The 144179-nt window shown below is 42.5% G+C and overlaps 1 long non-coding RNA gene across 1 annotated transcript; it reads left to right on the top strand.

Moving 5' to 3' along the window:
- Nucleotides 1-49134: 49134 nt before the first annotated feature.
- On the top strand, nt 49135-98694 carry LOC140905040 (uncharacterized). The gene is made up of 3 exons (XR_012156720.1): nt 49135-49199; nt 66468-66665; nt 98109-98694. It is a non-coding gene; the product is annotated as an uncharacterized LOC140905040 (long non-coding RNA).
- The last annotated feature ends 45485 nt before the right edge of the window (nt 98695-144179 follow it).

Below are 144179 nucleotides of genomic sequence, written 5' to 3'. Positions count from 1 at the left end.
CTGGACTCTCTCCAATTTATCCACATCCTTCTTGAAGTGTGGGGCCCAAAACTGGACACAGTACTCCAGATGAGGCCTCACCAATGTCGAATAGAGGGGAACGATCACATCCCTCGATCTGCTCGCTATGCCCCTACTTATACATCCCAAAATGCCATTGGCCTTCTTGGCAACAAGGGCACACTGCTGACTCATATCCAGCTTCTCGTCCACTGTCACCCCTAGGTCCTTTTCCGCAGAACTGCTGCCTAGCCATTCGGTCCCTAGTCTGTAGCTGTGCATTGGGTTCTTCCGTCCTAAGTGCAGGACCCTGCACTTATCCTTATTGAACCTCATCAGATTTCTTTTGGCCCAATCCTCCAATTTGTCTAGGTCTTTCTGTATCCTATCCCTGCCCTCCAGCGTATCTACCACTCCTCCCAGTTTAGTATCATCCGCAAATTTGCTGAGAGTGCAATCCACACCATCCTCCAGATCATTTATGAAGATATTGAACAAAACCGGCCCCAGGACCGACCCTTGGGGTACTCCACTTGATACCGGCTGCCAACTAGATATGGAGCCATTGATCACTACCCGTTGAGCCCGACAATCTAGCCAGCTTTCTACCCACCTTATAGTGCATTCATCCAGCCCATACTTCCTTAACTTGCTGACAAGAATACTGTGGGAGACTGTGTCAAAAGCTTTGCTAAAGTCAAGAAACAATACATCCACTGCTTTCCCTTCATCCACAGAACCAGTAATCTCATCATAAAAGGCGATTAGATTAGTCAGGCATGACCTTCCCTTGGTGAATCCATGCTGACTGTTCCTGATCACTTTCCTCTCATGCAAGTGCTTCAGGATTGATTCTTTGAGGACCTGCTCCATGCACCAGTCCACACAAGAGATCCACTTCCTGGACACTACTATGCTAATAAGCGATGGTCAAATAAACACCACCCTATACTGGAAACCTAATGACTGCTATACTTACCTACATGCCTCCAGCTTTCATCCAGACCACACCACATGACCCGTTGTCTGCAGCCAAGCTCTACGATACAACCGCATTTGCTCCAACGCCTCAAACAGAGACAAACACTTACAAGATCTCTATCAAGCATTCTTACAACTACAGTACCCACCCGCTGAAGTGAAGAAACAGATTGACAGAGCCAGAAGAGTACTCAGAGGCTACCTACTACAGGACAGGCCCAACAAAGAAAATAACAGAATGCCACTAGCCATCACCTTCAGCCCCCAACTAAAACCTCACTATTCTGAAGGACAACCCATCACTCTCTCAGATCTTGGGAGTCAGGCCAGTCCTTGCTTACAGACAGCCCCCCAACCTGAAGCAAATACTCACCAGCAACCACACACCACACAACAGAACCACTAACCCAGGAACTATCCTTTCAACAAAGCCTATTGCCAGCTGTGCCCACATATCTATTCAGGGGACACCATCATAGGGCCTAATCACATCAGCCACATTATCAGAGGCTCATTCACCTGCACATCTACCAATGTGATATAGGCCATCATGTGCCAGCAATGCCCCTCTGCCACGTACATTGGTCAAACTGGACAGTCTCTACATAAAAGAATAAATGGACACAAATCAGATGTCAAGAATTATAACATTCAAAAACCAGTCGGAGAACACTTCAATCTCTTTGGTCACTTGATTACAGACCTAAAAGTGGCAATTCTTCAACAGAAAAACTTCAAAAACAGACTCCAACAAGAGACTGCTGAATTGGAATTAATTTGCAAACTGATACAATTAACTTAGGTTTGAATAAAGACTGGGAGTGGATGGGTCATTACACAAAGTAAAACTATTCCGTCCTCCTCCCCTACTGTTCCTCACACATTCTTGTCAACTGCTGGAAATGCCCCACCCTGATCATCACTACAAAAAGTCCCCCCCCTCAGCTCTCCTGCTGGTAATAGCTCACCTTAGGTGATCACTCTAGTTACAGTGTGTATGGTAACACCCATTGTTTCATGTTCTCTGTGTATATAAATCTCCCCAGTGTATTTTCCACTGCATGCATCCAATGAAGTGAGCTGTAGCTCACAAAAGCTTATGGTCAAATAAATTTGTTAGTCTCTAAGGTGCCACAAGTTCTCCTTTTCTTTTTGCGGACACAGACTGCTACTCTGAAATCTGAGTTGACAGTGCACAACTTTCCTAATGCATCATCAGACAATCAGCTATGCCACCGTGGGGACATTTTTTAAAGTGGTGCTTTGACACACTAGAGTATATTTTCAAACCAATACATCAAATGTATGGGTGTGTGTTTAGTTATTTCTGAAGTGGACTGGACTCGATCCTGCAAGGTGCTGAGCATCCTGGCCCCAATCCAGCAAAACACTTGCATATGTGCTTAACTTTAGGCACATGGGCTGTTCCACAGAAATCATGTGTTTAAAGATAAGCACATGCTTAAGCGTTTTGCTGGATTGAGGCTAGAGTGCTCTGTAGGCAACACTTGAAGGACTGAGTCCCCGGTGCACACATCTTTCATATCACTATTTTAACTTATCCCAGTGTGCCAAATTCAGTAGTTGGAGTAGAAAGATACACCCCTTGTGACACAGATGCTCCTGCTCATACACAATATTTTTACCATTTAAAAAACATCCCTAAAAAAAGTAAATTATACCCTGGCAGAGATGACATTTTTCAGGATTGGCTGTGCTGAAAATGGACTTTGTTGCTTGCAATTGTAGAATCATTGATTATCTTTTCTGCTAGGCAGTGACTGCTCTATTTCCTGTGCAGAAAGCCTCTCTGAGATGGCAGTGTGTGAAGCGGAGAAATGATGACAGGTTTCATCATTGCAGCAGTTGGACACTGCAGAAGCTGACCAATTTAAAAAAGTCAATGTTCTTACGATACTGTTCAGTGGCTTGAACCAGGGTCAGGCCCCCCTGTGCTAGATGCTGTACAGACATGGTCCCTGCCTCAAAGAGCTAATAACCTAAAAGCCTGAGCCAGCATCCACAGAAATCACTGGGAAGCCACCCATGAAACTATGCCGATACACCAGCTGAAAATCTGGATATTGATTTAATGGAAGTTTGCTTGAGTAGAGATTGTAGAGCCAGGCTTTTTACTAGGGGTTCCCAGATACTACTGACAAGGTTTCTTCCCTCATCTTCCCACCCACTATCCTGGGGGCTTGGGGAGAGAAAAAACTAGCTTCTACTTCCAGGTTTGTTGTCCAGTTCAGATCTCTCTGACGTTGGCAGACCAGGTGCCAGCTCATGCTAAGGCCCCTAAAACGCTGACAAAAATGCATAGCTGGAAACCAGTCTGGCTTACCTGTGTGTTCGAGTTATGTGAACATGTTTAAAGTTTATGAAATGCTTGTAGGATGCTGCATGTATTAACCCTACTTATAATGTCTGCATCCTATGTTATCAGGTAATATTTAAATGTTTGCTCTGTAACTATAAATGTTTTCCAAGACTGTAAATTCCCCACAGCCCAGGGAGAAGCATTACCAAGTGTGAAATGCTAGCTTACCGCAAGAGGTGTTATTTTCAACAAAAGAAGGTCTACAGACATCAGTCAAGCCACTGAACAAAAGACTGTTGATTGTTTCCCCTCACACACCATGGCCCATCACAGCTTGAATGCTGGGGAAAGGGAATAAAAACCTGTTAAAAGAAATTGGAATCTTCATGCTGTCTGGACTCTAAGGGGCAGACTCCCAAATATAAGCCAGAGATCCCCAAGCTACTTGACTTGGGTTAGCCCTAGAGGACAAAAAAGTTTAATCATCACAGAAGCTTCTATGATACTTAAGCTTGTACCTCATTTGTGTGTCTGTTTACCTGATTTAATATTATAAATAACTCATTTCTTTTCTGAGTTAATAAATCTTCAGTCAGTTACAGCACTGTCTACAAGTGCTGTCTTTGTGGATTGGAGAACTGACCTGGAGTAAGTGACTCGTTCTTTGGGACTGGCAGTAATCTGAATACTGATGTGATTTGTGGTGTAAGCAGCCATCTATCACACAGTCCAGCTTGCCAGGGTGGCAAGACAGTCTGGAACACGCAAAGAGACCGTCTGACTCCCTGGTAAGACTTATGAGTTAGGAATTCACACGTTACTGGGTTGGTGAAATCTAATTATAGACCATAGAGACCTCAAACTGGTTGTGTCTTGCTTCTTGTCTGGCCTGAGGTTGGCATTTAGGGTCATGAACCACTCCAGACAATCTCGATTATAACTAAACAGCTGCATACACACAGAGTGAGCAAACATTTCTTTACAATTCTGACATATTAAAGCTGAATATTTTCCAATACTACTGACTTCGTTTATTAATGCTATGTAGTTTTAATTGGATTTGAAACTGAAGTCAACTGATGAAGCAGATTCCCACTGTGTATAATCTTAAACTCTGAAAGATTTACTAAGATCTCATATCCCCAGATCTAACATGACTAGTATAGTTATAGTTTCTTCTAAGGATTACAGCTGGAAGATTAGATTTAGTTTAAGAGAACCATTACCTCACAACTGCATTAGGGAAAAGAATCATAAGTGTTGAACTCAATTTGGACATTGCTCAAAGCAGCATCTAAAGCAGTGGTAGTAGCCTATAGAATCTGATTGTGTTGGGCATATTTCCTTAATGCGGCAGCAGCAAATTGCTAATACAAGCTTGACAATATGATTTTTTTAAAATGTTGAACGGTAGTTAACGAACACAGGGCATACTCTCTACCTTGACGGGTGTGACACCAACATCTTTCAATGATACAACGGCAAGTGGGAGGAGTTTGTCAGTTGTCAAAAGACAGCTCTTCCCATGAAAGATACTGAGATCTTCACTAGTTTTAGTTTTGGCACTAAGACAGGAGGATCTGCTGCTGAGCAAGACTCCTTGACATATGTGCCGCACACAAAGCCGCTACAGGAAGCTGAAAACTGGAACCAATGTGTATAGCCAAATGGTCAAAAGTAGTATCCACAATTCTAATGTGAGTGGGCTCCACTGGCAAAACATCACCTGTGTCTTTCTTTGCTTGCTACCATGAACTGAAAGCTTTTTTCTTTCTTTTTTTTAAAAAAACAACACCTTGGGACAGATCCTCTGGTGAAAAAATGATGTAGTGGAGCTTCCTACTAATTTACACCAGCTGAGGATCCAGCCCTTTGTTTGAAATGGTTAATAATCAGAATAAAGGTCTGCTGGGAGATCATTCTAATTGATTGGTGTTGGCAGCAGCATGTAATTCATGTGATTACATTTTCTTATTTTCTTTCCCAACCCACTTTCCCCCCATAGCCTGTAGCTATTTGTAAACAAGTGATGTCTTGGTTTGTGATTTATGGCCAAGATGTGCTCAGTGCAGGACTGATGGTGGGAAAGACAAAGATGACTGTATGCCAACCTTGCACTTCCCCAATCCCCAGAGCTGGTTTGGCTCCTGACATGAGTTAGATGAGTCCTGAGGCTACTCTAACTTCTGTCAGCTGTTAATCTTTCCCTATGGACAGTTATACCAACCACTGCCCCAGTTGTGACTCAGCCTCTGGCCAACCTACAGCTGGGGGGACTGCAAGGGTGGGTGGTGAAGTTCTGGCTCCATTCCCCTGAAGATTCCCACATGCTAGCCACTTTCTGCCAGTGCAAACAGACCAGAACGGGGTGCCCGATGTGTTTATTTCAACTTTCTTGTTAAAGGTCATCCATAGTTAGGAAAAAAAGCATTCAAATTGGGAAACTGATTTTGGTTCTGTTAAAAATCCAGTATGGGCCAGATCCTGATTCCAATGGAGTTACTTTTGCACCTGCTCAGCACATCAGAATCAAGGCCTTGATTTATCATCTGTTTCAGATGGTGTACCCAGTGGACCCCTCTGCAGAACAGATAAACCAGTTGCTCAGCTGAGCTCCACAGCCTTTTGCTGCTTGCATGGTGTAGCCAGGAGTACGTATTTCCTGCTTATTTGAACACATTATTAGTACACATCCTGTATTGAGCGCTATTCTCTCTAGACAGTGGTAACATTTTTCTCTCTCAATTTCTTCCCTTCTTTGTTATTAGTTTGTGTGTTCAGATATATATTGATTAAGCAGTTACAAAAGGATTTTCCAGTCTCTCAGAAAGCTCCCAGTGATCCAGTTTGTCAGATTGTTCAGTTATGGCTCCTTAAAGGATCGTGAATGTTTTAGTGATTTGTGACTCAGTCTCTCTTTTAAAGTGAGTCAGGCAGCTGAAATTGATCACCAGATTATCTGAAATATAAACATGAGAAGAATATACTGTATTCTTCTGATGCTTTCAAAAGACCTTTCTAGGTTCAGAGTTAGGTCAGAATTTTGTCCAGATCACTACTTCTAAGATAAGCAAGGATACTGGCCAAGGTAAAATTTGGCCCTACAGCTGAGCTGAGGAGTTCATTAAGCAATGAAACAAGAATAATGTAATAATTTATCAAATTGTCAGACATTAGTGCTCCAGCAGGCCAGGGAAGGGTTCCACAGAGCCCTGGAAAGCAACAACTTGCACCCCCAGATAGCAGATACACTGTGCTGTGATTGATAGTGCTAGCCAACTGGGGGATGGAGGCGTCTCCCAGCTGGTAGACCATACACCTTTAGGCTTACTACATGGGTTGACATGGGACTGAGTTTCTAATCCCAGGAGCTTCTTCAACGCTAAATTGCACTTCTTGTTTAAACAAGTCCTAGCTAAGGGCCTGCAATTGGCTCTCTTCAAACATTCACATGAACTATATATCTCACTCAAGTGATTATTTGCCCAGAGTACACAAAAAGGGTGTAAACATGGCTGAATCAAAATGTTCAGCATTTGTGTGTTTGCTCAAGAATCCTTTACTGTTTACACAGTTCTACAGAGGAATAAGGTCTAGTGGATAGGGTGCTGGACTGGGAGTTAGGAGCACTGGGTTCAGTTCCTGGTTCTGTCACGGACATGTTGTGTAACTTTGGGCAGGCCACTTCTCCTCTCCTTCCACCTTCTGTCTTGTCTATTTAGGTTGTAAGCAATTCTGGGACAGGGACAGTCTTTTCCTGAGTGTCTATACAATGTCTGGCACAATGGGGTGCAGATCTTGGCTGGGGCCTCTAGATCAGAGGTTTTCAAACTTCATTGCATCGTGACCCCCTTCCAACACCACAAATTACCACATGACCCCAGGAGGAGGGAAATGAAGCCTAAGCTTTCCTGAGCCCCACTGCCCCAGGTGGGAGTGCTAAAGCAGAGGCCCCACTGCCATAGGTGTATGGGGCCAAAGCCCTATGGCTTCAGCCCCAGGCAGCAGGCCTGTAACCTGAGCCCCGCTGCCCAGGGCTGAAGCCCTCGGGCTTTGGCCTGGACAGTGGGGTTCAGGCTTCAGCCTCAGGCCCCAGCAAATCTAAGCCAGCCTTGGCAACCCTATTAAAATGGGGTCCCAACCCATTTTGGAGTCCCAACCCATAGTTTGAGAACTGCTAGCACTTTAGGTGCTAGTGTAATACAAATAATAAGGAGCCTTGCCCAAGATATTTATGCTAGGGGTGTGGAGAAAGGGATAAATATTATAGAAGAGGAACTGTAAGGATTTAGCTGCAGCCTGGATGTCAAATGTGACACCAGAATTGTTTGGGAGAGTGGCAAGATGATGGAATTACCCAAAGTGATAGAGAAATGCAGAACACTTAATTATACCAGAAACGTAAACCTGTGATACAGCGTATTGTAAGGCTAAAAAAAGAAAAGCCAATATTCTAACCTTGCTATCACAAACCAGCCCTCACACTTGGAGCTCTTAGCATCTTTGTGAGTGTGGAAAGGGTTGTGTTTAAAAAAGGCACAGCCTCTTCTTGTTAAATTTGCAGTGACGCCAACATAAATCATTCATAAACAAGGAGGTATTTTTCATGTGAGTTTTTTTTTTTTTGAACACCCAGAGGGTAAAGGATTAAAAATGGAAAACTTTCTATCTCCACAGGGCTCTTTTGGTGAACTGCAAACTGGATGTGATTGGATTTAAACTGGTTCCAGGTTATGGCCCTTTGAAATAAAGCCAGTTTAGCAGCTGAGCCTGTCTTACCGGGGCAAGAGAATAAATCAAGAGTTATCTCTGAGTCCTTTTGGCTCAGTATTGGTACTTGTGGCGAACTTAACTGAGTTAACGTTCCTATTCTAGTTTTTATAATTTATCCTCTTCAGTGTACTGTAATGTCTTTTCTAAACAGAATGTCCTGCAGAGACCTAATGCGTTCAATTCAAACATGACATGAAAATCTATTGCATTCAAAAAAGTAGACATGGATGCACTATTAATCCTTGAACATCTGAAATACAAGATTTGTCACCACATTATTAATTATGGATCCTTATATTTAGGTAGCCTAACACTTTTTAGCATACAGGAGTTTTGCAACCTTTCTCGGAAAAGTTCTCCCACCTCCATTGTTTCCAGCAATATTTGGCAGGGAGAACGCCCACAGAAATGGTTTTTTTCTTTGTTGCATGAAATTCAGTTCAGGTTTACTGGAGATATAAAACTTTAAAGCTACTATTTTTCTGGTCTCACTTGTACTCCTCACATTTTCTTTGCCAGAATGAACTGGACACTAGATCAGGTTGCAAATTCTGCCACCTTACAAGTATGAATTATGATGATGCAGTCTTTAATTACATGATCAGAGATTGTTTTTCCCCACAAGATCTCTGCCTCCTTCCAATGTACAGGATAGATACACAAGACCACCAAATTAAAGCTGCACAGGAAACCGTAAGTCTGGCGTGTCCTAACTTTTGAGTTCTTGACTTTGCAACATTAGTGTTCTTGGAAAGCAAGGTTTCTGCACGTAATTTAATATTTATATTGAAGCAGTCCACAGACGGGCCAAATTAGAACAAATTAGGACTCTAGACATGTTATGATATGTGTACACCACAGCTATTCCTCTGTGGCCTGTCCCACCAGCCATAAGTGATCTAGCCGGGGCCCTTCCCTCCAGCAGTGGCAAGAGGCTTGCCTCCCCCAGAAAGGCAAGGGTGGCAGCAGCTCTGCCCCCTAGCCACCCCATTACTCACCCCCGCTGCTGACAGGTGTCTGCTTGAATGGGTGGGCTGGGCCCACTGCAATCTTTTCTTTCTACTGCCTACAGAATCCTCTCTTGGGGTGGTGTTGGCAGGGCCCCACAAAGGAGTATGTGTCTTTGCAGTTAATAACCCTTGAGATGAACAGGGCAGCTCCCTCTCTTAGAGCTATTATTCCAGGCTGCCTGCAGACTCAGGTACTCATGATAATGGTTACATGGAGGTCTCCTTTTCAAGCTCTTCTTCACCATTTGGGCTAGAAATGTACTTTATTTTGAATATGAAAGATGAGTTTCTGAAGTAATGATACATCTTCAGAAGCTAGGCCCTTGACACAGGCCTATCTATGCCTTAATCCAGCCTTCACAAGATAACAAGGCCATGATCCCCATTAGGGTATTTAGTAGGTGCAAATCCATATAAGGACCATCTCTCCCCTGGAGGAGTTTACAGTCAGGTACTCCTCATTAGCTACCCCATTTTAGCTTGCAGAGCTCTCTAGTGCTGGTGCAATGAGGTGGAATACTGTTATTAAGTATTTTACTTACATCCTTTGGATAAGATTATATCTGTGATGAGATTGCTCATTTAACATGAGCCACACTCATTTCTTAGCCAGTCCTCACAATGTGCCTAGTTCTTTACTGCAAAGATAGAAGAGCCTATATGAGTTTGGGGTGGCAGATAGCCATATTCATTCCAAAGTCACAATTCCTCCACTGTGCCCTTCTTGGAGGGAATTAATTCAATGCAGCCCTGAAAAGGGTACAGCTTACTTTCCCCACAGTGGCCATCCAGCTCCTCCAAGGCTCTGCCCACTCCCCATAGCTCTCTACCCATCCACTTTCTTGTAGCAGGAGTGGCAGTCAAGAGCTGTGGAAAGGGGTGGGTGAGGGAAGCACTTATGACCACTGTAGCCATAAGGATGGAATGGAGATCTGTGCTTCTCCCTGTTCACCCAGGTTAGAGCTAACAATAATCTAGCTTTTAGAGCTCTCCTTGCAGAGCTGGAATAGAACATTTACTTTAAAAATGTAAGTTAGCTGAACAGAGTCACCAAACAAAGAAAGGGCCAGATTCCAATCTTTCGAAAACCCATGCACATCTGGAATTGCTTTCTCCTGACTACAGGGGAGTTACTTTAGCTTTACACCAGCACAACTAAAATCAGGCTTAGGTGCAAACTGGGGAGTTGCCTTTTTTTACTCAGGTCTAGTTCAAGTGTGTATATATAAACACTAGCAGGTAGGAATAAATGTCTGAGCTTTATATGGCTGAGTGGGGACATTCCAGACATTCTTGTAGATGCTGGTGCAGTAGATTCAGCCCTTCAAGAATTAAGAACAATGCTGCAGACAGCCTTTGACTAGTGCTCTCAGAAGGAGAGATTCCTATCATTTTATCAGCTGCAGCATACGACTACAGAACTGACTACTTGCTGGTAGTATAGTTTCCATAGCTGTGACACAGAAATGAATGGCAGATAATCTACTAGAGTACAGACAGTCAGACATCTTGCTGGCAACTCAGAATACATGGAGGATAAACTCTTCTCTCAGTTACATAGCCATAAGCCCAGAAAAATTTCCTTAACCTCAATGGAATTTCTCTGGATTTACACCAGAAAAGAATTTGGCCTACTGTGTTTTGCTATATCATTGAATGACCATCTTAACCTGTTGGAAAGCTAATGATGGAAAATGTGCCATATATATGTATATATATATAGCAGCTGTGTAAATATATATAAAAAAATCTGTAAGCAAACATGCGAGCACTTCAACAAGTTCTCTGGATTCCACCTAGCTTTACTTTTATTTTCCACACACCCATAAAATTTTATAGCATTGGAAGAGTAGAAGGTCTCCAGAAAGCTATTTTTGACAAATCTGTTCACAAAAATCAAGATGAACAGTATCCCCTTGACTGAGTGCATGTTACAGGATGTGCTGAATATGAAACATTTTGTAATCTGTACTTGGTGCTTGCACTGTTGGTGCCAAATTGTTGCTGACTGTGAAATTCAAGAGTCATTCTGAAAAAGAACTTGGGACAGAAATGCCAGAGGGGAGAAAATATGCTCACTAACACAGTGGTAAATCAAGGAACATGCCAATGAAGGCAATAGAGTTACACTAGTGTCAAACTGGTGTGGGAAGAGAATCAGGCCTCAGGAGAGTGCTTGCTTTCTCTCTTGGGACTCAGTTGTGACTTGAACATCATGCCTGCACAAAGGACGAATGCTGAGTAAGAACATGAATGGCCTAGCTTGTATGTGGTAAATAGGTGCTGTATGCCTGCTTATCCTTCCTCCAGACCAGGTCAATGAGGAGTGGCTGGGGAGGAGCAGTGAATAGGCTTTATCTCCATCCCCCAAGACATGAGCAAGAGCACCTGAACTTGCGCTGTAGTTATCATTTGTTGAGTTTATAGGTCAGTGGCAAGTTATTATCCACCTGGATCAAGGGGGGAGCCAGGAAGATGTTTCTCAGGCCCAATACCTCCTGTGGCAATGCTGCATGTACACCACCCTTGCTCAGGGCTGTGCCTAAAAGTCAATCTACCTTTCAGTTTTTATGAGTGGTGTTTAGTCAGCAAAGTAGCCCTTGACTTACAATCCAATCAACTGATAACTTCTCTGTCCACCTATTTCAAGGGGGAAACAAGGGTAGGGGCAGGGTTTGACATGTCTGATATTTTAAGAGCTAATTGGTTACATCTGTACAGCTGAGGAGTGGTGTTTTTGCCAAAGCTATTGAGGCCTATTTACAGCATTCAGTCAGAAAACAAACTTGTTAAAAATAAGGTATTCTCAGTGACAAAGAAAGTATTGGATGTGTGCAAAATGAAAGCATTAAACAATGAATGCGTTTCCTGAGGATCTGAGCCCTAGAAAAAGCCAGACAAAATATTTTTAGTGGCATTCCAGCACTCTGTGTTGGAGAGCCATTTATAAGAGCTCATTATGAGTTATTCCCCTCTGCTACAGGGAGTACCAAAAATAAATAACCCTCAGAAAAAGAAAGAGAAACAGATGCTGGATACAGCAGCTTGAAGTGGTTCCATCATATACATGGTTTACAGTTTGGTTCAATGGCTTTCAGCCCCCCTGCCCATTATACAAATTGTTTCAGCACCCCTGTAAAGAAATATCTACCCATGAGAAAGACTCATGGTACCTGGCTTTATTTGACAAGGATCATGTATGCAAAGACTCCAGGCAAATTTCTCTTCTTTAATCCATCATGTGGATGAAGAGAAGAATTTTGCTTTAATGTAATGTCTCCAAATCCTCAAATCCCTCCCCTCCTTAAGAGTGTTATACATCAACCGTTCTTCCCTCCAGTAGCATGAAACTACTGTAGGGAACAGAGGATAGTAAACAGAAGGTCTGAACCCATATTATTTAATTTCCTTATTTCCCCCTACAGGGCAATTGCTCTGAACCTTATTAGAGCACATACAGCATATATTTCAACAATGAGCTACTGCGTTGGGCAACAAAATGAGCTTTTTAAATGTCTCATTCCACTGAAATCCTAGCTGTAAATTTCTAGAGCCCTGCTTAGCCACTTGCCAAACTGTAAAGGCTATATCATGGTGGCCACAACCAGAGCGTGTGTGTGCGGGGGGGGGGGGGGGGGGGATGTGTAGCATCTGAGCCAAAGTGGCTAAAATGCCCTCAGAAAGGCCGGGGGAGTGTGCTCAGATGCAGCACTTCCTAGACTTTTGAAGAGGTACAGCAGGCACCTTCTGTAATACTGGCCAGAAGTTAGGCATGAACTGCCCAACCTGGCCACTAATAGTTGAAGCAGGAGTCAGGCCCAGTGGGTACAGCAGGAATTAGTAATCAGGAATCAGAGTCCAGAGTTGGAGCCAGAGGCCAAGTGCCAGACATGAAGTCAGAAGTAAGGAAATGGAGCAGAGGGTCAGGACCAGGTTACCTGGCATAAGGGAAGGCAGGGGCCAAGGCAGGAGTATGCCTGGGAACAAGCAGATACAGAAGCTACCACAGCTGTGGGCAAATAGTTTGCAAAGCTACTGAACTGCTGGTGCTGGGCTTAAGATCCTGTCTTCTGATTCTTCCAGCCAATCAGGTGGTGTAGCCTGTCAGACAGCCTATTACAGATCAGCTGTGCTCGTTAAGTTGCCCAGAGATTGGCTCTGCTGCAGGCCCCGATTTCGGACACCAGTCACTGTTTCTTGCAGTGAATGCTGCCTTTGCTCAATGTGGCCGTCTTCTTTGCAGGAGCATTACACCTTCTCCTCTTCATAATACCCCTTTCCTGGCATATGGTGGTTATAATTTGGCTCTAAACATAGTCTATACAGGGTACGTCATGCCACTGTCTAACAGCCTCCAAAGCAGAAATTAAAGATAGAGAAGACCTCTTGGATCAACTTGTTTATCCCCTGGATTATAGAGCAATGCTATCTACAGTGCATTAAGTGCTTTGTCTAGTCTAATGGCAGATATTGTAGCTATTTAAATAGGACTACCCAGTATTCTCCGGTTCTCCTGGAGATGTGTTTTGCAGGCAACTGTTCATTGAAACCTTGATCCTGTTCACATTAAAGAAATTATGTAAAAATCTCCCATTGACTTCAGTGGGACCTGGATCTTGCTCTAAGTTTGTAAAAATGAGCAATGGCCATAATTCTAAGAAGTATATGCTCCAGTGAAAAAAAGTTACATATCGGGGCCAAATTCTTCTCATTTATGCCAGTGGAACCCCATTCTAGCTGAGGGAAAAAAAAAAAAAAGAGGTAGGCCTTAGTTCTTTAAGGCAGAAAGTGGGAATAGCTGTCATGCCTATAGGTGATGACAAGTTTGTTGTCATCCTCCCATGTTGCCCTGGCACTGTAAATGTTTGTACAGGAAGCATAGCTGTTGCCTTGACCCAGGAATTGTTATGGGATTGTTCCAGCGACTTTAAAAATTTAATCCTAAATGACTTAGTTCCTCATGGAAATTTCTGAATCATTTTCTCATTCAGAAGCTGACCTTAGCAGATCCATAACTCGCTACAAGCAGGTATATTTGATAAGGGAAAATATGGAACCCTTAGAGTAAACATATTATATTTTAACACTAAGACATTGATGTTAATTGCAGTATATTTTACGTTGGATATCAGAGGCTAAATTCTACTGAGTTACACAAGTGTAAATCCAGAGTAGCTCCATTGGGCCAGATTCACCCCTGCTAGCATAGGGTGTGATCCAATTCCCATTGGAAACAAAAACAAACCCCACCTCAAACAGGAGTCTTTGCATTGACTTTAATAGGAGTTTAATAGGATTGGTCCCACAGAGGAGTATAAATGAGGGTAATAGATTAGCAACAAGACGATGCATTTACATAGGGTAGCTATGTGTGTAACTAGATAGCACAAGAGAAGATGGTTATAAAAATATTAAATGTGAAGTTTGGTAAAAACTAAGAGTATCCTCAAACACCTGGAACATGCTCAGGGGGGGGGGTAAACAATACTTATTTTGTGGGTTTTTGGGATGGAAAACTATCCGTATTAAAATGGAGAGCATAGTAATAGAATTCTATAGGGAATTATTCAGACACAAACAACAGGCAGCTCAGTCCTGCACATCTCATTCGTTCCTTACTCAGGCATATCTCCCACTGGAGGCAACAAGTCGCATGCCTAGGAAAGGAGTGAGTACTGGAGCATTGGACTGGGCTCAGAGCACCAGCTCTTCAAAGCAGAATGCACAATCAATAGTCCTATCCCCATAGGCACCATCACCTTCTCTTGTGTATTGCATTACACTTATTACAAAGTGCTAAGGTACTTTTTGGAAATATAGGCATGATGGCTCTCATGTCCCACACAAACAGGCAATTATATTCAAACTCTCTATATTTTCATTCAGATAACAGCCATAATATAGCCCTATACTTATTAAACATAACATTGACAATATTGGGATGAAAGGAGCTATTTTGGGACCTGATCACTTTTCCCACAGCTATCACTGTGACCATTGAAATGCCAGCTGTTCATTGTGCTTAACTTTAAGCACATGAGTAGTCCCAATAAAGCCCTCAGGAGTGCTCACATGCTTACAGCGGAGTACATACTCAAGTGTTTCCGTGATAGGGGCCCAAATGTCTAACCATCGTCACTGGAAATTTGCCACACCCTTCACACCATTATCACAATCCCTGGAGCATCCAGTCTAATCAGCTTGTAGAATAATTAGATCCACAACATACCTGTTTTCCAAACAATGAATATACTAGATATGAAGGAGTGGGCTCCAGTCACCACTGTGGTACCTGCTTGTGGTGCATCTGGTGATTAGCTCATCACTGATTTGATACTTCTTCTGGAAGTTTCTCAGCCCCTTGTCCCAGACTCATACTGAGGCCTTTTCTCATGCTAACAAGCTGCAGTATTTCCTCTTCATAGCTTTACCCCTTGGCCAGGTCACTACAGGTTGCCTCCTTTCAGGGTACTTTCTAAAAGGTTTCTAAACAAAACCACCTTAGGCAGTCTTCAAAGTCCACTGCCCTGTTTGTGCCGCTCGCTCAGGGGCTGGCAAAGGAACTCAGGACTGCCCTGTACATTGGGTTCCAGCCTAGGGATCTTACAATTAGCTGCTAAGTTCCATATGGTTTCACCCTTGCTATTATGTTTCCTAGGCTTCTTACTACTCCTGTCTCTCAACCCTGGGAGTGACTGCTAATCCCTTCTCTACCATGCTGTGTTGTACTCTGCTCCCTGGCTTTATATATGCCCTTTCCTGCCCAGCTGGGCTTCATGTTCAGTTAGGACTGTACAGCCAGCCTGCACCTCACTCAGGTGCAGCCCATCCTGTCCAGTGACCCCTTCTGATCCATTTTAACCCCTTTAGGGATAGTGTTCGGGAGAACACCCTGTCACACTAAAAAAAGTAATATATTTTCACCACGAAAAAACCCATTAAGCGTTATACTATGTCCTCAGCCACATTAATCTGTCTCTATAAAAACGTTGTTACATCTAATAACTGAAGTTCAATCTATGGTACTATTTATAGTCTAAAAACTGTCAGTATCTTCCCTCAGGATTAAAAGTCTGAAACAGCTGTTAATGGAATAAAATCTAATAGAAAGAATCAGAGAAGCTTCTATTAAATTTGACTCCATGGAACAGGTGTTTTAGCTTATTTCACTCCATGGAAGGTTGTAATATGATCCGAAGTGAGTTTTTTTTTGGTAGTTGTCTGGTTTTCCCAATAAATGTTAATTTGACTTTGTGCTGTACTGTGCTGTCATTTGTATAAATTATCTTCAGATTGCATAGCTTTAAAACATGCCATTGCTCTTTATCTGACTCTGAGCTTGGCCTTTTCAAAGCACAATACCATGTTGATTTCAGGTGGAGGAGGAGGAGGAGATATTTCATTCTTCCTCCTTGAAACATACCAGGACAAATTTTATGCTGCTTTATTCCCTGTGTTAATCCGGTTAAAGATAATGGGACTATATGGGATGCAACACACCACAAAATTTGACCTATAATTGTAGATAGCTTGAGGCAATTAAAATCTCAAGGGAAAGTCCAAGAAAATATCGTTTGCTTGTAATAGTTAATGCAGACAAGCTAAATAGCTTTTCATTTAAAGCATTTATCTGTTAATCCTACATAAAAAGTTATAAAAAGCAACAGAAATAATGACTCTTTTCTCCTTTTTACTTTGTTTGAGTCCACAGTTTTGCACAAGTCTATAAACTAGATTCAGGGTCCCTTATGATTCTGGGTGATTGAATTAAGATGGCAATTTGTGTGAAGGCCAGTTTAATAGAGTTTGCATTTCCCCTGGATCTTAGTGTGACCATTAAATGTTGGGAAAAATTATTCAGGAATATTTCCACAAATTCTGAATCATTTTTCAATCAATCTATGTTTACACCCCTTTTGTTTGCTTTTCTCTGGAGACTAAAGTTTTGTTTGCATGAATGACTGGGAATGGTTAGTCTTCATGCAATTACCCATATTCACATACAGTTTTACCCTGCAGGTGGCAAATATGGATATGTACTATCCAAGGCAAATATGGGCATTTGTAATTCACCATTGGCCCCAAAAGTTCTTGCCCTTGTTTATAAAGTTACATCCATCCAATCAGGCAGCAGAAACAATACCATAGTATTTAGGTAACCAATGACACACTAAGAATAATGAATACTTAAAGACTTCATTGAATAATTAATGAAAAACCTGTAGCCTGAAACATGTGCACACGAGACATTTGTTGAACCATTGCGAATTACGCTTAAAACAATCAAGGAACAACTAGACTTTGAAGTTAAGAAATTCTGGGTCTGGATGGTTTTTGTTTGGTGCTTCTCTGTAACCTATGTGTACAGGTCATTTTGTAGTGAGAGGAGGGTAGGATCTAAAAATGCAATCCATTTGTGGTTCTTCTGGGAATCACAATACGGTGCTTGTCTCAGTACTGAAATATTTTTCTAGGAATTGCCACTATTTGCAGTTGAAGGAATTTATGAGAATATCATCAAAAACATGGTGGGGGGGCCACTGATACACAAAAGAAGTCACCACTGTCAAAACACCTGTCCTATGCTACCCAGGGTTTTTTAAATCCACATTTTCCTGAACATTTCTGGACCATCTCTAGTTAGAGGCACTCACATCTATTTATTGATTGACATTCATATTTATAAAACATGTGCCCATCGTCCAAGAATCTGGATGATTTACATCCACAAAAAGCAGGATAAATAATTCAGAGCATATTATTCACAATTGGCAGTGAAGAGACAATCTCCAAACTAATTACTACCCCTGGGCACAAAAACCCTCCTGTAGGCACCATGCCTAACAAATTTCCCAATCAATCCTTTAAGACAAGAGACACTTCCCTTTTCCATCCAAAAATCTGCTCAGGAAAAGGCCTAAGTAAACAGACAAACTTTGCACTGTGCTCTGAAGATCAACAGTGCTTGGCAGTCCAAGAAGAGGAATGACCTCTAGAGCCAAGAACCCTCCATGGAAAATATTGCTTTTTCAGCATCTGAAACCTGGATTAATAACAGAAGTGCCTTAAGTGAACTCAGTGGCTGGGTGGGTACCCACAGCAAGAGAGCTTTGTAGATTACAAAAGCTCCTTCAATATTATTTTTCCACAAACATAACTTTATATTGCACTTTCCTCCAAAACACACTGGGAACTAAGAGTAAAATGTCCAGGATGTTCATTTATGACGCAATAAAAGTAAATTAGTCATGGAACCATATGCGAAAGTAAAGCCAATCCAGATTTGTTTATCTGAACACTTTACAACCTGGAAAATAAAAGAATGATTTGGAAAAAAATTTATATCTAGGCAATAAATCCTTTAAATATTCATTTATGCTATGTGTCACTTAACAAGACATTTGAAAGTTTTTTGGAATATAGTAAACTTGGTGCACTCATTGACATACACAATAAGTAGAGAGTATGAATGAACCCTGCAGAGTTCACTTCATGTAGGTTGAATGAACCTGACCTTGCAGAGTCAACTCACAGGAGCTGGCACTGGGCAAATTCCTGCAGGTTTGCCTCGAGGTTTGCATTTCCCAGTTGTTGGGGTTCCCTAGCTTATACTCCAAGTCTTACTGGTCACTACTGTCCCAGCAGCTGCTGCGCTCATTGACGGCAGTAGGAGGGGGAGCTTTTCCTTTTATAAGGGGTGCAGTCATACCCAATGTGTTCTCATTTTCCCCCAAGAGCATTATTGGTTGCAGGATCAGTGGCATTATTTGATGGGAGATGGGTTAAGTTGCAGTATCAGCTAGGGGACGGGTGGGTTCAAGCCACAGGTCTTCCCCCAAAACACTTAAGGACAGGTTAGAGGAGATCCGTGGCAGGGAGAATGGTGGGGCCACTAGGGGAAGTGGGGACAGCACTATGGAGGTTAGGGAGAAGAAGAAGGCAGACTGGGTAGCTGTCTAAGTCTGAGAACAATCATGGAACATTTACATAATGAAGCTGTAGGCACAGCTCTACTTCTAAGCCACAAGGGACCCTTTAAATTTTACCTGCTTTACAGCTCATTTGATGAAATCTCCAGAACACTTGTTTTCTAATACAGCATGTAGGTGCCCACGAAACAGCTAAACATGAAGAAACCCTGAAAAAGTGATTTTCACCCCAAACATTAACTGCTCACTGCTAAGTTAAGGGCAAATTCTGACCTTCACCTTCACAGGTGTGTATGATCAAAAGTCAGCAACACTGGTGCAGTTCTATGGTGCAGGATGTGGGGAACCTGCTGAGGGAGATCTGCATTGAGATCCAGCTCTCCTCACTGTGTAGCCCTGACCCCCTCTGATAGGCCTGGACTTATAAAGCAATTGACTCCAAAGGTACTATTCAAGTGTTTAAAGCTAGCCATGTGCAGAACTAAATTGCTGAACCAGGGTCATAGCTTACAAATGGCAGAAGTGATTTCTCTGAGGAATGGTTAAGTAAGTTCAGAGCCCCACTGAAATCACACACAGTAGAGTTCTGACACAAAATAACCTCAGCAACTGGGAAAGAACACCATATATTTTATGTTCACATAGCTGGAAACAATGGATACTATCAGATAACTTTTGTTAGCTCTACCACATTATTTCCTGATTACAATGCAAATAAAGAATATTACCACAGATTTGTTTTGTTTTGCAGCCAAGTTATCATTCCCAGACAAATGGCCTATATAGACATTCTAAGACCCATAACCTTGTGGTGTGAATAGGACTGCTTTCTTCCCCCCACTTTATACCAAGGGTTTAGCTACTAGATGTGGCAAAATGCTCATACCATGTCCAGTGTGACAGCAGAGTCTGTCATCTGCTGAATTACTATTTGTGATGCCTGTAAATCCTGCAGGAGGAAGGTGTAGATAAGAAGAGAGAGAATCTCTGAAGATCCTCCTGCAGAATTCTTCCCTGCTTGTTCCAGTGTATTACCTCCTATGGAACAGGCCACAGATCCAGCACACCCCAAACCCAGAAGATCCCGATGGATCCAAGGTGTTTAGCAAAAACTGTCATTCCTCCATGTAGAGACTGTGACCCTGGCAGCCCTCCATCCCCCTTCACTTATTTTCCAGTGGAGCCAAGCTTCTACGGACAACCTCTGGCTCAAGCAGCCCTAGGGGCCCTTCTTAAAGGAGAATCCCCACCATGAAGATAGCTCTGCAGAAATGTTAAGACAGTCTTGGACCCTAGGCTGATAAATTCAATAGGGCTGAAGAAGGGATGATGTGCACCTCAATGACCCCTAGCCCATTACATGCAGGGACACTTGCACCTGGCCCCCAATCTGCACATTCCGTGTTATATCCCTTTACATGGATCTAGTCAGGCACATACAGCCTTGGTAGAGCTCTGCCTATTTGGACACTAACCAGGCCCTGGTTGAGTTTGGCCCTGAAACTAGTGCCAGCTCCTTCAGTCTCCCCAGTAGCTTAAGCACTCCATTTCCCACAACTCCAACCGTACTGGCCTTCTGGGTTTACCTCCTCAGGGGCATGTGATAGTGAAGAAAACAGGAACAAAGACAGACTTTTGCTTAGGATTCAAACACATTTACTCATTACTTAGACAGCATGAGAAATACAAGGATCCAGACCAAGTAAAAAACACATCTATATGAATTTTCCTGCCTCAGTTTCCACACCACTCTGGAGAGTTCTTTGACCTTAGTGCAGAGTCACCTAGGGAGTCCATGGTCCTCACCCATGCACAGGGCTTCTTCTCTGAACCATGGAGTCTCACTCTGACTTCTACCGTCAATGTCCTTCTGCTGTCTTGCCCCAAGCTTCCTCTGCTTCTAGTCTCTTCTCCAAATGACTTGCTAGAGACCTTCTCTTTTAAACCCTCCCATTCCCTGTATCAGGTGACCCTGTGTTCAGCCTCACCAGATGAGCTGATGCAGAGTTATCAGCCCACCTGGGCAGCCTAGTCTCGGGACAGTAGCCAACTCTTTATCTACAGGTGTTTCTATTTGAATAGAAGACCATGAAGGTTTTATAACCCTTTATTGTCAGCCCTGTGCCACCATCTCTTGGAATTTTGGTCCAACATGGAGATAAAAGGAGAACAGAGAAGGAAACCAAACCCCACATTCAAAATAGTTTTCAGTCTGACACAGATACCTGCAGAGTCCATAATCTTAAACAGAATTCATAAACTGTACGTAGATTTCCCAAATCATCACAAATCCAGACTCTGCAGGTTGCCATCTGAGAGGTCTGGATGAAAGGTGGTGTTGCTTTCATGGAGATGTCCTTCTCCTTTTGGCAGGACATGGTTATTCCCACACAAACAGATTCCCTGATTCATTAGATCTTGGGGGTGCAATCTGGCCCTCAGTTCAGACCCTCAATAGGACCTCCATCTCTTTAAATTGTAGCATAAATGTAGATGATTTGCTGAGTCTGGAAACTTCTAAAATAATGATCCAGAGGTTTACTATGTTACAAATAGCTGCTGCATATAAGGTGACCAATAGACAAATCACTCATATGCCTATAGAAAAGGAGTACTTGTGGCACCTTAGAGACTAACCAATTTATTTAAGCATAAGCTTTCGTGAGCTACAGCTCACTTCATAAACACCATGCACTGTCCTTTCACTTGTGGCTTAGCAAGATGTTACACATCTGCTGTAAGGTTCTGTGATCATCAATGGGAAGCTGAGGGATCTCAGCACCTTACAGAATCAAGCCTTCTGCATTTTTAGCATCTCATGGGCATTGCTTCGCTCTTTATGGTGTGGCTTGCAAACCTCTACCAATAAAAATAGATATGTATTCTTCATCAGTACTCTGGGACAAATTCAACCCTGATGTAAGTGTGCATAACTCTACTGATGTCAGGGAATGCAATCCCCATCTAAAACTGTGAAAAACATCTCAGCTATTTTCTTTAATATCAGACCCACTGCCTTCCAACAACGTATTAGGAGCAAAGCTGTGTAAATGAAAAGCTTAGCCTAGATCAGTGTGTCTCAAACTTTTTTACTGGTGACCCCTTTCACATAGCAAGCCTGTGAGTACGACCCTCCTAATAAATTAAACACACTTTTTTATATATTTAACACCATTATAAATGCTGGAGGCAAGCGCGGTTTGGGCTGGAGGTTGACAGCTTGCAACCCCCCATGTAATAACCTTGCGACACCCTGAGGGGTCCTGACCCTCAGTTTGAGAACCCCTGGCCTAGATGTTATCAAAAGTTCACTAAGGTTCATGAAACTTTGGTCCTGAATTTATGATGTTATTTTGAAAACCATGGAAATCTTATCATTTCTATAGGTTTTGACCTAAAAACAGGCTTCAGCCGAGTTTTGCATGAGCTTTGGGGTTCATTCATTCATCTGAACCCATATGAATAGACACTGAATTGAAACCACCAAATACTGCTTGAATAAGCAGGGTAAATCTTACTCTCATTGAAGCTGAACTCAATGGAAGCAGATCAGGCTGCAATTTATTCACTTATGAGTCTACAAAGATTTATAACTGGAGGGATTAAAGTAACTTTGTGGCTAAGTATATGGGCTTGATTCTCAGTTACTGAACACTCAAAATTCCAATTGAAATTATGGGCTCTGTGCTTGCTCAACATTGCTGGGAGTGGGGAGGGGTATATGCAGTGCATATGGAAAATAAAAGAACAAACTGCATTTGAAGAATGCAGCTCATCAAGTACAAAAAACAACCACAACCATGCAAATATCTTCTGTTGGTTCTGATTTTAGCGAGTTGTTTGCTAAGATCAGATAAAATGCAGAACTTTTACACAGAGTCTCTCTCCCATCCCAGACTTTATTCTGATGGATCCATCCATGTCACCTTGATTGATTAGTCCATCAGCCCTCACGGAGAGAGTGCCAATCACAACACGTCATTCTTCTTGTTCTAGACATTCGTTCAGCCACCCACTGGCCAGGCTTTCAGTGGCACCGGACACTCAACCAGCATCGTGCACCACAGCTCAGAACCCCTGAACTCAAGCGATCCACCAGCCTCAGCCTCCCAAGTAGCTGAGATTACAGGCACGCACTACCACGCCCAGTTCCATCCATGTACATCAGTGGAATATCTCATCCAATAAAGAAGGAGTGGATGTAGTAATTTAGTTCTTACCGCAGGATTTCTTTAATCAGATTCCCTGCTATTGGAAATGGAGTCCAATATTAACTCTCATGAGCCAGTGGAGTGATAAATATTACAAAAAAGCTTTATGGTTGTCGGCCCAAATCCCTGATGACTTCTTTGTCAGTGAGGAGTGTGGTTCAAAGCTTGTAAACAACCTACATATTTGTAAGATTAGGTAACAAGTTAGAAGAAAAACAGCTCATGAATATTTTATACCCTCTCGCATCATATGTCTGCAGGGTTTTTTTTTGTTCCATTGTAGATTAGTGATATACTGTAGTTACAGAGCCAGATGGAACATCGCAAATACATACGCACAAATGCATATATTGTTACAAACCAATGCTGTGCAAGCCAGAATACTGTTGTAAGTGAAAGCAACTGATCCGATATATCATACAGATGACTTAAAATGTGTCTGCTTCTGTATTATGTAAAGTGGAGTGTCGGGACAAAGACTAAGCGACTGTTCAGTTTTCTGGCATAAACACCTGCTAAGGATTACTCTTCCTGCTCCAGCCCTTTGGCATCAGGATGTATATCTCATATGAGAGGTGTTTTTGTGTGTTGCAGGGTGAAAACTATTTTAGTTTGCCTTTCTGCATTGTAGCAGACAAAGCTGCATTTGAAACTTCCAGTAGACTTCCAGAGCATGATGATTCTATTTCAATAAAGACATGCTGTGTGTTTTGTCGTGTTCAGAAACAAGTGCAAACTTAAGAGAAGCCCTTAGAACAAACAAAAGTTGCCAGTTGAAGCTCTCCACATTTTCAGTGGTTACCATTGTAAAGTCAGCACTAGTTACTACACAGTATCCTCTGGACTAATGCAGTATTTCCCTATCTGCAGAATGGAAAATAACTGCAGTATCTCCGATACCACAGAGTATACTGTACTGTGTAAAATGCATCTGCACTGTTGGTAAAATGTGAATTGTTTCAATGGTGACAACTGTATGTAATTTATTGTCAGTCTTCTCCTGTTGTATATTATATCCGTCTGTAGCAGCAGTTGGCCATTTACTTCCATTCACCACTATGGGCACAGAGAAATAATCAAGGTACAACCTTAGGGATGTGGGCCTATTTCCACTTGGACTGCTATAAGAGTTTATATAAAGTGGAGAATTGTCAAGGCTGAATCCCCACTCTGGCACTTCGAGTACAGAAGGTGGGGGAGCCGCAAGGATTTTAAAAATTAATACTTGCCACTTCAGGCTTTTATTAAGCACACAAGATTACAGCTTTTCTCTGACCTTGGTTTGGTAAACAGTGCCAGCACCCAAATGAAAAAAAAAACCCTTGGACCCAGGAAGGAGTACTTGGGAATTCCTCCTTGTGGGGTACCCTCAAGCCCTTTCACCCCCACTTTGGGGAAGAGCTGAGAAAAAAGCAAAGGAAATTAGCTGTTGTCACCACTTAACCAAACAGCATAGGCACAAACCTCTTAGGACACAACAATCCAAATCTTGTTCTTAAAAAAAGTAAATTTTATTAAAAACAAAAAGAAAGAAAATACATCCGGAACTTAGGCTTTTGCTAGATTTTAAAAGAGCAATTCCAAAAATTAAGCACCCAAAATAGCTTTCTTGGGGGTTCAGCTTAAAGGTTACAGGTGCCCACTTTTTTTTCTTTACCTGGGGGACTTTTTAACCCTTTACAGGTAAAGCAAGCAGAGAACACTACCCAGAGGGATTTTTTAGCTAACTGGCTGGCTGGATATCCATAAAAGGGAGCTTCATTTATCACAGGAATATATCTATTTTTTTAGTTCAACGTGACTCGTGAATTTAAATAAAAATAACCTCTAGCAATATTTAGGAGTCAACAGCAAAGAGGAGTTTTTTCATTGGTATTTTCATAGGGATTATTATTATTATTCAGGATTGGTATTACCATAGTGTCTAGAAGCCCTACTCATGGACTAGGACCCCATTGTGCTAGGTGCTGTACAAATACACAGCAAAAGATGGTCTTTCCTCCAAAGAGCTTACAAATGAAGTATAAGATGAGAGACAACAGAGAAATACAGACAGACAGGGGATACAAGTAAACAATGGGACAACACTGGTCAGCATGAGAGGCAACGGTCTTAGCACACCAGCACATAATAGTTATGAAGTTTTTTGTGGACATCATGGCAAAGGAGAGTTTTAAGGGCTGTTTTGAAGGAAGATCATACATTAGAATTGTGGATGTTTACAGGGAGCTGCTCGCAAACGGGGCATGGGGAGGGAGGGGTGTGGCATGGGAGAAAGTACAAAGGTGCTTGTTTGAAAGTTTAACAAGCAAACAATGGAGGCTGGCATCATGGTCTGATCAGAGGCAGGAGTCAATCTCCAGCTACTGAATGAGAGATACCAGGTAGGATGGGGACAGTGAAGTGAAAGAGAAGCCATGCAGCTTATGTTTGATGTGATAGACAAAGAGTATCAATAGAGGGATGAAAAGAGGGCGTTGGGGGTGGGAGGGGAAACCCTGTCAAAAGCTAGGGAAATGATCTTTGCAGCAGCATTCTGTATGGATATGAGCATGGCAGGATTACCGTTGTCAAGGCCAGAGAGAAGGATGTTGCAGTATCTGAGATACAAGATGATGAGAGCATGGAGAAGAGAGAGTTTTAGATGTATGGATGGATAGGAAAAGCCACCTCTTAAAGATGTCATGTAGAAAGAATCAGCAAGATTTTGACATAAGCCTGGTTTGTGATATGAAAAAAGGGGTAAAAATTTCAGTGTCATTTTCAAAAGTAACTAGGGCACTTGGAAGCCTAAGTCTTATTAAAAGTCAATTGGATTTAGGCTCCTGAGTGCTTAAAGTTGAAATTGGAACTTAGGTTCCTATATAAATTACATGCTTTTGAAATGTTTTGCCCTGTGCTCTGTTTGTGGAAAGGGCAGATTTTCACAAAGTCAGCTGAAGACTTTAAATACAGATCCCATTGCATCCTTTATGCTGTTAAGATACTGCACACACTCACACAAAAAGTCAAGGAAATGTTCATAATACATCTCAGAGAACTGAAAACTTTAGGGAGGAAGGAAGCCTATGTCTCCCCTACAGGCTGTGTCTTTGTGATTTACTGCAGAGGCTCAAAATACATTAAAATGATTCCTTTATTGTCTTCTACTTTGTGTGTCAAAGTTCCACAATCTGTCCCATTTCTCCAGTTGAAGTTCCGAAAACTTCCACTACCTTTCCACTTTCATCTGTGCATGAAGCCTTCAGTACTTAGGAAACTCCAACTAGTATGGAACACGGCAGTGCATCTTCCCAGCAACACAGGCTACTGCAAACATATCAAGCCTGTTCTCTGCTCTCTATACAGGCTTCCTGTTGAATACTGAATTAAGTGCAAAGTCTTGGTCCTTTCTCAAATTGCTCCATGGCAGGGGGCCCAGGACACCTGAAAAATGGACTACAGCTCCAGGATGAAAACCATGGTCAAAAACTTCAATCCTCTGGCACAGTGGAACTCTCTACTTTAAGGGTGAAGCTAGTCTGTGGGGGAGACAGAACTTTCTCAGAGACTGGTGGAAGACTGTGGAATTAACTTCCCCAGGAACTAAGAACCTTCACCACCATTTTCTGCTCCTAGTACAAAAAGGCGCATTTCTTTGGCCTTGCCTTCTGCAACATAAACATCCACAGCTATATTTAAAAAAACCCAACCCTACCAAAACAAGACTTAACTGTACACTCTTATTCCCCAAGGGACAGGATGAGAGAAGAAACAACACATGATAGATGTTTAATCACATAGCTTAATTCATGACTGGAAGGCGCTCAGATACTTTGGTGATCAGCATGGTATAAGAACATAGATAGAATAGAATACAAAACAAAACACACATCATAGTTTGTCGTTAAGTAAATCCTTTTCTCCAGGCCTGGCCATTTATGTTTTGGTTTCATTTTAGCTGTGATATTATCCACATCATTGTCCCCACTGGTCCTCATCTCCTACTTCTCTAGCATGTTACATGAGGTAAGTAGTATATGTTTGCATTTGCTTTTGGAGCACATGTCACTGTTGACAAGTAGGGGCATTACATAGGCCTCTGTTTTTGGAGAATGGCCATGTGAGATGTTGACATAGCAGACTTCATTCTCCACGGCCTTACACATTGTGTGCTCGTTTATACCTGTGTTAAGTGGATGTAACATGCTACCATTCTGAGTAGGTGGCATTTTACATCCCCTTTGTACCCCTTTTTACATTTTAACAAGTGTAAATGGGTGTACAGTGTGCAAGGCAGTGGTGAATCAGTGCTGCTCACTGTTTGTGTATGATCCAGAATCTAGGTATATGCTCATTCATATTAGGTCTCCCGATTTGCTTTCTCCTGATTTGGACTACCTGACAGACTTTAAACAGCAGCTCCGATACCCTACCACTGAGCCATGCCTATTAAGGATGATAACGTTGCTTCTACAACGAGTATCTCCATTTATTGGTGAACGGAACATATTTTTCTTCATCCTACCATAAAGGGAGACTGCTGGGAGGCCTAAAATTAGACCCATCAGCTGTGTTTTTTGTTTGCGAATGTGGAAGTGCTTGTCACACAATCCCTCCGTTCTGCCTGTCTGCTCAGTTCTCATAAGCAGGCAGGTACTGAACTACATAGCATAAGAATCGTGCTCTCAGAGTGCTCCAGAAAGAAACATTCTTGAATATTTCAATACCTTGCCTGCTCATGAGAGCACAGTCGACAGGCAGTGTGGCAGGATGGTGTGACCTGCATACAGGCACCCAGAGACATTGTTGGAGACCCCAGGGCATGGCCACTAGTTAAGTTGAGGGGATGGAAGGCCATAAGGGTAGAGAACAACTAACCCCTGCTGTTGTTCGCCACTGGCACTGGGTGCCAGCAACCACATGAACCAATTTAGTGCTCTTGGTTTGTTGTTGCAGAGTCACCAGCAGCAAGGCTGGTTTTAACAGTGCTGCTCTTTGTCACTCAAGGATCTTGATAGCTTTTTCAGGCTCTTTACAATTGATAAAAACAGCCTTTACAAAAGCACTCAAGGTTAACTTTGGGGCCTGATAAATCTTAATAATGTCACTTAATTTAAACTTGAATGAACAGTTTCTTCCAAATATCCATAATTACGAAAGACACTCCAGACTTACATTTATTTGGTAACTGGGTTCTCCAAGCTCATATGATAGAGATCACAACCGCAGTTCACAATGCAGTGTGGATTTTAACAGTGGTGCTTCTTTTCATACCCTTGTCATGATTTAAATAAACTGCAAAAGATTCTACAAAACCAAATCTAACAAGGCACTCATCTTATTATAGTTTTAGTGCAACATTTTAAGGAAAGTGTAACTTAGCCTTTTGCCAAACTGCTTCACAGAGGTGCCTCTTGCTAATAAAGCCACCAATCGTAAATACATTCATGTTTTCCCTCCCTCCATTTTGTAACTATGTCGGAAGGCATGGATTGACTATGATTCAGAGCCACCAAAATGTTGCCCTCTCCCGAAGTTTAGGTCCCCAGACACAGACACTTCCATCCATCTGCAGTCCCTGGTTTGTCCATCTAGTGTCATAGACCATGACTCTCATGGAGTCTGGGAACTTTTTGATTTCACACCAGCACTGCTCTTGCTGCTCTGTGAACAGTGGGGCCCATGGTTCATGTTCCCTTAGGCAATCTGGTAATATGTTAAAGATAATTCTTATCAAACAGCACTCAGAACCCAACTGAGTTATTCACACACGCACATGAGCACTGCCCAACAGCCATGGCCTCACCCACCCAAGTGCCCCTCTGCCGCCTGCTCTTGAATTACTAACAAATCACGTGATTGCCTCTCCTGCTATGCTCCTGTAGGAGGCACCTCTTTAGTCCTCCCCCATCAAGCAGGTGTTTGACACAGGAAGTTATGAACCTCTCGTTCCTCCATCCTCTGTTGTCTGGAGCATGTCAAAATTTGATCTGATACAAACGATCAGAGAGCACGCTTCTCCTCCTCCCATATTCTTCAGAGTAGTTTTATCTTTTAGCAGCAGTGATCAGTTGTGAGGTGCAATACCTGCTGGGGTTTTTTCCTGCACTGCTCTGTAACCCACTCCCAGATTCTGCCTCTTTGAGGTGGGCTCTTCTGAATGCTGGGCACAGATCCTAAATATCCAAGGATCCATATATAGGAAGAATACTTAAATGGGGGAGGAGGCTAGTCTTACAGTCTTCTGCAGCTTTTTTCCATTTTTATATATCTTAAAATACAGATTTCATGCCACCCACTAAAAGAATAGGCTGCAAAAACACTTATCCTTCTTTCAAAAGAGCATGTGAAATGCAAACATTTTCTTTAAACCACTGGTGACACACTAAAACAAACAAAATCTCTTGAGTGCCTGCTAAGTTATGATGTCCAGTAGAACCAGCCTCCAACAGGCCAGAGGGAAATGACATTTAGTTACAGTGAAAAAGTTTATATGAGCTTGGCCTCTGAGAATGAGGAAGACAGCAACATTCTGAAAGTGAGACTGTTTCCATGGGAAACAACACTACTAAAAAGGGGAACCAGAAGAGAGAGCTTTCAAGCTTTGTGTCCTCAGCTGTGGGCAGGGGAAATACGTTCTTCTGAACACGGAGTGCTTGTGAGAACTAATGGCCCTAGAGAATCAGTAAGAAGAGCTACAACATTAATTCAGTCTTAGCCAATGAAAAGCAAACTTGACATATACCAACCCATCAGGGTCAGGAAAGTGAATTAAAATAGGTTCACCCAGACAAGATGTTTGCCTGATCACATTTCTTGATATTTGTCTTATGAAAGTCTGGGCAAATAAGATTCAAATGGTAAAAGGGTAGATGAGAAAAAATTTGTCTGAATACAGCACCTTATATGTATTTGTTTTGTGATTATATTCTGATTTGCAAGGTCAGAGATTGTACTTCATGGCACGTTGCTTATTGATCATAAAATTGTTACGTTTGTTCACTCTGTAATGTGAGTGTATATGCCAGGTACTTGAGAAGTAGTTAAACAAAATTAATATCTGCTCCTGTTACCTTTCAATAAACAAAACACTCTGGAATACATCCTGCTTTTTTCTGTGCTGTGGAGAAGATTGTACACATCCACAAAGCTAAGTATAAGCAGCTCAGTATACAGTTTGAGAAGCCAGCTGGAATTTCTATGTAGCGCACAAATGTTCACTAGAAAATGTTAACATGATGGGACATTCACCACAGCCAGATGTGATATACTTTAAATTTTCTGGAAGAAGTAGGAGTCTAGCCTCCAAATTAGTGTGCTCCTTTATTGCCTTGAGTAATAAACACAAGCCACCCCCATGAGTAATAGGCAACTGGCACCTGCTGAAAGCCACATCAAAGAGCACACATAGTGCATTGAGCTGCCCTGCACTTGAAAGATTCCTTGTGAAATGCACATGGACATATTGGCAAATGTCTCTGTTCCCCCTTGCTGCAAGACTGTACAGAAGATAGGCAGGATTTCGCCTTGTATAGATATTAAATTGCATTAAAGAAAATACTCAGAAAATGACAGGTTTCAGAGTAGCAGCCGTGTTAGTCTGTATCCGCAAAAAGAACAGGAGTATTTGTGGCACCTTAGAGACTAACACATTTGTTAGAGCACAAGCTTTCGTGAGCTACAGCTCACTTCATCGGATGCATAAAATGGAACATATAGTAAAATATATATATATATATATATATATATATATATATATATATATATATATATATATATATATATATATATACAGATAAGTTGGAAGTTACCATACAAACTGTAAGAGGCTAATTAGTTAAGATGAGCTATTATCAGCAGGAAAAAAAACTTTTGTAGTGATAATCAAGATGGCCCATTTAGACAGTTGACAAGAAGGTGTGAGGATACTTAAGGAAATAGATTCAATATGTATAATGACCCAGCCACTCCCAGTCTCTATTCAAACCCAAGTTAACGGTAGCTAGTTTGCATATTAATTCGAGCTCAGCAGTTCTCGTTGGAGTCTGTTTCTGAAGCTTTTCTGTTGCAAAATTGCCACCCTTAAATCTTTTACTGAGTGGCCAGAGAGGTTGAAGAGTTCTCCTACCGGTTTTTGAATGTTATGATTCCTGATATCAGATTTGTGTCCATTTATTCTTTTGCATAGAGACTGTCCGGTTTGGCCAATGTACATGGCAGAGGAGCATTGCTGGCACATGATGGCATATATCACATTGGTAGATGTGCAGGTGAACGAGTCCCTGATGGAGTGGCTAATGGGATTAGGTCCTATGATGGTGTCACTTGAATAAATATGTGGACAGAGTTGGCATCGGGCTTTGTTGCAAGGATAGTTCCTGGGTTAGTGTTTTTGTTGTGTGGTGTGTGGTTGCTGGTGAGTATTTGCTTCAGGTTGGGGGGCTGTCTGTAAGCGAGGACTGGTCTGTCTCCCAAGATCTGTGAGAGTGAGGGATAATTTTTCAGGATAGGTTGTAAATCTTTGATGATGCGCTGGAGAGGTTTTAGTTGGGGGCTGAAGGTGATGGCTATTGGCGTTCTGTTATTTTCTTTGTTGGGTCTGTCCTGTAATAGGTGACTTCTGGGTACTCTTCTGGCTCTGTCAATCTGTTTCTTCACTTCAGCAGGTGGGTACTGTAGTTGTAAGAATGCTTGATAGAGATCTTGTAGGTGTTTGTCTCTGTCTGAGGGATTGGAGCAAATGCGGTTGTATCCTAGAGCTTGGCTGTAGACAATGGATTGTGTGGTTTGTCCTGGATGGAAGCTGAAAGAATGTAGGAAGTATAGTGGTCAGTAGGTTTCTAATATAGGGTGGTGTTTATGTGACCATTGCTTATTAGCACAGTAGTGTCCAGGAAATGGACCGCTTGTGTGGATTGGTCTAGGCTGAGGTTGATGGTAGGATGGAAATTGCTCTAATAAATTTGTTAGTCTCTAAGGTGCCACAAGTACTCCTACTCAGAAAATGCTGAATCATTCCCCACGCTCAAGCATAATTTTCTAAAAGCACTCCACAAAAAGCTGTAAAGCCTTAGAAGAACTGGCACTGTGTTTCTGCACTCTAAAAGCATTCTAAACCATGAGCATAATTTTAAAACAACTGATAAACACCTCCTTTATAGGGGATGCTGTGGAGAATCAACAAAGACAGAGTGAAGGGGCAGCATGTCTACAGCTCTGAAGATCTCTCTCCAAAGATCTGTTAAAAAGCTACAGCTGTCATAGGGACAAAAGAAAATGGAAGAAATTAAAGAAAGTTGAGACGTAGGTCTTTTCAGCACTGGACAGCACAGTGACTGATTAAAGTCCTTTCATTAAACTAAAACTGTCGGGGCCTTAATGCAGCATTATTTTTCTTAAAACAGAACCTTTCTTACAGTAGCATGAGAATAGTCTATAATAACGTCCTTGTATTTCCAGTTATCCACCCTTTGGTAACACCATCAAGCAAAGCAGCACACAAGAATGGCCTCATCTTCATCATGAGACAGTCACAGTGTGTGCCACAAATGCAATGAGTTTGTAACCAGGTGGTCATTGTGTGTCGTATCTCCTGACATGGGTCCCCAGTTTGGTCACTGGTGTTGGCAAGATTGTGGCTGTCACAAATGTAGTCCTGCTCCATTTTTCATAAAAGACCACTTTTGTGAAGCAGCTGATTATTGTCAGGCTCTTGAGTCGTTTCTCAGGAAAGGTTCCATTCTAGAAGAACTAACTAAAGAGAATCAGTGAATCTTATGGTAACAATAACGATGTTCACTTCAGCAGTGTCATTAGAGACAAAATCAGGCCTGGCATAAGCAGGTGCAGCTCCCATTGACTGCACTGGGAATTGCACTCTCTTTCAGAGGGCTGAAATGATCCAAAGATTAAGGAGAAAATAAGTGTGAGGGCTGCCATCTTGGCTGGCACCAGAGGACCCCCAGAGTTGAAATCATGAGTCTCTACAGCTTGAGCTAAGGAGACAGACTCTGTAGCTGGGGTTGTAGTAGGGTCACTTCGTCTGTGGATGGGCCTCAGGGGGAGGGGGGATGTCACATAAAACACACTCACCAGTGGGTTATATGAGATTTTAAGAAAGGTGGCTATAAGTGTTGAAGATGGAAGAAGGGAGTACAGAATAAAGGCCCAGCATAATCTTATGCAAAGAGTACTACTAGCCACTGAGAAAGAAATTCAGGTACCCTTCTGATTAGGTGGAAATAAACCATTTGTATATTTGAATGCCACTCGCACCAAAGCCTACAGCACAAGGACTATGACATTGAGGTAAGATGATGATAGTGGAAGCAACAGCCTGTATCTGCTACCTGAGCAATCCACTCTTATGGAAAGCCTCTATTGCACCCTGGCATCATTTCAGATGACACTATGTTGTTCTTAGCCAGATCATCTTTTCCATTTGCCTGGGGAGGGAAACATATGCCTCACATTGAAGTGAAAGCTGGCTTTGTTATAGTGGCACCTAGGTGCTAACATGCTATCTTCGATGAAAGAGGACTCCCTGTTAAGCACATTAAATTATCAAAGGAATGTACGTTCTGTACATTTGTAGATTCCCCATTCAAAGACCCAGTGTCCTTCCACAGGGTGAAGCCAGCCTAGAGTTCTATAAGCAAACATTCACATGTAAGGTCACTGGTTGCACATCAAGAGTGATCGGAGAAAGACAACCCCCTGCGCTGGCATCACAACTCAGGTGGAGGTGAGCACAAAAATAGAAGACTGAATTTGAGAGTGAGCAAGCACTAATAGTTAGCTGGGAAGCTGAAGCTTGATGTTCACCCCCATGATATTACCTTAAAATGTTTGTAAAAACACCAGCGGATGGAGGATGCTTCTGCTGGGCCACTGACAAAAAAATGTAGTTCAGGTTTCTGGGTTGTCACCTTATCCCAGTCTCTGGGAGGCACCTCTGTGTATTAATGGAGAGTCTTAAGAAGCTGCAGTGTGTGACTAGCTTCTCTTTGTCAAGACCCCTGAAAGGGATGGGTAAGGACAAGGAGAGGGATGAAGTCACTCCTGGTACCCCTTGTGGGAAAAGGTTTCCCAAATGGGAGTCACAGTGAGACGTTACTGATGGAGAATTCGGGCAGAGAAGCTGCACAGTGCCTGCACCAGCATGCGAGGTCTCTCTTAATCCTGACCTGACTGCTGACACTGCCATGCCATGACACAATCCCGTTGGGCTGTAGGCACTCCACCAACCAGTAGAAGGAGCATGACCCTACGTCACATGGGCCATGGGTTTTGATTGGGTAATTTATACATGTGGCACCTGTGAAACATTGTCCAACTCTCATCTCCATTGTCATTAGTGAATGATATCGCTCTGCAATCTTGATTAAATTCAAATGCTAAATAAGAGCTAGACTGAGCCTTTGTTCAAAGAACAAAGTCCCTCCTCTGTTTCCGCTGTGCCCCGGAAGGTGGGGAGGGCAGTACTTTACTACAGCATGTTAGTGGGTGTAGTGTACTCCTCCCTCATGCTGGTTTACCTCTGCTGGCAGGCATGTAGTGGGTGAAGCCAAGGCTCTGGCCCTATCCCATCACTCTCTGCCTAGCTGCTCAGGGGTGGGAAGAATATGGGGTATGCAGCATCTGCTCTCCCATTCATATCTGGACTCAAAGTCCAAGAAGCCCAAAAGTGGACATACAGGCTGCATGGAGAAGGTTACTCCTCTACATAGCCAGGTTAGAGCTGGTCATAATCTGGCCTAAAAGAGCACTTTATACTTTAACAAATAGAGAGTGTTAATATGTGTGGCTGGGATTTTCAAAAGAGCTTAAGGGAGTTAAGCACCCAACTCCTATAGAGTGTGAATGGAAGTTGGGTACTTAAGTCCCTAAGTATCCTCTGAAAATCTCAGCCTACTTGGTTAACCCTAGCAAAATTACAACCCATTTATCTGACATTTAGCCCACGTCTACACTACCACTTATGTCAACAAAATTTACGTTGCTTGGGGGTGTGAATATTCCACCCCCTTGACCTACATAAATTATGCCGGCATAAGCGCTAGTGTTCATTGCACTGTTGGCAGGAGAATTTCTCCTGCCAACATAGCTACCACTGCTTGTTGGGGGTGGATTAATTATGTCGACAGGAGAGCTCTCTCCCATGTACACGAGAGATCTTTCAGCAGTACAGCAACATCGGTACAGTTATATGAGCATTGTGAGAACTAAATTCCTTATGTCTTTCCTTCAAATGCAGGTCTCTCAAAATGGTGGCAATCCTTTTAATTTTCTTTGCGGAACCACTTCAGCACTTTCAGGCCTCTCTTACATAGTTGTTGAATTCATTAATGTTTTGATTGTTTAAAGAGTTTGAAAAGGTAACGACGGTCTTTAATCCAGACCTTATTCAAATTCAACAGCAAGAACAAAGAAGCTGGAGTGTGTGGCACAGAATTAACTTCATTGTGTGGCTCTGGTGAGATCATCAAACAGGAGAGTGACCCCTTCAGTGAAGTGACATCCTTGCATCTCATTGCAGTCTATCCATTACACTCCGTGGGACAAATCCTGCAGTCCTTACTCAGAACAAAACTCCCATTAAACGCACCAAGAGTGAGTTCTGAGCCCAACTACAGAATTTGACGCTGTTTTCCCCTTCCACTGCTGCTCCCATTGGTCTGCCTTAGTGACACTACTCGATGAAAGGCATTAGCACTGAGTCTGAGAAAGTGAAGGTGATGATACCCCCCCCCCCATCACCATCTCTCCACTCTGCTGTTGGTGCAATGGGATACCTTCATGCTTTGCCTTTACCTCTTCCTTTTAAAAGGATGGGAATGGGGGGAGAGGGAAGTTTTCTTGCCAGCAATATTGTACATTTTCTCCCTACCGTTGGATAATATCATCCCTTCTTAACAATGCTCCCTTTGTCATTTCTCATGAGATGGCATTTGCCCCCACCTAAGGTGACACTTACAGCCGGTTCCTCTCTGGTCTCTCCCATTCCTGCCTCAAAAAGTTTGCGCAGCAGAATAGCTTACTTTAACCTCTGACTGGACCCCCCTACTGCTGTGACAGAGCTGAGCAATCTTTGTTGATGTTGAAATGTCAGAAGCAGCACCCAGCAGAGCATGATTTGCCCCTCCCCTCCAAACTGATGACCAGGAAAAAATTGCCTGACATTGTGCAAATCTTTCCATACATATCTACTTCCCCCCTTCTTTCACCTGGTGCTGTAATGCTGCTTTGTCAGCATCTTGGCGCTCCCTGGCCTTGCCAGTCTCCTCCTGCCTTATCTGATCAATCCAGTCAGAGTTAAAACATTTCTTTTCTACTGGGGATCAGATTTCAGCTCAAAATGACACTTTGTGTGTATGGGGGAAAAGCACAAACCTGGCTCGCTCTGGGAGCTGTCATTGTTTCTCCAGTCAGAGCCAGAAGTGCCAACAAACACAGGGCAGGTGGCCCTTCTGCTTTCTAGCTCACTGTGAGCTAAATGTTAGTGTGCTGATAAACGGCTTTTTGCTTGTAGATGAGCAGCTTATGATAAGGGAAGCGATTCAATGTGCCCAAACATCCTACTACCAAGAGCACACAATGTGTGAATTAAGTGCCTTGCCCTGGATGGAGAGAGTTAAGTTGTCTTTTAAAAAAAATAGGAGGGGAGCATGTTGCAATTCATGACATATAAGATAATGTAACTGCTACTCATTCTTTGGCCTGTCAGCATTAGGGCAGAGGCTATCTTCCACTCTATTACATTATTTTATAAGTCACTTTTATCTGCTTAAAAATACCCATTAAGAATGAGCTGCAAGAGAATGATTTTTTGGATAGATGAGGGTCAAAACGAATACACTATGAAATATGACCTTTCAAAAAGGGGATTACCTATAAATAGCTATGGCTATCCCTCACAGCATTCTGGCGTATGCCTGCCAATAGTCTGAAGAGGAGAAACTCTCTGTCAGTTCTTTCAGCATGATTTCAGAATGGCACCTGCCACTCATTGGCCATGAATAGCAGAAAAGAATTTGCAAGGGATCAAGCAAAAAGCTTTTGCAGATGGCTCTGTATCAATTTCCCCCTTGGCATAAAAAGTAGCACAGAGCTTCCTCCTCTCTCTCCAGTGAACAATGGCATATAGAGAACTAGCAAGGAATATTAAGTTTTCATATCTGAAATCTGTCACTTTGGGAGCTCATTTATTTAAAAAATTAATCAGAGCAATTTTTAAAATTTGCCAAGCACTGTCAGCAGAGTTAGTTCAAATCCCAGATGGTTTGATAACAGGCTGCTGTTCTCAATTGCTATTTTGACTTATGCTCCGTGCCATGGATTTATCAAATCCTTTATTCTGAGTCAAGAAGAATTGCTAATCCTGGTCATTTACTGCCATTAATGTGAAAGAGGTGAGTGAACCAGGGGGGTAACAGATAAGGTCTGTTTTCTTTGCCATGCATTTTCTTTGCCTACCTTATCCTGAGAGATTACCACAAAATATAACTGGAATTTATAGTCTAGTGCGCATAAGAACATAAATTCCCAGGTCAAATTGAAACAAATACATAAACTTTTTAATGTAAGTGAGTGTTATGAACAACCTATGTATTATATGTTTTTTAATATAATTCAAAATATACACAAGGGAGGTGATTTTCAAATATGTCTCATCTGCAAACATAAGTCATCATCAGCCACTTTGTAGAAGGCAAAGCTGTTACACGTCTCAGACTCTGTGAGGCTTGGGGCCCTCTGTGTATTTAGAATAATACTTCTGTAGTGACAATAGTACTTAAAAACAAAGAGGTTTGATCAATTTTGCTTCTATGAACTTAAATACACATTTATTATTACAGTAGTTCTCAGATGCCTGAACCAAGATTGGGGTTCACTGTGCAAGGTGCTGTACGTATACAAAAGAAACAGTCTCTGCCACAAGGAGCTTACTATCTAAATAGACAAGAAATATTATCACATTTATTTCATAGATGGCAACTTCCTTGGGTCACATGCACAGTTTGTGAGGGCAGCCAGCCACTGAACTGAGATCTCCCCAGTGCCTTAACTGCAGACCATCCTTCCTCTTAATTCACCTGATACCCTCAGAGGTGTATAAAGTTGACAACTGATTACTAGATTTTTCTAAAAGTGAAGTACCCCTTAAAAAACTCATCAAGAGCACCTTTCATTGTATACTAACCCCGCTGTCCCTGTTTTCATATTTACAGCTGATTTCTGACAAATGTACGAAACAAATCTAAATTCCTGTTAACCCAGGAAGCATTTGCTACTAAACAGATCTTTGGAGAAGATGCTATGTTCTGTTTTGCAGATGTTGCTTTAATGCATAGTTGACAGTTGTCTCTCTGCTTTAATATCATGATTGGAACCTGTTCACTTTGGAAATTTACAGCTGCTGTTGGTTTAACAGTAGTGCTTCATTCAAGCCTTTCTGCAGTTCAGAATTACTCCTTGAGTTTACTGCTGTGAGTATTACTTTTTGTTAATAAAAGTCCCGAAGATGAAATAATGAAGCAGCCATTACAACAGAACTGATCACCAATTCATCAGCTAATTAATTTACTCTCATGAAAATCTCATCAATGGAGACATGCAATAGGTTTATACCTGATTATTTATTTATTAGTAACATAATAGCATCTAGGAACCCCAATAATGGACCAGGACCCCATTGTGCAAGGCATTTACAAACAAAACAAAAACTCAGTCCCTACCCCAAGCTAGCACATGGGAAGGGACAATAGAAAATGTCAACAGATTATAATTTACAATGTAGGTCCTCTGATTTTCTTTTCCTTAAGAGTACTGGATGCAGTTCTAACCTCGAGTTGTTTTGTCATTCTGCACTAACTGCCAGGTTATTTTGTAAATGTGATTTCTAAAATGGATCTTGCTTCCCTGTAGAAGTGCTTCTGGATTACAGCTTGATATTTGTATGTGTCAATACAGTGGTGGTGGTGTCTGGGCAGCGAGGATTATGTTAAAGCTTTCAGGACCCTCCAAGCAGTGCTACAGTAGCTAAGGGATTTTCATGGGCACAGAGGCACTAAGTAACCCCTCTAATCTCTTTCTCACTGGCTTACAACCTCTGAAGAAGCTTAATAATTAAAGAGGAATACAGTCAAAGTGTTTTTAAGGACATATGCAGCAGCTTATTTTAGTCATTTCCTCACAGAAAATGCACTGAAGGATTCTCAAGTAGAAAAATGGAGTATGACTTCTCCCTTCCCTCCACCCTGGCGAAAGGATGATGTTTATTTCTTAATTAAAAAAATTAAAAGCTTATCAGATAAAGTACCGGTGGCTATTTCCTGTCTGGTAGGAACCTGATTAGCCAAAACTTGCAAACCTCCCTTTCTAATGAACTATAGTGTGTTGCTTTGATCTATTGACTCCCTGTGTATTGACTATTCCCAATTCACCTCTGTGAAGAAGGGCCAGACAAGGCCACTGTAGTTCATAAATTCCACTTACACTCTCTTCTGCACAGCTGTGAATTTCATCTTATCTCAAAATATTTGGTGTCGCCCCAGTGGTTCAGATAATGGGCATGCTACTGAATATGCATGTATACACAACTGCATGTGCTGTCTATGCATATGCAATGTGCCTGAAGGAATGTTATTTCCATGCTGAGAATTTTCAGTTTCAGAGTGAAGCCATTTTGGAATAATCTGTCCCTGGAAGGGGAAAAGAGTGGCGGTAAATGTTCACCATGAGGAATTGTTTTAAAATCTTGAATAACTCAAACATTATGAAATGATTTTCCTTGAGTCTTCCAAAAAGTTTACCTTCCAGCCAAGATGAAGCACAGAACACTTCAGCAACCATGAAGGATTTTTCAGACTCTTAAGAGCAAATGAGAACAGGGGTTTTGAACTATAGTTGTTTTGCAACTTTACCCAGAAGATGTGTTAGCAAATTACCAGTGTATTCACTTTGTATTCGCTTCTGGATCATTGGCAGATAAGGTGTTATATTGCATTCGTACTATGAAACCTAAAAGTGGCCCAGGTTTCACATGATTGGTTTGATCAAGCTGGGAGTAGGTGGATCTGAGAAAGGGAATTTAACTTTTAATTTATATATGATAAAATTCACCCTTTCCCAACTGCCACCTCCTGCTTTCCTGATTAAAAAAAACCTAAGTGAGACCCAGACCACTTTCTGCTTGGGAACAAATACTTCAGTTAAGATTGCAAAACCATTTTGAGTTAGAAGCTTCTGTTTATATTCACTCCAGGCAGTTTGTTGTTTGTCCTTGAGATGAGATGTTGCAAACTGAGATCCTGTCTGCCGTGCCGGGATATTAAAGATTCCATGGCACTTTTTGCAAAAGTAAAGATTTGTGCCCAGCATTCTAGACCTACATTTCCCTTCCTATTACCCCAACCTGTTGTTCAGTAGGCTGACTCTCCATCTAGCTGCCATTTTCCCACCAAAGAGGTGGCTGCATGATTCCCGCCTTTCCTATGTATAGGTTCTCTGTGATTGAAGTGCAGGATGATTGGGCATGTGAAATCCATGCTAACCCAGGGCCAAGACACTGGGTTTGAGTAGCAGCTACAATGCTTTCATGGGGTTTTCAGATTGCTGGATTGGATCTGTATAAACTTGGATCCCTTGGTACCTCCCCTGCCCTTGCCCATCTGCAAGCCATTCTAATTGCACTCCTCTGCACTGGTCTACGCAGGGCCAGTATGGAGACCCAACGTATGGCATGCTGGGAATGTGGTGGTAACGTACCTTCTGTGGTGACTTCTGACTTATCCCCCAAACTGGGCTTTTAAACATAGATAGGAATTTTGCTGGCTTTCTGCACCAGGAGTGCATTTCACTGGTGGGTTGTAAAGTGTTCTGGGGTCCTTTGGAATGAACAGCTGTATATAAATGTACGATATTAATGATTATTATTAATTTCATTATGTATTCCAGAGATATTTTACCAGAAATGGCAGGACAGTATCCTGCAAACTCTGGGCCTGATTTATCCACACTTACTCACATTGAAAAATATCTTCTCACACAACTAGTCCATTGGTTTTGGTGATGTTACATGTGATTCACTGTGAACAAACGTGGCCTTCTGCGTTTATAACTAGAATGGTCAGTTTAAAGAGAAGTCCTGGGTTTGCTCCTTAGGTGGAGTTAATTCCTGGGGTTGGCTGTGAACAAGTCCTCATGTCCCCGGGCACTGCCAGGAAATGATACTTCCCAAGCAGAAGAGACATAAAAGATCAGGAAAGTGACTAATAACATGAAAATCATAATTGTTGTTGACAAGCACTAGTTAGACTATTGCTGACTACAGCATGAGTAACAAAACAAACTGCTTAACACAATGGCTGCAGGATCTTGTTTCTCACACAGGTGACTGAGGCTTGACTAAAACTGGTCTTTAATCAGAAGAGCGCAAAAATGGGAAAGTGATTTTTAGAAAACAGTAATTAAATGGTTTCAGAGTAGCAGCTGTGTTAGTCAAGGTTCCTTCCCCACTCTGAACTCTAGGGTACAGATGTGGGGACCTGCATGAAAACCCCCCTAAGCTTATTTTTACCAGCTTAGGTTAAAACTTCCCCAAGGTACAAACTATTTTACCTTTTGCCCTTGGACTTTATTGCTGCCACCACCAAGCGTCTAACAAATATATAACAGGAAAAGAGCTCGCTTGGAAACGTCTTTCCCCCAAAATCCTCCCAAACCCTACACCCCTTTCCTGGGGAAGGCTTGATAAAAATCCTCACCAATTAAATGCCACATTCAGCCTTCATATAAAAATGGGTTTAAACCCAGAAATAAACAATGAGCCTGATTCATCTCTGGAGTAAACCTAGTGAACCCAGTGGACTTACCCAGGTCAACTTTGATCCAATGAGTGAATGAAAAGGAATCGCTCTTCAGAAATAATTATCTGATAATCTTTTGCTGGTGGTATAAATGCAAAAAAAAAACCCCAAACAAACCAACCCCTCATACGTTTGAAGGGTGAGGACGAGATAGAGGTTTCATTTCCTGGAAAGATGAGTATGAGCATTTTCAGCAGAAGCTCTCTTGTTGATGACAAGTTCTCATATTCAAAACAAAACAAAACAAAACCCACAATCAATAAATGCATCCATTTCCGTGGTGCCTATCTGCCTCAACATTCCAAGGGCCTCACAGAATAAAAAGAAAACCACCACATTAAAATCTTGATGGATTGATGTTAGTAGGAAAGGGAATGCATATTTAATATGGCACCTAGATGCTTTTCATGTATCATCAGATCTCTCAAGCTAAGCAGCGTTACGGTGGGGCTGTCCTTGGATGCAAGCATTCCAAGGAATGAACACTTAGCTGCTATAGGAAATAGTAGCTGATGTATTGGTGGTTCTCTTCCCCAGCAAGCCCCTGGCACTGGGGCCAGATTGTGGCATAGATCTAACCCCTGCCCCACATTATGTACATTGTGGAGGCGGACCACTCTAACATGCCTCTGGAGTCCCAGTTCCTACCTGAGCATCTCATGTCACAAGAGGAGCATACATACTGCACAACGTTTTGAGATGGTGCAGCAGATACCACTCTTAGGCCTCACCAGTTCCATGGGTCAGTGTGGGGGCTGAGAGACATAACTCCCTTCTCTGTGCCAACTTTGGATTGGATTGTGCTCCAGGGGGAGCTAGGAGTTGTCAGTCCTTGTGTTCCCTGGGTGCAGAGAGGTTGTTGCCAGTGCACAGGAAGAACAGAAGGAGGTGGGGGGGAAGGATCCTTGTGCTCCAGTTCTCCCCTTACAAAACCATGCATCAATCAGGAACAAAGTTGTCCATGGTATTAGGGGACAATGAGGTGTCTTTTAGATGGGGTATATAAAACCATGGTTTTGACTACTATGGTCATTAAGATCTCAATTTTCAGCCTGGCCAGGCCTGGCCTCCATTTGTGGGACTGCAAAATCTAATTAAAACTGATATGCACAAATGTATGTCTGGGCATTGCAGGGGTGAACTGCAAACAGCTGCTAAACATTCAAACACTTGACACACTCCTCAAAGAGTCACTTGTATATGCACAACTGTTAGCCTTTGAACTGTCAAATTCATTGGCCCCATTGGTGTTAGACTACATCAAGAGCACACACAAGTGTTAATATATCTGTTTGCACATGCAGGTTTGCATATGCACAATTTTGCCCATGAACAAATGGAGGCAGAGGACTGAAAATCTGGCCCTTAGTATTTAATTATAGCTACATGAGGGAACTAAGTTTATAAATGTTTTTGATTAGTGACCCATTGCCCTTTGTACACTTTTTATTTGCTTAGTAGCCAGTTCTTCAGCAGCTCACATACCTTATACTGTATGTGAGTAATAAAATTAGCTTATCTTCTCCAATAAAAGCAATTTCATATGTTTGCCCTTTGAAATTGCACGTCAATGGAAACAGAAGTTTTTCCACTATATAATCATACATTTTTATGCATTTACAATCCAATTAACAACTTAATAGAAAACTACTTTGAAACAATGGTAAACATTACATTGAACTTCATTTATGGGTGTCTGGAGTAAGATAAAAATGTTATGGATCATCTTTTTATCTTAACAGTGGCCTCTGCATTTTCATCATGAATTTGTGTATTTTCTCTAACTTGGTCAGGCAGTTAGCTTCCACGTTGTAAGGAAAATAAATGATCATTTTTAGCAATGACAAAAAAAAATCACTCCAGACTTTAATATGTTAAAAGAAGGACAAGCCTTTCACAACTTATCCAACTATTGACATAAATATAACAAGAAACAATTATTTATAGTCCATTTAAATTCCAGGCAAAGCACACTTGCAAAGCATTAATAGTTGTGTACTTTAAGACAGGATGATTCTTTCATCATTAATGTACTCAGTGTTCTGGCACATCAGTATAACCACAAGTCTCTGAGGATCATTATGACATACTCTGTTATCAAAAAGTTTCCTAAGATGTATTAAATGATAAAGTCTGTTGGAAAGAACTTTAGAAAGATAGTGCAAATTGTTCCTGTTAGGCCCTCATTAGCATATTGCTAATTTACCATTTATAGACTAAACTTAGGTTTGATTCCATTTACACCTGTTTGTTGATTTGTAAGATATTCATAGAAGGCAACAGAATTTCTTTTCATAGAAGTGCTTTAAACTAGTATTAAAAACCTAAAATGAAATAAAAAAACCTGGAGCGTAGTTTTAAAGACTGGCAAACTTTATATCTACATCTTTTATCATGATATGCAGAGGGAGCTGAGTCAAATCCACAGAAGGAAGTGAAAGTGCACTTATTTTTAAGGAGGAATCTTTCCTGTTGAAGCGGTTCTACTTTGTATAAATAATTAAACATGCATTGGAGCAGAGGGAACTAGAGCTTGGGTCTCCCTCCTGCCCAGGTGAGTGCTCTAACCATTAGGATACAGAGTCATTCTCACCCAGGCTGTGGCCCAGTGACTAAATTGGGGCCCTGGGTTCCTCGTAGTGGCAAGGTACCTAAAAGTCAGGTGCTGCCACGCTTAGCATCACAATGCCTAAGTCCCTTTGTGGGGCTAGCTCCAAATCCATAGGCTGAGGATCCCCTCCTACCTATGGACCGGAAGGGGAAGATTGGGCCAGTGGAAGATCCAACACCACGGTATAGGCTGGCTCTCTGGATCTTGGTGAAGCATTGCACACTGATCTGTAATCTCCATAAACTGAAGAAGGCTATATTTAAACACCCATGGTGTGCATTTTGGCCACTGCAGTTCCAGATCTGAAAAGTTTGTGAATTCAGATGGATTCTCTCACAACCGTGGGTTTAGCAGGCCAATGCTCAAACCACTGAGCTATCCCCTCCCCTCTCTGCTACATGACACATTATTTGGGATAGTTTTAAAACACGCATCTGTTTTATTCCTATTAATAATAAAAACAGCTGTCTTCTGAAGGGTCTGCATTCACTATTAGTAAGGTATACAGCTGTGAAGTCTGGATGATATCATAAAAACTGAACAGCCGAGATATGGCATTGTTGGAATGTAAGCCACTTTATAAGGTGGAAAGCTGTTTACCATGTACACATCAGAAGTAAAAAAATGCTGTTTTTGCTGCTTTTCAAAGCAGGAGTACTAGTAGGTCTTCATCATGGACCCATTGAGATTCAAATGATTCTTGGTGGCTGAAATATCCAGTTCAGCAAATGGATATTTCAAATGTAAATATTTATATCGATGGGGGGGGGCTCTTTGTTGGTCTTTTATTTTGACATTTTCAAATCTCTCAGCTTTACTTTTGTTATGAAGACGGTACATTTGCTGAGGATAAGAACAAAGGTCAGTGGCTAGTTATGCAGACGTGGTTTCATCATAGGAAAATACTAGTTCTCCTAACCTACAAAGCTTTAAATTCACATGCTTCTCTGTCATAACCTACACACTGGCTGAAATACTGTTTCTCCTTTGCTTCTTATGAGGAAATGTAAAACTGAAGAAGAAATTTGATTCCTGAGTGAGCAAATTAATGGTTCATCAGCAAGAAATGTTAAGTGCATTTCGCTTTCATTTAAAGAACATCTCTCAGTTGCTATTAACCAAGTACTACTTGCTACAAAACCAACTATCCTCTTAAATTTAGTAGATACTGTAATTGTTCCTTTGTTTAAGGGAGTGCTCAGTGTTTGGGCTCTATTTGAGTTTGGAGGGAAGATTTGTAACTGAAACTTTTGTTCATCCCCAGTAATTTTCAGCATGTTTAAAAATCAGTTTCCCCTTCATTGTCATCTCATTGTCAGCCTCTTAGAAAGTTGAAATAGAAATGGCATGTTTTTTATTGTAGGATTGCTGGACCACTGATATGTAATTATGTGAAGTAGAATACAGGTTCTTTCCTTTGAAGAAAATGGTCATGTGAAGAATTAGATGGAGTTTGCTAAACAAGAAGCAGGAATAAATAAGATACAGGGCATAAGATTTTGGGCTTCCCCGCCTTGATAGTATGGGTCAAATTGTGATGATATTATCCTAATTTAAGTGTCTGTGCCTTTAACGTTACTGGTTCTTGGTCCTCACTTTGTATGACAGATGGATTGAGGTGTTAGCATTCACATCTAGAGCCATTCACTGACACTCTCACTTTATCATTCATTAGCATGATATAGCATGATTCATTAGCATGATCAGCTCATTTTGAATTCTTGGTCCCAAATAGTGGTCATGTATTTCATTTCCAGTTACTCTTTGGAGATGTTCACTCATCACTGTGTCAAATTTTCCCAGCAATTGTACAAGGCCCAAAAAATTGCCATTTTGGTCTGGAATAATTTCTCAATGCTTCCTTTAAAAGCAAGATTGTTTGTTGATAGATATTCAACAATAGATAATAGATGTTCAAGAACACAACACCAATGCTGCTTCTCTGACTTCAGCAATCTTTGATTCTGGGCATCAAGAGTTGTCTGATTTTTTAACCTTACACTCAGCTCACACCGTTTATGCATACTTTCAATGTGATGTGCCTTTTCATGTTGCAGTAATATGTGACTAAGATTTTTCCAATCATTAATACCCATGGTTGCTATCTTAAAATTGCAACTATTGAAAATCTTGCATGGGAAACAAAATACAACATCCTTGCATTTAGAGTACACAAGCCACTGTCTGTTGACAATTTCACCATTAGAAAGTCTTTGGTAGTAATTGTTTTCTGTGAATTTCCTACCTCTAATGTCTTTAGGATATTCAAGACCTCTTATTCTCCCAGGGCCTTTCTCAAATATAATGGCATGGAATTCATTGTTTAAAAATTGCGGCCATGTGCCAATGTCATCTATATCCCATGCTAGTACAGTTTCAACTGTTGTAATTTCTTGTTTTGTGTCTGCATCTGTTTCAAATGGTTGTTCTCTGTGTTGTTGCATTTCTTGAGCTTCGTCTGCATAAATATTTTCTGCTGCAGTTACTTGATGCTCTTGATCAACTTTGTTGTTTTCATGATGTACAAACTTAAGTATAGAACCCTTCTGTGCTTGTACAGCTAATCCTATTTCATCTTTCCATTTTCTTTTTTGTGACCCGGAAAGTTGTTTTTGATATGACATAACTTATAAGGGTGTTTTTTTAAAGAAATAACTGTTTAAATGATCAGATTATCAGAAATATTATTTAAAATAACTAATATAGGAAAGTCATGAGTCTGTGACCTTGAGCTAGTGTGAAGACACCTCACAAGGTGATCCACCCTGACTGACAAACAGGAGAGCTGGAAACCCATGTCATTTTTACAAAGTCACTTTTTAGTTTTAAATGTATAGTAGGCATCAGTCTTAATGTTAGTTACAACTCTCTATCAACCTTATACTGTAAATAGATCAATGGCATTATCCAGTTTAATAAGCTGGGTTTCCAAACAGTGGCAAAATATAACCCTAGTTTTATTCCTAGGTAAAGCACAAAGTGACCAAAATGAAGTCAGCACAGAATCATCTCCTCTTGATTAAGGCAGCACAGAAGTGTTACAGGAGTCCTATTGTGCCTTATTTTTGTTTGGAAAGATGTTAGCAAATAGCAGCACATTTTGGGCACGGCCGGAAATACATGATAAATCACTGCCTCTAAAGTTCCATCAACAACTGACATGTTCACAGTTTGAGCATGATCTGCTGCACAGATTCTTCACAAGGAAGCGTCCCTGGCCTTTTTAACTCATATTAACCATGTATCTACTTTATGAAAGTTGGACAAAACATTGTGAAAACATAAGACATTGGCTGCCCAACCTCTGGGCTGGCAAAAGCTATACTGACTCACTGGGAAAAAAAGCAAGAGAATCTTAATACAACATATGGTCACTCAAAACACTAGTAAGGAGATAAGCATATTACAGTTGTTGGAGGGCTCTATTTAGCAGTAACAGGGCTATAGGAAAGCCAGTCAGCATTTTTTGTTTCTCTGATGAAAACTGGCCCACTCCCTGCCCCAAACCAAACTTGTCACAAATAATTGTCAACAACTTAATTTTCTGTTTTCGGCTAAGATATTGATTTTTTTTAAAAAAAATATTGAAACTGGATTCAGGATTGTTAGCAAACATTTTTGGCAAACAAAGCTGTTAAATGACAATCTAAATGGCAACACAGTACTGCTTTCATGCTTGGCTCACTCACACCCCAGCCTGCTGGTCCAACAGCTGCAGTAGAGGAGGAGATAGGTGGAAAACTGCAGGACCCCAAAATCCACCTCTTGGGGGGCAGAGTAGCAACAGCAGCAGCAAACCCTCAGGTCCGATCACACGCCAATGGGCACCACCGCCAGCCCAATGGACCATGGTGAAGTTAGCACAGCATCTGATCTCAGGGACGGGGCACCCATGGAGCCACAGCAGCTTATCCTGCCCTGCGCAGCTCCCCCCCGGATAAGATGGATCACTGCCAGCCCAGGGGAGAGACGCGCTCCCCAGCTAGGGTGACCAGATGTCCTGATTTTATAGGGCCAGTCCTGATATTTGGGGCTTTGTCTTATATAGTCACCAATAACCCCCCACCGAGGGTGACCAGACAGCAAGTGTGAAAAACCAGGACAGGGGATGGGGGGTAATAGGAGCCTATATAAGAAAAAGATCCCAAAATTGGGACTGTCCCTCTAAAAGTGGGACACCTGGTCACTCTATCCCCAACCCCTTGTCCTGATTTTTCACTCATGCTATCTGGCCCAGCCAGCTCTGTGTGACTATTCCAATCCTGGCTGGCTGCCGAGGAAGTGAGTTACTTTCACTTTCATTCCTCAGCACTGCAGCCAGTCAGCCCACCCCTTCCCCTCACCCAACACAGCCCTGCCGGAGGGGAGGCAGGAGAAAGGGGTGCTCCGTGGGGGGAAGGGAGGGTGCTCCGTGGTGGGGGGGAGGAGAATGGACGTTATGGGGGGCAACAAAGGATACTGCAGCTGCCGAGCCTGCCTCACCTCACGCCGGGGGAGAGAGTCTCACTCACAGGTGAGTTCCTTCCCCCACCCCTAGCCCCTCCCCTTCCCAGAGACCCCAGCAGCCAATCCCCTCCCTCAGACTGTGCGGCATTCGGCTCTCTCTAGGACACAGCATCCCTGCTCTTACATGCTCCACTGCTTCCCGTCTGTCTGGACTCCCGGCAGAGTGGTGCCCTAGACAGAGTGGTGCCCTACGCGGCTGCCTATTCTGCCTATGGCTAAGGACAGCCGTGCATCAGGCCTACCTTCTCTCAAGGACACCCTGGCAGGCCACAGCCTCTGCTCAGTTCCTGACACTAGCCAGGCTTCTCTCATTGAGGGAGAGCTGAGGGCTTACTCTAGGGCCAGGTCTACACTACCACTTACTTCAGTATAACTTACACTGCTCAGGGGCAGGGCCATCCCTAGCTATTCTGGGGCCCTACACAGCCCCCCGGTGGGGTAGGGGGTGTGGGGGCCTGTCAAGGTTCCTTCCCCACTCTGAACTCTAGGGTACAGATGTGGGGACCTGCATGAAGAACCCCCCTAAGCTTATTTTTACCAGCTTAGATTAAAACTTCCCCAAGGTACAGACTATTTTATCTTTTGTCCCTGGACCTTATTGCTGCCACCACCAAGCATCTAACAAAAATAACAGGGAAAGAGCCCACTTGGAAACGTCTTTCCCCCCAAAATAACTCCAAGCCCTACACCCCTTTCCTGGGGAAGGCTTGATAAAAATCCTCACCAATTTGCATAGGTGAACACAGACCAAAACCCTTGGATCTTAAGAACAATGAAAAAGCAACCAGGTTCTTAAAAGAAGAATTTTAATTGAAGAAAAAGTAAAAGAATCACCTCTGTAAAATCAGGATGGTAAATACCTTACAGGGTAATCAGATTCAAAACATAGAAAATCTCTGTAGGCAAAACCTTAAGTTACAAAAAAACACAAAAACAGGAATCTACATTCAGCACAAGTTATTGTATCAGCCATTCAAACAAAACTGAATCTAATGCATATCTAACTAGATTGCTTATTAACTCTTTACAGGAGTTCTGACCTATATTCCTACTCCGGTCCCGGCAAAAGCCTCACACAGACAGAGAGAACCTTTGTTTCTCCCCCCAGCTCCAGCTTTGAAAGTATCTTGTCTCCTCATGGGTCATTTTGGTCAGGTGCCAGCAAGGTTATCCTAGCTTCTTAACCCTTTACCAGTGAAAGGGTTTTTCCTCTGGCCAGGAGGGATTTAGAGGTGTTTACCCTTCCCTTTATATTTATGACAAGACCCAGGCCTCTGTGTGTGTGTGTGTGGGGGGGTATTGGCTTGGGAGGCTGTGGGGAACTTCCCCCTAGCACTCACCGGCAGCGTGGCTGGGTCTGGGTCGCTGCACTTCCCGCTGCCAGTGAGTGCAGGCCTGGCCCTGCTGCAGTCTTATGGGGAGTGGGGGCAGAGCAGGGGTGGGAAGAGGTGGGGCTGCGGCAGAGCAGAGTGGGGGCCATGGGGAAGAGGTGGGGCAGGGGCTGGAGCAGCATGCAGCTGAGCAGGACACCAGGAAATCTGTGCACTTTGCATATAGGTAGGGACGGCCCTGCTCAGGGGTGTGAATAAGTTACACCAACCAAGCACCTGTTTGGACATTTTCTCCTGCCAACATAGCTGCTGCCTCTCGCGGAGGTGGATTTATTATGCTGATGGGAGAGCTTTCTCCTGTTGGCATAGAATGTCTGTTGGCGTAGAATGTAGAGCTACTAGCCCTAGCTCCCCAATTCTTCTTATACTTTATGGTGAAGCAGAATTATCTGCTGAGTTTTATAACACCACCTAGTATATTCCTGGTACATTCATGCCGACACTTTGTTACCTCTGTTGCCTTAAAAAATGTAATAGAACTTTTGTAATGTTCTACTTTCCCAATACTCTCACTCAACCCCTCATAGTATTTTCTGTCACCGGAGAGCATCTGAATTCTTCATAAAGAGCCTGTCTTTCCTGGGAACAATCCCTGCATTCCTGTATCAGGGGATAAATTGTTTCTTTAACGGTACATGTGTGCCATCACCCATCTTTGTGTCTATTCATTAAATATAAATTATTATTCAAACCACAGTGACCAGATAACGATCTAAATATGAGCACTTCCCTGATCCTTTCACAACTTTGAAGTAGTTCATTATCCTCTATTCTGGGGCATACTTCATAGAATATTCTTTTTCGTTTCTCCTTGGTCCACAATGCTGAGCCGTTCCTTTTAAAATCCTTTTTAAACTAAACTTTTAAATTCCTGCTTACTCAAAGGAATCCGTATCTCAATTTCTCCATTTTTAAAGATTTGTTTTGCTTTCTGAGCCACTATTTCATTGCCAGGTATCTCAGCATGAGCTGGAATCCATCCTAGTACCGTGTTCATAGCGGAGCATACTAACTCTGCTGTCAAAAACAATATTTCATTGATTAGATCACTCCTGCTTCTGAGGTACCCCTTTTAATAGCCAGTATATATTTTATAATGAATCTGAAAAGATAACAGCTGAGGTAGGCCATGCATCCTTTATCCAGTTTACTGATATTATTCCCACCAATTCAGCTGTCATAACAGCTATAAAATTAGACATTCTTTTAATTTTATTAACTCCAAACTCAAGAATGCAAAAGGCTGCTCCCACCCGTCCCATGTTTTCATCTTGAGCTCCATCAGTATATATTCAGCAGTGGTGACTCCATTTACCATACATGTACTCATAAATTTTATCTGTCATATAGGACACCTGTTTCTTTCCCTTCATTATATAATTCTAAATCCACATCCAGAGAGACTATTTTCCAGGTATAATGTACTGCCCCATAACTATAGATTTTAATCTCTTCTTATTGTATCTGGATACATTTCATCCACTTAATTCCCAAAACTCCTCATATATTTGTACAGTATTTTTATTGCTGCAATTTCCCTTGACGTTAGCCCAAAACATCAGATCTCACATTTTCATTATTAACTTGACAGGCGTTTCTCCGTAGCGGCCTGTATTACCCACAGCGATGTCGAAAAATAATGCACCTCGTTCAATTCATAGTGCTTGAACTTGAATTGACTCTAACTTCTGCGATCTGGATACAGCACTAAAGGTTTGACACCCACAATCTACGACTGATCTCATTAACGCTCTGTAAAGCATCCTCACCACTTTCTTATCTGCTCCCCCACGAATCTCAGCAATACTTTTAGCTCTCAGCTGAGCTGGTTTCTTTCCTTTTAACCCCTCCTGTTGCATGCGCAGCAGGGTGGGGCTGACTGAGCTTGCAGCAGCACATTAACCCTTTCTTGCCTAGTATGGGGTTTGCATATCCCTTCAGACCAGTAAGTGATTTCCATCTATATATCAAGGTTAATATGGAGCAGAACACCGTGTTTTTTTTACAACTAATGGCCCCTCCTGACCTGGGCTGGGCAGGATCTGAAGCAATAATTTAGATAGTATGTTTGTGAGAACACCTTGTTGACCGTGGAGGCACATCAGATCCAAGTATTGTTTTCACAGTTGGATGAATCTCTCTCAAATACTGTGGTTTGCCACAACAGAGCTCAATGTTGACATTGCTGCTCTTGCCAAGCAGAACATTAGGGTATGTCTACACTACGAAATTAGGTCAAATTTATAGAAATCGGTTTTAAATATTCGAGTATGTGTGTGTCCCCACAGAAAATGCTCTAAGTGCATTAAGTGCATTAACTCGGCGGAGCGCTTCCACAGTACCGAGGCAAGCGTCGACTTCCGGAGCGTTGCACTGTGCGTATCTATCCCACAGTTCCCGCAGTCTCCGCTGCCCATTGGAATTCTGCATTGAGATCCCAATGCCTGATGGGGCTAAAACATTGTCGCGGGTGGTTCTGGGTACATATCGTCAGGCCCCTTTCCCTCCCTCCCTCCGGAAAGCAGCAGCAGACAATCATTTCGCGCCTTTTTTCTTGAGTTAACTTTGCCGACACCATACCACAGCAAGCATGGAGCCCGCTCAGGTAACCGTCACCGTATGTCTCCTGGGTGCTGGCAGACATGGTCCTGCATTGCTACACAGCAGCATCAACCCCTTGCCTTGTGGCAGCAGATGGTACAATAGGACTGGTAGCCATCATCGTCATGTCCGAGGTGCTCCTGGCCACATCGGCCAGGAGCGCCTGGGCAGACATGGGTGCAGGGATTACATTAGAAGTGACTTGACCAGGTCATTCTCTTTAGTCCTGCAGTCAGTCCTATTGAACCATCTTATGGTGAATAGGCAGGCGATACGGATTGCTAGCAGTCCTATTGTACCATCTTCTGCCGAGCAGCCATGAGATGTGGATGGCTTGCAGTCCTTCTGCACCGTCTGCTGCCAGCCAAAGATGTAAAAGATAGATGGAGTGGATCAAAACAAGAAATAGACCAGATTTGTTTTGTACTCATTTGCTTCCCCCCCTCCCCCGTCTAGGGGACTCATTCCTCTAGGTCACACTGCAGTCATTCACAGAGAAGGTGCAGTGAGGTAAATCTAGCCATGTATCAATCAGAGGCCAGACCAACCTGCTTGTTCCAATAAGAACAATTACTTAGGTGCACCATTTCTTATTGGAACCCTCCGTGAAGTCCTGCCTGAAATACTCATTGATGTAAAGCCACCCCCTTTGTTGATTTTAATTCCCTGTAAGCCAACCCTGTAAGCTATGTCGTCAGTCACCCCTCCCTCCGTCACAGCAATGGCAGACAATCGTTCCACGCCTTTTTTCTGTGCGGACGCCATACCAAGGCAAGCATGGAAGCCGCTCAGCTCGCTTTGGCAATTAGGAGCACATTAAACACCACACGCATTATCCAGCAGCATATGCAGCACCAGAACCTGGCAGAGCGATACCGGGCGAGGAGGCGAAGTCAGCGCGGTCACATGAGTGATCAGGACATGGACACAGGTTTCTCTGAAAGCATGGGCCCTGCCAATGCTTGCATCATGGTGCTAATGGGGCAGGTTCATGCTGTGGAATGCTGATTCTGGGCTCAGGAAACAAGCACAGACTGGTGGGACCGCATAGTGTTGCAGGTCTGGGACAACTCCCAGTGGCTGCAAAACTTTCGCATGTGTAAGGGCACTTTCATGGAACTTTGTGACTTGCTTTCCCCTGCCCTGAAGCGCATGAATACCAAGATGAGAGCAGCCCTCACAGTTGAGAAGCGAGTGGCGATAACCCTGTGGAAGCTTGCAACGCCAGACAGCTACCAGTCAGTTGGGAATCAATTTGGAGTGGGCAAATCTACTGTGGGGGCTGCTGTGATGCAAGTAGCCCACGCAATCAAAGATCTGCTGATATCAAGGGTAGTGACCCTGGGAAATGCGCAGGTCATAGTGGATGGCTTTGCTGCAATGGGATTCCCTAACTGTAGTGGGGCCATAGACGGAACCCATATCCCTATCTTGGCACCGGAACACCAAGCCGCCAAGTACATAAACCGCAAGGGGTACTTTTCAATAGTGCTGCAAGCTCTGGTGGATCACAAGGGATGTTTCACCAACATCAACGTGGGATGGCCGGGAAAGGTACATGACGCTCGCATCTTCAGGAACTCTGGTCTGTTTCAAAAGCTGCAGGAAGGGACTTTATTCCCAGACCAGAAAATAACTGTTGGGGATGTTGAAATGCCTATAGTTATCCTTGGGGACTCAGCCTACCCCTTAATGCCATGGCTCATGAAGCCATACACAGGCAGCCTGGACAGTAGTCAGGAGCTGTTCAACTACAGGCTGAGCAAGTGCAGAATGGTGGTAGAATGTGCATTTGGACGTTTAAAAGCGCGCTGGTGCAGTTTCTGACTCAGTTAGACCTCAGCGAAACCAATATTCCCACTGTTATTACTGTTTGCTGTGTGCTCCACAATATCTGTGAGAGTAAGGGGAAGACGTTTATGGCGGGGTGGGAGGTTGAGGCAAATCGCCTGGCTGCTGGTTATGCGCAGCCAGACACCAGGGCGGTTAGAAGAGCACAGGAGGGCGTGGTACGCATCAGAGAAGCTTTGAAAACCAGTTTCATGACTGGCCAGGCTACGGTGTGAAAGTTCTGTTTGTTTCTCCTTGATGAAACCCCCCGCCTCTTGGTTCACTCTACTTCCCTGTAAGCTAACCACCCGCCCCTCCTCCCTTCAGTCACCACTTGCAGAGGCAATAAAGTCATTGTTGCATCACATTCATGAATTCTTTATTAATTCATCATACAAATAGGGGGATGACTACCAAGGTAGCCCAGGAGGGGTGGTGGAGGAGGGAAGGAAAATGCCACACAGCACTTTAAAAGTTTACAACTTTAAAATTTATTGAATGCCAGATTTCTGTTTTTTGGGCAATCCTCTGTGGTGGAGTGGCTGGTTGGCCGGAGGCCCCCCCACCGCGTTCTTGGGCATCTGGGTGTGGAGGCTATGGAACTTGGGGAGGAGGGCGGTTGGTTACACAGGGGCTGTAGTGGCAGTCTGTGCTCCAGCTGCCTTTACTGCAGCTCAGCCATACACTGGAGCATACTGGTTTGATCCTCCAGCAGCCTCAGCATTGAATCCTGCCTCCTTTCATCACACTGCTGCCACATTTGAGCTTAAGCCCTGTCTTCAGCCCTCCACTTACTCTCTTCAGCCCGCCACTTACTCTCTTCAGCCCGCCACCTCTCCTCCCGGTCATTTTGTGCTTTTCTGCACTCTGACATTATTTGCCTCCACGCATTTGTCTGTGCTCTGTCAGTGTGGGAGGACAGCATGAGGTCAGAGAACATTTCATCACGAGTGCATTTTTTTTTCTTTCTAATCTTCACTAGCCTCTGGGAAGGAGAAGATCCTGTGATCATTGAAACACATGCAGCTGGTGGAGAAAAAAAAAGGGACAGCGGTATTTAAAAAGACACATTTTATAAAACAGTGGCTACACTCTTTCAGGGTAAACCTTGCTGTTAACATTACATACATAGCACATGTGCTTTCATTACAAGGTCGCATTTTGCCTCCCCCCACCGCGTGGCTACTCCCTCAACCCTCCCCTCTCCCCGTGGCTAACAGCGGGGAACATTTCTGTTCAGCCACAGACAAACAGCCCAGCAGGAACTGGCACCTCTGAGTGTCCCCTGAAGAAAAGCACCCTATTTCAACCAGGTGACCATAAATGATATCTCACTCTCCTGAGGATAACACAGAGAGATAAAGAACGGATGTTGTTTGAACGCCAGCAAACATACACTGCAATGCTTTGTTGTACAATGATTCCCGAGTATGTGTTACTGACCTGGAGTGGTAAAGTGTCCTACCATGGAGGACGCAATAAGGCTGCCCTCCCCAGAAACCTTTTGCAAAGGCTTTGGGAGTACATCCAGGAGAGCTGCGAATGCCAGGGCAAAGTAATCCTTTCACATGCTTGCTTTTAAACCATGTATAGTATTTTAAAAGGTACACTCACCGGAGGTCCCTTCTCCATCTGCCGGGTCCAGGAGGCAGCCTTGGGTGGGTTCGGGGGTACTGGCTTCAGGTCCAGGGTGAGAAACAGTTCCTGGTTGTCGGGAAAACCAGTTTCTCCGCTTGCTCGCTTTGAGCTATCTACAACCTCCTCCTCCTCCTCATCATCATCTTCTTTGTCCCCAAAACCTGCTTCCGTGTTGCCTCCATCTCCATTGAAGGAGTCAAACAACATGGCTGGAGTAGTGGTGGCTGAACCCCCTAAAATGGCATGCAGCTCATCATAGAAGTGGCATGTTTGGGGCTCTGACCTGGAGCGGCCGTTTGCCTCTCTGGTTTTCTGGTAGGCTTGCCTCAGCTCCTTAAGTTTCACGCGGCACTGCTTCGGGTCCCTGTTATGGCCTCTGTCCTTCATGCCCTTGGAGATTTTGACAAAGGTTTTGGCATTTCGAAAACTGGAACGGAGTTCTGATAACACGGATTCCTCTCCCCATACAGCGATCAGTTCCCGTACCTCCCGTTCAGTCCATGCTGGAGCTCTTTTGCGATTCTGGGACTCCATCATGGTCACCTCTGCTGATGAGCTCTGCATGGTCACCTGCAGCTTGCCACTCTGGCCGAACAGGAAATGAGATTCAAAAGTTCGCGGTTCTTTTCCTGTCTACCTGGCCAGTGCATCTGAGTTGAGAGTGCTGTCCAGAGCAGTCACAATGGAGCACTCTGGGATAGCTCCCAGAGGCCAATACCGTTGAATTGTGTCCACAGTACCCCAAATTCGACCCGGTAAGGCCGATTTAAGCGCTAATCCACTTGTCAGGGGTGGAGTAAGGAAATCGATTTTAAGAGCCCTTTAAGTCGAAATGAAAGGCTTCATCGTGTGGACGGGTGCAGGTTTACATCGATTTAACGCTGCTAAATTTGACCTAAAGTCCTAGTGTAGACCAGGGCATAGAGTGTTCTCAGTAAGTCACTAAGAAGACTATCTTGTGAGTTGCTTCATTTCAATTTATTTTCAATTCCTTCCCATATATTCAAGGGCCTCTATGTGTGCATATGTGCACATGTCAGTTTTGGCCTGCAGACAGATTGCCATTTCCCGGCTAGCATTATCTGGTTTGATGTTGGACACCCTGATGTAGAGGTGAAAGACTCCATATCTACCGGTTCCCTGAGCCCTACATCAGTAGTTATGTACTTTTTGCCACTTTTCCCAAGGTATGAGTTCAACGATCTTGTAGCCATGGCTTGTGCAGATGTGTGGATGGAATCCTCCTGGTTGCACTAGGATTAACTGTGCCTGGAGCAGTTTTTGCAGCTAGTTTGTCTTGTGCAGAGGGCTGCTATTAGATATTTTTTAGTTTTTTCTTAACCGCCAAACATCTGGTTCCTTGGTGACTGGCTCCCTTTAAATCAGTGGACTGACTCTGAAATCCTGTCCTACAGACTTAAAAGATCTTAAATGGTCTACAACCTGCATCACTTTATTGTCCACTTTCTCTAGCCATGTAAAGTAAGGAGCCTCTCTGTGTATCCACTGCCGGAGCTCACATCCATGGGATCTGGAACAAACATTTCTGTTTTTACAGGTCGCATCTTGAGAACAGTTTGCCTATTGATCTTCCTTCTGTTACATCTGCTTATGCAATCAAATAAAAGTCAAATTCTTTTCAATCAAGTTTTTGGTACATTTTTAGGTCATCTGTATCTCATTATTCTGGAACAATTTGCTCAGTGCAGTTCCCTCTGCTTTGTTTGGCCCATATTTTCTTATTCTTTTCTGTGTTGTCTGAAGCAGGGCTGTGAGATGTGTGGTTCATGAACAGGGATATAAATAATGACCATTGATTGTCAGGGCGCATCAGAGTCTTTTTCCCCAAGGACTCTGTGCTCGCATGGAAGTTTCCAAAGGAATGCTTCCCTTTGGCATGTTTCACACATTTAGATGGAATAAAATTAGAAAACAAACCTTTATTATCAGTGCAAGGTACACTGTCACTAGAACCATTAACCAGTGTATCTGTATAATATTACTTCTGTACAAGGGTCCTGAGCTCATGATCTCAACTGCTGCTGTGAGAAAGGGAGCACATTAGACATGTTTGTTATTTACACACAATGTTCAGCTTGTGCTGTTTAAGTAGCTTATTGGAGTTCACCTAGCTAATATACTTTTAAAAAATGGCTTTACTGACTTAAAAAAGATACAAAATGTACGCAGGAGAAACATAAACTCTGGACAAGTACCTACTTCCCACCGGCAAAGTATGAAATCCTAGCTCCGCTAAAGTTAATGGCAAAACTCCAATTGACTTCAGTGGGGTCAGGATTTCACTCGAAGTATTGGGCATTTATTACACTTCCCCTCTCCTCTCCACCCCACCACCGCTCTTCTCTGTCAATATCATGTTACTCTCAGTTGCACTTGCCTTTCCATCATAGAGAAATCATTCTTGTTGCACATGAAACTCTTCAATATTGTAATTCATTTATCACCGGATGTTGTTATGAAGCAATTTCTACACTGTCATCATGCCAACCATTAAGAAATGGAATTTGAGCTTTGCTTAGCTAGTCTTTTGAAACAGGTAGTATAATAAAGAGAGCTCCAGAATCCCTAAGGATACCTCTCCTTCTAGATATCCATTGGTAGGTTGAATATCTCCATTGCCCTTTTCTACAAATATTTCTTACAAAGCTAGGCTTAGTAATTTTCCTTCCAACAAGCTGAGCAAAAAGTAGAAGGGAAAGTAGCACTTCTAAGCCATGGCAGCTGATAATTACCTTGCTGTACATGGGGCTCTATATAACTCAGGCACTGTAAGAACTGTACTTGATTACAGTGCTTTAAGACTAGCTCAGTGCAAGAGTTCTGCTTCATTAGGGAAATAGAACTGCAGTACTTTAACGGAGCTCATTTCCATCTCCAATTTTGCTCTTGCATGGAGAGCTAAGCTACCTTTGTGCCCAAACCGTTGACATCCTTTTTCCTTGGAGAGGACTACAGATAAATACACGGTGGCAGAACAAACAGCAAATATTAATAGGAGACATAGTGTGAGGTTGAGTTGAACAGGAGGACCACCTGGGGCTCCTCATGAAAGATGGAAAATGGCTGTTTGGAAAAAATTACCTGTCATTTGAATGGGTTTATTTCTTTAATCCCTGAAAGAAAACCACATCCCACAATGAAAGCGTAAAGCCTTCCTCTCCTGTGTAATAGGCCGAGAATAAGTCTGATGATGATTATTAAAGTATTAGGGCCTTTTTAATTTGGAAGCTTGGGTGTAGTGAGCCCTGTGGTTCTCCAGACAGACTCCTGCTAGGTGCTTGGGGAGGCATTAGAAATTCCAGCACAGTCTACTGAAATAAATAGGGGCTTGGGGAATGTTGGAACTTATCTTCAGTGGTTGTTTTTGTAGCTTACTGATTTCTGCCTGTGTGTGTGTTTTGCCCATTAGCAACTATTTAAATAATATATGGAGTGCTGATGTGCCAGCATTTCAAGCCCTCTACAACTTGCCTTTCAAAGATCTCTCCCCTCTCACTCCAGCCAGGATGTTCTTTGTGGGAGTCCAGTTCTGCTTCCATTGGAAGCAGGAGCAGGCCCTGTGTTTCTGAAAGAAAATTCATCTTGGCATTATCAGCCCTAATTGCTGGCTTTAATTTGTTTTATATACTTAGGGCTAGATTGTGCAGCCCTTACTGTGATGAGCACTGTCTCACCCGCGTCCACCCATTGGCTTTACTGGGATCTAGTTGCGTGGGTCAGTGCTTACCAACATGCAAAAGGGGTGCTCAGTCTAGCACTTCTTGAGCGAGCCTCAGCCCCAGGTCACCCAAACCATAAAACAGGCTACTGAGGCCAATTTTCCAATTAATTAACTACTCTGAGCTGATATTCCACATGCCAAATTTCAGCTCACATTGGATTTTCTGGAAGCCTTTTAAACCCCTTATTACAAGGGGTTTGTTTCTAAACACCATTAGCCTGATTTTCCTCTCACTTACACCAGAGTAACTCCATTCATTTCAAAGGAAGAACTTCCAATTTATACTGGTGCTAAGGGAAAGGAAACTCAAGTCCAGATCCTCAAAGGTATTTAGGCACCGAACTCCCAACAATTTCAATGGAAGTTGGATGCCTAAGTACCTTTGAAGATTGGCCTCAGACCCTACAATCTGAAACTGTAGGGCCTGATTCTCATTTACACTAAGGCCCCTTTATACTGCTATTTAAATTCACTTTATAAAGTGTATATAAGAACCAGGCCCTCTATGACAAAGCTCTTCGCAGAAGCTGTATTAACTAAATGTTGATGCTGCTTTTAAAATGTTGCTTTTAAACAGCTACAGCTAATTCACCTTGACTAGACAGAGGGCTCAATGCTGGGATAGCACTAAGAGGCTCTGTAGCACTGGAAATCAGGTGAGACAGAAACCTCCTCAGTGCAAACAGACCCCTAACCTATTTTTTTACATTCCTTCAAACAAGAGTGAGTTTCACTCCCAGCAGAGGCTGAGGTTGAAAATAAGATCTTTCCTATTACACTGCCCATGACCTCCTTAGATCTTGTCTCGACCATAGTGTGTGGATTGAAATAGAATATTACATCCCAAGAGGAGCTTTTGTCTTGGTTACCTTTTGAATTAATTAAGCCTTTTGGGAAGATTCGTCCGTTTCCACACTACTGTATTTCATCTAATTATTTTGTTTTTAGTTTGCATTGTACATTTGCAAATATTGTAGAGTCTCCTGTTGGAAACACAGCTTTCCTGGCCAAATTCTGCTGTGCTCCTAGATCCTCCTGCACAATGTCCACTGATTACACCTACAGCCCTACATATTGCACACCTATAGCCCAGGACACAATTTGTCTTTTCACGTTAAATGTAAGTGTCAGACTGTTTTCTAGGACTGAAGACACCCAGACTTTAAGGACTACAGGAGCTGTCACATTCAAGCCCTTTTAACATATTTTTCTCTCCTCAGATGGTGAGTGGGTGAAGTATCCTGTTTCTAAGTGCTAATGGTGCACTTAAAATAGTGGATCCGCACACACTTGCAGTTCCTGTTCTCCTGAACTTGGGGCAGGAATGGGTTGGGGAGACTAGATTAGATGCTCTTGGATCTTGTGATGCAATGTTTCTACCTCCATCTGTTTAATGCCATGTTTCTTGTTCCATGACAAGTCTGTTTCCATGGCAGTGACATCTCTCTCAATGATTTTCTTATATGTCATCTGTTGTCCTTCTCTCTTTCACCAAATGGTATCCGGTCAAGGGCTTGTGTAGGAATATGGTTTTTTGACACCCATACAACATGCCCAAGCCACTTCAGCCCTCTCTCTCAAATCATTGTCTCTAAAGTCTGTTAGCCAGTCCTTTGTAACATCACCATTAGTTACTTTTTCCCACCGGTGGTCACCAAGTATTCTCTGCAAGCCTCTCAGATGGAGTTTGTTAAGTTTCCTCTTATGGGCTTCTATCACTTGCCAAGTTTCAGGGAGCAGAGCGAGCAAGGCAAAGGTGATATTTAAGCCGCTTTTGTGCTCCCCCTATTCGGGGACCATTCAGGGGCCTGCCTGGTTCCCCAGTATAAGTTCAGAGCAGCCTCACAGCTGCTCTAATTTATGCTCTGCTTCCAATGCCCCTTGTGGGCCCTGGGGAGCTGAATACAGTGTACTCCAACCACACTCCCTCCCTAATGCTTGCCTGCCTCCTCCCTCCCACTCCCAGCTCCAACAGGGCCTCTGTGCTGTGGGGGCTGGGAAGCAACTAGTGTAGAGTCTTTAAACCAGCTCTTGAGTGGCTGGGAAGTCCCCCTGCACTACTCTCAGGGGCCTATTTTTGCCCCCCGATTAAAGGCTCTTTTTGGTGCTGGAGTGCAGTAACAGGACCTTTAGTAAAAAGAAAAGGAGTACTTGTGGCACCTTAAAGACTAACAAATTTATTTGAGCATAAGCTTTCGTGAGCTACAGCTCACTTCATCGGACCTTTAGTGTAACCGAGAATCAGCCCTGCCCCGTTTCTCCCTACCATGTCTTGGTGGATATTATAGAAATGTGGCAATGTAAAATTCTCCAAGATCTAGGAGTGTGTCACACTCTTCAGCTGACACCACTTAATATGTTTTGTGGGGAAATCCCAGCACCTTAAAACCACCTTTAACAACAACAACAACAAAAGTAAATGAACCGTGGCTGGGTAAATAAATCAGTGGTGAACACTTTATGGTGATAATTAAAAATTCTCAGCAAGGTGTTTGTGTTGGGACCCTGTAGCTACCAGATGATGAGTTTAAAGGTGACTGTCTCCCCCCCATAGTCACAAAGTGGATTCTGGGACAAGGGAGCTGATTCATCACCATGTGTTACTCCAGTTTTATGCAGATGAAAGGCAGTGATGTTTCACTGGTGTAAAACTGGGGTAACAGAGCACTGAATCAGGCTTTTCTATTTTTAACCATGGGAGACAGACACTGACATTTGATCTATGGAAAGGGAAATAAAATGTGCTCTGGCCCAGCAGCCTGCCAAAACCTAGCCTTTGCATTTCGCATAGATTGTTAAGAGAATTAATAGCATTAGCAGCCTCCGAGGAGATATGCTGCTTTCAGTTTTTCCAAGTGGGCGGGTGTTAAAGCAAGGTGGATGGTGGCAGGATTAATTTTTTTATTAAATGAAGCATTCAGCGTTCCAGCAAACAGCTTGCTACAAAGCTGAACAGTAGCTCTAGGGCTTGTGGAGTGGTGGAGGTGGTGGGGAGCCTTTGAATCACAGTCATTCTCTGCTGAGTTTACTGAAATGCGAAAGGATGACTCTTCGATTCAGCTTTCACCCACTGGGAGCCACGTCCCCTACCCCCACTCACATCTGATGTCAACTCTGCATTAAAGAATGTGTGTCAGTCGCAGGGCGAGAGAGGCAGTTTGAATATTCTGGTCAGAGACTACTTCTTTGTGAAGGCTGTTGAACGTTTTGAAACCAAATCGAGCTCCCTGGAAATACCTTTTGGTTTTGATATCTCTTCAAACTTGAATCATGTTCAGATTTTTAAAAAATTTATTATCTGAACTCAGGTCAGTTTCACTGAATCCATGGAATATTTTACCCTGCTTTCCGCTCATCTCTGACTTGTATTAGTCGGATAAACTAACTCACTTTCCTAAATAAATATATTTTTATAGGTCATTTGGCAGCTATCACTTCTTTTCCCCTGCTCAGCATTGAAACCTTTTAATCAAAAATCATCTTACCACATGTTTAGTTGAACTGCTATATTGTTTATTAGATTGTGAACAATAAGAATACATAGCATTTATTTATAGTCTTTCATCCTAAAATACTTTACATACTGATACACAGACTATACATGAATCACTTCATCCAGTGATGATGGGGAATGTCCTGTGGGGAATGAGTTGTGACAACTGTTTAACAATACACAAGATGTACATGTACACTTCTCTAGAACAGGAAGTGAAAAAATATTTTAGCCAGCTGGAGGGAATGTAGGTAGGTAGAATATAGTTTTCCAAGCTGGAGTTTAGCTAGGAGAAGCATTTCAACCAGCCATATTCCTACTTTTGTTAAAAGCACAAACAGGGTATTCAATGAGAAGAAGTAGGCCAGACCTTAGTTTCATATCTCATCCAAAGGACAGAGCCTTGAGTGGCTCAGTGCCCCTGGCCACCATGCTCAGGTAATGGATCAATTCTGATTCAGAGGAAAGAGTGGCACTTATTGGATCACCAACCTTATTGCTTGCAGAAATGTTCCTTATAAGAAGGTGGCTGCTAGGAATGGTTGATTATTGATTTACACTTAATTATATATTTACTCAGCCTGCCATTTTTGCACATAGCTAAGCTACATAATCACATGCACTCCTTCAAGTGATTGCCTATATTCACAGCTCACTAATGAGAGCGTATGTCCCATGACTTAGAGTTCAGAGACTTTGACCAGCAGTGGCCATGCAGTGCATGTGCACCTGGCAAGTCCTTGTGCTCCATGTTGAAGACATGAAAGGACAGGGTGCACCAACTGCCACTCAGTTCCTCTCACTGCCTTCTGAGACGGAGTGGCTTACTGGTTGTAGAGGCTCACTGTCCTTAGCTGCAACAGCCCCTGTTTTCTCTGGTTTTGTATTGTATAGTTAGTTCTAGTATAATTAGGCTGTTTACAGTTGCCCATTAGCAATTTCTTAAGTTTTCTTCTAGATTTACCATGATTAGACTTTTGGTACCAGAATGTTGCCACGGCTCCTGGATTCAAATACCGCCCCTCATGTGAGGGTACCATCTCTGTGAACAACATGCTCCTAAAATGCCTGTATTGCTTCAGGCATTGCACAGACTGGTAAAATGTGCAGAGCCCTTTTCCCCAGGGCTTGCAAAGACAGGGAGGCTCAACTGCAGATATATATCATGGGCAAATCCATGAGGCTGGAATCAAAACTCCAGATCATGGGTCCCCCATACATCACTAGCTCACTGACTCACAGGGCTTCACCTTTAGCCCTGGCTCCAAGATTGGCCAAACCCAACAAAAGACCATTATTAGAGAAGATACCAGGTGTGGGGAGCTCCACAGGTAGATCTCAAATGAAGATCTCCTCAAAAGGCAGACCTCCATCCCCGTGCTGCTTTTCCTTCGAGCCTTCGCAGCCCCATGCAGTTCCCACCAAAATTCACCCTCACCGTGGTGCTGAAGGCTCAGCACTGAAGTGACAGGCAGAAGAGCCATTGAGAGTAGCACCAAGACAAGCTTCCACTTTAGTTAGGAGGTTGGCCCCTTCAACCTTCCACTCTTCAACACTGGCACCATTGATTAGGCTATTCTGGCACCACAGCCTTGGGCACTGCAGACCACGGAACTGCCCACATTCTCAGCATTTGAGCCAGCACTGTTACCCAGGGATGCCACAGCATTTTCTTGGCCATTCTCCCCTCAACACCAGAGCATTTGATGTTTAAAGTGTCGATGGATCTTGTGGTCCTGCAGGAGTCAGAATCACCACTGCTCTCCACTTCCATTTCTCTAGTGGTGCTGGAACTTTCTTTGATTATGGCACTGAGTACCTTCAGGACCTCACCAATTAAGCCTAAGTTTACTGTACCACATATGGAGTGACAATGTTCTTTCTCGTCAGCTTCCTCAGTCGTATTGGACAATAGTCATGTCTTGGAGTATTCCCATATATATTCTTCCACGATGTCTCCTCTACCTTCTTTAGTCTCACAAACGTGTTCTAGAGTCTCTTCTCAAGACATACTGGGACACCTACCAACCAGATCATGAATCTTGGCCATTGGGTCCATAGCAGTCAATGTGTATGTGCCCATACTGATGACATTGGTCTGCTCAGGAGAGAGTTGATTACCAAGACAGGGACCACTAGCTTACCAAGACAAGGCCCTCCATATATAGCCACAGCCACACACCACCATTGTACTGATCTACTGCTTGGGAGTCAGTTAGTGGAACATGCACACGGAAAATCACTTGAAGGAAAACAGAGTTACTGACCTGTATAGCAGTGGTTCTCAAACTTTTGTAGTGGTGACCCCTTTCACCTAGCAAGCCTCTGAGTGCGACCCTTATTATAAATTCAAAACACTTTTAAATATATTTAACACCATTATAAATGCTGGAGGCAAAGCAGGGTTTGGGGTGGAGGCTGACAGCTCACGACCCCCCTCTCCCATGTAATAACCTCATGACCCCCTGAGGGGTCCCGACCCCCAGTTTGGGAACTCCTGCTGTATAGTAACTGGAGTTCTTTGAGATGTGTTCCCCATGTGTACATTTCATGACTTACCTTCCATCACTTCTACCTCAGAGCCTTTACTTCCAGAATTCTGTGGTTGAAAGGAAACTGAGTGGGCAGTTGGTGCGCTCCACCCTCATATGCCTTCATCGCAGAGCACAGAACCTCTCAGGACACATGCAAGACACGGAACTTGTGTGTGGTGCATTTGCGCCCCATTAGTGGAATGTGCATCTGACCAATATATCTTGAACTTCTGCTACTGTACAGGTAAGTAACTTTGCATTCCCATCACTGTTACAAGTATTTGTTGTGTCTTGTCTTAAATGCAATTTTAAACTCTGGGGTCAGGACTGTCTCTTCCTCTGTATTTGTGCAGTTCCCAGCACAATGGGGCATTGTTCCTTACTGGGGCTGCTGGCTGCTATTGTAATCCCAGAAAAAAATAACGTAGGTCTTCCAGCATCCAGCTTTTGCCAGGCCATTCTGACTTGAATGTCTGAAAGCTGCATTTTTGCTGGTACTCTTCCCTGATCATCCTAACTTTCAAATATTTTAGCTATCTATTTATGCAGTCCTTCTATGAAGCTCCTTCTGGGGATCTTTCTTGTGGAGAGTGCAGGAACAGAACATGCTGTACAAACACATGCAAATGCCTTATTGCCAAATCTTTTGTGCCTAGTGGTTGGCAAGTGCCAACTGACAGGTATTCACAAATTTGCAAAACCAATGCAGATTCAAAATGACTGGGGTAACTGTCAGCTGCGATTGTGCTATGCTGTAGGAAATACAACTCCTGTCAAGCACATTCAGCTGAGTAATGCTTCGCACCCAGGGTGTCCCTTTACACTTTCTCCCTGAAAGGTAAAAGGGCCTGACAGGGGTTGGTCCATTCCCATGTACATGGGGTTGGAGACAAGAAGCCTATGGCATTCATTGCCCTGGTAAGAGCCAGTCAGAATTAATATCTCTGCACTGCAACCTCTGGGGACAAGAAATTCCAAAGGGAGTTGGGATTGAAGCAAGGGTCATAACCTCCCCCACCAGGTCCCCCTCCTAACCTGCCTGTGGAATAGACACGGTGCACTGGATAATTCACATTCCATCATGCTAATATAGTGCAGCCTGCACCTGGTGCAGTCTTAAGTGAGCGCTAGGAAGCTAAGGGATTGCCCAGTGCTCCTCATGGGGCTGTGGGGCTCTGCATTGACGTTATTCAGGCCACTGCCCAGCTGGCTCAAAGGGAACAGACATATTTAAACTCTCTGGGCTTGTTTCCTGGCCCCAGTATATAAATAACTACCACTGAAGTAGCGTGTGTCATCATAACACCGGGAGAGCAGAATCTGAATGAAAAACAATGGCAACTCCCTCAGTAGCAGTTCCCCAGCACAGAGCTGTCTCTCTCAGATGCTCCTTCTCTCTTAGCTAGTTCTGTTTGATCAGTTGCTAGGCAAAGGCAGGTGTGTCAGCTGAAGAGTGGAAATTTCTATTCATCTTATAAATAGTTGAACAGCCCAGCTTGGTGAAATGTGAAACGAGCAAATATTCCATCTTATTCTTGTAGGGCAGATCAGGATTCAGTCTACAGTGCTGTCATGTCAACAGTGTCACCGCTGCTGTTCATGATGCCATGGTGCTATAAGTTATTCATGTGAACATAGCAAACAAAGGTTTAGCTTAACCAAGTGATGAACATTTCTCTACCTGCAACATTCTCCCCCTTTAGAAGCAAAAGGCTCAGAGGTCACTTAATCTATGACAGAAATCGATTGCACAGTCTTTAGGGTTAGTATGCTTTGCAAATAGAGCAATGTGTCTCTTACCAGTACTGAGTGCTTCAAGCACAGAGCTCCTTGGTAATAGAGGAAAATATCACTAAAAGCCTAATGCAACGTGACTAGTTTGTTTGAAATTTGCTAGGGAAAATTGTAAATTTCCCTTATGATCATGTTTATACACTTGCCTATTAACAGGCTTTTTCTTCTGCTCATCCTAATGCTTCTTGCCTCAGTACATTGACCCTGGTTCTCTAGTGTCTTAAGACAGATCCCCATTGGAGGGTTTAGTCACTGTGAGACTGTGATGAGCTTTTCATCTCTTTCTCACGGACGTAAACGTTTCTGCTCTTAAAAGGAAATGACTTAATATGCTGACTGTATTTCTGTATATCAGTCTAAAGATATGTTAAATGCCGTTTATTGTAGTTTCTCAATTCTAATTGGTTTAAAGGGTTTGTCTAACCCTGTGCTACTTACTGCCTGGAAAAGTATGTCACTGGATGACATTTCATGTACCTCAGAGAAGCATCATCATCTAGTGGTCAAAGCAGGGGGCTGTGAATGGGTATAGTCTTAATTCTGCCACTAATCCTCTAGCTGCTGTGGTGGAATCTTAATGTTTCTGTCTCAAGTTTCCATGTGATATGGGGACAATAATAATAAAACTGTAAAGCACTTTGCAGTCACACTAGATGCAAGATGCTTCATAAGTACAAATTATTATTTTCCTTATGTTATTTATTATCAGGCAATCTCTTGATCTGAGAATAATCACACCTCATCCAATTGAAAGCAGAAATACTACAACAATAGGTGGCGTACACATAGCTAGATGCTACCCTCGGTGACCAAAACAACAATGATTTAGCAATATCAACTAAAAACTGCCAACCATCATAATAGTTTGGTGTGAAAAAGGAAAAGTGATCCATTTGTTTAATTTTAATTAACTGTTTTATTAGTGAATTACAAGCACCTCTGCAGCAACAGTGAAAATGTAATGTCCCAGCCCAGAGCAGCAATGTATTGTTACGGAAGTGAGTTGTTGTAAGAATACATGGAGGATGGGCTAGGGAGTCTACTGTGATGAGGAAGTAAAAGATATATGTGGATGAAAAGCATACAATAAAATAGATTTTTATTTCTCCAGTGCACTCTCCTGTGCTTTGTCTCAATCTTTTGAGTCCACAGAAAAAAGCTAACTCCATCCTTTGCACATCAATTATTACACTCCATGTCAGCTCTCTAATGATCTGCTGGAGGTTGCCTAAGGATTGGAATTAATATAAACAACAACACCACTCTGCTTGGATATAGTGCTTTACACCTTCAAAGAGAGATGTTAGCATTAATTAAGCCTCACAGAACCCCTGCAAGGCAGATAAGTCTGTAGAGCAGCCAAGTGTGGTAGATGTTGGAACATGAAAACCTACAGTATGAGAGGGAAGAATAAACAATTTATAAGCACTTGTAGGTGATGAATCGTGATGGTACATCTCTAACTTGCAGCTCTCATTTACTGCTCCCCCACCCCGGCCCTTTGAAAGTTGTAGCAACATCTTGTCTCACCTATTGTACAATTTCATCTGTGCACCTAGGGCTAGATTTTGTAAACCTCATTAATTTTGCATGAATAGCCCCACTGAACTTAATGAGACTACTTGAATAAATGCTCACCAACATGAGCAGGGGTACACACACTAGTCCTTAGAAAGTGTGCCAATTAGCCACAAAGCCTTGGGACAGCATAACAATGAAATCACACTTTTATATAAAGCTACTGAAGTCCATTGCCCTTGAAACTCCTTGTTTATAACATGTAAAATGGTTAGCTACTCAGGGCAGCCAGGACTGTTGTAGAATGATAATCTGGTATAAAATAGTAAACAAGAGCTCACCCAACATACAGTTTCTGTACTTGTGATTTTAATGTTATGTTCTTTACTAGCCTGTAAACCAAGAACTGTGCTCTTCATTGCACATATTAATGACCGATGTGATATTTTTATGCGAGTGTTAATGTGGCATTGTGTTACGTTGGCTCATTTAGCCATATAAAGAAAAGTTAGTTGAAAGGTTTGCCTCATCACCTGAGATATTCCTTTGAGGAATGGTGTGCAGATTAGAGATGCTGTTTGAAATGGACCTAAATCTTGGTGAGGCTTGGAAAATGAATTGTTACAAGGGATTCAGTTTAACTATTAGGTAATATGTATCTTGCAGCAGGAAAAAGGAAATTGTAATTTCCTTAAAACTTCAAAGGAAGGAAGCTTTCTAATAAAAAGCTGATACATACCTTTGCACAACACTACGGATTTCATCTCTTTTGCCATCATGTTACCTCAGATCAAAGGAGATATGAGCTATTCCTGAGGGAAGCCCTCTGCAAGGGACACATTTCTCCCAGGTGAATGTCACAGGTATACTGGCCCTAACAGAAATGGATACAGATATCAGGGAGCCTCCTCTCCAAGATCTGATAAGGTCATTGTGTTTCCCCAAGTTTAGCCCTTATAAATGAAGATAAGGTTATAGATCTCTTTGTAGGTGCCCTATCAGGCAGATATTGTTTGACAAAGCTGGGCCAATGCTCTAAAAATTGTCTGTGACTACTCATCTAAATTTTAAAAATAAATTCTTTAAAACACATTTGCATATCTTCTGTGTTTGTTTCAAACTAATATTCAGGAAAGTTCACAGAATCGGCTCATTTTAAACAGACATTGAATGTGAGTATTTGCTCCAGCAATGTGCTCCTAAGAATTATATCATCCACTCCTCAGGTACCATGGGGATTAGGGTGGCATAAGATCATCCTAAATAGACAGGAACAAGCTCAAGAAAACTAACTACATGACCCATTTGTCTCACCAAGCTACTGAATACAGCTCAACTTTCAAAGATTGTTGTGTGTAGTCAAACTACCACAGACCAAGGATTAATATATTTTTAAAAAAGATATTCGCTGAATAACTTTGAATAATGAATGAAGATTGCAATCTGCTCATGGACAAATTGAGAACCAAAAGAGAGGCAATAAGCATTAAAGAAATCATTTGCTAAGAATTATTTGCAGAGTTCAAATGTCTTACATCTTTTATGTGTGGTTTCCCCTGGTATCTTCCATTAGGTTTGTATTTTGTTGTATGCCATCTGAAATCTGACCATAAATGTAGCTATGCAGAGACCTTCAGAAACCTCTTTGCTAAGGGGGTGCTTAAAACCATGAAAAACCCATAGACACACCACACAGTTGTGTGTTTGCCTACTTAATCAAAACTGAGCAATCATACAAATCTCAGGTGGGGCTGGGCCAGGAAATTATTTCTTCCTTATAGGGTCTCCCTGTATACCAAGCTCCAGGCTTCCCCTTCCTTTTAGTTGTTGTTGGGGTAGCTGGTGACCTTCCACTACCCATGGCTTCCTAATGTATTTAGAGGGTGCCGGGCTGTAATTTGTGCACCTATTTCAGTAGCAGAAAAACAAGCAAAGAAAAATCAGTGAAACTTCTGAAAATATGTAACTGGAGTATTCATAGCTTCATTAATGAAGTCAAGCCCCAAAGAATTCAGTGACTGCTTGTCTCAAGATCTGGAACTAGCTTCTTGGAGATCCTGCACATGCTCAGATACAGCACAATGGCTAATGCAGGGCCACATGGTTCATTTCAGATAATGTCAGGTAAGAAATGCCCTCATCTTCTCTTTTTATCTTTAATGAACAATAGAAAAGTATTGGGCAGAGGGCACTAAGGTCCAGCCCCACTGAAGTCAATGAAAAGACTCCCTTAGGCCCTTAACAGCTTTATATTGTAGGTTTCACTATACCTGGAAGTAGTGCTCACTGTGGCCTTGTCTACACTACAAAATTAAGTCGACTTAAGTCAAGTCAACATACAGTCACCGCACTAATTAAAGCAGTAGCTCACACGCACACTATGCTCCTTCTGTTGGCGATGCGCATCCTCGCCAGGAACGCTTGCACCGACTGAACTGAGCCATTGTGAGGCACTGACGCCTGGAGCCTGCCCCCACCCCTGGGACTGACAGCCCGAGCTGTCAGACAGGCAAGGGGTTCACCGCTGGAGCCCTCACCATGGGGCTGACAGGCTAAGCCATGCACTGGTGAGCCATGCACTGCTGGGCTGACAGCCAACAGGTGATATAAGTAATGTGTCTATGGAGATGCTGTGTTGCCCTAACTACATCGACCTAAGTGCTTCATCTCTCACGGAGGTGGAGTTATTAAGTTGAAGTAGTGAGCGACTTATATCGGTGGGGGCACCATTGTAGTGTAGACACTTACAGAGTTACAGAGTAACAGCCGTGTTAGTCTGTATTCGCAAAAAGAAAAGGAGTACTTGTGGCACTTTAGAGACTAACCAATTTATTTGAGCATGAGCTTTCGTGAGCTAGTGAGCTGTAGCTCACGAAAGCTCATGCTCAAATAAATTGGTTAGTCTCTAAGGTGCCACAAGTACTCCTTTTCTTTTTACAGAGTTAGGTTGAGGTAAGCTGCCTTATATTGACCTAACTCTGGAGTATACAAGGCCTGTCTGTGTCTGTTTCAGGTTTCACTGTAAGAAAGGCTTCTATTGTAACCATATGTACCTCTCCATGCTCCTAGTTTTTGCATGCATCACAACATGACAAGTGTAAGAAACAAACTGCAACAGTTTTTATCAGCGACAGACATACACAGCGCTGTCTTGCCATAGAGTAGCAACTCAGACTTCCTCTTGTTCAAACCATGCAAAATACACTTACGTGTGTTGTTAGCGGGCTTATTCCTTCACCCACTTACTTCCCTGGTCCTTCTCGCATGAACAGAGAGCAACAGTACCCGAAGTCCAAAGGTGCAAACAATTCAATGTTTATTGGGGTGAATTTCCAGCAAGCATGATTCCAGTTTCCTTCCTCTCAGCTCTGACACCAGAGGCTTACCTGTGTTCCTGTTCCCATTTCCCCCTTTAGCTAAACATGATTCCAATTCCCCCCCCACCATTCCTGCCCCTCCCCCCACTTCCTGATTGACTGCAGACTACATAGTAAAACTTGAGTTCTGCTTAGCTATACCTTAACCAATCATTTTACTGGTTTCAGAGTAGCAGCTGTGTTAGTCTGTCTTCGCAAAAAGAAAAGGAGTACTTGTGGCACCTTAGCGACTAACAAATTTATCTGAGCATAAGCTTTCGTGAGCTACTGCTCACTTCATTGGATGCAATCATTTTACTGAAATTAAACCAACCAATTAAACTAAACTCACATATTGTAACATGATTATTTAACCAATTATATCCCAGCACCTTAATTAGTTTACACATAGCAAAATTAATTATACAGCAGACAGAAACAATCACAGAACCAGACAGAGATTATACAGACAAACAACAGGGAAATGGGGACTACAATGATAGAACAACACAGAAGTGAGGATTTCACATCCCAGCTATTGATAAGTGAGTTCTTGCCAGACAGGATGCTATCAAACTAAGTTTCCTTTTACTTTTTCTAGGCACTTCCCTTTCTCTGGAGGCGATAGGCATTATCAAGACAGGATTGTATTCCTAACAGCCCAATAGCACCTTATTTCAATGTGACCAGGTTGGAATGTGAGGATGTGACCATTCGCTTCCCGGCTTATGGCTGCCTCTGCTGCTTAGCCAAAGGCCTTAGCCTAAGAACAGGGCCTCAGACTGTCACAGTAAGAGAAGGCCCTTACACCAGCAGACAGTGATTTTGATTCTCTCTTTTATACCTCTAGAACTAGCCAAGTGATAAGAATACACCTAAATTCTTAGAGTATAGGCCTTTACAGGCAGGCCTGAATATCTATATCCTAACATGTGTTACAGTAGCACCTGGCGGAAACTGGAGCCCCATTGTGCTAGGCACGGTTCTGACACACAGGAAGCCAGTTAGGCTGTCAATTCTTCAAAGTATAAGGGAAAAAACAGAAAGGAAATACTATTATTGTTATCATCCCCATTTTACAGTCAGTAAACTGAGGCACAGAGGCAAAATGACTTTGCCCAGGGTCACACAGGAAGTCTGTGGCAATGCCAGGAGTTGAATCCAGCTCCCAGTCCAATGTCTTAACCACATGATCATTCTTCTTGTTTCTTTGTTCATTATATAATTTCCAGGGCCAAACTCTCAGTGGCTTTTTTGTGCCTCCTCAGGCAATAGCTCAGAGTCTAACTGATCATCATATTTGGGATTGGGAAGGAATTTCCCCCCAGGTCAGACTGGCAGTGACTATAAGGGGGTTTCTTGTGGAGCATGGGGGTGCAGTTTACTTGTCTGGATTATCTGGGTGTCTCTCATGCTAACCAAATCCCTGCCATTGCGGGAGGTCTGTGATATAAAGGAGGTCAGCCTAGATGATCTGGTGGTCTCTCCAAGTCTTTGACTCAGAACTAATCTATATTTATAACCTAGCCACACGTACCATGGAACAATTCTGCTGTGATGCTGGCGTGTACAGAGAGTAACTGAGCTATTTCAAAGGAGTTACTTTGGATTCACTGCTGTAAATAAGAGCAGAATTTGATCTTGTGTATATCACATAAAGACATCATTTTTTCATGTGTTACAAACCTGATTTCAGAAAATCAATTTATGTGTTTGTGTTACTTACAAATACTTCCTAGATGAGTCAATGTGTCCTGGCAGAGAAGAGAAGTGCAGGAAATAGATTTTCTTCTTGCTTTAGAGAAAAGGCAATCAGAGTAATAGAAAAATAAGGCTGGATGGGACCACGAGAAGTCACAGTCTAGCCCCCTGTGCTCAGGCAGGACCAAGTAAACATAGACCATCCCTGACAGATGTTTGTCCAACCTGTTCTTTAAAACCTTCAGTGATGGGGATTCCAGTAACTCCCTTGGAAATCTATTCCACAGTTTAACTACCCTTATAGTTAGAAAGTTTGTCCTCATAGCTAAATCTCCCTTGCTGCAGATTAAGCCCACTACTTCTTGTCCTCCCTTCAGTGGACATGGGGAACAACTGATCACAGTTCTCTTTATAAAAGCCCTTAACATATTTGAAGACTCGTCAGGTCTACCCTCCATCTTCTTTTTCTCAAAACTACATATACCCTGTTTTGTTAACCTTTTCTCATAGGTTTTCTAAACTTATTATTTTTGATGCTCTTCTCTGAACTCCCTCCAATTTGTACACATTTTTCCTAGTGTGGTGCCCAGAATTAAACACAGTCCTCCAGCTGAGGCTTCATCAGTGCCAAATAGGGTAGGACAATTATCTCGTCTTACATACAATACTCCAGAATGATTAGCCTTTTTCATAGCTGAATCACATTTAATTTGTGATCCAGTATAACTCCAGATTCTTTTCAGCAGTGCTACCACCTAGCCAGTTATTCCCCATTTTGTAGCTGTGAACTTGACTTTTTCTTCCTAAAGATAAGTGCAAAGTACTTCACTTGTTGTTCATTTCAGACTAATACTCCAATTTGTCAAGGTCATTCTGAATTCTAATTCAGTCCTTCAAAGTGGTTGCAATTCCTCCCAGCTTGGTGTCATCTGCAAATTTATCAAGCACAGGCTCCACTCCATTATCAAAGTCATTGATGAAAATACTGACTAGTACTGGACCCAGGACTTACCCTGGTGGGACCCCACTAGATACACCCTCCCAGTTGGACAGCAAACCATTGATAACTACTCTGTGTATGGTCTTTCAACCAGTTATGCGCACACTTTATAATAAGTTCATCTAGACCACATTTCCCTAGTTTGAGAATGTGTGGGATTGTGTCAAAAGCTTTACTAAAATCAAGATATATCACATCTATTCATTCCCCCCCACCCTGATCTATTAGGCCGGTAACTCTGATAAAGGCAGAAATTAGGTGCAAAATCAATGTAATGATAATACAGAGGAGAAAGAACATACATCCAGATTAAATGAGAGTTAGTTAATCTTTTTGCCTTATTCACTACACTGGAGGGAAATAGGAGTGTTTCATTTTCAGTCCCTTATCTTCCATCATCATGAGTATGATATTATGCACACCACATCCTCTCTGGGTGCAATAAATAATAGGTATAAGTAAGTTGATCAATTTGGGGGCTACTAACCTTGACAAGGTCCCTTTAAGGAACGGCTTTTATGGTGGCATGATGAGTTACTGTGCAGTCTGTGTATGCAAATCAGCCAGTTGGCTGCAAAGAGAACTCACTGGTTCATGAAGAAAGATTTTACTATTTAAAGGCTTCTTTTCCTCTCCAATTCTCTTTGTGTTGTGTTACACAATAAGCCAATTTAGCCTCAGGTCATAGAACAGTGGAATAAAAGGAGCTCCACTTGCCGTATGCAGCAAATGGTGTATCAGCGAGATGCTGGTGTTATAATAGTCAACTGGGTAGTAAGTAATGTATAGCTAGTTCACTATCTGCAAATCTCTATTTTAAAATATACCGACTCTAGCACTACAAAGCTTTATATGGCATCTGATGCCAGGTAATTAGATTCTACCTCAGCTCCGCTGGAATCAGCCTTAAACGTCTCTTTTGTACGGCACTCGGATAACTTGCCACCCAGTGGTGCCTATAGAACGCCCGCTGCCCACGGAAGGCCGTGGTGCCTCTGCAGCACCACTTCTCTCTCCTCTCTGGAACCCCGTGGGTGCCATCCTGCTTGGGATCAGGGGAGTCAGAGCCCTGTGGAGATTTGTAGGCTGGCTTGGGGGGGCAGGTGGGGACAGAGATCATGTCTGTGCTCCACAGCTCTCTGCTCTTCAGGCCAGCTGGATTTCACGTGGGCATCCATCCAGCAGTTCATACAGCACAGATCTTTGTTACTGCCCCGTTGACCCTCTCCAATCCTGCAACAAAGCAGTTATGAGGCAGCCCATACCAATGGCAGCATACCTCCTGCAGGAGCCATGCTGACAGGAGGTATGGTTAGCAGGCAAAGCATCCCTGAGAGGCAGCCATGCATGCAGGATGACTCCTACCTCCATCTCTCTAGGAGAACCTTTCCCCATGGATTCCCTGAACTCAAACCTTGAGCAGATGCTTTGCATGAAACCATGTTGGGGGATCCTCACATTGTGTATTTTTTTTCAGAGGAAAGGCCAAATTTAGCTTTCTGTTCCCGAGACTATTAAATCTTCCGTGCTCTGTGACAACAATCAAGAATCACAGAAAGAGCTGTTTTTTTCCCCTAACACTGAACAAGGAACTGTATTAAAATAAGGAAAACAGAGTTATCCCTAAATTTTCTTTTTCTGCTTGAATATACAGCTTCTGTCTATAAACTTTTCTAGCCCCGCTCCCGTGTGGCTTCCTGCCACAGATTAAAAAACAAAAACAAACAAACAACAAACCAGTACATGTAGCCTCACAAGGCCCTCATTCTGCCACCCTTAGTTATCTATGGATTAAGGGGGCTGTATCAGACCTTAAGTGTAGTGAATTTGCTGATTTCAGCAGATATTTGTCCACATCACAAAGCCAACTCCCACCTGGCATAGCTCACACCTCACCTCACCTGGCATAGCTTACACCTCACACGGTTTGGCATAACCGGTGCTCCATTTCAGGAGCAGCCCTGGATAAATAGAGCAGGTCAGAGATGCACTATGCGTGAAATACAAGACTTTTATGGACAGTCACCTTTGAGATACACCTTTGTGTTGTTAACATTCATAATACCAGCCACCTCCTTATCTTTGTGTCTCTTACAAACATGACCCTGGGTAGACAGTCTCAGATAATGCAAAGATAGCATTTAAAAAAAAAACTAAATGGGGTCAATGAATATGCTTACAGTTCTGGCACCCATTCAGATGAGAATTATTTCAGCTAGCTTTATTTGATCTTGTATATTGAGTCATCAAAACAAATGTGACACAAGGTCAATTCCTGCTATAATTATTTAACAACGTGTCATTTCAGAAGTTCTGTTTTCCATTGTATCAGCTTTTTTTAAAGGGATACACCCTGACTGCTCAAACACTTGGTGAACTCTGCCTCATCTATCCTCCTGACAAGCACCCAAAGTGTAAGAATTCATCAGCTAATGAAATTAATGCTGATGTATGAAATTTTCATTGTTTTTTTGACCTGTCACATCACAAATAATTTTACATCAGGCTGCAAACAAAGAGGTTTTTTTTTAAAAAAAATCTTGATAGGTACAAGAGGTATTTTATTTCACAAGCAAAAAATGAGCCATAGCAGTGCTGTGTGTTCCCCCAGTGCTTCCAAGGGTAGATAAAACCCAACAGAAAAACCACGGCTAAAGACCTATTAATCGTATTATAAAACTGGATTACTCTCATTAGCAGTAATATATATTTTTGGTCTTTGAGGGGATCGACACAATTTGACGTGGTTGGATAAAACCCCTTTGATCTTTAAACTGCATGCACTTACACAAAGGAAAATCTCTAAGTTATAACTAGATGAGTGGCACAGGCATTTTCCTCATTTCCGCTTTATGCCTTTCAGCATGTGACGTTAATGGGCTCTAGCTCTTATGCTGATGACATTAAAACAATGCTGTAACAGAATCAAAGCAAATGAGAATACTCGCCAGACTTCGAGTTACTTCCCGTTGTTTTCCTGAATATTTTTCTTTCCCTCCTTTCTAAAAAGGCACAGCGAACCTTTAAAAATGTGGAGCTGCTTTCAGATTTGCTATTGTCATCAAATCAATTTGGAACCAAGTCCTACCTTCCCATCTATTCTAATTTCAGCATACAATCTCTGCTGGCTCACTGCCAGAACGGAACTCAGGAAATGATAAATACTCATTTATTTGCAGTTACACAGATTTGCCTGGGACAGGCGGATCAGGGCTGCAACCCCAAAACTTAATGCACATTTACACATTAATTAACGGCCAGAGCCAATATTTGTGTGCAGTATGCTGACATGACATAGTGGACAAAGGACATAAATGAGACATGCTCTTGAAGCAGACTGAAGCTCTGAGTCTTGTCTGCCTGCCCCACGTTTATCCCTTCCCACCGAAGTAACTATGCACAATAGGAATACAAAATTAGGTTGTACTAATCTGATTTGAAACAAACAGACCACAGCCAGATACCACATATCTCAAAAATATGTCTTAGGAGTTGGTTATGATAAATATTAGGCATGCCTATAGGTTACTAATTATCTTGCTCTGCTGCTATAAATGGCAGCAAAATACAAAAGGAAAATAAACAATTTACACTCACTTGTTTGGCTGGGATTTGTAGCTAGCTACAGGGAACTGTTTTTGCTCAGCTTATCCCAGGATATTTCGAATGGATGGGTGAATTAATAAGAGTAGAGGATCTTTGCATATAATTAAAATATAATATCCCTCTTGGAGGTTATTTGAAGACTGGGTGTTTTGCAAAGGGTGAATCTGTAGCATGGATAAATATTTCACAACGCTGTTTGATTTTATTTCCTTTTTTATTTTTGGTGCTTCTGGAGCTCTGAGGCTGGTGTGTAAGATATTAGCCTGCTGCTAACAAAGCAGCATTATCAAGATGTTGAAGAAAGAGTGTCAGCTCTGAGAAAAATGCTGCCAACCAGCGCTTGATGCAATGCAGGGAACCCTAAAAGCTGAGGTGAGGCTGATAACAGAGAGGCTCAAATTTTTCATTCAAATTTATTGATACTTAAAAGTTAATTAAAGAGCAATTGTTTGTTTAAAGACTAATTACTGAACTCTAACAAACACTGAACACAAAAGAAAGAACGAAGGGCTTTGTAATTAACTCAAAACCGTGTAAAATATCTGATGCATAATGACAATACTAAAAATTGTCTCATTTTCAACAACATTAAATAAAAGTGTGTTACATACATTTGGGTAATATATAGGCCAGATTCTTTGTTGTGCTCAGTTTCTGCTCAGCAAAGCTGGTTGTGGGGCTGTCAGAGAGCTTACGATAACTCCTTGATTCTCTTCCCTGATCCCAACACAGGCTAGAGCAGCCTGGGGACTCCTCTAGCTTATGCCAGATAGCTATAGTCCCTAGAGGGCCACCTATAAAGTGGGAATAGCTGGAGCTCATCATGCTCTGGCAATTGCTCCCCTACTCCAGTATACCCCTCACCACCCTTATCCCCTGCATTGGAGGCTAGACGGAGGCTAACTATGTTATGTCTATGCCTGTTGGGGGCTCCCCCAGATAGGGAGTTATGGGGAGTCTCTGCTCTGTTTGCCACATGAGTGTCTCCCAGGGAGTAGAGTGGACCAGATATCCGGAATCTTATGAGTTTAATGATTTATGAGTTTAATGTTATATATACTGGATGGATCAGAAACCCCCATACTGCAGTCTATACAAATATGTAACATTTAAAAATACATACATGGTATCTATATGAAACTAGAGCTGCATGAAACATTTTTGGCAAACAGTAAGTTCATGGCAAAAGAACATTTTTCAGGACACCAAAACAATAGCTATGACCAGCTGCAGTGTGTAGTCTAAATGTAGCTGCATGCCACAGTGAAAAGCAGGCTGCATCCTATACGAGTGAAAGGCTCTGATAGAGAGGAGGCATCAGGGAAAGGCCTCAGCAGCTTTCTGTTGCCAGAGCTTTTCACTGCAGTGAAGAGAGGCTCTGCTGAGAGAAGGGAGTGGGATTGCCTCTCCTGTGCCAGAGTCTTTTCCTGCAGCAGGGAAGGACTTCAGTAGCAGGGAGGCAGCAGGATACTACATTGCTAAAAATAGCAGCACAGATGGAGACCAACAGCTTGGGTGAGTGGAAAGCCATGTATGGAATGTACTTCTACATACCCACACCCTTCAGGTGTGTCTTTATTCACCTGCTGTGCCTTATGATCTACACTGCTATTTATACCCACATTATAGGGGCTATGTACATACATACACTACGCGTTGCTGGAAGAACTGTGCAGTGCAGATGTACCTGATTTGCAACTTTGGGTTGAATATGGCAAATAGTTTCAACCAAACAAACTGAAACAAAATTCAGAGATGTCAAAACATTTTGTTCCTCCCAAACATTTTTTTTTCCTTCCAGATGTTCATTTCGGTGAGAAAAAAAATCAGTTGAGTATTTTTCTGTTTGGCCACTGACCCAAAATCAATTATTTGCTCAGCTCTATATGAAAAACACATGCATCCTTCCCCGCCCCCTTTACTTTTAATAAGCTTTCAAATTATGACTTAAAAAAAAGATACCATATGATGCCTGCTCATAGCAAACCCTCCCCAGCTACCACTACTCAACCAGATCAAAGTTACCAAAATAGTGCAAAGCCCACACTGCCTTGTGCACCTACTTCCTTGAAAAAGGGGTAAAGAGGATTCAACCACAGCACCCAACATGGACAATGGCCAGTTGGGTGCTATGGTTGAATAGTCCATTTTCGCTTGAGGAGCAGTGCCCTCTCTGCAGTCTCTGAGGCACAAGGTTGATACAACAGGGGACACCAGGCACCCAGACATCACCTGGTGCCTCCATATTGTGACAAAGCTCTGTCCTTGCCTCCGTGGGTCCCGCATTTCCTGGCGGATTTCGCTAGCCTCAGAGGCTCACTGTGACCCTCCACGTAACCCTTCTCTCTCTAGACACAAGGGTCACAGTCTACTGAACCATTTTCATCATAAGCCAGTAAGGGAGGTGAGGAGAAGTTATCCTTCCTTGCACAGTCTCTGTTGTCTCCCAGTCTGAGTGATTAATCAGGGGGCAAAGCGGCGGGGGGAGCCCAGGCCCACCCTCTACTTCAGGCTTCAGCCCAGGGGCCCTAATAGTATCAGCTATGGTAGCTGACCTTTTAGAAACATAACATGTACAATTCCCTGGGCTACTTCCCCCACAGCAGCCCTCACTTCCTCAAGCTCCACTTCACCCTTACCTCAGAGCCTCCTTCCTTGTGCCTCATATGGTGTGTACTACTCAGCCTCTCCAACAGCACAACTTCCTCCCACAGCTCCTGACATGCACACCCACCTGACTAACTGGGAGGCTTTTAACTGTTTTCAGCCAGCTCCTGATTGGCTTCAGGTGTCCCAATCAACCTAGCCTTCTCCCTGCCTTCTGGAAAGTTCTTAATTGGCCCCAGGTGTCTTAATTGAGCTGGAGCAGCTGCCATTTCACTTATCCTGGTACCAGGGATTTGTTTAGCCTGGAGCTAATATATCTATCTCCCACTACTTTTCCATAGCCATCTGGCCTTGCCCCATCACAATATACATCAATCTGAAGGGGTGTGGCTTGTTCTGTCAAATTGCAGGGGCCCCATAATCACCTGAAACAGACAGTGAAAGAAAATGAGGAAACTTTTATTTACATATTTTCACTTTTGAACAGCTCTAATATACTGTGTACACGTCTCTGTGTAATGGATTCAAATATAAGAAAATGGCTTGCCTCCTAGGTAACTGGGACACAAGTTTACACACCTACTAAGTGTCAGTATTTTAACAATGAATTGATCTCGGAGTTATTTGCTTTAAGCTTTTTTCTTTTAATCAGATGCCAGAGGGGTTTTTTTGGTCTTCTCATAATTAATAACCACAAGGGCTCAGAGTAAAGTCAATCATTATCATTACTAAATAAGAGAGGAAAGCAGACTCCTTATCCTAGGGAAGGGGAAATCTGTTTCTGGAAAGAAGTGTCTAAGATATAGTCAGTTTAGTTTAACACTTACTTGTATCTTATACAGAGCTGTTTATGCTTTTGTAGCATTAGCCTATGAGTCACTTCATCCTTTATCTAGCAATATTGTTGAATTCCAGGGTCGTTTTGTTTTTTCCCCTTTCTAGAGACATTAAGATTTCCTTGAACTCTGTTCCCCAAGGCCAGGAATGTGATGTTTTTTTCCAATGGTCTGGAAAGGAAAGACATTATTGGCCTTTTATAATTTGTGTTGTCAACTACTGATGTTTCTGCAAAAGATGTCCAATGAAATCTGTGCGAATTAGAGACACTTTTTTGCAAAGATCTTTCAAATACCATAATATAAAATGGAATCATTGTTGAAAACGAATTAATTTTAGGAGTACAGGTGCAAACATGACATACAAATCATCACTACTTATAAGCACTTCCAGAAGGGACGTGCTCCTTCCATTTACACACTGATCACCAATTGAGTTTATGTACTGAAACATCTGTAGATGCAACATCCTTCTGTGCACATAAACCTAAAAGGATATAAAATATGATGCATTTTGCTGGTTCCAATTCAAGAACTCAGAGTTAGATCAGTGAAAATTGCTGGGTGAAAATTAAAATAAAATAAAAGATCCAGATATTTGCTCCAATTTAAAAATGAATTGACATCACCTGTCCTCCCATCTTTTTGCATTCACTTTCCATGACCGTATCAGTAGCTGGAGGTTAACCTGAAAGAATGCTCACAGAAAGCACATTCTAAGCTTGCATACTAATGTACCCATGAATAGTCCATTTTAACTCACATGGATATGGCAATGTGGGGATGTGAACAAACCTGAACTAAGAATTAGCATCACAATAAATTATTTTGTTGAACTGTCCTGATCTTTTCACAGATCTTAATTAAATAAATGATGTCTAACATTTCCCCCAGGTTTGAATTTATAGTTGGATGAATATGAAGAAAACTGCACAAAAGACAATGGTGAAAATGCACTAATAAAAGCAATTTGTATTTCCTGGTTGGTCACTTGCTCCTTTCCCTGCATATCAGGGATCATTCTAAGAATCATTATTAGGCATTTGCCCACACTATCTGGGGTTGTGATCTTGTCAGATCTCTCAAAGTAGGATTGAGTTTGATCCATATATAGGCCCTTATCCTGCCCATTAAAGCCATGGGAGTTTTGCCAACACAATTACACCAGTTGGGAGTGTTACCAGAAGAACAAATGTGGGAGTATGGTACAGCCAAGACCATGTTCAAACATATATTCTGGGGATCCCTTTTCAGAGCACCCTTTTGAGAACACATCTTCTAAACAATAGAACTAAGTGCTGGGATGGATAAAGATGTTGTGCATCTGTTAAGAAACATAAGTTTATAGTCTTCATAGATGTCAAAATAAATGTTTCCTGAAGTGTACTAGCTGCAAAGAAAATAACAGTAGTGATCTAGGGACAGCAAAACCACACCAGACAGAGTGCTTTAAGCTTTCTGACCTGCTGATCAGGGAGTCAGACAAAAGAATTTCATTTGTGGGCAACAACAAATTGGATATTTAGGATTTAAGCTGGAAATCTTTTGTGGAATTATATTGTGACTACTGTAATTCATGCCAGGGTAGGTTTTCCCCCCGACTGCTTGGAAACTATGCTTCTGCCAGCTGTTGGACTGAGAGTTTGGGGCAAGCACTGCCTTCCTTCCTTCTGACCAAATGGTCATTCCCGATCAGTGGTGGAACGAGAGAAAAGATATGCCTCCTCCCTGCTAGGTAGCAAGAGACAGGGAAGAACAGAGAAGAGGAGACCTCCTACCCTGCAGGAAGCAATAGGAGTTGCAGGGGTGGAAGAGTGGTAAAGAGGAAACTCCTCTGACACCTTTTTACCTCCTTCCCTTAAGGAGACAGGAAGAAGAGGATAGGGCTTCTCTGTTCAGCCATCAGCTGGGAGGCGGTGAAGGAGGATAGTGAAAGGAATTAGAGACAGACAAGGAAGACAGCCATCCTGACAGCAGCCAGGAGCAAAAAAGAAAGGCCCAGTTAGTCATTGGCAGGCATCATGGAGAAGCAATGGTCTCATGTATTAACAACTCACACATCCCAGTGCAGTGCTATGACATTGTATTTTACTTCATGACACCACATGATGAAGTGGCTCTAAAATGGAGAGATGCTGATTTACACCAGATAAGGATCCAGTCCATTCATAGGTGAATTGATCCTTATTTTTAGTGCATTATGACTTGTGATGCAAAAGCACAACCATAGACTGTAAGCTGATTGGGACATGGTGTGTCTTTTCATTAAGACTGGGATTTACAAATGAGCCTAAGGCACATCCCTTAACTCCTTTAGCCTCCTTTGAAAACCCCAGTATACATATACTTGCAGTGCCTAGCACAATTAGGTTGTGATCTCTAGGCACGATCACAGTACAAATAATGAAGGTAAGAAATGTTCACTTTATTATCTCAGTGTGCAGAACTCTCACTGTGCATCTCCTGTTTGTGTTGGTAGAAATTTGGGATCTGTTCCTGCAGTGTCAAGCTGGTAGAAGTCCTCTAGATGGGTTCAGGGGTGTTCTACACAGACCCACTTACAGGATCCTGGCCATGGCACATGAGACACCATCAACATAAGATACGTAATGTACTTGAAGTGAACTTGAATAGGCAGAGCTCAAGCATGGGGCAGAGGCGTTTTTCTTCTCTGTTAGTGGGTAAATTCACTTGGCAGAGTTCATGACTGTCACTTTAAAAACATTCCTGAGGGAAGTCTGCACATCTGTCATAGTTGCACACACAAAAAATTCCAAAACTGGAGATTCCATGCCCATCTCAGAAATGGATCTTACCATCAGCTGCTCTGTTCAGGCCGAGGAAGAATTTAAAAATGCCTTATCTGTGGAGTACCATCAAATAAAGCAAGAATTTTTGCTGTGCTTTAATATACTATTATAATTAGAACTGAGCATAAAATACAGCTCACCTTCTTCACGTACAGAAAGATACATCTTTTCAATACTGTGTTTCCTAACAATGATTAACAGTAATAACCACAGTAAAATATACTATAGTGATGGGCACTATAGAAAATCAAATTCTAAAATGTATAGGTAGTAACTTAGAGAAAAAATGTGGCTATATTATGTCCCCCCTTCTTCATTATATTAATTACTTTGAAAACTAGACTTTCTTTTCCCCCAATGCTGCTAATGTGTTGCATTACAACTGAGGTAAGGTCTTTCAATAAGGGTTCTATACTTGTGCAGGGCTCTACTTAACTTAGAGCTCTTTGAAGGATTGGAGCCATAAACAGTAGGCTGACTAATTCTGGCTGTAGGAGGATAGCTAGATCTTCTTCATAAAAAGGACTTTCTTTTGTAGGGTCACTTTGGGCTGAAAGGTCTATCACACAGATCTTGCAAGTGGGCAGTTGTAGGTCCTTAAAGATGAATAGTAAAGGATATTAAAAAAATTGGGTTTGTGTCTATTTTTTTTATGCTGTATAAAGAAAAGCCTGAACAATTTATTTATATATTTTTTGGGGATGGGGCTTTCGTTTGTTTATTTTCATACAGTTAGGAATATCGAGTCTAGTTCTCCCTTGTTTCACTAGAGGAATTGTTGGCCTGCTTTGCATATCAAAAAGAATTTAAAAGGCATTAACACCTCCTCATTCTACAGTTGCATATCACCTTTAAGTACATCGTACATGGTACTGTTTCAAAAACAAAACTTGCCTTTAAAAATAGGACCAAGATGTTGCAAACAAGGGGTTAAAATATTTTCTGCACAGACACAGTGGTGTGTGACATCACTCAGTGTCACAGGATGTGACTGACACAGCCTCAGTGTGACTCACTATAACAAGAAGTATCATCAGCTGGCATACTGAAAAAAATACAGGATTGTCAAGGCTAAAGAAAACGCGTGAAGGGGAAAATGATCCACAGCTTTATCTTATTAAACCCTTTAAAATTACTTGCACAAAAAGAAATGAATCATATAATACATTTCACTTCCTGAGTTGTTCTCAGAGTACTAGGGAACCAAGGCAAAAATATTCTGGGATCCAAAACACACAGTTCTGACCTGCTGTTCAGAAAGATTCTAAATGATGCTTTAAAAGCATTTAGCTAAATTAACAATTCTTTTTAAATATGAAGAAAAAGAAGGTGTCAGCCATATGCAAACTTCAATTCTTTTGAAAAGGAAAAAATGATAGAGTAGTAATTGTCATTTTACTTGAACAAAAGAGCAAAAACCCAATTACATCATTCTGACTTTTTTTAAAGTAAGTGTGGGAAACTACTTCCTGCCTACATAAATATCCCTTGCAGATCCAACTAGTTACAGTAGTTTTCTTCACTTCCCTCTCGAAAACTGTTGTGTAATGTTTCTGTGCACTGTTAAACAGCTGCCAGGTTTCACCACAGAGGAGTTGCATTTCTATGCAGGATGAAGTGATTTGTGCTATAGTGGGAATTATAGTTAGATCATTTTACATGTTTCAGAGTAACAGCCGTGTTAATCTGTATTCACAAAAAGAAAAGGAGGACTTGTGGCACCTTAGAAACTAACCAATTTATTTGAGCATAAGCTTTCGTGAGCTACAGCTCACTTCATCGGATGCATACTGTGGAAAGATATAAAAATAAATTGGTTAGTCTCTAAGGTGCCACTTAGAAACTTTTCAGGTCTGGTCCAAATTTCATTTTATTTTAAAAGCTTGAACCAAAATGGTCCTTTTTATTTTAATTTGAGGAGAATGGAGAAATATTACGTTTCCCAGGTATAAAAATGATTTGCACATCAGCTCTATGGTTTGGTCATGCATCAGTGCAGAAGCAGTTATAGTCAGGCGACATTCACCCGAATGCTATGATGGAGTGTGTGTACACAAAAGGCACAAACAGTACTTAAAATACAGCAGCCACTGACTGCTTTACATTATGCGAAGTGTGTATGCGCAACACCATGAGAATAGGTGAACAAAGTATTTCAGACAGAGAAAAGGAGAAAACTAGCAATGAAGGATACAATGTCAGTGTAAGAACCAAGGGACACAAATAAGGAAGGAAAACTAGTAGGACATATTGCAGTTTTGGTCCTTTGGGAGATGCTAGCAAGGGGCTCTGGAAATAGTCAGGGCTAGGAAAGAGGAATAAGTGGGACACACCTTCATTCCATAGGACATTGCTTTGGTTGAGACTGCTTCACGTTGCTTTCTCCATTTCTTTTAGCAGCAGCTTTGCCTTGGGGAAGCCCCTTGGCACCATTTCTTGCTCTGCTTTTTTGGATACCTTCCTGTCAGCTTGCGGTGAGCTTCCTGTCAGCTTGCAGCTTGCTATTGCACTTTTTCTACTGGTGCTTCTCCAGTGACTGCAGTGACCTTACATAGTCATGTGTCTTGGTGGACGGTAGGCCCCACCTGGACTGAATAATCCATCAGTGATCTTTGAGTGTCCGCATTAATATTGTGGGACATCTGTTTGCTGCTATAACTGTTGTGATACTATTTTGGAACATGGGAATTTGATAACATTTTCATTGCAATGCAGGCAGATAAGGATGAGTGATGGTGGGCAATCATACACAAGCAGTAGAGAGTCTTTGGAGGACTAGTGGGTACCAAACAGGCACATATTATATGCATTGTGTGCGTAGGCCATTTCATTTAGAAGTGTTTGCTCCAAATGAACATTTTACCCTTTACAGCAGCATGGCTGATTTCATTCCTGGCATTAACCTTATGCTGTTGATCTAGGTTCATTTATCTCGAGCTGTATAGATCCAACAAGTTCTTCTCAAACATCTGCCCACTATTTGTATGCATGGATTGTCCACTGTGTATGGATGCAATTTGCCACTGCCCAGGCCCCCTTGCCTGCAAGTTTCCCCCCCACCCCCATCAGATGCCTGCAGCCAGCTTCAGCCATCGGTGCCCACTTCCGTGATTGCTGGCAACCCATACCAGTTTAGACTTATCCATGCAATGTGCAACTCTTGCAATGCAGAGTGGGAATGTCACATTGGGAAACAGAACCATGAGTAATGCTTTTGCCTGGGCTGGGAATCATAAAGACTAGCATGTGACTTCCCAAGTTTCCCTGCAGGCTACTTGTGCTATTGATTTTGCAGCACTTGGGAAAACAACAGTATGCTTATGTAGGGTGAACTGGTTGACCCCTCTCTATTGCTCAGAGCAATATTTGCACTACTTTAAGGCTGCCTTGGATCCATGATGCATATTACTAATCATTTTATGGTTCACATATTTGCTTTGACGGTTGTTTGGTGCTCATTGGGTGGATATGGCATATGGTATAGCATATATGTATATTTTAGGGTTCTTCACTCATTTTATTTGGATAAAAAAAAATACTCCGTGCCAACTTTTTTTAAAGCTTGAATCTTCAAACAAGAACTTTGCAAGTTAAATTAATATGGATGGTGTGTGCCTCTGCTTTTCTTTGTGATCTTTTCACAGATTAATTAAATGACATTTGGAAATCATCTGGGGTACCACAGCTTTGCATGTTATGTGGCTCACTGATCTCATTTTGATAGTTTTTATAGGAGAAGAATCAAATTCTGCTCTCATCTGATGTAAATCCAGAGAAACTCCATTAACTGTGATGGAGACTGTAGCACACAGGCCACTGACTGCCTCCAAGCACCCCCTTGTGGTCAGATATCACTCTGCAGTGCCATACTACCAATTTCTCCCCCCTCAGGTAAGGACTGAATCCTTACCTACAAGCCCCAATGGAGGTTCAGTCACTTCTTCCCTCAACGCAGGGAGGCCCCTAGCCTTTCTTCCCAGAGCTGAGTCCCCAGTACAAACTTTCTCAAAGCTTTACCTGGCTGGAGCTTAGCCTTCTTCAACCCTCTGGTTTCCAGGCTGCCATACCCTTCTCCTAGTCAAGGTCTCCAGTAGGAGCAAGGCTCATTACTCCTAGGGTTAAGCTAAACCTTTCTCCGCCCTCTGGCTCCCAAGGACAAACCCATCTGTCATTCAGGGTCTCTAACAGGAGCCTCCTGCTCATTGCAAGTCCTCTGTCACAGCTCCCTTAATCTCAGGGTCCACTCATACTCTCTGCAGTTCTTCTACCAGTTCCTGAGTTTCAGCCAATTTACTGCACACCTACAGCAATCTCAGCTATTCTCTCAATCACTCACTCCCTGCTGCCTTTTATGTTGGAATCACCTGGTTCCGCTCAGGTGGAGCTCACATTCTAACCAGGGCTGGTTTAGGCCCAGGCTCTCTAGCCTCCGGGCAAGCCACCCAGTTACAGAGACCATTCCAGGGTCTTTCCTGGATTTATACAAAGTAAGTGAGAACAGAATTTGTTCCGAAATGTTCTTCATGCTATGAATGGCACAGGCATAAGATCCACAAAAGAACAGATGAGTGATTCTGGCACTTAGGACTCAGTCGTAGGCACCTTTAAGAAAATAAGTTTTCTGTTTATATGGGTGCATGAGTGAAAAAAGGAAAAGTGCCCCGTGCTAGGACAACATTGCAAGGAATGTGGCAAGTTGAACCACTTTAGCAGTGTGTGCAAGAGCAGAGGAAGGTCCCAGAAAGATTCCATCAGACTTGTACAAGAGGGGAATGATGCACCAAAGAGTGGCGATGAAATCATGACTCTCTCCTTGAGTCAGAAAGCATAACTGGTTCATGTTATTGGGACAGGAAAGAAACAAAGGACAATAACCTCTGTGCATGTAACAATGTTAATGGAGAAATGCCCTGTGTGATTTTAGCTGGAGAGCAGGGCCTCCTGCAATGTGATTCCTTGGAGGTGAATTGGATTAGAAAAAAAAAAATTGCAAAAAGCAAGTGGATTCTAATCATGTACAATCAGACCATAATACAGACTGTAGGAAAATATAACCTGATGTTAACTGACCATGGGAGCCCCATGGACAAAGAAGACAACTCTGGGGGATGATTTCAAAGGGGAAAAGTTCTTCAAAAGGAAAACCGTGCCTGTGGAACATAGGCTTGCCCTGAAGGAAAATTCCACTGGTACTACATAATCCAATACTTAAGAAGTTCAAAAGTCTTCAGAGCAGGGGTATCATAGCACTTGTAGAGGCCAATACAGCCTGGCTAAGCAGCATGGTGGTGGTATTGTAGTCATCAGGCAAATTACTCATCTGCATAGACCCAAAGCCACTGACCTGGGCATTGAAAAGATGCCACTATCCACTGACGACAATTGATGACATCTTGAGAGAACTTTCCAAAGCCAGGATCTTTCCGGTCCATGATGTGATTTTTGCACTTAAGCCTGGATAAAGAGTCTAGCATGCTGACAACTTTTGCAATGCCATTTGGTCACTATAGATGGCTGCACATGCTGAGGGGCATAAGCCCAGCACCAGAGATGTTCCAAAGAAGGCTCGCTCAAGGGCTGCCTGGGGTGACAGTAATTGCTGATGGTATCCTAATTGTAGGGGAAGGGAACATGGATAAAGAAGGTGAATGAGACCATGACAGAAAACTGCAAATGTTCCTACAGCAATGCAAGGACAAGAACATAAAACTCAACCCAGAAAAAATCTGACTCAAACAGCAGGAGGTAACATACATTTACTCACAGCAGAGGGGCTGAAAGCAGATCCCAGCAAGATCAAGGGACTCAGAGAGAAGCCAGCTCCAGTGGATGTGATGGGGTACACACTCCATTGGAATGATACATTTTCTGTCCAAGTTCTGTCCACAGCTGGCTGCAGTAGTGGAACTCTTAACTCAGCTCACAAGGCAGGATGTTGAATGGGACTGGGCAGGCCCCCAACAACAAGCAGTTGACATGCTGAAACCAATGATAAATAGATGAGCCTGTCCTGAAGCAGTACCAGCCAAGAGAGCCACAGACACTCCAGTGTGATCCATCAGGGAAAGGACTGGATGTATCTCCTTTGCAGAAGCATCCGGTTGCGTACACCATCAAATCCTATCCAGGATTGAACAGGGGTAGCCCTAAATAGAAAGAGAGCTTGTGACTATGATATCTGGAGTGAAGAAATTCCATCAATACATCTATGGCCAAAAAAGTCCAACACAGGCACTGATGGGACATAGGAACAAAACCCTGTTGCCAGCGAGGGAAGACCTGTTACAGCCAGAACGATGTGGACATCGCTGAAAGGAAACTGGCCTGCTGTCAGAGGTAACCTAGAAAGTACATATTACTTCCCAAGTCTTCATTTGTACTTTTATCCAGGAAACTTTTTTTTTAAGTTTCTAGTTTGAGTCTTATGTTTTAGTAAATATGGAAGAACCCCCCACCCCAACGTATTGGACATACCAGGCAACCTCTTCTGGCCTGACAGGGATCCTACCTTTGCAGATATCTTGAGTTTTTCAGGCCCGTGCTGTTCTCTGACTCAAGCCTGTGCCATATGGGGATTCAGAAGTGACTTAAAATATATTTCCTTCCCTATGATGCCAGGCTACTGGGATGTGGGAATTTATGGGGTCAAATCCCAATCAAAATTTCTTAGGAAAAAATTCTCGTGTGGATACATTTTATGACAAATACAGTTATAGTCCATAACCTAAGACCCAGAGAATCATAACTGTTCTCATGAGCCGGGGCTGTGCACCTGGGTTTGGGCCTGAGCCAACTTCCACTTGAGTCTATGGTAATCTTTTTATTGACTTTACTCTGCCAGCTGCTGTCCAGCTCAAGGATTGACAAAACACCATCATTTGCAAAAGCAACAGGGACTGAAAAGTGGGAAATCAACAATTTTCAAGGACTCATGGTCACCGTACCCTAAGGAAGCTCCAAGCCTTGCAAATTTACAGACAGCAGCTGGCCCAGCAGAGGCTTTCATGCCTATTAATGAGTTTCCAAGATGGATGTCAGCAGAGACAGAAGACCTGCTGGAGATTAAGGACAGTGAAAGGGATACAGGACTTCTTAAACTACTAGGCATTTTAAAGACGATTTGTTTAATTTCAAAATTTGGACTGAGATATGGGCTAAATTCCTCCACCCAGCAGGCTGAGACAGAGTTATGGTTTTTTAAGCCAGTGGTGGGCAAGCTGCGGCCCAACAGGGTAATCTGATTGCGGGTAGTGAGAGATTTTGCCAATGTTGACCGTCCACAGGCATAGCTCCCCGCAGCTCCCAGTGGCCACGGTTCACAGTTCCCGGCCAATGGGATCTGCGGGAAGCAGCGGGCCACAGGGACATGCTGGCTGCTGCTTCCCACAGCTCCCATTGGCTGGGAACGGTGAACTGCAGCCACTGGGAACTGTGGGGGGCCATGCTTGCGGACAGTCAACATCAGCAAAATGTCTTGCAGCCCGCAATCAGATTACCCTGATGGGCCACATGCAGCCCGTGGGCCGCAGGTTGCCCACCACTGCTTTAAGCACTTGATAACATTTAATATTTAAGTGAGACTTAATTTTTCCCCACTGAGTTATTTCTTTTGCTATCTGTTTGAGGAAAAAACAGGAACAATGATTCAAGCCCTAACATCTTACATGTGTCTTAGTCATTGGCAATCAGAAGAAAGTTGCAATCTGGTTTCACGTTGAAAACAAACACATCCTGAGAGCATGGGCACAATTGATGCAATGCTGAGTCACTCTCAGCTGTTCACCATTATTAGCTATTCAGCATTGTTAAACTGATGGAAATTAATTTCCATCCAGTCTTGTAAAAGCCACTTTTCCTTCTGATCATAGTATTATTACAGCATTCTGTGTGCCACCAAAACAAAAAGACTTCAGATTTTTTTCTTGCTTTTTTGTTTGTCTTTCAAGGAACAACTTCTGATTTTCCAAACCCAGTTTTTGTGCTTATTTGTGAATCACTTCATCCTTCAGAACATGAAACTACAAACAGTGAGCTATTATGTATGGAATCAGAGGGCCCTTTCGTGGAGAGCAGAAAACAGCTAAATCTTGAGAAAATCAAATGAAAACCAAAATTACTGAAGATGAGCATCGAGCCACAAACCATACAGTATCCCTAACAACAATGGAGTATGAATATGAGCAGCATATTTACAGCTACAGACTTGACTTTTATTGGTACTAGAGCATATAGCAAGAGACTATGGTTTTCACGTAAAGCATCATCTCACATAAATTGAAAGTTACTGCACGCTTTCCCCAATTACACACAATTAGTATATATATTTTACATTAATTACCCATTGTAATTGTCTGGGCACATGTTAAGTGACTTAAAGAAATAATTATAAGATAACAATTTCACAAAAGTAAAATCTGAACGTAACTCCCAAGACCAGCCCCTAGCATAATTGCAAATCAGATATTTGCCCAGCTATTCCTTCAAGCCTGCACACCATGGACTTGATATTAAATATACTGGGGCTTTGTCAGGCCAAAATGGGAAGCAAGTTCCAGAGTTGAGGAACCTCTAGTGCTTGCCTGTTATCAGAACTATCCCAGCAAATCTCAGTGGTCAGGTTGCCTTAGAGAGAGATTAATTCTCCAAGGAAGTCAGGACCTGAAGTAAGGAAGATTTTATAGATCAAAGTCATCACTGCAAATTAACTCTAGAAGGAAACTGGTAGCTACTGCAATCTATGGAATTCAGTTGTAAAAAAGTCCACATGAGAAAATCCACTGTACAAAGCTTTGGCAAAGAAATGTGAATCTGAACTCCTGATTTTCTAGTTTGTGGACTCTTGAGAGGAGAAACTGCCAGTTGCACCTAAACATGAAGGTTTTGTGATATTGACACATGTTCATTAGTGATTAAGACCATGTCTACACTAGACAGCTTCCAATGGCACAGCTGTACCGATGGAGCGTAAGTGGAGTGTAAGATCACTCGTGTAGCTGCTCTATGCTGATGGGACAGAGCTCTCCCATCGACATAATCAAATCACCTCAACGAGCAGCGGTAGCTATGTCGGTGGGAGAAGTGTTTTTTTCACACCCATGAGTGACGTAAGTTTTGCCAACATAAGTGGTAGTGTAAGTGTATGGCCTAAGGCAAACATCACAAAAATCCCTTGTTTGTGACTTAAGATAGGATTAGTTAGTAGGTCCTTCTAGACCTCAAATGCTCCTACATCATAGTGCTATGTTGATTTCTATATCCAGTACAGTGGCAATAGATTTGCAAATGGAAAGATACCTGGTCCAAACAAAAACAAGACAAAGCATTATTGTTCAGAATTCCTTTAGGGCCAGCTCGTCAGCTGATGTAAATCAGCATAACCCAGTTTATACTAGCTGAAAATCTAGCCCTTAATGTGTTTCATTGTTTGAGTCTTTACAGCAAATTGTGATCTAAGCCAGTACCTTACAGTGCCTTATTTTGTTACATTAAGTAACAATTGGCAGTTCAAATTTGCCAACATTACTCATCTGCAACCAGTTGGGTACCATCATGCACAAGGCATTTTCTCCCATTCCCCTGCTAGTCATGTTGTATGCATGGAAAATAGAGTTGCACAAACATCTAAACTCAGAACAAAGCTGGAAAAACCTGCACCTTTTTTTTTTGCCAATTCCAGTTTGGGGAGGAAAATGCTGGCATTTTGCCCCAAAACGTCATAGCAAAAATTGATCTTTGCTACACATAACTGAAAGCTTTCAGGAATTGCTGAAGGAGTGCTTTCTATAGCTGTGCTGTAGCCTTTAGGATAGCCAGAGGCTTTGTCTTTAAATTCCGAATGACAGAAAAATAACTGCTACGAAGGTTCATTTTGTCAGAGCCTGGAGAAAAAATAAATCAGATGTGAGAAACCAAAAATCCTGGTTCTGGAGCAGGGCTAGCCTTATATTCCCAGTTGCTTATTTTTTGGGGGATGCGGGAGTACCAAATACAGGTTCACCCTGGAAAATCTGTTATCTTTATTCTATGAACAGACAAAGGAAGGATGGGGTCCACTGTTCAGCTTCTAGCCTGAGATTCTGGAGACCTGGGTTCAATTCCCTGCTCTGCTGAAGTCCCTGCACTTTCTCCAGGGGCACTTCAAAACTGTGGGATAAACTCCTCCAGGAATGAAGGATCTTCACAAACCTCACTGCTTTCTGCTCCAAGTGCAAGGCCTATTTATCAAATATAAATACACAGCAATATGTATGTTAAAACAAAAGCCACCTACTAAAACCACATACTCCAATGCACCTCATTCTCTCCCTGGCGAGAGGCTGATAGAACATGTGACAGATGTGCAGTCATGTTGCTTCATGCTCTGTTGGAGGGTGCTCAGATACTATCATGATTAGCACAGACTAGACTTCCTGCCTGACTTTGGGCAAGTCACTTAGGGCCAGAGCCACCTTACTAACTGCCTAACTGCTTAACTGCCTCACTGCCACTCTAGATGTAAGTCCAACATTGAGGTGCCATTGAGATCCTCAAAATCCCTGCTTGGCTGCCACCTAACACTGTAGAAGATTAAAGTCCCAAGGCTCCTACATTTCCACCCTTAAAGTCACCTAGGTGCCTACGTTTCTGCCAATGAGCATGTGCACAGCCATCTCTGGCTAGGGACCGGGCACCTCTTGTACTTAAGCCCCACAAGGATTGCCAGACTAGGCTTTCTCCCACCAATTCAGCCTGTGGGGCCCAGCCTGGGAGGCATGCTCAGAGCATGCCTAACTCCACACAAAACTGCCAGAGGAGGAGGTGGTTCCCCTTTCATAATTTTTAGCCGAGTGGTTAAGGCACTCACCCAGAATGCGGGAGACCCAAATTCAGATCCCTTCTCTGTGTCAGGTGGTGGGATCAAACCCTTTTCCTATGGCGATTTGGGACTCCATTCTTTTAGTAACTCTGGGAGAGTGGTAGTATCCCTGAGTCTGGGAATGCTGGAGAGCTGTGGGATTACCATGGTCAGTCGCCCTCCTGTGATATGCAGTGTTCCATCGTCCATACATTAGCTGTCACCACACTATTTTTAAATAAATCATAAAAATGTCCTTTTCGTTTTTTGTTTTGTTTACCACTGTGAGAGCAGTATCTTCCTGTGATAACATGGCCACTCTATGCTGGTGAGCAGCCAAGAATCTTGGAGTGAACTGGTTAGAAAAGCAGAACAAGTGAAACAATTTTTTTTTACAATTGGAAACATGTCTCAGCCTCTGCATCTGTTTGAATGTACCATACAGTCCATAGTGTGCTGGTCTACCTGTCCTCTTGCCTCTGTGCTGGCAGCAGTACCATAGTTTGATTGGTTTTGCTTTTTATTAAGTAAAACACAGTGAACAGGAATTAAACAATACCATTTTTAAAAAGAATCAAAAGCCACTTTTAAAATAAAATGTTACTGTTTCTCATCATGTCTGTGGATGTTTTAGTAAAACAATGTCTTTTTAACATTAGTCAAGCAATCATGGCCTTGACACATCACTAAAATGATGTATAATTTACTGGATCAGACATATCAGGTTGCTCATAGTTTAAATACCCATGTTTTTCTTTGAAGCTTGTTGCTTAGATACCAGAATGATAAGCACCTTTAAAATACTTGAGAGAGAAACTAGAAAACAATTTAGGCTTGTTTGAGCACCGAAACATTTTAGGAGTCTAGAGACCAACTGCAAAAAAACCCTTCTACTGGTCTGTAGGCTGATGTTGTTGCTGGATGTTCCCGTATGATGCAGTGTATCTAATTCCATCTCAGCAGAGGCAATAAAGCACTGTCTAACCTGCCATTTGGCAAGAGTCAAAGTTCATGCTTAAGATGTCTGCTCAGACCTGGTTTTAATCCATCCTTCATTTATCGGTATTTGTCAGTATCTCAGAAATGTAATTGGCAACCAGTCCTATATTGTAGCATGTTTGCACCATTAACTTAGTGATCTGTAACATGTGATTTACCACATCTGTCTGAATAGCCAAGTATTATTGTATCCTCAGATGTGCTCCTTAGTGTCCAACTTTTTTAAATGGTGTTTAAACTAAATAAAAATTCCCCAAGAAAAACAGCCACAAAAATCAGATGCCAGCAGCATGTATTTTAAAATATATTTTCTTCATTGCAAAAATGGTATAGTCTACAAAAATGGGGTGGGCTACACTATCCACAGGAGACTAGGGAAAATAAGCATTCTATTACATAGTAAATACACTGTTCATGGCTTTTATATTAAACACTATTGACTGAACTTTATAGTGATGTTTGATTTTTTTTGTCTGATGCTCACACTTGCCAGGGTGATCGAGTATGCAATAAATTCTTTTAAAAAAGAGAAAATTAAAACAAAAATGAGATCCTACTGTACAACCTGGATGATAGATTAAAAAAAACAAACAAACACATTTCCAGTGGAATTAATTTCTTGCCAGATGTGTTGGATTGATGGCTTTTGAAGACCACAAACTCCTCTTCATAGAGTAAGCGTATCACAGGAAATGGCAGACAGTGCAAGCTCCTCAAATGGACCAGTGCGCCTCAGTCTGAACCTGGAAGGATTATGGTAAAGTAGTTCAAACTCTTAATTGATTCAATCCTTGCCTTTTTGTTGATATAGTTAGGAACATTTGTGATAATGATTTTGCAATGTGCACCTCTGTATTATGAGAACTGAATGGAGATGGCCACTCATAGGTCTCCAAACTGCCCTCAAATAGGAGTGACTTATAGTTACTATTGACTTACCTGGATTCACACCAATGTTCTAGAGACAAAAGGCTCTATACGTCATTGCCAAAGGTCATTGCCAATACTTTGAGCCACCCAGTCATGCATGAGACTAGGTTCGAAAAGTGAGGAAACATGCATCCATCAGAGATGATATCTGCAGCAGCATCTGACACTTTCATGAGGACCTGAAAAAGGGAGAGCCCTTAGCCAAAGTCACACAGAAGGAGTTTTTGTCAGTGGCAAAATCTATTAGTGGAAAGAATGTTGCTTTGCTGAACTGCTATTATTTGGGACAGTTGAACTTCATGAAGATCAACATTTTGCAAACCTTGAGTTATAATTTCTGGCTTCACCAGGTTTGCAAAACAAGTTTGAGGTTGTGATTTCTTTCCCCTGTAATCTAAACCCAGATTTTTTGCATCAACTGGGGTGGGGAAGGAAATCTCTAACTAAAGTGTAGTCTGTTTTTAGATGTTAGAACAAGGTGAATCCTCCAACAGCTATGCTGGCAAGCGTCAGTTATCTATCTTTTATTGTAAATGTTATGTTTATTTCATATTACAATTTCTTTCCTCTCTGCTTCCTCTATTCACAATCTTGTTTATTTTTCAATGTGTCAACATTTGAACATTTTCACCCTTATTTTTGTCTGATTTTTCCTCTTTGCCCCTTCTCTGATCACTTTCTCGGAGTCACTTTAACAGAACATGAACTCTATAATGAAACATTTCAACTTTTGAGTTCAAAATTACACACAAATTTGCCCATGTGCTTATTTCAATAGGGAGTTCTTAAAAACTAAACGCACAAAGTGGCCCTTGGTTATTAAATATATCTCATTGCCGAGAAATAAAGTAATTAAGCAATTCTATAAAACCTTTTTTTAATTTTTTTTTAAAAGGTGATACCTAGCACAGGACTTTATTTCAGGAATAATCCATGTATTCAACAATATGTAGTTGCTTCCTCATTTTGGTCAATAAGCGATTCTATTCTTTTTAAGAAAAGCCATTGGTATATAAAAATGTTAATATTAATCTAATGGGCAGCATGTATACATATTAAATGTCCTGCTTTAAAAACTGTAAAAGTAGACCAAAAAAAAAAAAGGGGAGCAATGATAATTAATAAGGACAACAGTATTTTACTATATATTTATATGACATCTTTCATGCGTAATGATCCCAAATCACAAACTATATAACAGTACATTTAGACAGGTTTCAGAGTGGTAGCCGTGTTAGTCTGTATCAGCAGAAAGAACAAGGAGTACTCGTGGCACCTTAGAAACTAACAAATTTATTTGAGCATTAGCCCACGAAAGCTCATGCTCAAATAAATTTGTTAGTGTCTAAGGTGCCACAAGTCCTCCTAGTACATTTAGAGCCACTGCTCTCCAGCCATCTCTAGGGTGGAGGGTGACATCGAACTGGGACACAGCCTGTTGTAGAACTTTGAAGTGAAAATCCAGACAAGGATACCAGGGCACACCTTATAAAAGGTGCCATGAGATAGTCGATGTCCATGCCCAGCACACAGGGGCATGAGTTTTAAGTTCTAATTTGAAATCTACTGTGTCCCTGTTCATGGCAAGCTGTACAGAGTGGGATAATGATTGGCTTAGAATTAGAAACAGGTATGTTAAAATGCAAAGCCAGGGTGTCCCTGTCCCTTAAAGTTGTGTATGTTGGGTGGATAATCACAAGGAGCCTTCCCCGCCAATCCCTTGTGAGCGCAGTGCGAGGACCAAAGACTGCTCCCTCTGTTCATTCATATTACCTCAAAAAGGGCCAGGGAGGGGGTGAGGCCCTGGTTTGAACCTCCACTCTGAATCATTCTGTAAACCAGGTTGGCTGCAGCAATGGGAGCACATTACACCATTCTAAAGGATGGTACAGCCTCCCTGCCCCCAGTGCCACACACCCACCAGGAAGGGAAGGCAGCTCACTGAAATCCCTGAGCTGCTCCTGAGGCAGTGCAATTCTGCATTTCCCATGACTCAAAGTTGTACATAACTGGTATGATCTAGCCCAGAATGTATTATTCATGATTTACAATGGGTCAGTGCTGGAAATGTTGGAAATGCTGAGTTTAAAATAACTTTCTGTGGCCTGTAATCTGATGTACCAACTCCATCAGATGGAGAGTAATTGGGGTTTGAATTTAATGCAGTTCCCCATTACCTTAGAGTGGAATTTTGCTTCTAGGCTCTAATTGACCTGCTTTATTAACATGCTTTTTGACTATTCAATATAACTAGTGGTTCAACTAAGCTGCTGAGAGGAGATCTTATGAAATTACTGAATAATTAATGGTGAAATGTTGCAAACATTGCAAGTTTTTAAATTACACACTCTTACCATAAAGAGACTTATTTTCTCTATTCCTGATTGGAGAGAGAATACAGTTTCGTTGAACTGTGATGGTTTCATTTTATGGGTCTCCCCCTGCTAATCTGGAAAACAATTATTGGATGACATAATAGGCATCTGTTAATTTGTATTGAGCATGGTACAGTGTGTTTCATTTCAAGCCAAAGATGCCCAATTGATGTCAGCTGCAGAGTGACTTGGGCATCAAGTGAGTTTGTTGCTATTGATAGTCAATCACCTGCAACATCAGCTTGGATGAAGGCCAGTAAATGAGACAATGTTGGAACTGTTTCTATAAGCACTTATATGATCAGGGACATGGTGTGTCTCCCTTTTGAACTTGGAAGTTGCACATCCCCTGTCCTCAGAGCACGGGAAGTCCCTCAGCACTCATTCTTTACCAAGCAGAAAAAACAAGAAAAAATATTAAGGGAGAGAAAATGTTCCTGAGGTAAACTTTTACAATCCCTGCAAGTTCCTGAAAATGACAAACATTGCAAATAGAACATTGGAAGCTTTGCAGCATATTTTTGCAGGGCCAGGGGATAAAAAAGAAAAACAATTCTGCCTGTTCCCTTTTCCTGTCCAAAATTTGCCTAGCATATCATCAGGAGGAGCCAAGGAAAGAAAAATCTCTCATAAATTGGTGGAATTAGTCTAGCATTTGACTCATGTTTTCTCTGAACAATTATGACCACGACTTACTTTTCACATGGTTTAACAAAAACAAAGCTACCACTTCCTTTCTCTCACCTAATTTTCAGCAGAGAGGATGAGAGAGAGTTTGCCATCTTCTCATATTCATGACTGTCATATTAGTAAGAAAGAAAATATATTTTATTAGGAAACACTATTTCACTAGGACGGTGGTGAAGCACTGGAATGGGTTACGTAGGGAGGTGGTGGAATCTCCATCCTTAGAGGTTTTCAAGACCTGGCTTGACAAAGCCCTGGCTGGGATGATTTTGTTGGTGTTGGTCCTGCTTTGAGCGGGGGATTGGACTAGATGATCTCCTGAGGTCTCTTCCAACCCTAATATTCTAAAAGATATATTATATATTATTAATATATTATCTAAATAAATTAGATCAGTACTATTATGCAGGGATATATTGTAATATTTATGATAATGGATCAGATTCTGCTCTCCCTTAAGCAAGTGTAAATCCAGCATACCACCACCAACTTCAGTGGTATTAATCCAGATTTACATTAGTATAAATGAGAAAAGAATTTGGTCCAATGTGCTTCCTATATAATGTACTTATTCTCTCTTTGCATTACTGACTGCTTGACCTTAAAGGACAGAAGTTGCTTTGCACCACTGACAAATTTCACCTTTACAGCACATGAATCAGCTAAGCATTGCCATACAAAAACTGCTAGCATCAGAAGTCCTGTCTGCTGTGTTAGAGAAAAGTAAAAGTAGCTTCAACTGGAAGTTTTATATATCAGCTATAAATAGCATGCTTTAGAAACATCCAACTGTAACCTTGTACAAAAGAGAACTGTAAACTGGTCTGATGCTGCAAACATGACTGCTCCTATTTTCACAATTTACTTAGTGCAAGAGGGACCATTGTGTGTGGACCCCTTTGCTGATGCTGGGAGTGGGAGAGAGGAAAAGACCAGCCAGATGCTGGTCACTGATTCACTGTTGATGGCCACCTCATGACTTGTTGCAAGACATTCCTCTTGTCATGGTGGAGGTGAGCTGTTGATATTTAATCCTGATTAAACGGTCTCTCTCCCAGAGCTACTCGTCACGTAATGAGTTGCCTACAGCCAGCAAGTGTCTATGGAAATGTTAAAAGAGGAGATGAAGTGGTGCACTTGGACTGTAGCATTGATTTAGTATGGAAATTCCAAACCATTGGTCCAGGTAGGCAAGCCTCAGATGCAGACCCTTCAACAGACAGTTATGGAATTACCTGCCCAGAGGGGAAATTTTCCTTCTTACTCACATTACCCAGAGGTTGGCTTATTCCCAGAAGCACAAGAGGTTATATCCTTTCCAAAACTCTGTTTTTTAAATACCCTACTATTGTATTGTAACTCTGGTGGTTGTTCTTATCCATGTAAATGTTCAACTCTTGCAAATACTTTTTTGGAAGTGTCCCTCTCGTCTGGGACATACCACCACGTCAGATAATTAATAAGGTATAACAACTACTTCAGTGTATGGCTTTGCCTTAAAATGTTCTAAATCAGCAGCCCTGAGAACATAAATCCTTAATTGATCCACCGAATAAGCATAGCATGTGCAATAATGGTGCAGTCTGCCTCATCAATATGCATCAACCTAGCCATGACAGACCAACCATAGGGGCAAGACCATAGCTCATTTTCTATGCCCATTCATCCAACCTTTGGCACAACAACAGGGATTCCAGGTGATGGTTTAACTACGTGGACACCTGTTCAGTAGGAGTTGGTCTAACACCACCCACTCATTTCACTTAATGGGCCATCAAGCAACTTCCAGTCATTATCAACAAGATTTGAACTGGCAACCTAGAGTTGAAGGTTCCATAACCTTACCAAAACCTCTGAGCTATTCCGGTCCCCGCACACCAAATACGTTCAGGTCTTCCTGATTGTCAGAGAAGAGTTAAGTCTCAGACATTTATCTGTATCATATTGCCATACAAAAGCGGGCACGATTACTACTGTGGAAGTACCATAAAACAATGACCTCAAAAGTTTCTCAAGCTTCTTTAGAGAGTTTATTTCCTTTTATTAGCATTTTTCAAGGTGTTATTGAGATGAAACAATAAAGTTATAAGCCCTCCTTAAAACACACAAAGGACACCTAGGGCTTTAAGAAGATCACCACTTAAATATTGGTATGACACACTCAGGGTATCAGTGCTAAGTGCTTGTTTCTTTGCCAGTAAGATATTAAAACATGCCTACTGAAAACTCTTCATAAATGAGGCTGAGCACTAAAAACTGTTGCCACTGACCTTTCTTTTCAGATCCTTCTCTTTCTATTATGGAACCCTATGTTGCCTTCATTTTTTCGCCAGGTTTAATCTTGCTGCCCTTACGGCCCAGCCGTGCAGCCATTATTTTTTTGGCTTTGAATGACCAGTTGGAGTTTGCTGTGGCACACTTCCTTATTGGAAGAGTCACAGTCTGCTGTGTGTCTGTGCACTGGGTGGGCCTGTCTTTTAGGGATTCTATCATCTCACCTTTGGTTGGCTGGTGACTTTCGTATGACGGTCCCTGGGATGGAGACCACCCTAAAGGATAGGGGCAACCTGCCTCAATAGCAGCATTGGCTTCCTCATTTTTAAACTCCATTTTCAGAAGTTGTTTCTTGCATAACCCCTGCTGTGTATTTTATGAATGTCTTGGCATTTTGATTGTAATTGTTTGTGCAGTATCCAAGTACCTTGGTCACAGGACGGGGTGCTTAATAAAAAGCTTATCACTAGACTGTAAGACTGGTCTCCATTTATAATGTTGAATTGTTCAAATGTGCCTAACAGCTTTCATGTGCATATGCAGTGGTCAAGAATATAGTCTCATTTACACCAGCATAAGGCTAGGGTTACTCCACTGATTTTAGTGAAGTTATTCTGATTTGTACTGGTATAACTGAGATTAGAATCTGGCTCAAAATTGCTAACTGAAACAACCTCTCTTTTTAAAGATATACCTCAACCCATTACATAAATAGGGTGGTTTTTATCTGCCAGCCATTGGCCAGACAATGGACCCAATGAATCAAGTTAGTGGAATATTCCTCTCCCCCATCCAGTGTCTGCAGTGGCCATGTTTGTACTTCTGCACCTCACCACAAATGATGCTTGAAGCCGTTAATAGGCAGTAGCTCTACCAGACGAAAGGAAGCCTCCTTTACATTCTCACATAGTGGAGGCCCAAATGTCGGAGAAAGACCCATTATGTAGAAAATACAGTAAAAAAGTTTAACACGACAGGGGGGTTAATTTATTTAGAATAACAATGTCTAAAAAAGCCCCAGTCTCATGATTCAACATTATCAATGTTGAAAATTTATGGGGAAAAAAGTGAGATTGTGTAAGATCACTTTCACTAGGTTTCTTGGTTGCAAAATGAGGTCTGTCCCTTCTCATGAGGGACAGTTGAGAGGTATGTTCCTCTGGCTGAGCCTCAACTGGAAGATACCCTTATTTGTATTATACATTGTTCCCCAGACTTCAATTATTTTGAGAGATGTGAATCTTTCATGTATGAATATTCTTTGGTCAGAATGACACAGAAAAGTTGTTGTGAATTTATATCCACTTTTGAAAAGAAAGAATGATAGATTAAAAACCCAACACAAGGCTAACAAACAAACCAATCCAAACCAGCATATTTTAATTAGTTTTGCATTCAAAGTTTAGTGTTCTCTGCAAAGACCTGCATTTCAATCAACATCTTTTTTGGTGAATAGAACAGGGAGGGGAGATTATACCTTGCATACGCACAGGGAAGTGAGCAGAAGGAGACAAGTGTATGATATTAAGGGCTCAACCTTAGGTGTTGAACACTCTGTTATAGAGCTCGGTGGTAAATGGGTTTCCAGTCTCACGAATATTGGAAAGTGCCAAGCTTTTTCCTGTCCTGAGTTGGGCCCAAAATTTGAAATCTCAACAATATCAGCCAACCAAAAAGCCATTTCCACACCCCACACCCATTTTGGGTCAATTGAAACATTTCAATATTGTCTGTCTAATTAGCTTTGATTTTGAAAAGCTAACCAGAAAAACAAAATTGAATAAACCCCCCCAAATAATTCCAAAGCTATTCGTTGTGTGTGTGCAAGCAGTACTGGGGTTGATGAACTAGCATTTATAGACAAAAATGATTTGTCCAAAAAATTTCCAACCAGCTTCACCCTGGTCCCAATCCAGCAAAATACTCAGATATGTCCTTAACTAAGCATGAGAGTAATCTTAGCAAGGCCAGTAGAATCACTCATGTTCTTAAAATACTTTTACTACATACAAAATGCTTTTACTACAGCCACAGCACCTTCCAGAATCAAGCCTTAAATCATGATGCAGTCAAGACTTATAAGAATGAAATGAGCAGTTGTAGGGGTGGGTCTACTTTAGGAATTCTTATATACCAATGTCACAGGTGTGATTTTTTCTCTTTAATGACATTTCTATACCAGCATAAGCCCTAGTTAGATCCAATTATACCGGCATAAAAGTGCTTTTCCTGATATTGCTTATTTGCCCACGAAATGGGGTAAGTATTTTTTTTTTCAGATATAAGCCATCTCTACATTAGGAGGGTTTGTGGGATAGTGAATTTGCAAGCTTTTTCTAATGTAAGCTAGGTCTAGGTCAGGAGTCAAATAAAGGGCTTTGGGAGTGCTTTAGCAGAGCAAAGTAGCTCCAACAGATAACTTTTGTTCTGAATGAGGATAAAGTTATCTTCCATAACACACTGGGCCATAATCTTAGCCCTGGCTTGCAAATAAAATAAATCCAACTTAAAAATGTAGGATCAACTGATCAGATGGACTCTAGTGAACTACAGATCCTTTTATAGCTATCCCCAGCTACTGGTGTAGCAACGAAGGGAAGCTTCACAGTTCTGCAAGTTGATTTGGTTTTGGCAGAAGCTTTTGCTTACAAAAATCTTTAATGATTCTTTGTTTGGGAAGAAATAGTTTTCTGTGTAGCCCAGGTTAAGAAAGGACTTATTTTCTTTCCTGCCAGAACTGCAAACAAACAGTTCATCCCATGCCATTTCCTTACCCTAAGCAAGTACTGTAAGGTGATACACAAGGCCTAAGGGATAAAGGAAACATGATTATTTAGCAGCCTTACAATCGGAAGTGGTGAATTCCCCCTGGAATGTAGGGAAAGCTTCCTGGTCTTTGTAGATCAGCCTATTATTGGAATACACTTGCCTGCAGTTAATCCTCAAAGTAATTAAATGGAAAGAAAGTGATTAAATCACTGAAAAGGAATGGCTGCTGATTCAGAGGGAAAAACCCAGGCCAAGTAAGTATTTCATTGTTAGCTAGGCACGCTCATTAGTATAAGCAGGTATCTTCCTGTTTACACAGGTAATTAATGTTTATAGACTAGTAATATGTTACGATAATTAAATGAGGATGAAATGCAGAAGGCATCATTATTGTGGTCTGCTAAGACCTAGACACACAAAGGCTGGCAGAATCTTTTTTTTTCATAAAGGAGTAAGATCGAGAACAAGGGACCATCTCCCCAGCTGGTGCAAATGGGCAGAGCTCCATTGGTGCTATGCTTATTTATAGCTCTTGAGGATCTGGTCCAACATTTTAATACGTCTCAAAAATAGGATGTATGGAAAAATGAAAGGGGGAAATATAATTATTCATATAGTTCTCAAAAGACAAAGATTAGCCATGTCCCAAAGGTGCTTATAGTATGTCCCTGAATGTAAATGTTTTTGAAAGCAAGATAATATGTTTTAAAGAAGGACAACAACATTTTTAAAGAAGCTTTAATAGATTTAGAAAGCCTGGATTGCCTTCAGAAGAAGTGTCTAATAGTAGTGAGCTAAATTTACAAGCCATTACAAGATAACACAAATATTACTTATTGCAATGTTATTGTGCATCAGTCTCTGAAAGCGAAGCTTATAAATTTGTTTAGTGAACATGATTGTCACTGGCAAAGTGTCAATAGGAAATAAATAGAAACAGCTACCACAGCCCTCTAGGTAATCGTTGTCTTATCTGTAATGCCAATAACGAAAAATATAAATAAAAATCCAATGATTTCTTTATGTCCTGTTCATTCTTATTGTTTTCCCTTTGTTTTTCGTGCTTCCCCTCCCCCATCTTATCCAGGACCATTACTAGGTGGCAATTTTATACAAAAAGGATGACTAATAGAATGCTTAATGTAGGTATTTGGACCAAGATTTTTAAAAGTGACTAATATTGGGTTGCCAATGAGACAGCGTAAAGGAGCCTGATTTTTAGAGGGTAAATGGGCATCCAGATATTGAGGCAACCAGAGTCAGGCCATTTTAAAAAATGTTACTATATAATTTATGTATAAATCCCCTGAATTATTTCAGTATATCACAAGCAGGAAAGAATATGGATTTGTATAGTAAATGTATCAAATTCTGTCTGTGAATGCACACTCAGAGCTCCCACAGGCTTTAACCCATGGCAAAAAGAGAGGTTGTTTTAAACAGGCCTGCAACCCATCAGATTTCTTTCAGCCTCTACCTTACCTCAGCTAGTTCCCTGCTATTTTATAACCTCTGCTCCCAGAGAAATCAAGTACAAGCTGTCAATTAGTCTTGTTAACATTTCCTCCAAGGAGCTCCTGCTGATCCATGCATCCTCATTATATTACAGGCAACCCTACCTGTATAATATTGGCTGTGTAAGAATTATTTTTTTTTAAATACTCATCCCTACCAGACAGGGTTTTCCACTAGGACACATGGGTTTTGTCATGTTATTCTGAAGGTATAACATTCTGTTGCATTATTCTAGATGAACCTGTAGCACCACTTATTAAAGTGGCCCAACACTTCCCATTTTAAGAACCTGTTTTCAGTTGATTATAACTTTACCAAACTTTAGTCATTTGGGCTAGATGTGTGCCTCAGGCAGAATTTTAGTTCTTTTGGAAAGTTTCAGCCAAGACAGTTCACTTGTTTCTGAGAACAAGGCTGTTCTGCCCATGTTAAAAAAATTCTTGCAACTGTTTCATTGAGAACCTCCAGCACTTCCATGCTTTGAAGCAGGAACTTGAAATTTGGTGGTGGTGGGCGGCTGCTGTTTGTATCGGGGCTATCATGCTTTGCCATCCCCATGAAGATTTGCTTAAGTTGTAAAACATCAGAAAAATCTTAGTTCACACATGCTCAGCAGAGCTTTGTAGCCAAACACTGAAGATTCCATCTGATCTGAGCAGACTCCATTCCTATCACACCTCCTGTGGGCTTACTGGACTGCAAATGCACCATGCCCACATTCTGACTGAACATGTTACAGCCTGGGATTGCAGGGGCTGAGTAGGACTTTCCCTGTAATTGTTTCTCCCACTCCCAGCAACCTGGGGCTGCTCTGGTGCTGAATACCAGAACTGAAATCAGGGGAAAGAGTTTGCAGGAGCCAGAGGTTGGGGAGGAGTAGAGCAGGACAGGAGGTAGGAGTTTTGGCATAGGGGACCAAGAGGAGTTGGCCTTGGAGCAGAAGTAGAGGAGGGCAGAAGCCAGGGCCCATCAGAATGTATATGCATAAGTGGGCTGAATTAAGGTTATGCAGCCAACCTTAATTATGTCATTTCCTAACTTTTGAGTACTTGACTTTACAACCTGAATGCTCTTTTAATGTACATCCAGAAAAGCTAACACACATATAGGGATAGATTTGCAGCCCATTAAGTCCCTTTTGTGTCACTTAGTAGACACAGGGTAACTAAGGCTACTTCAAGTGGGCATGTAAGGATTCCCCTATCAACTGTCACTGCTGCTGTAGTCATCTATTCCTAGACTGCCCTGGCATGAGGGTATGTTAAGGGTCAGGTGGGGGATACTGAGATCCCATAACTCCTGCTGCCATAGTAATTTCTAGGACTCTGCTTCAAGCCAGCACAGTTTAGAGCAACACTGAGTTTGCTCAAGCTTGTGCTGGGATTGAAGTGGCCCCTAGCTACATCCAGGATTGCGGGGGATGGAAAAGTGTCAGAGCCTCTACTTTATCCTCTTTTCAGGTGTACCTAAGGATTCAGCCAAAAACCTTTAAAATTTTGATGCAAGATAAAACCAGTTTCATAAGTTTTGCTACAACTAATGTGTATCTCATGCATTCAATGGTTAGAATTTGGCCATCAAAATCTTGATTGTAGATTGAGCCCTGTAAGTCTCAGTGAGACATCTCTAGTTTCCAAGTGGTTTTATTGAATCCAGAATCTTATATTCCAGTTATTTTCATGTGAAGTGTTTTCCTCCTTTCCAGCATTCCCAAGCATATGGATTACTTTGTCCATCCATCCCCTCAACTAATGTAGCTGGACTGTTTGAAATTAACGCCATGGAGCCATCTTTAGTGTAAGTATCCAATTAGTATGACTGAAGCAAAATAAATCTAGCCCCAGGAACCCAAAAATAAGGGCTTTATTTGAAACCATAAAATGCCAGCTAGACTGTTAGTTCTAGGAAAGAATGCAGCAACCTCAGAAGATTTAGGCCAATCATTTCTCAATTCAGTCATACTGACCCTTTGGCTGAAATTGCAAGTAACAGCAAGTAGCCCTCTTTGCTGTTACTAACACTCAGGGTCGTCCCTAGCAATTCAGGGGCCCTACACAGCCCCTCCTCCCCCGTGGAGGTGTGTGTGTGTATGTGTGTGGGGGGGTTCTAGGCCTCTGCGGGGGGGTGGACCCTAGGCCTCCACGGGGGGAGGGGCTGGCTTGGGGAACCACCCCCCAGCACTCACTGGCAGCGTGGCTGGGGCCGGGTCGCTGCACTTCCCACCGCTGGTGAGTGCAGGCCCGGCCCTCCTGCAGTCTTATAAGGAGTGAGGGTGGGGCAGGAAGAGCCATAGCAGGGGCTGGAGCAGCACGCAGTTACACATGGCACCAGGAAATTTGGTGCCCCAAATTTCCTCGTGCCCTATGCAGCTGGAAACTGCAATTAATTTGTAATGGTAGACTCATTTCTTTTTAAATTGTTGGCCATTTCTAACTTATTTTCTAACTTATTATCCCTGAACTGCTACTTTCTGAAAGTAGCTATGTTGCTTGTACTGGGCGCTTGTCCTGGTGCTATTATAGCTTGAGCAAAGGGAAAGCACAATATGGCAAACCTTTTAGCTGGCTTACTGAAATTTTGACAATTAGAGAGTAGTGTTTGTTCTCAATCTAAACTATACTGTAAGAGAGTGACATGATGGTCACACGATTTGGAAAAAAGGCAAAAGTGAAAGATAAGGCTTACATATTTGCTTCAGTGGCAAAAGAGGATGTAAAACAGCCCTCAAAATAATCTGACTACCAAAGTAATACCACTTTACAAGAGAAAAGGGAGTGTGGTAGCTGCCTGCAGTCTCACCCTCTATACTTCTTCCCAATTCCTTCCTCTCCCCCTCCTGAATGTAGTGGGTTCTTCCATTTACAGAGTGCAGAGCTCAAGACACAAACTTTGCTCTCCCATATGTGTTGTGTATAATATTATAGCTCAGGTCACTGTTGCTGTGCTACCAGTGTTAGGGTATCCTCTGAGACCTTATCCACTTGTTTCCCCCAGAACTCAGTTTGACGCCAATCAGCAGACAAAGGACACTGGAGCTGATGGCTTAGAGATGGGGGCATTACACAAAAAGCCTCTTCCTTTGTATACCCATTTAGACATACAATGCATGCATCACACATTCTGGGATTGGGTTAGTCATTTTTGGCCTCTTACTTTATATAGCGTGTATCCTACATGTTATTAATTCTTTAAAAGGAAGATGTACTAAGTCAATTACATTATATTATATACAGTTAAAACTTCTTTAATGAGTCCTTGGTTTGGCTCATTCAACTGATACTTTTGCTGTGATCTTCTGTTGAAATGCTTAGTCATGTTCCCACAGCATCTCTGTCTCATCTTGGTTTCAGAGTACCATACCAATTTCAAACAGTTCAGTTCCCATGCCACTCCTATGACATTTCTTTAGATGACATTACCTCCCACCTTGGCAGTTGTATGCATTCTAAAGTACACCTTTTTGTCCAGGAAGTCCTGCCAACAGTCCTGAACCATATTTCACCAAATTTTAGATAACTGCAGATTATTAAAATTTAGTAAGACTGACACAAATGAACTGAACATCTTTGTACAATATTACCCTAACAATTTGGATCAGTTTCCAGTCTAGGACATTTTAGTCTTATTTACAAATCACCACCAAGCCATAGATGCCAGGTCTAGCTATTCCCTAGTGAATGTATTATTTCCATGGAATTAGTGCCTCACTAAATCAGAATATCTGGGATTCTTGCCTTAGCCTCTGTAGAGGATATAAAGTATTAATGAACAGGTTACATTGAGAGGCTGTGAAATGCCTTAGTATGTTCTTCTACATTTCATCATCCCCATTTTAAAAAGTTACCAGAAGTACATACACCAAAAGCAACCTTCCCTGTTTAATAGTAACAATCATCTGGAGAGCTGACAGTAACGGTCATCTGGAGAGAACCTCTGCAAGAGCCTGTCATCACTTACTTCCCAAAACACTCCATATCCTTTCATGGACTTCTGGAAATTGGATACAGACAGATGTTCCTATGGTTAGGAATGAGGACTTGCAACTCTGCTTGCTCAGTCTTCAAGCAGCCTATGAGAACAGCTATATAACATCAGGGCTGCCTGATTTACCAATCCCTCTGATTGGCCAAATCAGCCAGCAGGCCTGCTCTTAAGCCCAATAGGAACAACTGATCTCTTGCTGCTCAATTCACAGGCTCACAGTTACAATCTCTCCTGTGCCTTCCCTGCTCCTGCTTTGCTCCTGGCCTGACCAGTCCACTCCAGCCTTGATCAGTTCCTGATTCTATCCTTTGGTCCCATTCTTGATCTCGGACTCCTACTCCAACCAGCAGGCTGCTCCTGGTCTGGCCTCTAGGCCTGGCTGCTCCCACCCCACTTCAGGACATGTCTGCATTACACCAGCAGATGTGCCTATGTCCCACTGCCTCCAGGACCCCCATTCCTGCCAGTATGAAGGCTAACTCAACCTTCAAACATGCTGATGTATGACATCTATATTATGACATTCACTATCTTGGCCAAAATTAGGGATTGAATTGATGACCTCCAGAGCTAAAAGCAGAGTCTTTATAACTGATGCTAGAATGACAGGGTCTCAAACTGACAGTTTCAGACTTCCATGCCTTGTACTGGGCACAGAGTGGGATGGATGACCCACACTAGCCAGTGGGTTACACTGGCAAAATGTGTGATGAATGACTAAATTGTGAAACATTCTTTGAATGATCATAAAATAATTTAAACTCCATTTTATACTGAAAAAAATATGATAGATTTAAAGATGTTTTCACATTATGGAACATCCCCCACATAGATCAGCAGCAGGCTTTGAACTAGGGCTGTCCAGAGAATAGAATTTAGGTCCCACTACAAATATAAATTTGGGGGCGGGGAGTGGCAAGGGGAACCCATCCTGAATTGGGATGAAGAGTCAAATATTTAAAGTCAACCTTCTGCTGGTGGCATCTGACTCAGATGATGAAAATGAACATGCATCAGTCCACACTGCTTTGGATCATTGTTATTGAGCAGAACCCATTGTCAGCATAGAAGCAGGTCCTCTGGTTGAAGCATGAAGGGGCATACGAATCTTCAGTGCTTCTGGTATGTAAACATCTTGCGATGCCAGCTACAACAGTGCCATACAAAGGCCTGTTCTCATTTTCAGGTGACCTTGTAAATAAGAAGAGGGCAACATTATCTTCTGTAAAAGTAAACAAACTTGTTTGTGTCTTAGTGACTGGTTGAACAAGAAGTAGGACCAAGCAGACGTGTAGGCTCTAAAATTTTAGGTTTGTTACATAAAACTGCACTCAAACAAAAAACATTGCATTACAGTACTTGCATGAAAATTGAAAAATACCATTTATTTTGTTTCTTATTTTTACAGTGCAAATATTTGTAAGCAAAAACATAAAGTGAGCACTGTACACTTTGTTTTCAATTAAAACACAGAATACAATATATTTGAAAATGTAGAAAAACATCCAGAAATGTTTAATACATTTCAATGGATATGCTATTGTTTAACAGTGCGATTAAAACGGATTAAGTTTTTTAATCACGATTAATTTTAGTTAACTGTGATTAATTGACAGCCCTAATTTGGAGTCACTAGGTTTGGCTTGGTAAATTTTTTCCATTATAGCCAAAGTCATAAAATGCTCTACAGACAATACTACTGATGCAGAACTGATAGTCTAGGAATCAGCACATGAGGAACAATAATGCACCCAAAGGACAGGTCCCAGAATGTTTTAGATGTCTTGCAAAAGTAGTACAAAGAAGAGTAAGACAATCCAGTTTAAAAAAAAAAAGGTTACTTAATGGGGTGATTCACTGTTAGTATTTATCTGTATCAATCTGTTTTTCATCAATTTGCCATGGAAAATTCAAACAGTACTCAATGTTGGTATTCTGTCTTTGGCATTCAAGATGGTATTTAAGAAAAACCCACACAAAATGAAGGTTTAAAACTTCTATAAAAATTGACCTCTAAGGCTACCACTGCACCATAAATTTATGAACTAGAGGAAGGCAACTCTTTGGAACAAACCCAATCAAACATGGGTCATAAATGGGTACTATATTCATTACTGTGCTAATTAGCTGTACTTGGTGAATGCTCCATTGAATGGATGGTCCTAGGTATAACATTTTAGTAGGATTGTATGGCAGGTAAAACAAAGGTTCTTGGCAGTAATTGGCATGTCACTAGCCTGCCATTTCTAACTGGAATATTCTAAGCACACTTCTCGTTCCCACATGTCTGAAGCAGTGTATATTCTTGCTGGACATCTTTTCCCCAGAATGAACATGCCTAGTTCCCTTAACCTTATTTTCCAAACATTTATATTAGCTTTGCTGATTTTCAACTGAACTTGATTTTCTCTTTTTGAATCAAGAGTGCTTCCCAGAACTGTACAGAATATTCTAATTGAGCTGTAACTAGTGAACAGAATGATTACCCAGCTACTCCTGTTAATACAATCCTGTGTAGCATTTCCCTGGGGAAGGGCAAGGGAGAAAAGCATGCTTCACACTGATTACTTATTCTCTTCATTGTTGTGGTTGCTAGATCCTTCTTAGTGGTACGTCTGCAGAGAGGACTTGTGACCTCTTCAGAGGATTGTACACAGTTGATGTCTAACAGAGGAAAGAAGGTAGAGAGTTATAACACTTTTAGTGTTTAGTAAAAAGATCCCTTCTATATATTTTATGTTTACTGCTTTAGATTTGATGACACTTATTTTTCATGTGGAAGAAAAACCTAGAGAAGAAAATCCCTGCACCTATGAAAAACTGTTCAACATTATAGAAATAAGAGAAAAACCTTCCGGTACTCTAAACTTTTAGACAACTTGAAAAAAGTGTAAATGTTTATTTTTTGGTTTTATTTTTAAATTAAATAAGAACTCTTGGTAGTTTCATGTGCAGCCATCAACAAAATGTTCCTGAATCAGTGAGAAGGCTGCAGTAAACTTACTGAGATTTGAACTTTGATGAACCAGCTCTCTAAGCTGCTAAGCTTTAGCTTGCTAACTTAGTGATACATGCCTGCTCGGCTTCAGAGGAACGTGTCAAGCACAGAATTTAGAAGGTCATGAAGAGTTAGCCGAAGACTTAAGAGACTAGGTTTAGTGGGCCTGTGATATACAGGTCAGACTGGATGATCCGGTGGTCCGTTCTGGCCTTAAACTCAATGACTGACTCTGTTGAAGCTATGAGGTCACTTGATTGAGGTCAGGACCCTAGCAATCAACAGGAGGTGGGAGAGGTGTGTGGCCAACCCAGAGGTATAAATTTAGAGACCTCCTTTGAGCAAAAAGAGCCCACGACAGAATGAGGAAGCACAGCAACTGAGTGAGTTGCCAAGGTAAGGAGAGAATTTGGTTGCAGTGGGAAGAGTCCAAGGGATTATAACACTTTTCATGAGGACTTGGTACCTTTCTAATTAATTGCCAAGTTTAGGATATATTTCTTTATTTTATGCCACAATAAACCCCCACAAGTAAAAATGCAAGCAGAAGAGGAGCAGCAGGGCCACTGAGTTTGTTGCATTGAGTGCAACACGTAGTATTACCTTCCTTGTGGGAAGGTAGCTCAGATGTGCATGCAGTGCAATCAAATTTCAGGTCTCAGTAGCCTAGTATGGGCTCCTGAGGCCCGAGGGGCTGAACTGGAAGAGCTAAGGGAGACAAAAGTACACAGATGAGACTTTTAAAGATATCGTAGAGCAGTCCCACCTCCTGTCTGATAGCACCAGTGCTGTTAAAGAGGAGGGAAGTCTCAGAGCAGGAGGGCATCAAGCTGGAACAGAGGGAAATGATCCCATAACATCTCCTAGATGATAGCCTCTTGGACTGATGCTATCCCTCCATGTGTTGAGACAGGCAATAGCAGTGGGGGATTCAGTTATTAGAAATCTAGATAGTTGGGTTTTTGATGACCATGTGAGTTTCCTGATGGGTGCAAAGGTAGGAGATCTCATGAGATATTTAGATTAGCACTATATATAGTGCTAGGAAGGAGCCACTGGTCATGCTACATGTATGCAGTGGTAAGCTGGAGCCGGTTCGCACCGGTTTGCTGGAACCAGTTGTTGAATTTAACAACCGGCCAAAAGTGGCTCCTTAGGCACCAACTCTGTGGGTGCTCCAGGGCTGGAGCACCCAAAGGGAAAATTTGGTGGGTGCAGAGCACCCACCGGCAGCTCCCCGCCCCGCCCCACGCCTGGCCCCAGATCACCTCACTTCCACTCCGCCTCCTCCGCTGAACGCACTGTCCTGCTCTGCTTCTCTGCCCCCCGTCCTGGCTTCCCGTGAATCGAGCGGGAAGCCTGGAAGGGCTGAGAAACAAGTGGTGGCTTCACGCTTAGGGCCAGGGAGGTGGATGTGAGCTGGGGCAGGGGGGGGAGGGGAGGGCGCAAGGAGGGCTGCCCACGCCACAGCAGGTAACCCGGGGGTGCACAGGGTAACTGCTCGCCTCCCCAGCTCTCCTCCCTGGGCCTGAGTGCGAAGCTGCCTCCTGCTTCTCAGCCCTCCCAGGCTTCCCACACAAACAGCTGATTCGCGGGAAGCCGGGGGGGGGGGGCGGAGAAGCAGAGCGGGGCAGCGCGTTCAGGGGAGGAGGTGGAGGTGAGGTGAACTGGGGCCAGGGGTGGGGCGCGGGGTGGGGAGCTGCCAGTGGGTGCTCTGCACTCACCAAATTTTTCCCGTGGGTGCTCCAGCCCCGGAGCACCCACGGAGTCGGCACCTAAGGCACCACTTTTGATGTGATCAGTGTGGGGAGCGGCCACTACGCTCCCCTGCCCCTAGGAGCCAGAGGGACCTGCTGGATGCTTCCTGGGAGCTGCCCCAGGTAAGCACCACCGGGATTCCCCACCTTGCCCCCCGGCAGGTCCCTCTGGCTCTTAGGGGCGGGGTGGACACCCACTACGGTGGCCCACAAGACCCTCCTGCCCAGTTCTGGGGGCAGTCAGGGGACAGGGGAGGGGGGTGGATGGGGCAGGGATCCTGGGGGGGTGGGGGTGGGCAACAACCCCCTCGTGGGGTGAGGAGGGAACCAGTTGTTAAGATTTTGGCAGCTCATCACTACATGTAGGTACCATTGACATAGGAAAAGGCCAAATTTAGGCTGCTAGGTAAGAAATTAAAGTCCAGGACCTTCATGGTAACATTATCTTAAAAGTTCCCAGTTCCACACATGGGCCTAGAAAGACAGGCAGAACTGCAGGGTTTAATTTGTGAATGAGATGATGGTGTAGGCAGGAGAGGTTTAAGTTTATTAGGAACTGGGGAACCTTTTGCAGAAGGAATGGCCTATTCAGGAGGGATAGGGTCCACCTAAACCAAAATGGAACCAGACTGCTGGCACATAAAATTAAAAAGGTTGTAGGGTTGGGTTTTTTTTGGTTTTTTGGTTTTTAAACAAAGGGCTGAGAGAGAACGCTGACAGATGCAAAGGATCATATGTTTCAGAAGGAGACATCCCTTAGATGAAGTTAATAAAGAAGGAACACTGTATCCTAGATGAGAGAGGAGGACAGATGTCAGTAAGATACTGGTAAGAGCTTGTGAGAAAGTCAAATGAAAGAGTGCCATTTAAATATAACGCACGAAGGCAAGCAACTGAATATTGACAAAATGTTCAAGTGCTTATATACACGTGCTAGAAGTCTAAATACTCAGAGAGGTGAACTAGAGTGCCTGGCACTGAGGATAATAGGCATACTGGGAGTTTGGTAGAATTCAGATAATCAATGGGACACGGTAATACCAGGGTATAAAATATATAGGAATGACAGTGTAGGTCACACAGGTGGAGCAGCATATGCTAGAGAAAGTATGTAGTCAAATAAGGAAACATTTCACATGAAACAGACTCCTTATAGAATTTCTATGGATAGGAGTTCCATGCGTGAATAAAAGAGTATAGCAGTGGCAATATACTACCAACCACCTGACCACAAGGATGACCGTGATTGTCAAAATGTAAAGGGAGGTTAGAGAGGCTACAAAGGCTGAAAGTGCCATAAATGGTGACTTAAACTATCCTTAGATTGACTGGGTACGAGATAAAATTTCTAAACACCATATAATGACTACTTCTTGGAGCAGCTAGTCCTGGAATCCACAAGGGGAGAGTCAATCCTTGATTTAGTCCTAAGTGAAGCACGGGATGTGGTCCAAGGGGTAACTGTAGCTGAATTACTCAGTAATAGTGACCAGAATATAATTAAGTTTAACATCCTTGTAAAGGGGATAATACCAAAAAAACCACCACAGTAATACGCAACTTCAAAAAAGGGAACTACACAAAACCAAGGACACTTGTTAGATGGAAATTAAAAGGAATTTACAAGTATTAAATGCCTGCAGGCAGCATGGGGACCATTAAAAACATCATAGAAGAGCTCAAACTAAATAAATAGCCCAAATCAAAAAAACTCCACAAACAATAAAAGAAGACCCAAAGAACGCCACCATGGCTAAACATCAGAGTAATGGAGATGGGCGGGAGGGGGGAAATGAGATCCTTTAAAATAAGGAAGATGCACAGTCTCTGGTAGGTTGTGTGTTAAAGCATGAGGCAGGAGACTAAGGGTATGTCTACACTATGAAATTAGGTCGATATTATAGAAGTCAATTTTTAGAAATCGATTTTGTATAGTTGATTTGCATATGTCCACACTAAGGGCATTACGACAATGGAGTGCATCCTCACTACTGTGGCTAGTATCGACTTACAAAGTGGTGCATTGTGGGTAGCTATCCCACAGTTCCCGCAGTCTCCGCCACCCATTGGAATTCTGGGTTAAGCTCCCAACGCCTTATGGGGCAAAAACATTGTTGCGGGTGGTTTGGGGTACATGTCGTCAGTCGCCCCTCCCTCCGCGAAATCAATGGCAGACAATCGTTTCTGCCTTTTTTCTGTGTGGACGCCGTATTGCTTTCAGCAGATGGTGCAGTAGGACTGCTAATCGTCGTCATCGACCACTTCCGCTGCAACTCTGCTCTGCTGCTATTGTCTCAATAGCGAATTTCTCCATGTTGTCTGTCATGGGCTCCCGGGTATGTGTGCTCTTCCTCGGGAAATGTGCGCTGTGCTAACCGTTGTCCTCCACCGCTTCTGCTGCAACTCTGCTCTCCTGCTCTCATGAATCCACCTCGCAGGTCCTCTCGTCATTCTCTATAAATATCTATTCTTGTGGCATTCGTCATTCGCTTCTGCTGCAACTCTGCTGTCCTGCAGACGCCATACCACAGCAAGCATGGAGCCCGCTCAGATCACCGCAGCAGTTATGAGCATTGTAAACACCTCGTGCATTATCCTGCAGTATATGCAGAACCAGAACCTGCAAAGGCAGGCAAGGAGATGAGAGTGATGAGAACATGGACACAGACTTCTCTCAAAGTATGGGCCCCGGCAATTTGGACATCCCGGTGGCAATGGGGCAGGCTCATGCCGTGGAACGCCGATTCTGGGCCTGTGAAACAAGCACAGACTGGTGGGACCAATTAGTGTTGCAGGTCTGGGATGATTCCAGTGGCTGCGAAACTTTCGCATGCGTAAAGGCACTTTCATGGAACTGTGTGACTTGCTTTCCCTTGCCCTGAAGCACAAGAATACTAAGATGAGAGCAGCCCTCACAGTTGAGAAGCGAGTGGCGATAGCCCTCTGGAAGCTTGCAACGCCAGACAGCTACCGGTCAGTCAGGAATCAATTTGGAATGGGAAAATCTACTGTGGGGGCTGCTGTGATCCAAGTAGCCAACAAAATCACGGAGCTGCTGCTATCAAGGGTAGTGACTCTGGGAAATAGTGGATGGCTTTGCTGCAGTGGGATTTCCTAACTGTGGTGGGGTGATAGAACGCATATCCCTATCTTGGGACTGGACCACCTTGGCAGCCAGTACATAAACCGCAAGGGGTACTTTTCAATGGTGCTGCAAGCACTGGTAGATCACAAGGGATGTTTCACTGGCATCAACGTGGGATGGCCGGGAAAGGTACATGACGCTCGTGTCTTCAGGAACTCTGGTCTTTTTAAATGGCTCCAGGAAGGGATTTACTTTCCAGACCAGAAAATAACTGCTGGGGATGTTGAAATGCCTTTAGTTATCCTTGGGGACCCAGCCTACCCCTTAATGCCATGGCTAATGAAGCTGTACACAGGCACCCTGGACACTAGTCAGGAGCTGTTCAACTATAGGCTGAGCAAGTGCAGAATGGTGGTAGAATGTGCATTTGGACGTTTAAAGGCACGCTGGTGCAGTTTACTGACTCGCTTAGACCTCAGCGAAACCAATATTCCCACTGTTATTACTGCTTGCTGTGTGCTCCACAATATCTGTGAGAGTAAGGGGGAGACGTTTATGGCGGGGTGGGAGGTTGAGACAATTTGCCTGGCCGCTGATTACGTGCAGCCAGACACCAGGGCTGTTAGAAGAGCACAGCAGGGTGTGCTGTGCATCTGGGAAGCTTTGAAAACCAGTTTCATGACGGACCAGGCTACAGTGTGACACTTCTGTTTGTTTCTCCTGGATGAAAACCCACCCCGTTGGTTCACTTTACTTCCCTGTAAACCAACTGCCCTCCCCTCTTCAACAATGACTTTATTGCCGCTGCAAGCGGTGATCATTTCAAAATAATGCATTCTTTATTAATTCATCACACAAATAGGGGGATAACTGCCAAGGTAGCCCGGGAGGGGTGGGGGAGAAGGGAAGCACCGCGTGGGGTGGTGGATGAGGGGAGGAGGAAAGGACAAGGCCACATTGCACTTCAAAACTTATTGAATGCCAGCCTTCTGTTGCTTGGGCAGTCCTCTAGGGTGGAGTGGTTGGGTGCCTGGAGGGCCCCCCTCTCCCACGTTCTTGGGCGTCTGGATGAGGAGGCTATGGAACTTGGGGAGGAGGGCGGGTGGTTACACAGGGGCTACAGCAGCGGTCTGTGCTCCTGCTGCCTTTCCTGCAGCTCCACCAGTCACCGGAGCATGTCAGTTTGATCCCCCAGTAAGCTTAGCATTGCATCCTGCTTTCTCTCATCACACTCCCGCCACCTCTCATCTCGCTCATCTCTCCTGTCCTCGTGTTCATTTTCTGCTTTCCTGGACTCTGGCATTGTTTGCCTCCATGCATTCTGCTGAGCTCTTTCAGTGTGGGAGGACTGCATGAGCTTAGAGAACATTTCATCGCGAGTGCAATTTTTTCGCCTTCTTATCTGCGCTAGCTTCTGGGACAGAGATGATAGGGGGAGTGTTGAAACATTTGCAGCTGTGGGTGGAAAAAAAGGGAGAGTAGTATTTAAAGACACACATTTTAGAGAACAATGGGTAGACTCTCTCACGGTGAGCCAAGCTGTTAACATTACATAGCACATGTGCTTTCGGTACAAGGTCTCATTTTGCCTCTTATATTGAGGCCCTGCCCATTTGGTCTGAGAGACCACACACGCAGGGCCAGGCAAAAGAATTCGGCTTGCAGGCAGCTATGGTAAGCCACAGTCTTTTGGCTTCTTCAACCTTCATAACATGTGGGAATGGTTTCAAACAGCAGCACCCTCCTTTCCCATACCAAGCACCTGTTGGGTTGGCTATTTAAAAGGACGGGCTGTGGTTTTCGGGTTAACGTGCAGCACAAACCCAACTAAACTCCCCCCCACCCAATTCTCTGGGATGATCACTTCACCCCTCCTCCCACCGCGTGACTAGTATCATAGAAGATCCCTGTCAGCCAAATGTGAACAGCTCAGCGTGAATGGCCCCCTCCCCCACCATGTGGCTAAAAGCAGGGATGATTTCTTTTGAGCCACAGACAAACAGCCCAGCAGAAACGGCCACCTATGAATGTCCCTAGAGATTTCCGCTCCATCCCCAGACATGTTAACAGACTTTTCCAGTAGCTGTACTGGCTGTGAATGCATCCCAAGTCTTCAGGGCAAATTAATCATTAAACATGCTTGCTTTTAAAGCATGTATTATATTTACAAAGGTACACTCACCAGAGGTGCCTTCTCTGGCTTCATGGTCTGGGAGCCCGCCTTAGGAGGGTATAGGCTCCAGGGTGATGAACAGTTCCTGGCTATCAGGGAGAATGGTTTCTCCGCTTGCCTGTCGTGTGCTATTCTCATCCTCCTCATCTTCCTCGTCTCCAAAATCCTCATCTGATAGCACGGATTTGTGTCCCCATACAACGATCAGATCCAGTACCTCCCATTCGGTCCATGCTGGAGCTCTTTTGCGATTCTGGGACTGCATGGTCACTTGTGCTGATGAGCTCGCCACGCTGGCCAAACAGGAAATGAAATTCAAAAGTTCCCGGTGCTTTTCCTGTGTACCTGGCTTGTGCATCTGAGTTGAAAGTGCTGTCCAGAGCGGTCACAATGGAGCACTCTGGGATAGCTCCCGGGGGCCAATACCGTCCAGTTGCATCCACACTACCCCAAATTCGACCAGGCGATGTCAATTTCAGTGCTAATCCCCTCGTCGGGGAGGAGTACAGAAATTGATTTTCAGAGTCCTTTAAGTTGACAAAAATGGCTTTGTCATGTGGATGGGTGCAGGGTTAAATTGATCTAATGCTGCTAAATTCGACCTGAATTCTTAGTGTAAACCAGGGCTAAGAAAGCATTTGAAGAGCAACTAGAAAGAGAAAAACTAACAGTAAATTTTTTAAAGTACATCTATGAAGCAGGAAGCCTGCTAAACAGGCAGTGAGGCTACTCGATCAAGATGTGAAAAGAGCACTCAAGGAAGACAAGGCAGAGGAGCTTAATAAGTTCTTTGCATCAGTCTTCACTGCTGAGGATGTGAGGGAGATTTTCACACTTGAACTATTCTTTTTAGCTGACATATCTAGGAACTGTTGCAGATTGAGGTGTCAATAAGTGGTGGTTTTGGAACAAATAGATTAAACAGCAATAAGTCACCAGGACTAGATGGTATTCACCCAAGAGTTCTGAAGGAACTCAAATATGAAGCTGGAGAACTACTAACTGTCGTATGTAAACTATTGCTGTAATCAGCCTCTGTACCAGATGCCTGGAGGGTAGCTAATGTAAAACAGATTTTTAAAAAGCGCTCCTGAAGCAATCCTGACAGTTACAGGCCAGTAAGCCTAACTTCAGTACTGGGCAAATTGGTAGAAACTATTGTAAAAAAACCAGAATGATTAGACACACAGATAAACACGATTTGTTGGGGAAGAATCAACAGGGATTTTGTTAAGGGAAGTCATGCCCCAAGAATCTATTAAAATTTTTTGCGGATGTCAACGAGCATGCGGACAAGGGTGATCCAGTCACTGTAGTGTATTTGAATTTTCATCAAGCCTTTGACAATGTCCATCACCAAAGCCTTCAGCAAACTAAGCCGTCATAGGATAACAGGGAAGGTCCTCATCCATCTGTAACTAGTTAAAAGATAGGAAACAAAGGGTAGGAATTGGTGATCAGTTTTTCACAACCAGTGGGGGCAAACCCCAAACTCCTCACAAGGATCTATGCTGGGACCTGTGCTGTTCAACATAATCATTAATGATCTGGAAAAGGGAGTGAATAGTGAAGTGGCAAAGTTTGCAGAGGATACAAAATTACTCAAGATAGTCCAAAGATGACTGCAAAGAGTTACCAAAAGGATATCTGGGTGACAAAATAGCAGATGAAATTAAACATTGCACTTCAAGTAATGCACACTGGAGAAAATAACGCCAACTACTCATAAATACTCATATATAATGATGGGTTCTAAAATTAGCTGTTACCACTCAAGAAAGATCTTGGATCATGGATAGTTCTCAAGCTTCAGCTCAATCCACAGCAATGGTCAAAAAGGCTAACAGAATATTAGGAACAGGATGGAAAAATACAACAGAAAATATACCACTACTATACAAATCTGAAAAACAGCACAAAATGGCCTGGTAGAAGGAAGAAGAAGCCTTTCTTATCACCTTCAGCCCACTGTTTAGGACACTTACTCAGGATGTAGCAACCCTGAGTCAGTTCCCTTCTCTGCCTGATGAGGGGAAAGAATTTGAAGAGGAAGACTCCATAACCACTGGACTGTAGAGTGATCCTCCTTCTCTTTGGCCTAATGGAAATTTAATTTCCTATGAAGTGGAATGGCTTCAGCAGGAGAATTTGAGATACCACATCAAAATATCCTGTAATTCAGTAGCTAGGGCAGTCACCTGAGAGATGGGCATTCCCTTTCTATATCCCTTCTTCTCTTCAGAGGGGGAATTGAATTGTGAGTTCCCTAACCACTGGGCTAGACATTATAAAAGGAGGCTGCTACTGCCTCCTCCCTCTTGTGATACTTCCCTGAATATAGGCCAGGAGTCAGCAATCAGATTTGCCCAGGTGCAAGGCACCACTTGAACGGATCCAATTGCAGGATCAGGACCATAGTTTGAAAAAGCATTTAGGAATTATTGGAGATCTTGCTGCACAGTGTTTTTTTAAGTAGTATTTATTGTGTTGACATATTTAGTATATTTATTAGAGTGAAGATCAGCTACCAAGATTTAAAAAACAAAAATAAACAGATATTTCACACCTGTAACTCCCAAACTGGTTAGTGAATCATAAGAAACAAGAGCGAAAATCAGTATTTGAACCAGGAGTCTACTATAGACAGATGGGAAAAGTCTAGGGAATAGTATTCGAAATCTGGGACAGCCTCAGGAGATTCAATAGGAAAATCATCACAGAATTATCACATTCCTGGAATGCAAGATGGGAGGGACAGGCAGCAGAGATTTGCAGTCATATTGTGGACGATAATTTTAAGAATGAAAGTTTCGTTGTATTAATTGGTTGTGGGCTCTAAACCATCCAATGTGAAACTGGCAGTAGGATTATTTCTCATTAGCTATAGCCATAAGTCATCAATGCCAAATAGTCAACGAGTTCCTGAAGAATTTACACTCTGATGGGGAGTGAGTGAGAATGATATGGTATGATCATTTTTTTATAAATGAAATTAGAATGGCTGCAAAGTAGGGACTAGCCAGTACCTTCCTGGAATCTCAGAAGACTCCATAACTAGTATTCTCAAGGATTCAGCAAGGAGACCAAGCAACATAATCCATGTTGGTGAAGATGGTAGGAGACCTTGTAAGATGTTTAAGGTATCTGAAGAAAGAAACTTAGAAACCTATAAGCACACTTTTGGGAACAAACCAAAACCCAGTACAATGTGAATTTACTCTTGCAGATAAAATCTTATGGAATTAAATAGAAAATTATAAACCTACTTTCATTTGTTTCACAGGGTTTGGGGGAACATGGAGGGTATGCTCTTACAAGAGAAGGAAAGATGCTTTTCCATATTGGCTTAGTTCAGGCGCTCCGGTTTATAAAATTGTTTAATGTTACTGGTTGATTGAGTGTGATCTATATGAGCTCTTTTTATAATTCAAGTGTCATGTCATTATTGTAATTATTATAATGCTAATTGTCAGGGTCCCTAGAGCTTACCATAAAAGCTTTTTTCCTATTTAAAGCTAAAGAAATGAATACAGTTTTTTTTTAAATAAACCCTCTTTAAAACATAACTATATCTCTGCTGAATAGGTTTTTTTTTAAAAAAAAAAGTTCTAGAAAGCCTCATTCTATATTATATTCAATAGATTTTTAGATGTGGTGTTGTAGCCATGTTGGCTCCACCTTGTCTCAAGTTATTAAGAGTAATTTTCATGAAACTAACATTTCTATTGAAACCTGTGTTTGTCTACTATCTCCAGCTACATGCAGATTCCCTATATTAACCCTGACCTGGACTGGCCACCTTTAGGAGTGTGGGGCTATTTTTGTCTCTATGTTTATTAGACTCCCAGCCACAAATTCCAGCAAGGCTGGCAGTAGTACTGCTCATATTTTCAAACATTTTGCAGAATAACTGACAACTCCCCAATTGCTCTGTCAATTATGGTAGGGATCAAATTGCATGAACACAGCATAAGGATTGAACATCCAAATGTGGGGGGAGGAAAGTAGAGAAGTGAACAATTGCTGAATGTGGCTAGGCCAGGGTCCATCCAGTTGAAAAGAATCTGATCCCAGGTCAAGCAATGATCCCTCTTTCAGATTTATTTTTAAAAACAACAGAGCTTCCATCCTAGTCTTTGGCCATGCACACGTCATGCCTCTTAAGCTCCCCCAAACAAAACCATCTTGTAAACATACGCCAATAAAACAAATAGCTTTTTGCTTCCCACAGCTATCTCTAACCAGCAAAACTACTGTTTCCTTTATAGCTACCCTAGCCTCTATTTAAGGTTTTAAGGATAAGTAGGCTCAGCTGTGCCTAATTACCTCTCATCTGGGAGTGACTCCATGAACTGACTCCAAAAATCCTTGTTAGGATTAAATTTAAAAATCCTCACAACACTGTTCCCTCGGCAGGGCTTCCCAGTAAGGCTACCACTAAAGTGCTATGTATCATGGCTGTGGGGTCCCTACAGAGAGCACCAGAATACCCGTACTCCCAACCGCACTGCAAAAGATGCTGAAAAGTCAAATAAAACCTCAGTAATGGGGTGTTTGCAGACCCCTTTCCCCTTATTTTAGGCAAAGCTGAGAGCAAGTAAAGGCTGACATCAATGATCTGAAGCTCCCAGGTTCTGAGAGGTGTTTTTAATGTATGAAGAAAAGAGTTTAAATGGTTTTATTGGATTTTTTTTGGTGGGGGGGAGAGGAAGGTACATATTAATCTAGCATGATTCTTCTATTTGTGTAAGAAAATCAAGGAGCCTATGAACTGATTAATTAAAATACTCCTTAAATCTAATTTTTTGAGTCAACAATCTGTTTTTAAAATGGCAACTCCCCTCCCCCCCAGAAAGCCTTAAAACTACTTCAGCAGTCTGCAGTCTGAATAATCCTGCTCCTATTTTTAGGGTCTTAAATCCTGGCTTCAGCTGTGCTCTGGCAGTCAGAATAAGAAGATTTTGCAAGTGTGGAGGATTAGCCTCGGAGGCAGTTGTATGACAAAGCAATGTGCTCAGCACTGATCACACAGAAGGAGGAAGGAATGTATAATTTATTACATCTTCAGATTTGCCTTTTAAAAAACTCACCAACTGCCAAAGACTATCCAGAATGACTCCTTTTTGGATTAACACCGAGCTTGCACCCCCATATCCCTGCAAAATGCATGTGAAAAGCATTGGAATGCCAGCCCTCTCATGGAAATAAGAATGCTAAGCATGTCAATTTGGGTTCAGTCTCATCCTCTGGCATGGAGTTAACTGCTGAGACCTAAAATCTCCTCTCTTCCTGGGTATTGATCTTTACAATCAGGCCACGTGCAGCTAACTGCATACATTGATGATGGGACTTTTGATTATTCATCTGTTACATGTTTAAACTTGTTTTACCACCACTTCCTCTAAAAATCCATATCCTGATTGGGCAAGTGAACTAGTGCCCTTACATTTTATTACATCAAAATCTCATTGGGGAAATTGCAACCTGACATAGAGCATAGTGAGGCCCTGGGAGACATCAGTGAAATTGGAGAAGTAAAATTATAGTCATTGAGGGGGAAAAAATCCATTACAGCCAGTTGGATTAAATGGAAAAAAATTAAAATAAACTTAGAGAAAACACTCAGACTCACTGTTGGCTCAGTCATTACATTGATTCTAGAAAACTATCTGCATTCAGTTAAAAAAACCCAAAAAACAGTTTTGAGATCACAATACAGATCTGAGAGTATAATGCAAAAAAGTGTTCATAGTCATTCAGATTTCTACAGGGTCCTGCTCACCCCCCCTTTGTGTTCACTTCCTGAAGATGTTTCACTGGCACAAATTTTCACAGGTAGTGAATGTCAGCGTCACATGTGTAAGTGTTCACAGAAACTGGGGGCCAGTTCTCTGTTTTCCTGTCTGATGTTCTATGGTACAAAGAGGCCATCAATAGATGCAAACAGCTCCCAAGGGAATACTCCTTTCCTTAGCTAGTGTAGAGCTGGGGAATTTGAGCCACCTCCTGCTTTGTCCTGTTTTCTTCTCACCTGGCAGACAGTCCAGGCAGGACTTAAGGCTACTCTAAATTATGCTAGCTTTCAGTGGCCCCAATGGGTCAATACAGCATCCCAAAATTGCTGAAGAAAATGCCCCAGACAGGCTCCCTTGTCCCAGCTATGCTCTTAAGCTAGCCACAGGGAGCAGTGGGTAGCATAAAAGCCATTTCATTGGCTCTGTGCCAGCAGACAGTACTCCTACACTGTGGTGATCCTTATGTAGCTTTTCTGGCTTAAGGACTGGATTGTGCCGCAGCTTGTGCAAAGTGGCCCAAACATGGGAGAATCTTGGTCATTTTGACTGGGGCTCTGTCCACCTTAAGCGTCCTGGATGGGTCCTATGATTAAGAAAGTTTACATCCTTTGGTTTGCCTATTTAGAACTCATGGCCAGATTTACAAAGATATTTAGATGACTGAAGATGTAGATAGGTTCCTAGTAAGATTTACAAAAGCAGTTAAGTAGGTTAGGTGCCTAATTCCCATTGAAATCAAGTTATATCAGGCACCTAACCTACTTAGGTGGTTATGAAAATCCCAGTAAGTGTCCATCTGCATCTTTAGGCACCTATATACCTTTGAAAAGCTGGCCCTGAATGCATACCTCCACTAGGTCATAAATGCACCATTAGAAACATTTCTCTTACTTCTATCTTGAGAAACTGTTATCCAGGTATTTTAGTATGAATTTGCTCCTTTCTTAAACACCAAGGGCTTGATTCACTGCTGCATTCCTCCAGTGTTACAACCGTGTCAGGTTGACAGTAATTTCAATCTGTTTAGTTCTTATACCACTAAAATTAAAGAAAAAGTTGCATGGAAGAGAAACCCCATGTCTGCTGCAATTCTTTGCCCTCCAGAACATGGCAGCAGTTCTTCCATTAACCAGTGCCTAAGCTCATATGCACTAAAAATTGAAAGGCAATCTAGGTTTACCACTTAATCTTTTATCTTAGTTTTTTATTCCACAGAGTGCTTCAGTTTAATCTTTTCCAAGGTAATATAATTTATTTCTTGGATTCCATTTAAGATTTTTCAATGGAGCAAGTGCGCATCGTTGATCATTCTGACCTGAGGTCTCTTCATCTGCAAGGTACACATCAGCTGCCATCAAAAATATATTTATCTTTCTTTTAAATCTGTCATGAAGTAGCTAATTTTCAGCTGACCCTCCATGTCACCCTATTTAACTCTCTGCTTAGAGACCCTAAAACCAGTGAGCAGCATCTCATTTCTATGACATTTTCATTAGAGAAGGTATGTTTTATGAACAATAATTTTAATTGGTTTTCAGGAGGGATAAGCGAGCCAGTTTGGATAAAATAAAAACTGAGCTGAACCTTCAGCCCAAGATTGGAACTAAATTAGCATTAAAATTTTAAAAAAATCTTTAAAAAGAGAAAAATGTTACACCTCTGCATTGCAGAAAAGCAGCAAAATCTCACAAGGTAACCCAAGTTGGGGAGTTCCAAAAGCTTATGATATGGTCAGCTGCATTGATAGTCAAAGCCAGATTCTGCTTGTGAGGTTTTCTTATCACTAGTTATATGGATCCTGGACTTTGTGTTCTTAAAAATAAAAGTTTGGGTTCCTCCCCTCCCCCCCAGTAGTTTAAAGAAAATATACGGGGAATAAACTATTCCTGTTACATTTTTAGGGCTACCCACATACTGGCCAGCAGAAAAAAGGAAGAAGAAGATAGGGAGGACTAGTGGGAAAAGAGAGAAAGAGAGAGAGAGAAAAAAAACCAGACACCAAAGAAAGAAAGTAAATGAAAAGAACAAAAGGAATGAACTTAAATGGAGAAATACAGAAACCGAAAAAGAAAAGTCACAGACTCAGCAAAATCAATTAAATGGGGGACATTAGAAGAAAAAGCAAAGAAAATGGAAAAGAGAAAAAAATGACACAATGTGTACAGAAGAAAACAAAGTAGGGTGTCTAAAGAGATAAGGAGATAGCCCACGAGGAAAGAAATATGAATAGAAATTGGAAAAATGTGAGGGGTTGGGAAAGTCTGCAAGGGAAATGGGAAATAATAATAAGAGATTCAGTTAAGTAAAATGAAATAAATAAATAAGCAAACCAAATTAATAATATAATAATAAAAATAATTACATAAAAAGAGCGGCCAAGATTTTTAAAGGAATTTTGAATGCCTCCATTTTTGGGTGTCCAAGTCAAGACACCTTAAGGATGACTGATTTTCAGAAAGTGGGTGTTCATAACTTTCTGAAAATCAAAATGCTTTAAGCTGACTCAGGTTGGGCAACCAATATCACTAATCACTTTTGAAAGTCTTTACCAGAATTTCTGTCCCTTGTTCCATCCTCTTTGTTCTGCTCTCAAGGGATAAGGGGGTGAGAGAGCTGCCCTAACAGGATGTTTGGGGAGTCCCTTTGCATAAAGAGACACCCTGGTGATATCTAGCTGGCTCTGTGACACCTATTCCTGGCCCCACTGGTGCAGGGGCCTCTTGGGGGGCAAGTCAGGGGCAGGATGTGTAAAGATGGAGATTGTTGTGATACAGCAATCCTGGGCTAACAGAGCTGGTAAAGAACCCTAAAATTTGGAGTGTTTTTTTAAAAAAATATTAAGAATACAATTTTCAACACAAATTCACTGAAATTCCAACCAGCTCTAGCTGGCAGAGTGGCTCCTAGGGGATCGTTCTAGTTGGTGCAAGACAGAGCAACTTTGAGGTCATTTTTTCACAATTGCTACCAGGCATATCACCCCTTTCTCCAGTAAAACCTGCGGAGCTGGGCTCAGCGGGAAGAAAACACCTCCCTAATCCTCCTCTCCATGGAATCTGTCCTGAAATCCACCTGGAAACCTTGTGGCTTACCTGGTCATGGATGATCATGGGCCACTCCTCACCTTCTCTTAAAAGAGGATCCCCATCACCAGAGGGAAAGATAACACGACTACAGGTAACCTCTGCTGCATGCAGGGCATGGAGACATATGTCCACCCAGCTTCATGACGAGGCCACCCACCCTTTCCTCAGTCTGTCCACTAATCCCTACAAGGTTGCCCATTTCCTGTCTCCTTCCCCAATACAGACCACTGGCCATCAGAGAGCATTCTGCAAGGTTCACAGGACAGGGACACTATAGCTGAGCCCCATTTCTGTGGAAAAGGGGGAGGGTCTGCAAACAGAGTCCTCATCTCATGCGGCTCTGAAGCATGTGTTTTTCTCCAAGTAAAGCATAACATTTGCAGATTCATGATATATTTATAAATATCCCAATATTTTACATTTTTCTAAAGCTCCAGCTCCTGGAATCATGTGATATATGCAACACTCTCAGCTTTAACATTTAAAAAATGAAGTTTCTAGCCCTCAGGTTGCAGAGAAAAGCTTGAAAACATGAAACCTACAAGCTCGAAACCTAGAAAGCAAACAAAATGAATCTCAAATTTTATTATTTTTAAAGTTGACTGATTTTAAATGCACAAATCTCAGGTGTTTGGGGGGACCTGACTCATGAATTTTGAATGATAGGGGTCGGCAAAACAGCCCATGTAAATTTTGTGATATATTGAAATATGAAAATGTATACATGTTTAAAAGGATACCCTTGTTTGTAGCACTTCTAATTAACACTATATATCTGAATTGTTTGTATTTTACTTATTATAACTTGGCACTAAACATATTATTAAAGAATATGCTATTTCTAGGGCTGGCCAAAGTTTCTGAAAACTTCTTTGGTTGAAGAATCATCTCCCCCCCTCCCCCCCCAATTCAGAGATTTCAGGAAATTTTCTGTTTTCATGACAAAACTGGAAGAGGATATAATTAGTCTTCTTTGACCAATGTTTTTTTTGTTTTCAATTTTTTGGTTTATCATCTTTCCATTCCCCCCATTTCACTTCTTTTTTAGCGTTCTCCTAAATTTTCTATTTCAGTGGCAAAATGTTGGAAAATATGGGGGAAAGATTAAAAGAAAAAGGATTTTGTGGGGAAATGAAAATCGTTTTCTATTTTCAACCAGCTGTCCCATTTCCTTGCTTAAAAAGTTACAGGAGAGTTATAGGGGTGGAAAAAACTTGCAGGGAGAGTAGGATAGACCAGGGACAAAGGTAGGCGAAGGAATAAAATAATATGATATGAATTAAGAAATGGAAAGTTAATTTTTTTACTTTAATTGCATTATAGAGGAAACAGCAGCTCCACTATAGTTAAAGTTCTGCAATGCCTTTCATTCAAAGGATAACTCTTAGTGCTCAGGCACATAATTCCCAGTGGTTATTGCCAACTCCAGAGGGAAGGAATTAAAGTTGCATTGGCATATTAACTCTATATTTCCTGGTTTTCGGAAATGTAATTTTAGCCACTCTCCACATTCTGGAAAAGCATGAAGTGCCACTGGGCAACTTTACTCTCCCTTAACAAAGTTTTGGGCATGCAATAATATTTGTACATATTTAAATATATATTTGTATTATGTAATCATATTTTATACATATATATGTAAATTTCAGACTGAAAATTATTGAAGGACCAATACAAAAGAAATTACATTTTTCTTGCCCCCACCAAAAATTGTATAAAGCCACAATATTCTGCTAATTTCATACCAACTAATGAGCTTTCCCTTTCCTCAATGACTAATTTGCCCTACAAGTCACTGGAATAGAACACTTACTCAACAATTGTCAACTCATTTTAATAAAGTCAAGCCACTCTACCAGCTTATGCTCTAAGAAAGACCTTTGTAGAGAACATTAATGGGTAACACTGGTTCTTTCAGATGGAACACTAGTGGGAGGAAATGCCAAATATTTTACTGCCAAATTTGTGAGTGCTGGTCACATTATCCTCTCATTTTGCCAGTATAATAGAGGATCAGTTGTAAAATTTTACGTAGACTCGGCTACATAATCATTAACTGCATTAACAGCGAAGAAAACATAATGATCTGAATCTGCCTAGTTTCAAATGCCAAGCTAAGTCTATGTGCTGCCTGCAAATGAGACTGAAGATTCATTAGCACTGGAATGATTACCACTACCTTTACTGGCTGCAATAAGAACAGCATTGCTACATAGGGAATTTAAAACCAGAAACGAGAATATTATTACATGAAATTTGCTGTGTAAAATTTTAGACCAATGTACAATGACTCAGATATTTGGGAAAATGGGGGTTACTTATTTAAACTGGAGTTCTCGAGTGGCTCTGCGTAATCACACACATTGGATCGCACTGACTACTGTAGCACAGTGGTGGAATGTCTCCAGGAAGTGCTTGTTGTGGTGCTTGTGAGCCCTGTCCTGTCCCTTCCCTCGGTGTTCCCAAATGTTGTGTGGGGAAGGCTTTTAAAGGGGGTGCCCTCTACCACCTCCATTCCTTCCACTGCTGTCCCAGAGAAACTGCTATAGGACTCTGAGAAAGAGGGGAGGGGGCAGGTAATGTGAATATGCAGATTCATCGTCAAGAACTCTGGTTATAAGTAAGTAGCCTTCAATCCTTCTTCAAGTGGCTCTGCATAAGGACACTCATGGGATAGTTTGGTAAGCAGTCCTCAGTACTCAGGAGGTAGGAAATAGAGTCCTAATTAAATAAGGGCTGAAGTACAGCTCTGCAAAAGCATGCATCTAGTCTAGGTGCCAAACCCAATACAAAATGCTTAATAAATGTGTGCATTGACTTCCATAAAACAGCTTTAGAACATTCCCAAAGTGGAACATGCTTAAAGTAAGCAAAGGCTGTTGCTATTGCTCTAATACAGTGGTGCTCAAACTTTTCCTGTCAGGCCCCTCCTTAACAGCACAGTTGGCTCGGCAGAGGAGCTTGAGCTGAAGGTGGAGCTGGGGGCTGAACTGGGGATGGGGGAGGAGCTGGGGCTAGAGGCAGAGCTGACCTTGGGGCAGAGAGGGAATGAAGCAGGAATAGAATGATTACTCAACTTATCTATGGGCAGAGCAGGAGGTGGAGGGGAGCTGTGACAGGGGCCAGGGCTGGTGCAGAGCAGGGGGTGGAGTGGAGTTGTGGCTGTGTCGGAGCTGGTCTGGGGGCCGAGCAGGGCTGGGTGGCACTCCCTCCCCACCCCTGGCCTGGACCCTGTCATGTATCCTCCCAAACATTCCTCCATGCCCCCCCCCCCTGAGAGGGGCACGCTCCACCGTTTGGGGACCACTGCTCTAATAGAATGCAATTTTACTCCCTTAGCTAAAGGAATTGCAGCTAAATGGAAACACTTGAGGATACACTATTTCACCCAACTAGAAATGGTTTGAGAGGATACATGGTGACTTGTGATCATAGAATCATAGAATCATAGAATATCAGGGTTGGAAGGGACCCCAGAAGGTCATCTAGTCCAACCCCCTGCTCGAAGCAGGACCAATTCCCAGTTAAATCATCCCAGCCAGGGCTTTGTCAAGCCTGACCTTAAAAACCTCTAAGGAAGGAGATTCTACCACCTCCCTAGGTAACGCATTCCAGTGTTTCACCACCCTCTTAGTGAAAAAGTTTTTCCTAATATCCAATCTAAACCTCCCCCACTGCAACTTGAGACCATTACTCCTCGTTCTGTCATCTGCTACCATTGAGAACAGTCTAGAGCCATCCTCTTTGGAACCCCCTTTCAGGTAGTTGAAAGCAGCTATCAAATCCCCCCTCATTCTTCTCTTCTGCAGGCTAAACAATCCCAGCTCCCTCAGCCTCTCCTCATAACTCATGTGTTCCAGACCCCTAATCATTTTTGTTGCCCTTCGCTGGACTCTCTCCAATGCTTAGCATGGGAAACAAACAACCCTGAAGACTTTCTAAAATCCTTAATTTTATTTAAGTAACATGCTAGAACCCTTTTAGCATCTAAAATTATGTGAAGTACATTTCCCTTTATTGGCATGTGCCATAGAAAAGAATACTAGTAAATGTATGGGCTGATTGATATGAAATTCAGACATTATTTTGGAAAAAACCTGGGGTCAGGCCAAAGGACCACATAATCTTTATGAAAAATAGTAAATGGCATCAATGCATGCGGTTTACTCACTCGCCAACCTGACATAATAGCAATAATAAATGCAGTCTTAACAGACAAATAAAACAAAGAACTTTCCATGAATGGCTCAAAAGGAGATTTCATAAACTGATACAAAACCAAATTAAGATCCCATGCTGCAACAGGATTTCATAGATGAGGATACACATTAGATAGTCCTTTCAAAATTCTTACTCACACTATGCAAAACACCACCAAAACATAATTAGGAGATAAAGCCAGCCAATGAATGCTTAAAGAGGAAACTGATGACCTCTGTAACTGTAAATATATCAAATGCACCAAAACACAAGGAATGGAAATTGTATTCAGTGACTCTGATCAGACTGATCAGAGACACATCTGGCCCATTTAAAAGGTAACATTTTCTTGTTGATTGTATTCTAGAAGTAAGGGAAACTTTTTGAACCTTTACAGGACAGGATTGTTCAATGTTAGGCAAAGTCTGATAGCCCAGGCTGCCAGATGAAGAGGCTGAGGATCTGGATGAAAAATATTGCCATGCTGCTGAGTCAATAGGTTCAGAGATAAGGGGAGCAATTTGAACCAACATAGCACTGTCCACACTGGCTCTTCTGTCAGTGTAACTTATGTCGCTCAGAGGGGCGTTTTGTCACCCCTGGAGTGACATAAGTTATACTGACAAAAGTGTTAGTGTAGACATTACCTTTTAGGCTGGCTAGCTTTGTTATTCTGAAGGCTGGATGGATAGTCATATGATTGCTACTTCAATAAAAATCAGATTTATTGTCATGTGTACTTATTATTCACGTGTGTACATATGCCATTGTTTAGATTTCTTAGGATTTTGCACAATGCCTGATTGTAGAATTACTGTAATATTAAATGTCTTGCAACTGACAGTAGTTTTGTTAAACTGTAGAAATTCTGCAGAGAGATGGGCCCAAATTATGAAGTATGGATCTAGAGTTGGGTACAAATCCAGACCTTCCCAAAGTACAAGTTGATCTGCATGTGGCACTCTGTCCATTATTGAGGTAGGCTTGAATCATCAAACTTGGATCTAGATTTCAACATCTCCAAACTATGTGATGAATGAATGATGATGGGTTGGATCCATTGGGGCCATTGAACAACCATGTTAAAAGTAGATTAATAAAGTTGCAAATTTAAGCCCTCAGAAATTAGGGAATGCCAGAATTAAGGGTCCCTGTGCAAGCTTAAAGCATCCTTTTTCAGCATATGCTACATGATATAGTCTTTTGTTCCATGATCACCACAGGACTTCCACCTCATTCAATGGACAAGATGGATGGTGCACACATGGGTCATCAGTAGGATTAGAACCTTTAGATCCACTGCACAGACCTCTGCTACTTGAGCTAATGAGTAACTGATAGTAATGATAGGTTGTCTTCCCCTTTGTGGACCAGCACAATCTGCCAGTAGAAGTCATGGATATTCACTGACAGCAGAGGAATGGTGAGGCTCAGGAATCTTGGGTTCCATTCTAGGCTCTGGAGAGGAGTATTCTCTAGTGTTCAGAGACCCTGGCTCCTTGTCCTACTTCCAGTGTCCACTCCGCAGTCTCCTTGCCCAGCTAGTCCCAGTTTTCCCCCAACTCCTAGTCACAGTTTTTCTAACCATCCTCCGAGACACCAGGCTCCTTGTCCCAGTTTATTAGTTTTCCTCCCCCACCAGTCTGTCTTTTGTCCCCTCTGAATTTTGAGTCAGGTGGCTACCTCCTCTATACTACTCCTGAGGGAATTCTGTGCCACTGTGCATGTGCAGAATTCATGACCCCCTCAGATTTCTTTGCTTCCCCGCAGATTTCTGACAGGGAAGCAAAGAGAAGCTGCCTGAGCGCTCATGTGCCACTCCCCAGCAGTATGGATTCATTGTTTCAGGTGCCCAGAGCAGCCAGTGGAGTGGTAAATCACTGGGGGAAGAGGGGATGGGCTGCATATGCCTCGGCCAGTGGCTCGTACCCTGTGCCAGGCTCAGCTACTAGTTTTGGCTGGGCTGGGGAGGACGGGACTTCCTCTTCCCCTGCAAGGAGCAGCCAGGTCTGGTCAGACCCACCCCCAGAAACTTCTCCTGCTGGAGGAAGCACCACAAGCCACCCAACTTTCTGCCCCCATTGCTCCTCAGCTGTGGGGGCATGGGGTCACTGTATGGGAGCAGCTCCTCCATCCATCCAACACCCGTGCATCTGGACCAACTTCATACCCAGATTGCCCTGCCAAGCCTAACTCCCTGCATCCAGAACCCCCCCACTGACCCCACTGAACCTGAAACCACACCCTGACAAGCCTCACCTCTGCATCCAGAGCCCCCCTGCACCCAGACCTCGCACTCTGAGCCCCACCTCTCTGCATCAGGACCCCACCCATGTATGTAGACCCCCCCACTCGAACCCCCACCCTAACAAGCCCCACCCCACCCCACCTGCACCTGTACCACCCTGACTAGCCACCTGCACCCAGACTCCCACCCCACTGAACCCCACCAAGCCAGGACCTGAACCCCCCTACTGAGCCCTCCACACCCAGACCCCTCCTTGCTGACCCCCAACCACCTTCACTTGGACCCCCCTTCAGAGTCCCATTTTGTCTGCACCCAGAAACCATGCCTGCCTCCCAAAGAGTCCCTGTTCATCCAGATCTCCCTCGCACCTGGACCCCCACACCAAGCGACCCACACCCAGATTACCCCACACAGAATCCTATCACCCCACACCTGGATCTCCCTACACTAAGCCCCTTCATCCTTGGATCCTGCTGGACTGAGCCTGCCTGCCTACATCTAATGTGCTTGGCATGGAGGGGCAGAGCCCCAGGGTGTTTCTGGGACAGTCTTGGTCCCTCTGCTATGTCAGGGTCGGGTGCCACTTTACTGCTGAGTCCACGACCGGGTGGATCTCCTACCTCTGTGCAGTCAGTGGCCTGTTCTCCCCACTGCCATGCTGAAGCCTCCACATTTATTTATTGACAAATAAAATTTGCAGAATGTTGCAGAATTTCAAAATATTGTGTGCAGAAGGGTCACTGAGAGGACAGGAGACACCAGCTCCCGGCTGTCAGTTCTAGTGCCCAGTCCCATTCTGGCTCAGACCTGTCAGGTACAGGAATTGTAGGGAAAGTCTGACTTCAACTCTGTATCCCTGGGCTAGAGGGAGCATGCTCACTTGATCTGTGGGGATGGTGTGCATGTGCAGTCTGGTTAGGACTAGGAGCTGTGGGCAACTTGAGCGTGCTCAGGGAGTACAGAATCATAGAGATTTTAACGGTTAAAAAAAACTAAGAAATCTCCACTGAGCATGTGCAAAGTGAAATTTTTAAAGGCTTCTAACCTGGCCAAATTTGGGTGGAGTTTCACAGGAGCCCCAAAAGGTGCATCTTTCATGCAAAGACTACTTCTCTGCCAAATTTGAAGTCCCTGCGGCAAAGCATGGGGGAGCTAGAGTTTCTCAAATAAAAGGTCGCCATAATTTTAACATTGCAAGACAATGTATTTTTCCCTGATCTTGTTTCCAAAAATAGCTAAACCATTTTGACAATTTTTTTTCCAGAAAAATTCAGCCCTTGGTAGACACCAGGCATTGAAAATTTCAGTCCAAATGGTTAAAGTCTGGCAAAGTTTAAGCAACTGAAAATGGGGTCTTATAGTGGGAAGGGTTAGACAACTTTAATAGTAGGTGATTCAGCCAGCCCCAACTATAATACATTAGTTCCCAAATGGAAAGTTTATTTGTCTGTGGCATGAGATACTTTTGTTTGCAGTATTTTTCCCTATATTAATTATTTTTAATAATCATAGAAGTTCCAGCAGGACTATTACCTCTGCATGTTTCTACAGCAGGCTTCAATAATGCTCATAGTACATACAATGTACACCTGCTTTTAAAGCAAATAGCAACGAAGTTTTAAACTCTTTAGGGCTTTTCAGCACCCAGTGTAATGCCAGCACTCAGCAAAGATAAAGCAATGATAAAATATGATCACAAGAGATATCAGATGTGATTACTACTACCTGCCCTGTTCTCCAGAGGAGCCTCTTTGCTGGTTCTCTTGGAGAGGTCTTTTGGAATTCTAGTTAAGTTCCGCTGGAATGTCAGCAGGTGCACAAATTGAAGGTCTGCAGTTGGAAAAAAAGCAGCATGCACCAAAGGAATACTTGATGGGTATACACAGTAGGAGCTTGTCTTTAAAAGCAGAAGTAGCCAAATAATTAGCACAGAAGAGACTAGAGTCAAATGGTTAAACGCAGTGTGGGTGCAAAAGCTTTTCTCTGCTTAAAAAACAACATGGTCTTTTGATTAATACCAGCAAACTTAGTGTGTGACACAGCTTCAATCAACATTTCGCTGGGAAATAAGAATACATTAGTTCAGGTCAATATCTGCACTCCCATAGGACAAAATTACCTAACTGTCTTTGTCTGGTAATGATAATGACATTGTTAGCCTCCAGGGAATTGACGTCACAGATCTAAACAACTCAGGAAGAGCTGCGTGTGGGTGAACCAGCAAAGAATTCCGAGGGTATTGACTGATTCAGCTGATGGACTCTACTGTACTAAAATTTGAATGTGCCTGAAGCTGCAGCTGGCAAGAAAATAAGCACATAGCACAAGAATTTTTTCAGGGGATATAAACAGTAATAAGCTACTCACCTGAAAGGAAGCAATTGAATTATGGAATCGTGTCTGAATGCGTTTTACTGTGGGTGGTCCATTCAGATTTTGTTTGTGTGTGTGTTGCAAATGTGTTTGTATGTATATGTGTTGTGGCTAGTACTCTTTTCTAGATGTCAAATAGTAAAATTTTGGTCTAACCCCCCCTTCTGCCTTCTGCTACCTATTGAGAGACATAACTGTTTGGTTCTTGAAAATACCATTACAGGAAATTTGTGCTGCTAATTATCAAAGCCATGAATAAGATTATCAGCATTAGTGTGGTGAGCCAGAATGTGACCTGTGGCATCTCCCACCACCAAATATAGACTAAAAGCCAATCATTTGTCATGTGCTGGGGCATTCAGTTTATTTTATGAAGGAAAGAGCAGAGTGTTTATTGGTGTGATTATGGGGTTGAGGGGTTTTTTTTGTTTAGTGATTTATGGGAAAGTAATTCTCGCTGTCTATTGTATTTATTTAATTAAAAGAGCGGTTCAGTCAATAGAGCTGTAGCAAAGCCAAGGCCTGGCTGAACTCATTAAAGCAGAGTTTGCACACTGACATTGATTAAAGCCCTGCTGCGGTGGTTGCTGCATCTCCATTTAGTTTCTATTTGAAACCAGGTTGCCTTGCCTGGGCTGTCAGTTAGATGAAACAGAACTGGCATGTGAAGCAGCAGCACTGAGATAAGAGAAATATTTCTGACAAGGAGCCAGGAGTTTCTCAGTACTGATACATGAAAATTACTTCACTTTGTTTGTGGAGTTGCCTCATTTGTTATATATTAGGTCTGGATGTCCACCTTTTGGCATCTCCCCTTTCCCCTCTCAAAAAGGCACCTCTCTTCCCTCTGCAACCTCCCTGAAATAGCTACAGATAGGGAGGAAGCAGACACTTTCCATAAAAGTCATCTAAAATTTCTCCTATCCACAATCCATCTCCCATAAGCTTGAGACATGGGGACACCTCAGACTCCATCTCTCATTCATAAGCCAATATTTTAAAAAGGAAATAGTTCAGCAAAGCTGAGCCTCCTATTGCTACCATGGCAGACTCTTAGCTCACGGATGTACTGAATTCACTCTCATGGACTGATGAGAAAAGCTGTGTCTGGTGGGTGCTGTAAACCCAACATCACAGCTGGGTGGGTGGGCAGGCTGACACCAATGATACTACCAAGAATTACCTTGAGCGGGTCACTGCAGACTACGCGGCTCTGAAAAGAAGGATAAAGGAGTTTAAGGTGCAAGTTGTGTTCCCATCCATCCTCCCTGTTGAAGGAAAAGGCCCAGGTAGGGACCATCGAATTGTGGCAGTAAATGCATGATTACACAAGTAGCGTCAGAGAGATGGCTTGGGATTCTTCGACCATGAGATGTTGTTCCAGGAAGAAGGATTGCTAGGAAGAGATGGGATCCACCTAATGAAGAGAGGGAAGAGCATCTTAACAGGCAGGCTTGCTAACCTAGTGAGGAGGGCTTTAAACTAGGTTCGCTGGGGGATGGTGACCTAAGCCCTGAGCTAAGTGGGGAAGTGGGATACTGGGAGGAAACATGAGGAGGGTGCAACAGGGGAGGCCTCCTGATTCATACTGAGAAAGTAGGGCAATCGACTAGTTATCTTAGGTGCCTGTACATGAATGCAAGAAGCCTGGGAAACAAACAGGAAGAAGTGGAAGTCCTGGCAAAGTCAAGGAACAATGATGTGACTGGAATAACAGAGACTTGGTGGGGTAACTTACATGACTGGAACACTGTCATGGATGAGTATAAACTGTTCAGGAAGGACGGGGGGGGGGGGAGAAAAGGTGGAGGTGTTGCACTGTATGTAAGGCAGCAGTATGATTGCTCAGAGCTCCAGTATGAAACTGGAGAAAAGCCTATTGAGAGTCTTTGGGTTAAGTTTAGAGGCGAGAGCAACAAGGGTGATGTCATGGTGGGCGTCTACTATAGAGCACCAGACAGGAGGATGAGGTAGATGAGGCTTTCTTTGGATAACTAACAGAAGTTTCTATATCACAGGCCCTGGTTCTCATGGGGGACTTCAATCACCCTGACATCTGCTGGGAGAGCAATACAGCAGAGCACAAACAATCCAGGAAGTTTCTGGAGAGTGTTGGGGACAACTTCCTGGTGCAAGTGCTGGAGGAACCAACTAGTGGCCATGCTTCTCTTGACCTGCTGCTCACAAACAGGGAAGAATTGGTAAGGGAAGTAGAAGTGGGTGACAACCTGGGCAGCAGTGACCAGAGATGTTTGAGTTCAGGATCCTGAAAAAAGGAAGAAAGGAGAGCAGAATATGGATGCTGGACATCAGAAAAGAACACTCTGACTCCCTCAGGGAACTGATAGGTAGGATCCCCTGGGAGGCTAATATGAGGGGGAAAGGAGTCCAGGAGAGCTGGCTGTGTTTTAAAGAAGCCTTATTGGGAGCACAGGAACAAACCATCCCAATGTGCAGAAAGAATAGCAAATACGGCAGGCAACCAGCTTGGCTTAACAGAGAAATCTTTGGTGAGCTTAAACACAAAAAGGAAGCTTACAAGAAGTGGAAACTTGGACAGATGACTAGGGAGCTGTATAAGAATATTGCTTGAGCATGCAGGGGTGTAATCAGGAAGGTCAAAGCACAATTGGAGTTGCAGCTAGCAAGGAATTTGAAAGGTAACAAAAAGGGTTTCTACAGGTATGTTAGCAACAAGAAGAAGGTCAGGGAAAGTGTGGGACCCTTCATGAATGGCGGAGACAACCTAGTGACAGATGATGTGGAAAAAGCTGAAGTACTCGGTGCTTTTTTTGCCTCAGTCTTCACAGACAAGGTCAGCTGCTCCCAGACTCCTGCACTGGGCAGCACAGTAAGGGAAGGAAGTGAACAGCCCTCAGTAGTGAAAGAACAGGTTAAGGACTATTTAGAAAAACTGAACATGCACAAGTCCATGGGGCCGGACTTAGTGCGTCCAAGGGTGCTGAGGGAGTTGGCTGATGTGATTGCAGAGCCATTGGCCATTATCTTTGAAAACTGGTGGCAATCAGGGGCGGTCCTGGATGATTGGAAAAAGGCAAATATAGTGCTCATCTTTTAAAAAGGGAAGAAGGAGAATCCGGGGACCTACAGACCAGTCAGCCTCACCTCAGTCCCTGGAAAAATCATGGAGCAGGTCCTCAATGAATCCATTTTGAAGCACTTGGAGGAGAGAAAGGTGATCAGGAACAGTCAACATGGATTCACCAAGGGAAAGTCATGCCTGACCAACCTGATCGCCTTCTATGATGAGATAATGGGCTCTGTGGATATGGGGAAAGTGGTGGATGTGATATATCTTGACTTTAGCAAAACTTTTGATATGGTCTCCCACAGTATTCTTGACAGCAAGTTAAAGAAGCATGGATTGGATGAATGGACTATAAGGTGGATAGAAAGCTGGCTAGATCATTGGGCTCAACAGGTAGTGATCTATGGCTTGATGTCTAGCTGACAGCCAGTATCAAGCAGAGTGCCCCATGGGTCTGTCCTGGGCCCGGTTTTGTTCAACATCTTCATTAATGATCTGGATGATGGATGGATTGCACCCTCAACAAGTTCATGGATGATACTAAGATGCGGGGAGAGGTAGATACGCTGGAGGGTAGGGATAGGGTCCAGAGTGACCTAGATAAATTGGAGGATTGGGCCAAAAGAGATCTGATGAGGCTCAACAAGGACAAGTGCAGAGTTCTGCACTTAAGATGGAAGAATCCCAAGCACTGCTACAGGCTGGGGACCAACTGGCTAAGCGGCAGATCTGCAGCAAAGGACCTGGGGATTATAGTGGACGGGAAGCTGGGTATGAGTCAAAAGTGTGGCCTTGTTGCCAAGAAGGCCAACGGGATATTGGGCTGCATTAGTAGGAGCATTGTCAGCAGATTGAGGGAAGTGATTATTCCCCTCTATTTGACACTGGTGAGGCTACATCTCGAATATTGTGTCCAGTTTTGGGCCCCCACTACAGAAAGGATGTGGATGAATTGGAGAGAGTCCAGTGGAGTCCAATGAAAATGATTAGGGGGCTGGGACACATGACTTATGAGGAGAGACTGGGGGAACTGTACTTATTTAGACTGCAGAAGAGAAGAGTGGGGGGGATTTGATAGCAGCCTTCAATTACCTGAAGGGGGGTTCCAAAGAGGATGGAGCTAGGCTGTTCTCGGTGGTGGCAGATGACAGAACAAGGAGCAGTGGTCTCAAGTTGCAGTGGGGGAGGTCTAGGTTGGATATTAGGAAACACTATTATACTAGGAGGGTGGTGAAGCACAAACCTAGATGACCTCCTGAGGTCTCTTCCAACCCTATGATTCTGTGCTTTAGCTACCTTTTGTGAGAATGACTGCTGTAAGGGAAGCACTATTCAAGCAGGTGCATTTTGATACGGTATTTTGATATGGTATATGGTATTTTGTTTGTTTTTTTCTCCC

Source organism: Lepidochelys kempii, chromosome 1, assembly GCF_965140285.1.
Source record: "Lepidochelys kempii isolate rLepKem1 chromosome 1, rLepKem1.hap1, whole genome shotgun sequence".
In the NCBI taxonomy this organism is placed as follows: Eukaryota; Metazoa; Chordata; order Testudines; family Cheloniidae; genus Lepidochelys; species Lepidochelys kempii.
The sequence above is the reverse complement of the archived record's forward strand: the minus strand, read 5'-3'. Positions and strand labels throughout refer to the sequence as shown.